The 116,562-nt window shown below is 36.9% G+C and overlaps 2 protein-coding genes and 1 pseudogene across 2 annotated transcripts; 2 read left to right on the plus strand and 1 right to left on the minus strand.

Annotated features, from left to right (window-relative positions):
- Positions 1-15,156: 15,156 nt before the first annotated feature.
- On the minus strand, positions 15,157-18,481 carry LOC142340558 (uncharacterized). The gene has a single exon (XM_075391206.1). The coding sequence runs from the start codon at positions 18,343-18,345 to the stop codon at positions 16,087-16,089; it is 2,259 nt and encodes a 752-aa protein (XP_075247321.1). The 5' UTR covers positions 18,346-18,481; the 3' UTR covers positions 15,157-16,086.
- Positions 18,482-39,043: 20,562 nt separating this feature from the next.
- Positions 39,044-93,260, plus strand: LOC142341388 (spliceosome RNA helicase Ddx39b pseudogene; annotated as a pseudogene).
- Positions 93,261-95,680: 2,420 nt separating this feature from the next.
- Positions 95,681-115,999, plus strand: LOC142340559 (ATP-dependent RNA helicase DDX39A-like). The gene is made up of 5 exons (XM_075391207.1): positions 95,681-96,036; positions 100,415-100,608; positions 107,931-108,167; positions 113,360-113,557; positions 115,141-115,999. The coding sequence occupies exons 1-5, from the start codon at positions 95,793-95,795 to the stop codon at positions 115,558-115,560; spliced, it is 1,293 nt and encodes a 430-aa protein (XP_075247322.1). The 5' UTR covers positions 95,681-95,792; the 3' UTR covers positions 115,561-115,999.
- The last annotated feature ends 563 nt before the right edge of the window (positions 116,000-116,562 follow it).

The raw sequence follows: 116,562 nt of genomic DNA on the forward strand, positions 1-116,562 counted from the left end.
AACATCAAAAATAACAATTTTCAAAATTTTTATAATTTTAGTGTCAATTTTAAAATTACGGATACAATTGCAAGAAAACCACACCAAATTTTCCCGATTAAACAAGCAAAACATAAATCAAAGAAGCGAATGATAGGTAACGATCAGTTGCCAAAACAAAACATTTTTGTCGCGGTATTTGTGTGCTTGCGCTTGTATGGGTGCATGCATGTCAGTGCATAGGTGTGTAATTTGTGCGTGGTGTGTGTATGAGAGAGAAAAAGAAAAAGAGAACTCGTCAAGAGAGTTAGCTCCTTTATATAATAGACACAAGTAGAAGCAAGAGCAAAAACCGTGAGAAATCTTTTTTAAAAAATGGAGAAATTTCTTGATATTTGCAACAAATTCTGGTTTTAATTAAGTTAAAAACAAAAATTGTCTTATTGAATTTAACTGGTAAAAAAAATCTGCGAGTCGATTTTTTTAAAAAACCAATTATGCTCATAAAACATTAAAGTTGACAAACAACCAGTAAAAACATTCAAAAAGTTCATTTTAAATTGAGTCAATTTCACTGACATAATTGCCTCAAGAAGTCTCCATCTAGTTTCCCAGATAAAACAGACGACATAACTGAATGATGCGAACCATGGTTAAAGATTAATTGCCAGAAGGAAAATTTTTTGAAAATGTTTTCTGTGTCGGGGTTTTATTTGTGTGCTTGTGTTCGCGCGCTTGTGTGGGCGTATTTATGTGAGTGCGTGTGTGTCGCGTGTGTAATGTGTGTGGCATATGTGTGCAAGACAGCGAGAGAGAGAGAGAGAGAGAGAGAGAGAGAGAGAGAGAGACTGAAAGATCTAGTCCGATATAGTTAGTTCCTTTAAATGTTAGACTCAAATAGAGGCAAAAACCGTCCGAAATCATTAAAATTACATATTATTTGTTAAAAAATGCGGCTTTAAATTTGTCTAAAACCAGAACGACGGCATATTGGTTCGAACAGTACAAGTACTTTCTCCACTGCCTATAAGTTGCTTCCGGATACTCCCATCGGTTTCTCTGACACAAATTAACGGTTGTTTTTGTAACCTTGAGAAATAAGTTGGAACATACTGAGCTACGCACAGCAATCTTGTTAATTTTAATATCCAGTTAAAAGTAAATCTAAAACATTGCAATCTGGCTACATCATGAAGTAATTGGCCTCGGTCCTTCGACCATTTTACTTTGGCCACTCTGTGCTGATAATCCAAAAAAAAGTTTATCGCTTGTTTACATTTCGGAGCAAAACTAACTTATTTCGCCAGGAGAACCTCGGCACAAACATAGACAATTTTTAATTCATCCTCTCATCTGCGCATGACAATTTCACAATTTTACAGTACACCTTGAAGTTGCAGATGCTTAGTTTTCAAAGAAGTCAAATGAATTCCAGAGCTTGACTATAAACGTGTCAAAAATGACCAATATTTAACTTGAACAAACTAATAATACCAACTTCACAGGTAAGTGTTAATAAAAAATCTTATATTACCATGAAAATCGAATCATCTATCTTGATCCGCAATAAGATCAAGTCAAAAAGTTTGGATTTAGATTGCAACGATAGCTATAATTGTAAATATTTACGGTTTCAAATATTTGTCAACTTCACATAGCGCTGACTGAAAGCTGCCAAGCGGGTTTAGTTAACCGGTTTGTGACCAATCATTGCGCTTAACAAACTGGGCAAAAATAGCAAGAACTATCACAGAAGAGAATTAGCTATTTGTTTTTTCCAACCAATTTGCTCAGAAAACAAACACCCAGCATTTTCAGCAAAACAAAGATTTTATCTTAAAAATCGAAGAAAATTGAACTATTAATTGAATAATAGCAGCCTTGGAATAAACCAAAAAATTTCATGTTTAAACCAGCGACATGTGACATTTTTGTCAATTCCACCAAAACACATCTCCGGACTAAACGTAAAAAACAAAACGTCAGATAACGATAACAATATTTCAAAGCAAGACATCAATTGCAGCTCCAGGAACCCAAATTTTGAAAGAAAGTGAACGGTCAAGTTCTTTAACTTTATTTTAAAAGCTGAGAAGAACAATTTCAATTGCTAAGTATAAACGGCTGAACGAAAAACCTGTGAGCAAATTAATTGATTGAAACCGTTTCAAAACCTAAAAATGAAACAATTCAAATTTTTTCTCTTTTTGAGTTCTCTTCTTATCATTTTATAACTTTACAAAAAGCTTCATTACACTGAAATGCAAAGATTTAACTGGACATGGAATTGTTTAATATAAAAGAACAAAGCTTTTTACACGGGAGGTTAATTCAAGAAAATAAATTAACCTAACTTTTAAAGCGAATGTAAAAATTCAGTAAAAGGAAAACGTCGAAAATTCAAAGCACTTTTCTTAAATTTATTGTAGAAACCAGCCCATCAACAATTTCTCGAAAAGTTGGACTAAATCCAGCTTAATACTACAGAACCATCTCCCATACCACAGAAAAAACCTCCTTTTTGCTGCATCTCCAATCTTATTTCAAAGTGAGGTTCTCAAAAATAAAAACGAATTTGACTTAGCTTATACAGTGAAAACTAAAATTATTCTGAGCACACATTTATATTTCTCTGAAAGCTTAAAAATTCAACTTAAAAAGTTTTCCTTTATATCTTTTCGAAGGTATAATTTTAAATTTAACTTAACATATTGTCGAACAAGGCATATTTCATAATACGAAAAGGGCATCAAGAGTAACGAAAACCTACAAATTGAGCGCGGCTTGACTTATTTTTTGTAGTTTTATTATTACTTTCATTTGAACTCCACAGTAGAAATTGAGTATCTGAAAATACAAATTCTTCCGAGTAGAAACAAACTCAAGTTTAAAATAATTTGAAAGATGATTGGCATGTTTTATCAAACATTTCAGCAGATCTTTACTGAACGTATCAATCTACGCAACTAAACAGATAGTGTTTTCTTTCTAGCACTTCAGTCAAAAACTTCTGAAACGTAATAGCTACTTAACCTAATGGCCCAGTCTAATCTAATCCAAAATTCATAGCTCCAATTTGTTTCAAAAATGACAGAAAGAATCAAGTTGGTCTGTGCATAGAGCACAATGTTGCAACATTCCACTCAAATATACCAAACGAACATCTATTTGGTTTCACAAACTAGATTTCTGAGATTAACATTAACTAGATTAACTAGATTTCTTTCATAGTCTTTTTGGAGGAATTATTTTGACTTAAATTTATCATTGTCGAACATGGAATTCATGACATCCGCAAATAAAACAAATGTTTCATTTTTTTAAAAAAATTATATTATATAGAACAACTAAAGAACGCCCATCAACAATTTTTCGAAAAGTTGGAAATTCCGCTAATTACTACAGAAAAATACTTTTTGCTGCATCTCCAATCTTATTTCAAAGTGAGGTTCTCAAAAATAAAAACGAATTTGACTTAGCTTATACAGTGAAAACTAAAATTATTCTGAGCACACATTTATATTTCTCTGAAAGCTTAAAAATTCAACTTAAAATGTTTTCCTTTATATCTTTTCGAAGGTATAATTTTAAATTTAACTTAACATATTGTCGAACAAGGCATATTTCATAATACGAAAAGGGCATCAAGAGTAACGAAAACCTACAAATTGAGCGCGGCTTGACTTATTTTTTGTAGTTTTATTATTACTTTCATTTGAACTCCGCAGTAGAAATTGAGTATCTGAAAATACAAATTCTTCCGAGTAGAAACAAACTCAAGTTTAAAATAATTTGAAAGATGATTGGCATGTTTTATCAAACATTTCAGCAGATCTTTACTGAACGTATCAATCTACGCAACTAAACAGATAGTGTTTTCTTTCTAGCACTTCAGTCAAAAACTTCTGAAACGTAATAGCTACTTAACCTAATGGCCCAGTCTAATCTAATCCAAAATTCATAGCTCCAATTTGTTTCAAAAATGACAGAAAGAATCAAGTTGGTCTGTGCATAGAGCACAATGTTGCAACATTCCACTCAAATATACCAAACGAACATCTATTTGGTTTCACAAACTAGATTTCTGAGATTAACATGTGGGAACTAAGAAAAAAATTGAAAACTTTTGAGCACTCTGCTTTATTTTTGTATGGTTGTGAAAAAGCAAAGAAAAAATACATTGAAAAAAAAACAATGTTCCAACATGCCACTCAAATTTACCAAACGAACATCTATTTGCTATCACAGAGCTAGATTTCTGAGATTATCATGAAGGAACTACAAAAAAGTATTTGAAAACTTTTGAACACTGGTCTCTTTTTGTACGGTTCTGAAAAAGCAAGAAAATACATTAAAAAACCACTCCTATTGACAATTTCACTTAATTCCTTTCTCATTTTTGTAAGTATATGCAAAATAATTTTCATGAAGGCCTTTAGCTTTTCAATCATAGAAAAAAATTTTAAAACATTTTAATCATACAAATTCAGGTATTGTTACAGCATTGATAAATCGTCCAATTTACAGTTTTCCTAAGCTCATTAATTTTCAAACCTCGTGGCCAATGATTTTATCATTGCTCCAGTTATTTAAAATAGTTCAGTCACAAGAGAAACAATTAGGCACAAATGCTGACAAAAAACAATTAAAAATGTTATATTTCTCAAAAACCGTCCCTAATTTAGATTTGATGGCAATTTTGATTTCATAGACCACATTTGTCCAACCATTTCTTTGTAGAAACGATTTTTGAAAATTTTATTAGGCACATTATGTAGAAAGCCAGGAAAAATTAGAAGTTAATGTCAAGAATTCATTTGATTTCAAAAAACTTTTCAAAGAACCTCTGCTTTTTATCCTAATTTCAATAACAATTGGTAGTTTTTGAAAACGAAAACCTATAGTATTTAAAAGAGAAACCATACATAGCAGAGTGCATGAAAGAAGCTGCCATGGAATCCCCAAAGGATACGCGGATGAGAATACGAAAAAGAGCGGAGCTGGTAAAGAAGACAAATAAAGACAAGTTTTAAATACAAAAAACTAAAAGTTGTTAAAATGGGCTTATCGCAATTTTTTGTTTTATTTCTCCAAAACAGCTAATTAATTTTTAGTGTTCTGCTGAGCCACTGCACTTTAAAAGCACGTAAAGTGTAGCGAACATTAAAACCAGCATAAAGAACGAATTTCACGCATAAATGTCGATAAAGCAGAAAAACTGTTTAGAGCCAAAATTGTTTATGACAAGTTGAAATATGACGTGACGGATTTTGGAGGATGATATAAAAATTTAACACAAGTGACCAGAATATTAGTTTCATTAGAGAAACAGCCTACAATTGCCAACAGAAAAAAAACAGTGATACGCGAGTCAATTGTTCGACGAGATAATTCTGTTATTTTTTTAAATATGCTTTTTGACATCAGAGATTAACTCTGAACGCACAAAAAAAACCGCGTTTAAGGACAATGGGCAGATTTGACAAAGTTCGACTTAGGGAAGACAAAGTTCGACTACCTTTACTCCTTAACAAAAATTGCGGCCAATTATATGCAACACGCAAATAAATAGTGAAAAGTAGGTTACTGAATTCTGGAATGCATTAAGCGAATTTTAAAAACACCGAAAATAGTACCATTATCAACTGTCAACAAAAACAGGCAACAATAGAAGTCCACTTTTTGCAAAATAAATCGTAAAATCATTAAAAGATTATCTAAAATTTTATGCCAATAAAAAGATTCAATTTCTCCTAATTTGCAACATGAAAAGACGCCTCCTGGCCGAAGCTCAACCGAAAATGAAAAAAAAACGAAAAAAAGAGGAGTAAGATTCGACTCTTTTGTAATTTTTGAAAGAAAATTAGCTCAATATTACCTGAACTGATTCAAGATAACTTTAATATGCCTCATTGAAGACCCAGTGAGATCAATCTTGACTGAAACTAAGGAAAACAACAAAAAATTGCGCATAAAGAGCCACAATACCCCAAAAAGATGAGATCATTGGAAATCAAGTAACGTCAAATACGTTAGATAACAATAGAAATCCTTAATTAAACATCCAAAATTACAGCTCAATATAGAGATAACACCGAATATTTCCGACACCAAAAGGCAGGGCAGAAAACAGCTGCAAAGGGGAGACCATGAAAAAAAAATTAAATCCACACCTTTGAAAAATAAGTAGCAACAAATTAGTTCAAATTGTTAGTTTGTAAACATCTTCCTTATGCCTTCTTTTGAGACAAGACTAGTCAAAAAAGAGACTGAGACGCACAAGAAAGACAACGGAAAAATAACAACAGTCAACTTAAGAAATTATTTATCATAGTCAAAGCTCAACACAAATAGTGTCTTAGTCATGTAAACTTTTCGCTACCAATTGATTGATACCAGAAACTTCAACTGTATAACAAAAGGTCATCATATAAGTCACTTTAAAGACATCAGCTGAAAACAGTGTACAGGCCGCAAATTGACGTCTCACTGAGAACAAAGTTCGAGACGAGAGTAAAAACTTTTTTAAAAAACCAGCACCAAAAACCTAATTCGAACTGTGTAAACTGTTTAAAGAATTAGGGGAGCAAAATAGCGGGCTGTAACAATAAAGACGGGTATTTAAACGTTTAATTTTTTTCTTTTAAGTTTCAAGAAATAAAACAGGCGGAGTGAGACGAAACTAAATTTAATTTCTTTTAGTTTTGCTTTGGAAATTGAGTTCAACTCTTCGTGAAGGGCGAACTGTTCATTTTTTTCTGATCAACAAAACATAAGAAATCTGAAGCATTATAGGAAATTATTCACCTCAGGGAAAAGGATTTTTTTGAAGAAAGTAAATTTTGACGGTTTTCCAAAATTTTTTGGACATAGTTTGCCTGTAGGTTTACCGTTTGCAAAAAATTAGATCTAGGGGAGAGAGCTGATTTCTTTTAGTTCTAATAAAAGTTCCGAAAAACAAAAATTGTTCCCAATCTGCCGCTTCCGGACGCATAGTTTTCCTTAGTTTTTCCTTTAATTTTTTCAAGCAGTCCTCTCGCCAGCTTTTGAAAAATGAGAAACATTTTTAAATGAATGATAACTAAACTCTACTAGATACAAAATAGAGTCTCTTTTTTCTCCGATATCTAAAAAAAGTTCAAAATTTGACTGAAGAAAATGGAAAAAAGCCTGCCCCGCATATATTCCCCCATTTTTGAAGAAGTGTTAAAACCTACAGTTGAAGCTAACCAAATAGGCGGCCTTAACCGGTAGCCCCGTTGGGTCAATGATTTGTCAAAAAGATTAATAAAAATTTATCAATTCGCATGTTGTTGACTGTAAAATACTATTCGAACACTGCGGAAGCATTTCACGTTTGGAGACCTAAAAAATTTGAGGTAATCCATTTACATTGTCTCAGTTTTCAGGAAAAACAAGATGCAAAACTATGTCTGAGGTCAGACAGAAAATCCCACAAAGGTTCCCAGGCTGCTTAACAATTTCATAAACAAAATTTAAGCCTTATAAAAGACAGCGAGAATTTGTACTTGTCCGAAATGCACTTGTCTGGGACGATGCAGATAATAAATTAGTCAGTGAATTTTTCAAATTGGTGACTACCGACGAAAAAATTGACCACAATTGCCGATAATTGGAAAAAGTACTCAATTACTCACGTCAAACAATAAACCAATAGCTAAATTGTTCAAACGACAGCTTTTTGCTTTGCATAACGATTTGGTAAAACGATTCGGTGAAAGTAGCTAAAACAAAGCCCGTTCGAAGAACATCAAAACTGTTCAAGTCCGTACAAAACCCTGAAAACAAAAGTAAAATTGCCGCACGTGTTCAAAAAACTCGAAAACTATAATTCTGTTTTCCCACTCGGCTTCAAAGCGACTCCAAAAAATCGGGCTCAAACCTACCTACTCGCTTTTGCACAGTTTTCCGCTAATTTTAAATCAGCATTCAAATACGGGTTTTTGGCACGTGCTTCTTCAAATGGCACGTGCTTCTTCAGGGTGCAAATCATAAATCCACTAAGCTGGGGGTCTCATTGACGTCATAATGTGTATACATAAATCACCTCGCAGCAAAATATGGCACGCCCCAGCCCTTCATTCATTTAATTAATTTCTTAGTTCTTTAATTAATTTATTTATTTCGGGAAAAACGAGCACAATTGCTTTGTAGCACTCCAAAGCAACTATTCTGGATTCATGCGACCTTACTTTGTTTCTACAAGATCAGACCAAGTTAAGAAAGAGGTCTCCAAAACTTGAAATTATTTTTTGCGGTCTTTTCGGATATAGGACAAACAAACTCATCCTACAATTTGCAATCCTTTAAAACAAATTTATATCAAAAAGCATGTCTTTCTTCAAAAATTTTCAGGGTTTCGAGACTTTTTTTAACCAGATTTGCTTCAAAAGAAAAGGCAAAAAAAATCAAATTCAGGTAAACACTCAAATTTGTGTAGAAGTTGCCATCTCTCCTTAAACTGATTATGACTAAAAAAAATCGAAAAAGCGAACAACCAGAAGCAAGACACAAAAACGACAAAGAAAGTAATAGAAAAATTGTTACAAAAAAAGTGATCAGATTTTTTTAAATCTGAAACATGTAAATTAAACTAACCACTTGGTTAATGTTACATGTTAGAAATTTATTAATCAAACATTATTATTTTCTAACTCATAACAAACTTAGGTTCGGCTTTCTTAAAATAGTTTAATAAAAATATGTTTGAATCTTGCAACCCTTCTGTCTATTGGAACTCTTTCGTGTCATTTAAGCATTTCCGCTGTAACTTTTTGTTTAAATTTGTCTTCGACGTTTCTATTCTAATTGTAATTGAAAGTGTGTTCCATTTTCGAACAAAGTTACGAACAATTGAACCATTACTCCATTTTGACTTACATTTTTGTTCTAAGGAACGGTTATGGGTTCGTTTGTTTGCAAAAATTGGCACGTTTTCTAAAAATCTGAAATGTTCATTAGAGCGATTTCTTGTTTGTTGGAGAATATTGAAAAAAACTATTTAATGACACCCGTGTTATTTGGAGCTCTGCTGAAAGAATTTAAGTCACCAGAAGCAGGTCTCTGGCAGTATCGTATTTGGTTTTCATAAAGCAAACTTTTATGCCCCAGTTTATCTGTTTGTTAATTCTGTCAATAGAGTAAGATGGTAAATTTTGAAAAAAATTGCACCAAAATCTAAATGAGACAAAACTAGTGATTTAAAAAGATTTTATCTTGTTTTTAACGGTACGTGATAACGAACCAAATACAATGATGTGACTGCTGAAGCCATTTTACTGATAACCTTATGTAGTTGATTTTGGTATGTCAGTTCCCTATCAATTATTACACCTAAAAAATTACTCTTGTCAGATGCTTCCACTCGGTGTCCCTTGAAATCGACAGTTTCAATTATGGGCAATTTTTCATTCCTGAACACCATTAGCTCCATTTTTTCCTCATTCAAGGTTAACCTGTTTTGTTTCATTTATTGATCTGTCTTGTTTAGTGCATCTTCAGCTATTAGCTACAAATTTGCTTCATTCTTTGCATTACATAGAATTGCTGTATCATCGGCAAACTGTAATACATCACAATTCATTGATACAGCTTCACTGAAGTGCTTGACATAAAGTATAAAAACTAAAGGCCTTAAGACAGTTCCCTGAGGAACACCGTGATTTATGACGACCCAATCTGATTTTGCTATCCCATTTATTACGCACTGTTTTCTATCACAAAGGAAGGAGTTTAATAAGATTCTTGCATTCTCTCCAAATCCATACCTTTTTATTTCATTTTTATTCCATACCTTGTTCATAAAAACATTTATAGATATTGAGTTGAAAGCCTTTGCTAAGTCTAAAAAAAGTGTGACCACAATTTCGTTTTCGTCAACGCATTGGTTTATTTTTTCAGTTAATGAAATGATAGTATCGAGACGGGACTTTTGCTTTTGAAATCAGAATTGATTCTGGTTAAACAGACGATTAAAAGTTAGGTGGTGAGTTAGTTGTTCAAGTAGTAATCGCTCTAAAATTTTTTGCTAGAGTTGGTGTGACCGATATGGGTCGATAGTTTTCTGGTTCTAGTCGGTCTCCTTTCTTATTAACAGATGTAACATGGGCTGTTTTCAAATTATTAGGAAACGTGTTTTTATTTATACATTAATTGACGTCAAATTGTAAATGAGTTCCAATAGACAGTTTACTATCTTTTAGCGCCCATGCTGGTATATAGCCCGGTCCGGCGACTTATGCTTAGGTAGATTATCAATAACATTATACACTTCTTTTCTGGTGAATGGTCGGAAGCTTAATTCCGGTCCCACAAATGTTAGGGAAGAATGATTTGGAGAAACGTCTTTGCCTTTGTATAATCCGAGCCTCGCAAAACAGTTATTAAGAATATTGGCAATCTTTCTGTCATCCTCAACAAAATGACTACCTTCCCTTAATTTGTCAATTTTTTCTACTTGACTGCGGGAGTTGATCCTGTTTTTGATGAAGTTCCATTGTTCTCTTGAAGTTGGTAGCTGCTGGAAAAATTCTTTGTATAATGATCAGCAGATTTTTTCAGTTTTCTATTCACTGAATTGCGTAAAGGTTTGTAAATATTATAAATCTCTGGTTTTGGGTTTTTCTTCCACGCATTAAAGAGACGGTGTTTTTCATTTATGAGACCACGTAATTCCTTTGTCAACCAATGCTTTTGTTGTTTTTTGGTACTACTTTAAAAAGCAGCCGGTCAGCAGCCCCGAAATAACATGCATTGTACCTATTTCTGTGTTATTACATGTGACCAAAGATGACTCGTTTTCATGAATGAGAAACTCCGACAGGTTTCCGAAATTATTTTAACGTGTGTATTTAGTTCCTTTCGTCTCCGCAAATTCTAATTCCAATGCTATTCAATCAACACTAGTAAATTCTGTCAAAACAAAGAAATTCCAGGGAACAATATTATTGCAAAAACAAAACAAAACTGTCCAGCGTCGGACTATTTTCTCTCGAACGATTGGAGAAGGCTCGAGTCTTTAATTGCAACCTGGTTCAATTCGGGGGCGCAGTTTGCCAAGAGGAAAAAGGTTTAACAAGAGAACATTATGTACCACTGATAAGATTTAAGAGACAAAAAATTCTGCTCAAGTAGATCTGCTCAAAATTGGGAATGAGAGAGCAACTTAGATTAAGCAAAAATGAAAAGTCGGTGAGGTTAAGGTCACTAGTTAAGTGGAAAAATTCCAGCAAATAATGCATAAAGAAGACGAACTCGAAGAAAAATCGCTTCCGACTTAGTCCAAGAGAAATTAAACATAACCGGCTAACGTCGGGCGGAATAATCTCGAACTAACGGCGAGCGGTTGGCTTCAGCAGTAGCTAGCCACATGAGGCTAGCTTAATTGAAGGGGGCGTGAGCTGGGCCCAGCGGGGGTGGGGGGCTAGGGCAACGATGGGAGTGGTTCTTTGGTTGCACAAGGCCCTTACGGGGGGGGGGGGGGGGGCAGTGAGGGGGGCTGATGCGGGGAGATTGTTGTTGAGAGGGGGGTCAACCTCTAAGAACTGCCCTTCACACCATAAGTTATGTCGCCAAAACAGTTTCTGTGAATAACAGACTTGCTGTTTATCCCGGTTTTAAGGACGAAAAGTCAAACTGGCCAGACGAAAAAATCTGTCAAGCGAAAAATCCAAGGAACTTTACATTTTGCTATGCACTAGGGTTCATTAGGTTTACTTGGATCAAGAGACGCAGGCGATAAAGCTTGTATTAGCCTCGATATGAGAAATAAGTCAAAATATTAATCTCAAATCACAGAACGAAATATTATGTGATTAGGCAATAGAAAATAGAAGCACGATAGAAAAAAAAGTTTAGCAAATAAATTACCCAGCAGCAGTAAAATGAGTTCGAATAACTGTAACTGTTAGGCCCATAAAAAATTAACTAAATACTTCCGAGAAAGCAAACGATGTCAACTAGAATGAAAACCTGCCAAAATAAATTAAAGCCTAAAGTACTTAGTTGATTTTTTATACCAGGCAGTGAAGAAAAAAAGGCAAACTTTAGCTGACAAAATTCATTTGCGAAAGCATTATTTGAAGCAAGAGCTAAAAACAAATGCCAAAAAGTTCTAGCAACACTTTTCAGTAAAATTATTGTCTCACATAATCCTCTGGAGAAGAGGACTTCGCTTGACTTACAATGCATCCTCTTTACAGAGATATAGTAGCGGAAGAAATGAATATTAAAAAATTATATATATATATATATATATATATATATATATATATATATATATATATATATAAATGCTACATAAAAACTGCTACACCAAAAGTTAATTAAAAGTGCACTCATTTTTGTTACCAATAAGAACAAATCAGTCACTTAAAATCATAATTCAGAATAAAGTGTCAGCAATTAGAGGGCAAAAACCTCGAAATCAGCGTAAAAAATGAATATTAGTGCAAAAGGAAACAAAAACTTGTAAAACAATGTTTCCAAATCCTTCGGTAAATTTGTATATAAAGCCAGTTTAATTAATAGCGTCGCTTTGTGTTATGCTACAGAATAATTTTTGATGAAACTATGTTCGTGTGTAAAATTGAAACGGTCCATTTTTTAGATTAGACAACAATATGCAGCAATAGCCAAAACTGCATTAACTCCTCAAATACGACAAAAAAATTATAACAATCAATCGTTCACTTGAAATTATCTATTTGAATATACCGATGGGCTAAAATCAATCTCGCAAATAATCAATGTTATATAGGAAGTCAAAAAAAGGAAATGAACTGATCCGATTTGAATTAGGACTTTCAATTTATGAAAAGATAACAAATTTTCTCCTTGACTAAACAAACTTCTTTGGAGCCCGCCAGAATGGCAATTAATAAAAAAGATGTGATTTTATAGCAAAAAATATATCTGAATAATAAAGACGAGGGCAACAACAAGTACGTAATCTGACGAGCGACCAACCTGGTAGATACAATCTCAGGAAGTGGCCAATAAACTGTATTTTTGGTATCAATTGTTACGATGTCTTAGATTTGATTTTCACCTAACAAGTGTAAAGCTTCCCTCTCAAATAATTTTTAATTAAAATAAGCTCAACTCAATTAAGATTAAGCAAAATTGAAATCAAAAGCGAAAAAGAGAGGTACCCAATTCGAGACAGGTAATTCACGTGTAACCAAACCAAACAACCAAAAAGTTCCTTTGCACCATGATTTTATGTCTTCTCAGCAGCTTCGGTTAATTGTACAGTTGCAGACTAGTAAAGCTCGAAGATCTGCTCATTGACCCAATGCCCTCTGTGCTTCACCTGTTTGTCATTGCCTTTAGAGGACGAAAAGTAAAGTGCCAGATGAAAATGGATCAAGCAAAAAACAAAAAAAATATCGCCTAATATCATTGGTGGAAATATATAGAGCAATTAAAAAGCTGACTTGAAGTTAGCACGACGTCACAAGCTGTAAGTCAAAGACGAAACAAAACACCAAGAGAATGCCAATAATAACTCCGCTTAACTATCTTAATTTCAAATGAAAGCAACACTCATTACTTACCACAAACGATTAAAAAAGATACTGAAACACTATTGATCACTATTTTAAACTTTCAACACTAATCTACATAGGCTTGAGAGACTGGCTCGAAGTGCATAAATTCTCATTGAGCTCACGCAAAAAAGTAACTTAAACTACTTCGAAATCCGATAGTTATTAAAAAGTTATTAAGCTATTTTTTGTATATTTTTACCTTTCCAGTATTATGGGCTACAATCGAAAATCAACGTAATATCGCTAAATAGCAACTCCACTCAAATAGCAAAACAATACAAAATTGGTCAAAATCCAGAGCAACTGATTATCAATCCGTAAAACATTAATCTCTTTGAAGCTATGAATAGGTTAAAAATGCTCAGTTGCAAATTTCAGTCCACACGTGTTCCATCGGGTTACGTGACAATTTACCCAATTCCATTTTACCCAATGCCATTTTACCCGACGCCATTTTACCCAACCTGCCATTTTACCCATTGCCATTTTACCTAATGCCATTTTACCCAATACCAACTTACCCAATGCTCTTTGATTTTTTCGTTCAATTATCCGATAACAAATTAGCAGTCACTATTAGAAGGATGATTTAAAATATTTGGTTGTGATAGTTTCATATCGGTTGTGATAGTTTCATATCAAGTCCCACGGGCCATTTATATTATAGTCGGCTAAATAGTCGTTCTGGTTAATTTAGCAAGGAGGTAAATTGGGTAAGTTGGCATTGGGTAAAATGGCATTGGGTAAAATGGCAGGTTGGGTAAAATGGCATTGGGTATAATGCCATTGGGTAAAATGGAATTGGGTAAATTGTCCTGACACCGTTCCATCGATGCGCTAAGTCACTAAGCCCCAACTGCTGAGGCCAGAAACATAGATTAAATTAAATTCCCCTGCTATAAATACTTTAATGGGTTCCAAGAGAAAAATTCTTATATTTCGCACCAGCAAATTATGCCTCTTAGCGCAATTTGAAACTATTAACGCTCTTTACAAATTGCACAGTAACTTAACGAATCCGATTAGCAGTTATGCTCTTTTTTTCTCGCCGAAAAGTCAAATCGATCAGACAAAAAAACGATCAAACAAAAAATTGGAAAAAACCAACAATTGCTTCAAACAAGGTTGAAAAAATTCACAGATTTAATTTATGTTAGAACGACATTTGACAACGCATGAATGTATGAATTCATGATAATCGAAATTTTCAGAGACGAAGGAAAAGGCTTCAAAACAAATGATCAATTCAGAAGGTATGTGTGATAAAGAAAGTATACAAGAGAGCAGTAGAGATGTAATTTTATAAATAATTTAAAATCAATTCATAATTTATCTATGGTCACAGTTATTATCTGGTCATTCAGTTTTAGATGAATTAACACAAACAGACACGGCTACTAGCTACTTTGTAGGAGCTTCATTATGTTCTACAGTCAAACAAAGGTCATCGAAATTGGTATCCTTCCCTATTTACCCCCCCCCCCCCACACACACACACACAGAGAGCTCAGTGGGGTTAGAAACTAAACTAAAGCCCTCCCCATCCCATACCCGTAAATAGATCATAATGGAGGGCTGAATTTTTATGAATAGGCTACAATCGGAAAGCTGCAAAATTAGTTCACGCTGGTAGATTGCATTATGTTTGACTGTTGAAGACCTGAAGTAGAATAAAACAGACGCAAGTTACGTACCAAAAAAGGAAAGACCATGAGAGAAAGAAAAAGACGATACACACAACTGCCATTAGTATGATGAAAAGACATGAAACCAAGTTAGGTTGAAGATAAACACAACGAATCAATTATCTCAAATAAACACCTTTCATGGCAAATATGAAATCCAATGCCTCAAACTGTTTCACAATTCGGTCATCTCACTTCATTATGATATAATAACAATACACCTAAAAGCGCGCAGCACATGATAGACGAGATCTGGTCAATATCTAACAAAATTCATCAACTATTAATGGCCAACATTTGAATAACTTCCGGAAAACGTCGATGTTGGGTGCAATAGAGAGGAGAGGTGCGAGAACAATGGGGTACATTGAGTAAGGCAGCATGGTAGGGTGGTTATGGGGGACATAGAGTGATTTATGAGGAGAGAGTGAGGGCAGGATGGGGGATATCGAAATAGCTCAGAGGGTTTCACAAATGTTCATCAATGAAAGCTCATAACCAGACAGTTATCACAATCAGTAATAAAAGTACAACAGGTAGTGTGGTTTTTAATGATAAATTAAGTTAATGGCCTGATACAAGTAAAACATCGCGGTAACAACACAAAGATTAGTTAAATATATTTTTCTAAATTAGGAGCCTGAACATCTATTAAAATGAAACTAACAATCCAATAAAACTTAAAGATTCAACAAAAATATTTTTGATATTTTTTGTAGACAAATTTAGTAACAAAACTGAAGAAGCATTTGACGATAAAAATCTCTTTTTACAATATTTATACAGTGTATATTAACGTTTAAAATTTTGACCAGGCTTTTAAGAAGTGAAGTTTGTTAAAGTTGTTGAAACTATTGAAAAAGGTAAACAGGTCCGTCTTTGCATCCCTCTGTAGTTTCTACTCTGCAAGTAGATGCCTCATCGAGCCTTTTGTGAACTTCTGTCTTAATCGGAGTGAAGCTGCATTCAATACTTGTTCCGATAGGCTTCTGTTTCAGCACAATCGGGGTCAGATTAGAGCGCGTATCTGCTGAACTGGAGTCGACAGCCAATCTGGGTACCTTGGGCAACGGAATCACCGTGTGTGGTGGTGTCCCTATAATACTGTTACGCTGATCTTCAGTCGAGGTCTTGCAGACTGCAAGCAGAGAGTTCTGAACAGGCGTAAAGCAATATCGTCGGCTGTTATAATCTTCCACGACATTTGGAATGCCTCCACCACTAACCGCCGCTGTCCACGAATCTTTTCCATTTAAACTGTAGTGCTGAACGGGAGTAAACGGGAGAACTGGTGTCGCGGGCAGTCTACCAACATTGGCTCCCGCCATCGAAGGAGAGTCTAATCCGGAATCTCTTGAGACGTCATCAATTGGTGAAATCCGATTGGAACCACAGCCTGACCTTGGCATCGAACCAGTGGAGCTACATGGACGAGTGGATGTCACAGATCCAGTTTCAGAAGAATTCGAATACTCCTCCATCTTGCGAGCCAGCTCTGCTAAAAAGTTTCGGTCCAGTAATTTTTCTGCCTCGGAATGATACTGCATGGTCGAGGCAGATGTCGCGTAGGAGCTGCTCTCTGTCGGTGCAGCGTCATCAGTGGAAGTAATGCAAACTTCAATTGGTCCTGAATGTGATCGAATTGCCACTTTCTCGGGAGAATAAACTGCTAACTCGGTACTCTTAGGTCCATTCGCAAATATCAACAATCTGTTTGTACCTAAATCCAACTCCTTTACTGCATCACTTGTGACATATCCGAACCTGTTGTTTATACAATCTTCGATTTCTCTCTCATACAGAGACTGCAGCATTTTAATCGCATCGTCTAATTCTGTTTCTCTCTTCTCCAGGTCATTCAGTTCTGTTCTCATACTGGATACAGCAACATGACTGAAATTAATATCTTTCGATGTCCATTGCACTTTGTTTTTCGACACTTTCTCAAGCAAGCCAATTCCCTCCAGAACATTTGTTATGTCATACAATCTACGCTTAGGACATTGAATTTTCAACGCCATCATATTGAGATCAACCTCCTGTTTTGAGGACTTTTGAATGAACTCGACAAATCGACGCGCCGTCTGAGCCAGCGAACCGTCGTTTTTCTGCTGCAGATCAACGTTAGATTCCGTATCAACTTGCATTGAGCGCATTTCAACTGCTTTAGCATTCACAACTCGGCACAACTTATGAGCAACGTTCAAACCGTTCGCCATTTTTGGACTTTTGTTTAGATCAGCTGACACAGTTTGCAACTGTAAGGAGCAGTTCATTACACTAGGAGGTATCTTGGAAGCCACGCAACTCTGAGGTAACGCAGACGTATTCTCATTAACATCATCCCTTCTCCTTTTGAACAAACTTAGATCTGTACTTATTGTGGACATTACTGCACCCGAGCCACATTTTTCATAAGTATCTAACTCGAGTCTGCGCTTTGTGGGCTGTCTGTTTGGCTGTTGGAATATAAGGGATGGAACACTGCCAACGCTTACACCATTCATAGACAATGCTCCAGTAACTTCTGCCCGGGGACCGGCTCCACGGTTCATCCACTGATTTTCATTTAAACGCACACACCCAGGAATGGTTTTGCTGTCCGTCAGAGAAGGAAGAAATTTGCTGACAGCATTCATTGCAGCATTAAGGGTTATCGGCTGGCTTTGAGTGTGCAGGTTAAAATTATTAACATTTGGTGGTGACATTAAATTACTCTGTTGTGATGTATGTTTCACCAGTGGACTCATTGTTGTTGAAAATTGAACGCCCACAGGTTGGACATTGGTTTTCGGATGAAACCCGCCGTTATTTGAGGGGTAAATTACTTTTGGTACAACTTGCGTCAGCGGAAGATATGTTCTCTTTTCACATGCATTGCTGAAACTCGGTTGCACTTTCGTATCGGGAGCCGTTACTAAGGTCATGTGGGGTTCAGATTGTGAAGAAGGGCACGAGTCAGTAGCTGTTTCTGCATTTCCTTTTCGAATAGGCGATGGATTTGCATTCTTTGTTCGTCTACCCATGAGCAACCTATAATAGCCAATATTGCATGGGAAACGCAAGTACTTGTTACAAAAATATACAATACATAAAAATCCTGTATGCATTTATTACTATTTTATAGATCAAATCAACAACTTATTTCTAAAAAATCAATAATTTTTTAACATAAACGTAAAAATAACATTTGAAAGCTCATGTTTAAGTTGCTGTTTAACGAAATACTCTCATTTTTTTCTATTTCTTGGTGACCGAACACTTCCACAAACAATTCAATCTACAAGTTTGCCAGTGTTATAACGAGTGATGAACCCATATCTTTACATCTAATTTTACATACCAGCTGCCGTACGTTTAAGTGAGCATTGGTAACCGCTAGCATTAACATTTTTTTCATTGCGGACCATGAGATCTCTGAAGCCAGTGTGCTTGAGTAGAGTTTTCTCGGCAATTTCTACAGACTCCGATGGGCACATCGCGACACAACTTTTTGCCTCAAGAATTGCGCTCTGCTCTTGATCATCAAAAGAAAATGACTCTAATGCTTTTAGCAAAAATCTGTGTTAATTCAATGTTTGCGCACAATAATTTCTGGGAAGACTCTGCCCAAAATCTGTTTGTTCATAAACAAGTCCAAAATCTGTGCTCATAACTAATACCAGGTATCGAAGGAAAAGGTGTGAGATTTTTTGTGTTTATTTGCAAAACCATAAAACCTGGCTGGTTGTGAATCAGTTGATCTGAGTCTTCGATTATTATTTCACGGACTTTTTTCTGCTTCGTTAATTATTGCATGCTCTCATTTGTCTTTCTTACAATTTTATCTTTTGTTTCACTAACTTTTTGGTACGGATCAGCGTTTAGCACATCCTCAGTTCTTTCTCTGAACGTTGACTTCATCACACCAAATCCTGAGCTTTTCCTGAATAGTGTCACCAAAAAATCCTTGGCTTTTAGTTAATCGAGTACTTTTTTCACTCGTCTAACCATTTTTCACTCCTCTAACCACTCAATTTTACAAAGCTTTTCAACATCCGCGTGGTACTTGTGCAAAAGATTGTGAACGTGTGAGAAAAAATGCAACTCATTGATCTTATCTGTCTTAGGGTGTTTAGATCCCTACAATAGTCCCTCAAAAACAAAAGTATATCAAGAAACTGAAAAGTTGAAAGTATATCAAGTTTTTTCATTTGTTGCTTGTTCAACCACTGTGGAGTGATTTCTCCATTTTTGTCTAATGATGCCAACAACGGATGGCTTCAGTTCTAATTTCACATACACCCTAAAACTTCTATATGTTCCAAGATTTCCCCTGCAATTTACGGACTTCTCAGCACGGGATTTTTTCTTTGAGTAGTTTAAATTGAAAACCATGCACCATTCGTTCAGAAAGAAAATCACTGTTAGCAGAAAATATTAAAAAGTTCCAGAATGATGTCACTGTAAATGCTCTAAATGTTCACTGTAAATGTCAATGTTAGGATCTTGTTCTCCTATCCCGCTTTGTGGTACAGCTTACAATGTTTTCTGTGCTGTGTCTTCTTCTCTTCCATCTCAAAATTAGATGCTTCATTAAGCATCTAAACAAGAAATAGAATCTTAGACTTTTATCCCCTGAATCTTTTTTTCTGTGCCAGTCCGTCGAAGGTAAACAACACAATTGTAGAAATCTCTTCCGGGAACGTTACCAACTGTAACACTACTGGGTTGGTAGTTATTTGACCAGTAACTTGAAAATGTAATCATGTTTTTTATCAGGTTGCCCCAACACACCAACTCTTTCCTCTCGCTCAAGCAACTATTTTGCGGCAGTTTTTTTGTTCCCAAACATGTTTTTCGGATGTGTGCGTTGGATGAGAATCCGGGAATTGATGCCCCTCAACCTATAACCTACTCCTGTATTTGACCTGTAACTTGAAAACGTAATCATATTTTTTTATCAGGTTGCCCCAACACACCAACTTTTTGCTTTCGCTCAACTATTTTGAGGCAGTTTTTTCCATTCCTGAACATGTTTTTCGGATGTGTTTGATGCGAATCCGGGAATTGACGCCCCTCACCCTAAAACCTACCCTTGTTTCAATATGGGACACTATAAACTTATTAAATAGGTTTTTTCGTGTGATATGAACTACGTAAGGTGTGGAAGGCCCTCAATGGAGGGATTAACATTCAAATCTTCAAGTGCTGAACCGAAAACCCTATTGATTGGAGATTCACAGGTCCGACAACTTCAATTCGCCAACGTCAATATTCTTTCACTTCCGGGAGCTGGTGTGCAAGACGCGTATAGGTTTGTCCCTCAAGCAGGTATTTACGATACTATCATACTGTTTATTGGTGGAAACGACCTGTACAAACGATATCACCCCTCCCAGGCTAGCGTAGACGAAGTAGCGAATAGTATCATTGATCTTGCCGAAAGTTTGTATAACGTTCCGAATAGAGTTTTTGTCATTGGAATAACCCCCCGCATTCCTCCCGAACCTAAATTAGAGGCTCACAAAGAATACATCGACGATCACGAAATAAACAGGTACGCAGAGGTCAACCGTAAACTTGCGAAGAGAGCTGGATTTGAGCGCTGGGGTTATCGAGGCCTTGCAGAAAGGAGTTTTTCAGTTGTTCATATTGCTGAGAAGGATAGTGTGCACCTCAACGATTACGGACTCAGCCAGATACGAATAAAATTGAAGGACAAAATTCTGTACAAACGTTTCGCGAAAGAACTTGCGTGGAAAGAGCATCCACGACTCTTTGGGTGTACACGGCAAACGGGCTGTCTGTGCGGCAGTTTTCGAGGTTAGATAGACCAAAGGCTCCTTCCGTCAATAGACCACGGTTCTATCTTTTTCTCGTTTCGTTCTTTCTTGTGGTTTAGATAAGCCTTAGGCTCATTCCGCGGTCTTAGCTTCCTTTTCTATATTTCTCTTTTCAAGTAATTCCAAAATTTTCACATAAAAATATCTATTTTAAGTCAGTTCTCAGCAGTAGTAAAAACCAGCGCAAATTTCCAAAACATTGAGATTTAGGTTACAACGGGAATGGGCAAAGAACAACAAATGAAAAATCAACGGTGTAAAACTTGCTCGACAAACATCGAATCAAAATCAGCTGTTTTTCATTGCGTAGCATTTGGCAATAATATGCATTTAACAACTAAGTGCACAGGAATGTCAACAGAAGCAATCTTTGGAATAAGTAGTATTATAAACAACGTGCTACAAAAAAGAAAGATCTCATTATAGAACTATTAGCCAATAGCAGGGATGACGAAAAATCAATAAAATGCATACTGAAATCGAAGAATTAAGAGCAGAATTAAAAGCCAACAACTTATCGCTTAAAACAGAGCTCCATGAAAAAAAAACAAAAATTTTTGAAAAAACAACTCCCCCTGCTGAACCAAAACTGCCAAAAGAACCATCGTATAAAAAGCCTGTAATAAGGAACAATATGACGGAATTAGGTTCCGTGGAAAACCAGAGCTAAATTCCAAGAGTACCGGGACAGGTATGAGCATGACTTAAAGGAGGTGAAAGCCATAATGAAGCACCTAAAAAGTCTTTTGCAATGCCACTGATATTAAACGACTAGGAAAATTTTCCGATAAATAAGCATCGAACCCTGGTGGTTAAGATAGATAGTGACTACGCCAAGAGACTTATTCTATTATCCCTGAGGAAACTAAAAGACTACGGCAAGCCAATATTTATTTGTAAAGAATTAAAACCAGAAGAGCAGGCAAAAGAAAACGAAATGTTACAAATGAGAAGGACACTAATAAATCAAGGTACAAGTGCCAAAAGTCTAGGAATACGAAATCTTGTCCTCCAAAAGTTGACAGACAAAAACTGGGTCGACCTGGACTCAAATGAAAATGAAAAGAGAAATTCAATAGACTGACTATCAAATTCAAACGTAATTACATTTCTAACTTACAATGTACGAAGTCTAGTCGACCTCAAACACAGAATGAACTTTGTAAACTGTCTGTCAATGGAAAACATGGATATCCTATGCCTAATAAATCTTTTAATTTCGATCACGATGCTTTTACCGTGAATATTGAGGCGCAAACAGATATGCAATCCGAAGCCAAACAGCATAAGTTTGCGTTCAACAAAGCTGATCGGAAAGAGTTAAATAACTATATACTAGAAAAGCCTTTGAAACCATATTGCTACGGCAACATTGCCGAACTAGCCTAGCAATGGTATACATGGCTTGATGAAGTATTAACTAAAAACATTCCCAAAACCACGCTGCACAGATCCAACCTTCCCCCCTGGATAAAAAAGGAATCCTCCCATCTGAAAAAAGTCATATCTACTCTGAAAAGGAACACTAAAAACCCAAATCTTGGCAGACAGATAAAAAATTAAAAACCAGAGAAGAAACTGAGAGATCAGCTGAAACAAGATCAAGCGGACTTTGGTGACAAAATTTTCCGAGGGAGGAGACTCCCTGATCTGCAAAAGTATCTCAAGACTGTGTTTAAATGCAATAGATAGCCCGAAACAATGTCTTACACGGACAACAAGACAAAAGAAGATAGCCAAAAGTGCAAATGCTTTAACGATTTCTTCTCCAGTGTTTTCCTCAAAAGTAATACAATTAAAACGAAGAAGTCTTACCAAAAACGAAAATTCAACAAAGTAAACAATGACGAAAGAAAAATCAAGGAGATACTAACCAAAATTTATACAAATAAAGCTTGTGGACCTGATAATATTGAAAACACCATCCTGAAAAACCTGCCAAACTCTCAAAATCATTGCATATAGTTTTCCAAGCCGCTTTAAATAAAGGGTGTTTTCCAGCATACTGGAAAACAAGTGAAGTTATCCCAATTTTTAAAGATGAAAACAGGGCAATGATAGAGCAATACAGACCGATCAGCTTACTTTGCAATGTCTCGAAGGTTTTAGAAAATTTAATTTTCAATGGAATTTACGAAATAGTCAAACCACATCTGGATAATTCTCAACATGGATTTAGGAGACATAGGTCTGTGGTTACACAACTTCTGCTCTTTCTAGATCTTCCGTACCAAGAACTTGATGACAAAGAAAGTGAATTGTATGTGCTGTACTTAGATTTTGAAAAAGCTTTCGACAGCGTACCACACGACAGGTTACTAGAAAAAGTTGAAGAGCTGCAAATCGGCAGAAATTTCTTGAAAATCATTGCAAGTTACCTCACTGAAAGAAAACAATATGTAAAAGTTAATGAGTGCAAATCTGAAGTTTTCCCAGTTACTAGCGGAGTCCCGCAGGGGTCACTCTTAGGTCCTCTCCTATTTATTATATACGTGAACGATCTACCAACTCGAGTCAAATTATGCGACGCTTTTGGTTATGCTGATGATTTCAAATTAGTATCAACTCAGCCAGCTGATATCCGAAAAGATCTAGAAGCCATAAAAAGCTGGTGTGATGTAAACAAAATGAAGCTGAATGAAAACAAATGTTACGTCTTACCAGTAAAACAACAGCAAAACAGTGAATACCAATTCCAGCTAAATTCTAAATTCCTAGAGAGCAAGTTTGAACAAAAAGGTCTGGGTGTCATTGTATCTGCAAAACTCTCTTGGAGAGCAAATAGTCTAAAACGATGTAAAAAAGCTTCAAAAGCTTTCTATTTTTTCAAGCGAAATGTATCGGTTTTAGCAAACACTAGAACAAAACTTAATGCTTTCGTGGGATATGTCATACCAGTAATAAGTTATGCCTCAATGGTTTGGTTTGTTAACAAAACAGAAAGCAAAAAAAGTAGAACGTATCCAAAAGAAAGCCAAGGCATGGATTGTCAGTAGTTGGGAAATGAATTATAAAAGTAGAATGGCGAAACTCAAGCTTCTGCCGCTATCATACTACTTCGAACTCCATGATTTACTAACTCTTCTAACTTTGTTGGGAGGCAATTACAACAGCAATTTGCCAATAAAATTAAACGAATGTGCAGTAAATACACGACAAAACGAACTCATAGCAATTGATAAAACTCGTAACAAATAAGCGGATGCGAATTTTTGGATTAGATCCAGCAAGCTACTGAATATCATTATTAAAAGCGCTAACCCTGACATAAAGCAGATTGACAAACAATATCTAACAAAGGTTTACTCCTGGACCTTGCTCTGCAATTGTGGCAGCTGTAACACAATTCAGAAAGTGGTCAACTCTACCCCTCAATGATGAGTGCAAACCCTTGTGCACACTACACAGAAGCCTAAACTCTCTCTCTCTCTCACTATCAATGGCGTGGTGAACCAAAGTTGCAGCTAAATTGTGTTCCGTCTCCAGAAATCTCTACGATTAATTCCTGCTAAAACCTTAAAGAAACGAAAAAGTTATCGAAACCTAGAGTATCTAAAGAAACCCCAAAAAGTGCTCAGTTATCATCCAATTGACGAAGTAAACGATAAAGAAAAAACTGATTTTTCCACTCAAAATATTTCTTATTTTAAAATCAAAGTTTTGAATGTTACGTTCATCGTCTCTCTAAAACTGTTTCACTAATTGTTTACGGATAAAATGAGATTTTTTTCACTTTGTCAGAGAGCACAATCCAAACTTTTCTAGGAGAAATCTAAAAACAATTTTTGAACCGAAATTTTTCGGACACACAGTATTTAGCCTATCTACATCTTTATATTTCCTTCTGTTTGCATTTTCAAACTCTGGACTTATTGGTGTCGGGCACGCTTCCTTCGTATTTTTGAAATTAGCACTAAACATAAGTTTTCCTCTTTGCAACATTCGTTTTAGCATTCAAAATTTTTTCGTTGCTCTAAAAGGCATTCAAAAACGTGTTTTTGAATATATATTTTAGCGTGTCATTAAAATAGCGTTTTTATTGGCATAGCATAATGATCAAAGCCTTCTGGAATATGTTTTTTTTTCTACCACTCCCTCGACCTCCGCCTCAACCTTATATCTTATGGCGATGCTGAAGAATGCCATTTCAGCAGAACGTACAAAAAATCATTTCCGCAGAGTTATCGAGATTTTTTTCTCAATCATATACATTCAAGTATACGATCACCTGTTCATTATATTCAATTTTGTTGGTTTGAAAAATTACAAAAAGGAAAAATTATGGAGCCGACATAAATTGGTTCGAAATTACGATAATGTTCAGCTTAAATAAGTGACACAGAGGAAGATACGTGTATCTTTTCAAAAACTAAGCGTAATTGAGTTCAGATGCACTGATCTTATAGTTTTCCAGATCTAGATTTGTTTAAACCAATATTCTAAGTCAAGTTCAAAGAGCGCTCCATAAAACTTTAGACTATTAAAGCATCTACATGCCTTTTTCAACTTTGACCTTCGTGAAGAGTCGTATTCAGAAGAGATATATTCCTTTTCTCTAAAAAATAAAATACAAAAAGGACCGTGTACACCATCCGGCAACGATGGATGTAGGTCGGAACATAAGGGATGATGAGTAGCACTTAAACACATGCTGCAATCCAAGCTGTTCCCCTCCACACAGTGTAAAGACGGCCCAGTCACAAAAAAAACCAACAAGTGGAGAGGAAAGCACCTATATATATGTTATAAATATATTTATATATATATATATGTATATATATATATATATATATATATATATAGAGAGAGAGAGAGAGAGAGAGAGAGCACACATAGGGAACTAGGAACACATAGGAAGGATTAAAATAAAAAATAGGTTATCAAGGAATAAGCAAAGGGATAAAATTAAGCAGCCAAACACTCGGTGCTGCCTTCCCTCCTCCACGACGTTGCTAACCGAAATCTCAATGACAACACGAGACTTTAGGGCGCGACATCCCCTCAAGCATAGAACACAGCTCCTCAGAAGTGCAAAGCCGATTTTCGTTCGGATGTAGCTTATAGTGTCAGCGTACGGCTTTCCGCGTTTTTCGCTGATCTTGGTTGCGAGTTGTTTCATAACGCGCGATGCTGATGACCCAGCAACACCCGAGCAAGCAAAAACCAATGCGTTGAAACTGCTGTGCTCCGTTTCGTGGAAGAGATCGAATTAATTATCAGAAGAGAGCGAATTAATTATCTCAGGTCTTCTTGAATTAGAAATATAGACAATCATGTCATGCAAAGTGAACTGAGGAAAGCCACTAAAATTCAAACACAATATTTTCTACTGGTTGAAATTTTTTCATATTCCAGGTATTATTTCTATAACTGTGTCAGGTCGTCATGAAAGCTGCGAGAAATATTGGTCTAGCGATTAAGTAATATATACAATTTTTTAAAAATAACTGAACGAATTGGTGTCTTTTTTGCAAAATAAAGGCGCATTAGAAGCATTTTAGATTTCAGTTGAAAACAGTCCGCAGAACTTTCAAACTCAAAAAATGGTCCCTAACTATTATGATGCATGTTCTTTTCAAAAATTGTTAAAAAGACAGTTATTGTTGTCAATCAGGGTGCTAACAGATACCATATTTTTCTTGAGTAGCTTCAATTTTTTGGGTTTTTAAGGGAAGCACTTTAACTGAATCGATCTGACACCATCCAAATTTCCTTTTCAGCACTTGGAGTAATTTATCCGCCTAGTATCGATTTTTCCAGCCATCAAAATATCAGGGTGGGACTGCCACGGAAAGACTTTTTTAAAAAATTCAGCTCAAAGCATTTAAATGTTTTTGGTTTGCAATGGGCTGCCAGGGGTTAAAGTGATGCAAGAAAGAGGTAATTTGAGGATGTGAAAGTAAATTAAACCCCCATTCTTTCGCATTATTGGTCTGTCAAAGAGGTTTAAATTGTGTTGTGATAATTTCTCCATTAACCTTTTACTCTTACATCCTTTTGCGCCCTTGAGAAAAAATAAAATAATACGGGCTGAAAACTTGAAAACAGTCTTGAAAACTTCATCTTATCCCAAACAATTGTTCTATAAAAACAAAGCGCTTGAAGATCCTATAGCTATCTTAAACTGCTTCAACAATTTCTTTGAAAAAAACTTCAACGCAAGCTCATATGTCTGCAACCCAATTGCTCCAGCCGAGTCAATCAGACTTAAGTTTTTCAGTTCATCCATAAGACCTGATTTGATCTTAGATGAGATAATGAAAACAAAAACATCAACTTACGTAACAAATGATTTCTTCCCTTGTTCTCTCCTTTAACTAACTCCACATCTGTTTGCAGATTTACTATCTTATCTCTTTTACTCAATTGCTGAATCTCGATCTTTTCCCGCTATTTGGAAAGTAGCCTATGTTAGGCCCTTGCATAAAAAGCATTCCAAATCCAACATCGAAAACTACCGCCCAATCAGTTTACTGCCAATAGTCTCTTTGATTTTTCAACGCTTTTTTTTCAATTATCTTTATGAATTATCTAAACACCAAATCCATCGCAAACAGTTCGGTTTTCAGTCACGAAAAAATGCAGTTCTGCAATTATTTGACTATTTAGAGACATTGCACAGCAATACATCTCATACCCTTTTTACGATTTACTTGGACTATGAAAAGGCCTTTGACAAAATTCCGCATGAAATTCTAATTGCCAAACTGAAACTTTTTGGCTTCGATGAGGAGCTCTGTACCTTATTCGTCTCCTATCTGGAGAACCGTTCCCAAATTGTTAATGTGGATGATTATTTTTCTGATCCAATTTTGGTCACTAGTGGAGTACCACAAGGTTCCGTACTTGGCGCGTTTTTGTTTCTCATCTTTATTAATGACCTTCCAAGTATTTTTACAGCCTGTCTAGCCTGGATGTTTGCAGATGACCTTAATCTCATTTTCACGTCTTTGAATTTTTATAATGGTCTTTTGCGGCTCTACAACTGGAACATTGCAAACGGAATGAGCGCTAATCTCGATAAAACAAAGTGTCTTAATTTGAAAGGGTCTTCCTCTGTTGAAATGAATCGCCATCTCTTAGATAATGTTGCTCATATAAAGGATCTTGGAATAATCGTTAGCTATAACCTCAAATAGAAAAAGCACGTGTTAAAAAAGTTGAATAATGCTACGAGATGCTTTCACGCTTTGAAACAGAAAATTTCACGGCAGACGCCGTCATGGAAGAAGTATGAACTCTACTCATCCTTAGTGTTATCTGTTCTTCTCTATGGAATACCATCTTGGTGTCCTGGCATAACACGTCTGACGTTAAGGGAAAAGTTCCAAATGCAATGCTTCAAATGGATTTTTGGGACAAAAACGCCATATCAATCACTACTCAAAAAGCATTCCATACTACCGATGTGTCATCTTGTCGAATTCTGGACCTTTGTTTTTCTAGCACAACTCATGAACAATAAAAACAAACTTGACTCCGATCAATTTATCACCTTCAATGCTTACAAAAAGGGAAAAACGTGTCTGCTCCTCCAGCTTATTTGTAATCGACCCCAAATTTAGCAACTCAAAATCATTCTTCTCACGGTGTAGAGTTATGGCTAATTATCTCTTTCGTCATAAGATTATTACCGCATTCAGTAAGAGTGAAATAAATGCTGTCAAAGATTTCTTGATCAAAAAAATGTTTTGCGTTGACATAATCTGTACCTATTATGTTGTATGTACTTGTTCAAATTGTGTTGTTATGAAGAGCATATGCTATTACTTTTGGTTTCTCTTTAAGAATTAAGTCTTTCTCTCTCTCTCTCTTTTAAATTTTACCCCTCACTATTACTGCATGAACTTGTTCCAATAGATAGACAAGTAAGAGGCTTTAGGAATTTTTTTAATGAAGTATAAAGACCAAACTATTCATGCATCTACGAGGCGATTATGAAATTGTAAATATTTAACCAAACGTTTTTGAAGATTAAAAAAATTACATCATTTACTCACTCCTTGCCGACCAAACATGTAAGACTTTTGAGCTGCATTTCACAAAAAAATTCCAATTGATGCCTAACTCTTACACCATTTTACCTCTCAACAAGTTACCCCCACACTCTTTAATCATTTTACCCCCCCCCCCTGGCAGAAACACTCTTACATCATCTTACACGCCTTGATTTCTTGTTACATTTTTTTAGCTCATCCAACCCGAAGACTGGCAGTCCTGAAAAGACAACCTCTCAACCTACAGCCGGTTCTCCTTAGCCATGAATTCTTGCCTAACTCTTGCCGGTCAATTTATATTAAAAATATTTGTTAGAATTTGCCCCTTCTCAAAAAATTAACTCTCAATCTTACGGCAATTGACCCCCTTGAAAGCCCTGCTCTGACATTTTTTACCCCCTCTCTACAAATTACCCCTCATTTTACAATCTTTTAACCCCCCTCCGCCCCTGTATTCTCAATTCTTACACAAATTCCACGCCCTAGAATTAATTAGAACCCCACTCTTTTTACCCACATCTTTTTAGCTCCCTTGTGAGCCCAATTCTCTGGTCGGGGATAATTTCTCAAAAGTTCGTCCATGCAGCCATTTGCAGTTCACTCTTACACCGCAATTGTTGTCATGGTTGAGGGTATTTCCTCACAAGTCTTTCTAATGCAGCCTACTCTTACATCAAAATTCTAGTCATGGTCGAGGTAATTCCCCAAAAGTCCACCCACGTAAGACATTACAGCCAACTCTTGCAACCGAATTATGAAAAGGAGGCGGTCTTTAAAATATTTTCCCGTTGCAGCCAATTCAGCCCACTTTTACTCCGCAACTTTGGTCAAGGTGTAGTTTCTCAAAAATTCTTCCATTGCAGCCTCACACTTACATCATTATGCAGCCACCCACCTCCCCCGTGTAGTGAACATACGGGATCTTTCCCCATGAAATTATAGCCCTCCATTATGGTATATTTACCAAGATTGGGGGGCTATAGGTTATCTGACCACTAAGCTGGTGGCTATAATGGGAAAGACCCAACATACGCGTCTGACTGATTATACAGTGAGTACATTACATATTTAAGACAATCAAAATCATATAAGGCAGGGTAGAGCGGGAGGTTTGAGGAAACTTTCTACAATAGCTGTAGAGGAGTTCCCCTACTTTGACAATTTGCAAAACTTCCAAAATTGTTTGGAACATTTCAAGTAACACTTGGGGACATCTGCTAAATCACAGACAGTTCTTATTTTTTCCGGGAAAGTGATACGCGTGTAGTGGCATTGCCTATCTTACTTCTGTAAGGTAGGCAACACCATATAAGGAAGGGTAGAGAGGGACATTTTCTACAATGAATTTTAATAGTTTAACATGTCTAGTTTATCTCCCTGAGATGAGAGGTCGAGCATCAATCTATGAGTAATCAAACTTAAGACCAAGTAGGATTAGGAAGATTGCGCTTTATAGCAATAAATCATTTGAGCCAGTCATTTTTTCATTAGAAATTGTATAATGCGTCAACCCTGCAATAACTATCCAGGTTGTGAAGGATTAAATCGATGTTGGTGTGACCAATTTTGTTTTTAACGAAGTTAGTAAATAAAGAATACCATGGCATTCCTGTTCTAAGGGTGTAGTTCCGCAATCAGATGTAAAATTTTGTCCAATATGTCATCATTGTGCTTATGATAAGATTCCACTTTGTCAAACTCTTATAGATATCAGAGAGGTGTGAGGAAAAGTTTACTTGAATTGCACTGCTTTCAAGTCTAATTGGTTACATCCTAACAAATCCAAAACTATGAATAGAGTTGTTCTAACGGACTACAGAGTCTCTATGGCCATTGTGGGATCCAGTGGATATTGAAAAACTAACACCATGCCCGACATGTTAAGATGCAGAACGTCAACTTCCGCATATTGAGTTTATCAAAATTTAGCGAATTTTTATTGATGTACAGCCAATTGTGCGATGAAAAAATTACCGATAAAGAGCTTTAGCAAAATTGCAACACCTGGCCAACATTGGAACTTCATATCAATTATGTTAATCACAATTTGTATCACAAGAGCAAATGGTCTCACAAAATTGACCTGAACATAATTCATATCATTCTCTTTGAGTCACTAAATGACATTCAGCAGATAGAAAACTGTGGAAATCTGTTGAATTGTCTTCAACGGCTTACAGAGGCATATAAATTAGCGACAACTGAGCCTTATGGACATTTCGCGATTGATCTGGATCTGGAAATTACTCAAGGTTTACAATACTCATTCAACCTGATTGGAATCGAACCATCTATTTATGTGCATTCCTTCGAAAGAAGCAGTCATCAATTCAATAGCAAATGAAAAACAAATTGGGTACGCTGGAGTTTTTCAGCGTGAGCAGAAATCCAAACTAAAAAACTGAGAGAAATATTCTGACGACCAATTTAGATTACATTTGGTTTCTCAGCCATTGTGTTATGAATGTACTCTCCGGAATAATGCCAATAAACAAAGCAAAAATGAAGATTTGAGGCTGTGCTACGGCATTTATCTATCAAAAATCAACAGAGAGTTGAGAGTTAAAATTTTCCAAACAGCAAAATCTCATTGTCTGTTTCAGTTTTTAGCTAGACCCAGAGTACAACGTTTACAAGAGCGTGACAACTGCGGATTTCGGTTTGATTTCGACCCACATGTTTACAAAAGAGCAAACACAGGTCTTAAATTTTTTGTAGAATCCAGAAACTCAGAATCGAATCAAAAAAATTGTCACTCCTGCAAAGAAACTCAAAACCGCAAAAACCACTAGCTACAAAATATTTCATTTCAGAACAGCGAACTGATACAGTAACATCTGCTGATGAAGAGAAACAGTCGACGACTAACGATATCTGCAGAAAGGTTCTATATGATATCAATTATCAAAACGAAAAAAATTTCCAAAAAGCAGAGAAAAATTTAGAAACAATTATTGAGTCTCAAAAGGTTTCCATTGACAACAAAGGCAATCTAATTTTCTCAAAAGAAAACACTGCATTTTTGGCATCCTCATTTCTGTACGCATTACACCAGACCTTGTCAAAATTAACATATGTTAATTAACATACACTCCGTCATCCAAACGTTCCCAAACAGTTTACCGGTAACACGTTTGCAACAAATTTATTGAGACTAACTGAAGAACAAAAGAAAACAGATCTACGTTTAAGAAACAGAACACTGATGTAAAGAGATCTGTAGAAATCGAGACTGCTAGCTTTGATGAGAAAGGCTTTAGCAACGCGAAGGAAGAATACGAACCTCAACCAGACACAAAAAGTTTTTCGGATGAATTTAAAAAAAACAAAAGTATATAACTATCAAAACATCATTTAGAAAGGTCACCAAATAGCAAAAAAGAGTAAAATACCAAAGAAAAAAAATTTATAAAATTTTGCAAACAAAAAGCTTCTGCACTAAATATCGACAATCCTGAAAAACTTTCTCACGACTAAAAGTTAATGCCCACAGATTAAACGAAAAATGGTCTGTTGGACTAAATAGCCAAACACAGCAATGGAGGTAAATATCTGTTAGTGGCCGTCAAAATTTTATCAAGATCATTACGTGTCGAACATTTGAGATTATTATGTGCAAAAATGCAGTTGAAAGGTACAAGAAAAGGTCAAAATGAAACAACCAGAGAAGGCACGGACAGACAAAGAAGCCAAACTAAAAAAAAACAATCAAAAAACGTTGTAAAAAGAATTCGTTGATATACAACAGAAAACAAAACGAAGTCGGCATTTGCTGAGAATTATTCGTTTTTGGCTGAATTCAATGGCTGACAAAAATGTTTTTTAGCAATTTTGTGAGGAAAATTGGTCCTGGTTATACATCGCGGAACTCCCTGAAATTGGAAATAATATTTATAGTCGTGTGAATCGTCTTAATAAATTAGCACCTAATAAAGCGTTCGAAAAGCATGAACCTTTGATTTCACTGGGACTTGACAACAAAAAACGAAAAGCATGTGATTTTGTTCGTATCGACAACTTAAATGAAAGGTTTCGGAAGGATTACACACAAAATGACACGAACGAAATTTTCACAAAGAAATGCTATTCTCAGTGCGTCCTTTTACAACGTTTTTGATGCAAACAACAAAAAGATCCCGGAACAGTTCTAGGAGGCTGAAATTGTCAAAGTAGACATTTAACTAGAACTATTTGAGAAAACAGAATCGCAACGTTTTGAAATCAACTATCTCAGCCGATACAGCAACAGGGACAGTGAAAACTCGTCTTAACATCGGTATTTATACCACCAAATGTCAACAGTGCCAATTCAATTTTGACTTGGGATCTTAACTTGATGCTCAACGCCATCGATCCAGTCAATTCAGGAAAATTCGAAAAAGTATTTCTAAAAGCGGAAAATATCTTGTCGAGGATATGTTTCGGATGGCCCGTTTTGCAAAGTTTGACCACAAGTTTGACTTTATCAAAGGAAAGCTCAATTTTACATTATGTAATCACGAAAGAATATTGTTTCAAGACGATGAAGTTCCCAGTATTCAATTGCAACCTGATCTTACACACGACCGATTATATCATATTGACCATAAACCAGACAAGAATCACAACAGCCAAACAGACAAACCTCCCGTTGACATAACGTGTGGAACACAAAATTTTTTTGTCCACAATGTTGTCATTGAGTATCAACATGTGGATGACTCAAGTGCACCAGTACTCAATATCATTGAGTTGGAGAGAAGTTTGAAAAAATCGCGGCCCCAAAAATGGTACTCCTGTTCCTTATAAGCCCGACGCAACATTAGATTTCAAGAAATTGCTATGAAACCATACTCAAAACATCAAAATTGAGCTGAGAAGTGAGACTGGGAAACTCAATCCTGTTTTTTGTACTAGCAAAGTTGTCCCAAAAAATCAGATAGATAACAATTGTGCACTACAATAGACGAGCGTCCAATTCTATGCCTCATTTTTCAGGACATTACAGACAGATAGGAAATGGTTTAAGTAGAAGTAGTGGTGGTGGTGGTGGTGGTGGTAGTAGTAATAGTAGTAGTAGTAGTAGTAGTAGTAGTAGTAGTAGTAGTAGTAGTAGTAGTAGTAGTAGTAGTAGTAGAAGTAGTAGTAGTAGTAGTAGTAGTATTAGTAGTAGTAGGTTAACAACAATCTGGTCAACAACAATCTGATGTCAACGTGCCTTGCCGAGGCCCCTTTGGAATGGGCGAGGAGAATGATAACTCAGAAAAATTGTTGTCCTATTGTGTCTCTCATGACTTGTTGATTGGTGGAACCTGGTTTCGACACCGGTTATTGCACCGGTATACATTTAACCCACCTGAGCAACAGATGCGAAAGAAGATGTTAGATCATATCTTATTCGTTTCGAGGCACAGAAGTTGTCTGCACAACGTTAGGTCAATCACGTTAGATCACTCTCACCAATCACGAAATGGTCATTGCTGAAGTGCGGTTCAAAGTAGTGGCACATAAGCCACGCAGTCAACCGAAAGTCTGCTCTGTCAATTTGCGCGATGAATTCACGCGGGAAGCTTTCTGCGCAGTGGTGAAACGCTATATTGATGAGAGCGATATTGTTGAAGGCGTAGAACAATCTTGGGCAAATTTTCGAACGGCTCCTAATGCAGCGGCAACAAAACTACTCAATCCCGAAAAACGTGTGCACAAAGCCTGGATAACGGTTGAAACGCTGGCTTTAATTAGGAAACGGGCCGAGTTACAGTTGAGGAAGCATAGTAGCGCGGAGGCGCTGCTAGTGTTCTCTAACTGCTGCAAAGAAGTACGAAAAGCGTTAAGATCTGACAAAAGACAGTGGCTGAAAGACAAAGGTGAAACAATACAAGATCACTCAGACAAAGGTGACCTGAAAGAAGTGTTTGGGGAGTCAAAACAGTTATGCCGGAAGTGGAGTCCTCATATAAGTAAACTAGTTTCAACCACAGGCGAGCCTCTGAAAACAAAAGAAGAAAGGTTGGAACGTTGGACCGAGCACTTTAAGCATCTGTTAAATCCAAGCACGACAAGCGGCAATTCTGTATTGAGCATAGTGGAAGCATCCGAGAGTCTTGAAATAGACCTAGATCCAATTCGGTTTGATGAAGTTCTAAATGCCGTGCGTAAACTGAAAAACGGTAAAGCAAGTGGACCAGACGATATTTCTGCCGAAATGCTAAAGTCGCATATTGGAATCGCTGAATGGTTGTGGGACATTGTCAACAAGTGCTGGACTGAACAAAATCTTCCACAAGACTGGAAGTTAGCAGAAGTTGTCCCGCTATACAAAAACAAAGCAAAAAGATCTGAGTGTGGGAACTATCGCGGATTTTCACTGCTCGCGGTACCTGGAAAAGTTTTTGCATCAATCATCCTGAATAGATGCAAAGATGCACTTGATCAAGTGCTAAGAGAAGAACAATGCGGATTCCGAAAGCGCAGGGGCTGCATTGACCAATTGTTTGCGTTGAGGCAAATACTAGAGAAATGTATGGCCTTCCAATTGGACGTCAGTTTTTGTTTCATTGACTTCCGCGCTGCATTCGATTCGGTGGACCGCGAGATGATGTACAAAATAATGAAACATTACGGGCTCCCACAAAAAGTTGTGAATGTCATCCGCAACAGTTACGAAGGCTTCAAGTGGTGCGTCAAGACAGAGGGCAAAAAGGGCCAGATGTTCGACGTAAAAACTGGTGTTCGCCAGGGTGATGTATGGTCGCCTATTCTCTTTGGCCTTGTGATAAACTATGTGTTGGCTAATTCAGTTCAAGGAGGAATCGACATTGGACGCTGTGTTGCTGATCTTGACTTCGCCGATGATGTTGCCCTATTGGGCGTCTCTGATTGCGAAGTTCAAGCAAATCTACATAGAATTGAATCTTTAGCCGAGGCTGTTGGCCTAATGATCAATGTTGGGAAGACAAAGAATATGGGTGTTAAATGCGAAAAACCCGGAGCCAGTGTACCCATTGCTCAAAGGAACGTGGAAGTTCTTACAGGAAACCGCAAAGGCCGTTTTGGGACTCTCATTGAGGCCGAAAACCAATCCCGACTACTCATTGGCAGAGAGGTGCTGGTGGGCAAGAAGAAGAATGCGGGCTTGTTCGAGACACTAGCTGGTGAAAAACTGAGACTGAAAGTTCAGCGGAGGCTGAGCTTGTGACAGTTAGCAGCGACGAGAGGTCAGTGGTTGCTGATCTAGTGTCTACGGCGAATAACAGATCATCTGCGTTCTCTGATGACGTTAGTTGTGTATGTTCAGGTTGTAAACGTCGCTTCGACACTGCAAGAGGCTGCAAAGTGCATGAAGCCAGATTCTGCAAGTCTAAGAATTCGAAGAGGGTCGAAGACAGCGCGTCAAAGTTTGTTGGGCTAGAGAAAAGCCTCACTTGTCAGAAGTGCACTAGGAAATTCGCAACTGTGAAAGGCCGACGAATTCACGAGTCACGATACTGTGGCAGAGAAAAGGCTGGAAGATCTCGCATTTTCTCCTGCAATGTCCACGATTGAGATGGAGTGGAGTTTGAAAATGTAGAAGCTTTCAAGTATCTGGGTTCTTTTGTGAGCTTGCAACATGGTGACCTAAAGGAAATCAGTGTCAAGCTGGCGGAAGGGAGACAGCGATTTGCGAGCTTTCAGAAGCTTCGGAAGAGCAAACAACTCGGTATTCCCCTCAAATGCAAGTTATACAGAGCTCTCGTGTTATCAGTAGTCTTATACAGCTCTGAAACCTGGACCATGAATAAATCAACGCAACGGAAACTTGAGAACTTTCACACCAGTTGTCTGCGAAGGATACTATGTTTTTCATATCTGGAGAGGGTGACAAATGAAGAAGTACTGGCTACATCACGTATGTCGACACTTTCTGCAATGATCATGATTAAACGGTTGAAATGGTTTGGCCATATCCTGAGGATGAATGACGGTCGTCTAGCGCTCCGAGCCTTCACCTGGGAGCCGACAGAAAAATATCTATATGCTAAACGAGCTCCAGGGGGTCAACGCAAGACGTGGATGGATCAACTTGAAGAAGATTGCTCAAGGAACAATATGAGCTACATCACCTGACGACAGAAAGCGAAAAGAGAGTCTAAATCCCTCTTCAACCGTTTTGTCGAACAGCATTTCCTGGTTTAAACAAACCTAGATAATCTCAAACTTATATGCATTTTATTAACATGTTTGTACTTATTGTCATTGTTCCTTTATTTCTTTATGGAATTTAAAAGTTCAAACAGTAGTAGTAGTAGTAGTAGTAGTAGTAGTAGTAGTAGTAGTAGTAGTAGTAGTAGTAGTAGTAGTAGTAGTAGTAGTAGTAGTAGTAGTAGTAGTAGTAGTGGTAAAAACAGTAGTAATAGTAGTAGTAGTAGTAGTAGTAGTAGTAGTAGTAGTAGTAGTAGTAGTAGTAGTAGTAGTAGTAGTAATAGTAGTAGTAGTAGTAGTAGTAGTAGTAGTAGTAGTAGTAGTAGTAGTAGTAGTAGTAGTAGTAGTAGTAGCTGTAGCCTAACTTGAAAATGGTCCATTTTTGGCCCATTTTCAAGTTTGGCTACAGAATCTCAGTACCCAAATTCAAGTGCCCATTTTCGAGTTAAAATCGTCGTACTCGAATTCCAGTTTTGTGATGCCCATTTTCAAGTTCTCAAATTGAGACCAAATTACAGTTTGGCCCGATCCCCATTTTCATGTCTACTCATATGACTAGTATGGCTCGACAAAAAATATGAGTATGGTTAATTTTTTGTTGCGGCCGATACAATATTTTTACTTAACACACTCAAATTTAACTAAAAGGCATAAATCCTTCTCAAATTTTTGAAAAACTAAAATGTTGTATTTTTTAAAACTTTTATTATTTGAAAAATTTTCTTTGGGGCATTCAACTGGTGAAGATCCCCTATTTTTTGATCCCCCTGAAAAGCTTTTATTTTGCCTTTTTAAAACAAATGTTTGAATGCTGAAATTCACACGCATTCAGTCATGTGATGTACAATGGGGAAAATGATATCTGCTATTTTTTTTAGCAGAAAGTAAGTTTTACTAAACTTTATGATGATATACCTAAAAATTATTTTAACAATTGTCTGCAATTTGATCAAAGTCGCAACTGTTACCTATTGAGTCAAATAGGAGTTGTTTTGAAAAAAATTGAGTGTAAAACGACTTTAAAATTAACCAAAAAAACTCAAATTGAAGAAATTAGAAGATTTTCTCGAGCTGAAGTCTCAGCTTGAACTTGTCGTTACGCAAAACGTACAATTTTAGTTTCTCTCACTTATGTGAGCTATTTCTAGCTCAATATGCTCTTGAACGTTGTTTTTTGCGTTATTTGATCCCTATTTATATTTCAAAGTGACGGGAGACAGTGAAGCAACTAATTAAACAAAAATTATTTGAACTAAAATAAACACCTGGCTGGAAGTCTCTCGAGACCTTATTATCACGTTCTTGATGCCGACTGAACTTTTCTTTTTAAATTGTGTGATAAATTCAGTAGAAATGTGGTTCTGTTGTTTTAAAAGCATAGAAAGGCTCATAAAACTGACCATTTACGGTTTTCAACTTGAATATTCCACTTTTATAATTTTGGATTTTAATCAATTCCTGCATAGATCCACTATTACAAGGGATGTTGCAAAATCCAATTTTGAACAGAAGGTGTGCTGAGCTTCAAAATGAGACTCATATGAGCTCTTGGGGACCAAGACCTATCTTATCTCGAACAGAGTTCAACATTTTACGTTCTTGCAGTAGACGCTGCAAGAGGCCCGTAACGTGCCTAAACGATCAAAAACTGGCAACTGCTTTGGTTTTGCATATCTGCATAACTGGAATTCTTCAAATTAATAGATGATTGGATATAAAGAACTAACTCAAAATGGCTACTGATCGATGTCATAAATATGTTCGGTCCGAAATCCGCAAAAAAAATTTCTAAAGCTCCGGATTTCGCAACTATAAAACAATTAATTCTTATTAAATTGTGATAGCAATGTTCTCCATGCCGTTCACAGTCAGAATTGTTAACTATCCTGTGGATGAGGAGGTGTTTTGAAAAAAAAAGGAGGGGCCAAAGACTTTGAGTTTAAGCAAAAAAATCAATTTGAAAAAAAGAATAGGGGATCATCTCGAGTTGAGGGCTCTGGCCTTCAACTGGGGATAATCCCCTATATTTTTTGGCCCCCCGAGAAACCTTCTTTTTTGTCCGTTATTTTGGGCCTATGTTTGTTTCCGGTAATTAACCCCTAAACAGGCGATGGACTTTGAGAAAATTGAAATCCGCAATAAAAATTTTGAAAGCTCCGGATTTTGCAACTCTAAAACACTTAAGTCTTATTTTATTGTGATATCAATCTTCTCCCAGCCGTTCACAGGCAGAATTGTTAACTATCCTGTCGATGAGGAGGTGTTTTGAAAAAAATCGAGCGGTCAAAGGCTTTGGCATTAAGCAAAGAAACCACTTGAAAAAAAATAGGGGATCATCTCGAGTTGAGGGCACTGGCCTTCATATCGGGATGATCCCCTATTTTTTTTGCTCCTCCCCTCGAAAAGTCTCATTTTATTTCTGTTATTTTAGGCCTATGTATGTTTCCGGTATTCAACCCCTCAACAGGCGATGGACTTAGAGAAAATTAAAATCCGCAAAAAAAATTTTGAAAGCTCCGGATTTTGCAACTCTAAAACACTTAATTCTTATTATATTGTGATACCAATCTTCTCCAAGCCGTTCACAAACAGAGTTGTTAACTATCCTGTGGAGGTGGAGGTGTTTTGAAAAAAAAGGAGGGGCCAAAGACTTTGACTTTAAGCAAAAAAGAATTCAATTTGAAAAAAGAATAGGGAATCATCTCGAGTTGAGGGCTCTGGCCTTCAACTCGTGGTGATCCCCTATTTTTTTTATCCCCCTAGAAATCCCAATTTTGGTCCGTTATTTTAAACTCATGTTTGCTTCCGGTAATTAACCCCTAAACAGGCGATGGACTTAGAAATAATTGAAATCCGCAAAAAAAATTTTGAAAGCTCCGGATTTTGAGACTCTAAACACTTAAATCTTATAATATTGTGATACCAATCTTCTTCAAGCCGTTCACAGACAGAGTTGTTTGCTATCCCGTGGAGGTGGAGGTGTTTTGAAAAAAAAGGAGGGGCCAAACACTTTGACTTTAAGCAAAAAAGAATTCAATTTGAAAAAAGAATAGGGAATCATCTCGAGTTGAGGGCTCTGGCTTTCAACTCTGGATGATCCCCTTTTTTGGCCCCCCGAGAAATCCCATTTTATTTCCGTTATATTAGGCTTATGTTTGGTTTCGGTAATTAACCCCTAAACAGGCGATGGACTTAGAGAAAACGGAAATCCGCAAAAAAAATTTTGAAAGCACCGGATTTCGCAACTCTAAAACACTTAATTCTTATTATATTGTGATACCAATCTTCTCCAAGCCATTCACAGGCAGAGTTGTTAACTATCCCATGGATGAGGAGGTGTTTTGAAAAAAATGGAGGGGCCAAATACTTTGACTTTAAGCAAAAAAAATCAATTTGAAAAAAAAAATAGGGGTTCATCTCGAGTTGAGGGCTCTGGCCTTCATATCGGGATAATCCCCTATATTTTTTACCCCCCTAGAAATCCCATTTTATGTCCGTTATTTTAAGAACATGTTTGTTTCTGGTAATTAGCCCTAAACAGTCGATGGACTTAGAGAAAATTGAAATCCGCAAAAAAAATTTTGAAAGCTCCGGATTTTGCGACTCTAAAACACTTAAATCTTATTATATTGTGATACCAATCTTCTCCGAGCCTTTCACAGGCAGAATTGTTAACAATCCTGTCGATGAAGAGGTGTTTTGAAAAAAATGGAGGGGCCAAAGACTTTGACTTTAAGCAAAAAAATCAATTTGAAAAAAAATAGGGTTTCATCTCGAGTTGAGGGCACTGGCCTTCATATCGGGATGATCCCTATTTTTTTGCCCCCCCCCCCGAAAAGTCTCATTTTATTTCTGTTATTTTAGGCCTATGTATGTTTCCGGTATTCAACCCCTAAACAGGCGATGGACTTAGAGCAAATTAAAATCCGCAATAAAAATTTTGAAAGCTCCGGATTTTGCAACTCTAAAACACTTAAGTCTTATTATATTGTGATACCAATCTTCTCCAAGCCGTTCAAAAATAGTTTTGTTAACTATCCTGTGGATGAGGAGGTGTTTTGAAAAAAAACAAGCGGTCAAAGACTTTGACATTAAGCAAAAAAATCAGTTTAAAAAAAATAGGGGATCATCTCGAGTTGAGGGCTCTGGCCTTCAACTCGTGGTGATCCCCTATTTTTTTTATCCCCCTAGAAATCCCAATTTTTGTCCGTTATTTTAAACTCATGTTTGCTTCCGGTAATTAACCCCTAAACAGGCGATGGACTTAGAGAAAATTGAAATCCGCAAAAAATATTTTGAAAGCTCCGGATTTTGAGACTCTAAACACTTAAATCTTATTATATTGTGATACCAATCTTCTTCAAGCCGTTCACAGACAGAGTTGTTCACTATCCCGTGGAGGTGGAGGTGTTTTGAAAAAAAAGGAGGGGCCAAAGACTTTGACTTTAAGCAAAAAAGAATTCAATTTGAAAAAAGAATAGGGAATCATCTCGAGTTGAGGGCTCTGGCTTTCAACTCTGGATGATCCCCTTTTTTGGCCCCCCGAGAAATCCCATTTTATTTCCGTTATATTAGGCTTATGTTTGGTTTCGGTAATAAACCCCTAAACAGGCGATGGACTTAGAGAAAACGGAAATCCGCAAAAAAAATTTTGAAAGCTCCGGATTTTGCAACTCTAAAACACTTAAATCTTATTATATTGTGATACCAATCTTCTCCGAGCCTTTCACAGGCAGAATTGTTAACTATCCTGTGGATGAGGAGGTGTTTTGAAAAAAATCGAGCGGTCAAAGACTTTGGCATTAAGCAAGGAAACCACTTGAAAAAAAAAAATGGGATCATCTCGATTTGAGGGCTCTGGCCTTCAACTCGGGGTGATCCCCTATTTTTTTTACCCCCTGGGAAATCCCATTTTATGTCCGTTATTTTACGCCCATGTTTGTTTCCGGTAATTAACCCCTAAACAGGCGATGGACTTAGAGAAAACGGAAATCCGCAAAAAAAATTTTGAAAGCTCCGGATTTTGCAACTCTAAAACACTTAAATCTTATTATATTGTGATACCAATCTTCTCCGAGCCTTTCACAGGCAGAATTGTTAACTATCCTGTCGATGAAGAGGTGTTTTGAAAAAAATGGAGGGGCCAAAGACTTTAACTTTAAGCAAAAAAATCAATTTGAAAAAAAATAGGGTTTCATCTCGAGTTGAGGGCACTGGCCTTCATATTGGGATGATCCCCTATTTTTTTTGCCCCCCTCCCCGAAAAGTCTCATTTTATTTCTGTTATTTTAGGCCTATGTATGTTTCCGGTATTCAACCCCTAAACAGGCGATGGACTTAGAGCAAATTAAAATCCGCAATAAAAATTTTGAAAGCTCCGGATTTTGCAACTCTAAAACACTTAAGTCTTATTATATTGTGATACCAATCTTCTCCAAGCCGTTCAAAAATAGTTTTGTTAACTATCCTGTGGATGAGGAGGTGTTTTGAAAAAAATGGAGGGGCCAAAGACTTTGACTTTAAGCAAAAAAATCAATTTGAAAAAAAATAGGGTTTCATCTCGAGTTGAGGGCTCTGGCCTTCAACTCGTGGTGATCCCCTATTTTTTTACCCCCCTAGAAATCCCAATTTTTGTCAGTTATTTTAAACTCATGTTTGCTTCCGGTAATTAACCCCTAAACAGGCGATGGACTTAGAGAAAAATGAAATCCGCAAAAAAAATTTTGAAAGCTCCGGATTTTGCGACTCTAAACACTTAAATATTATTATATTGTGATACCAATCTTCTTCAAGCCGTTCACAGACAGAGTTGTTTACTATCCCGTGAAGGTGGAGGTGTTTTGAAAAAAAAGGAGGTGCCAAAGACTTTGACTTTAAGCAAAAAAGAATTCAATTTGAAAAAAGAATAGGGAATCATCTCGAGTTGAGGGCTCTGGCTTTCATATTGGGATGATCCCCTATTTTTTTTGCCCCCCTCCCCGAAAAGTCTCATTTTATTTCCGTTATATTAGGCTTATTTTTGGTTTCGGTAATTAACCCCTAAACAGGCGATGGACTTAGAGAAAACGGAAATCCGCAAAAAAAATTTTGAAAGCACCGGATTTCGCAACTCTAAAACACTTAATTCTTATTATATTGTGATACCAATCTTCTCCAAGCCATTCACAGGCAGAGTTGTTAACTATCCCATGGATGAGGAGGTGTTTTGAAAAAAATGGAGGGGCCAAATACTTTGACTTTAAGCAAAAAAAATCAATTTGAAAAAAAAAATAGGGGTTCATCTCGAGTTGAGGGCTCTGGCCTTCATATCGGGATAATCCCCTATATTTTTTACCCCCCTAGAAATCCCATTTTATGTCCGTTATTTTAAGAACATGTTTGTTTCTGGTAATTAGCCCTAAACAGTCGATGGACTTAGAGAAAATTGAAATCCGCAAAAAAAATTTTGAAAGCTCCGGATTTTGCGACTCTAAAACACTTAAATCTTATTATATTGTGATACCAATCTTCTCCGAGCCTTTCACAGGCAGAATTGTTAACAATCCTGTCGATGAAGAGGTGTTTTGAAAAAAATGGAGGGGCCAAAGACTTTGACTTTAAGCAAAAAAATCAATTTGAAAAAAAATAGGGTTTCATCTCGAGTTGAGGGCACTGGCCTTCATATCGGGATGATCCCTATTTTTTTGCCCCCCCCCCGAAAAGTCTCATTTTATTTCTGTTATTTTAGGCCTATGTATGTTTCCGGTATTCAACCCCTAAACAGGCGATGGACTTAGAGCAAATTAAAATCCGCAATAAAAATTTTGAAAGCTCCGGATTTTGCAACTCTAAAACACTTAAGTCTTATTATATTGTGATACCAATCTTCTCCAAGCCGTTCAAAAATAGTTTTGTTAACTATCCTGTGGATGAGGAGGTGTTTTGAAAAAAAACAAGCGGTCAAAGACTTTGACATTAAGCAAAAAAATCAGTTTAAAAAAAATAGGGGATCATCTCGAGTTGAGGGCTCTGGCCTTCAACTCGTGGTGATCCCCTATTTTTTTATCCCCCTAGAAATCCCAATTTTTGTCCGTTATTTTAAACTCATGTTTGCTTCCGGTAATTAACCCCTAAACAGGCGATGGACTTAGAGAAAATTGAAATCCGCAAAAAATATTTTGAAAGCTCCGGATTTTGAGACTCTAAACACTTAAATCTTATTATATTGTGATACCAATCTTCTTCAAGCCGTTCACAGACAGAGTTGTTCACTATCCCGTGGAGGTGGAGGTGTTTTGAAAAAAAAGGAGGGGCCAAAGACTTTGACTTTAAGCAAAAAAGAATTCAATTTGAAAAAAGAATAGGGAATCATCTCGAGTTGAGGGCTCTGGCTTTCAACTCTGGATGATCCCCTTTTTTGGCCCCCCGAGAAATCCCATTTTATTTCCGTTATATTAGGCTTATGTTTGGTTTCGGTAATTAACCCCTAAACAGGCGATGGACTTAGAGAAAACGGAAATCCGCAAAAAAAATTTTGAAAGCTCCGGATTTTGCAACTCTAAAACACTTAAATCTTATTATATTGTGATACCAATCTTCTCCGAGCCTTTCACAGGCAGAATTGTTAACTATCCTGTGGATGAGGAGGTGTTTTGAAAAAAATCGAGCGGTCAAAGACTTTGGCATTAAGCAAGGAAACCACTTGAAAAAAAAAAATGGGATCATCTCGATTTGAGGGCTCTGGCCTTCAACTCGGGGTGATCCCCTATTTTTTTTACCCCCTGGGAAATCCCATTTTATGTCCGTTATTTTACGCCCATGTTTGTTTCCGGTAATTAACCCCTAAACAGGCGATGGACTTAGAGAAAACGGAAATCCGCAAAAAAAATTTTGAAAGCTCCGGATTTTGCAACTCTAAAACACTTAAATCTTATTATATTGTGATACCAATCTTCTCCGAGCCTTTCACAGGCAGAATTGTTAACTATCCTGTCGATGAAGAGGTGTTTTGAAAAAAATGGAGGGGCCAAAGACTTTAACTTTAAGCAAAAAAATCAATTTGAAAAAAAATAGGGTTTCATCTCGAGTTGAGGGCACTGGCCTTCATATTGGGATGATCCCCTATTTTTTTTGCCCCCCTCCCCGAAAAGTCTCATTTTATTTCTGTTATTTTAGGCCTATGTATGTTTCCGGTATTCAACCCCTAAACAGGCGATGGACTTAGAGCAAATTAAAATCCGCAATAAAAATTTTGAAAGCTCCGGATTTTGCAACTCTAAAACACTTAAGTCTTATTATATTGTGATACCAATCTTCTCCAAGCCGTTCAAAAATAGTTTTGTTAACTATCCTGTGGATGAGGAGGTGTTTTGAAAAAAATGGAGGGGCCAAAGACTTTGACTTTAAGCAAAAAAATCAATTTGAAAAAAAATAGGGTTTCATCTCGAGTTGAGGGCTCTGGCCTTCAACTCGTGGTGATCCCCTATTTTTTTACCCCCCTAGAAATCCCAATTTTTGTCAGTTATTTTAAACTCATGTTTGCTTCCGGTAATTAACCCCTAAACAGGCGATGGACTTAGAGAAAAATGAAATCCGCAAAAAAAATTTTGAAAGCTCCGGATTTTGCGACTCTAAACACTTAAATATTATTATATTGTGATACCAATCTTCTTCAAGCCGTTCACAGACAGAGTTGTTCACTATCCCGTGGAGGTGGAGGTGTTTTGAAAAAAAAGGAGGTGCCAAAGACTTTGACTTTAAGCAAAAAAGAATTCAATTTGAAAAAAGAATAGGGAATCATCTCGAGTTGAGGGCTCTGGCTTTCAACTCTGGATGATCCCCTTTTTTGGCCCTCCGAGAAATCCCATTTTATTTCCGTTATATTAGGCTTATGTTTGGTTTCGGTAATTAACCCCTAAACAGGCGATGGACTTAGAGAAAACGGAAATCCGCAAAAAAAATTTTGAAAGCTCCGGATTTTGCGACTCTAAAACACTTAAGTCTTATTATATTGTGATACCAATCTTCTCCAAGCCGTTCACAGGTAGAATTGTTAACTATCCTGTGGATGGGGAGGTGTTTTGAAAAAAATCGAGCGGTCAAAGACTTTGGCATTAAGCAAGGAAACCACTTGAAAAAAAAAATGGGATCATCTCGATTTGAGGGCTCTGGCCTTCAACTCGGGGTGATCCCCTATTTTTTTTACCCCCTGGGAAATCCCATTTTATGTCCGTTATTTTACGCCCATGTTTGTTTCCGGTAATTAACCCCTAAACAGGCGATGGACTTAGAGAAAATTGAAATCCGCAATAAAAATTTTGAAAGCTCCGGATTTTGCAACTCTAAAACACTTAAGTCTTATTATATTGTGATATCAATCTTCTCCCAGCCGTTCACAGGCAGAATTGTTAACTATCCTGTCGATGAGGAGGTGTTTTGAAAAAAAAGGAGGGGCCAAAGGCTTTGACTTTAAGCAAAAAAATCAATTTGAAAAAAAACAGGGTTTTATCTCGAGTTGAGGGCACTGGCCTTCATATCGGGATGATCCCCTATTTTTTTGCCCCCCTCGAAAAGTCTCATTTTATTTCTGTTATTTTAGGCCTATGTATGTTTCCGGTATTCAACCCCTCAACAGGCGATGGACTTAGAGAAAATTAAAATCCGCAAAAAAAATTTTGAAAGCTCCGGATTTCGCAACTCTAAAACACTTAATTCTTATTATATTGTGATACCAATCTTCTCCAAGCCGTTCACAAACAGAGTTGTTAACTATTCCGTGGACGAGGAGGTGTTTTGAAAAAAAATGAAGGGGCCAACGGCTTTGACTTTAAGCAAAAAAATCAATTTGAAAAAAAATAGGGTTTCATCTCGAGTTGAGGGCTCTGGCCTTCAACTCGTGGTGATCCCCTATTTTTTTACCCCCCTAGAAATCCCAATTTTTGTCAGTTATTTTAAACTCATGTTTGCTTCCGGTAATTAACCCCTAAAAAGGCGATGGACTTAGAGAAAAATGAAATCCGCAAAAAAAATTTTGAAAGCTCCGGATTTTGCGACTCTAAACACTTAAATATTATTATATTGTGATACCAATCTTCTTCAAGCCGTTCACAGACAGAGTTGTTCACTATCCCGTGGAGGTGGAGGTGTTTTGAAAAAAAAGGAGGTGCCAAAGACTTTGACTTTAAGCAAAAAAGAATTCAATTTGAAAAAAGAATAGGGAATCATCTCGAGTTGAGGGCTCTGGCTTTCAACTCTGGATGATCCCCTTTTTTGGCCCTCCGAGAAATCCCATTTTATTTCCGTTATATTAGGCTTATGTTTGGTTTCGGTAATTAACCCCTAAACAGGCGATGGACTTAGAGAAAACGGAAATCCGCAAAAAAAATTTTGAAAGCTCCGGATTTTGCGACTCTAAAACACTTAAGTCTTATTATATTGTGATACCAATCTTCTCCAAGCCGTTCACAGGTAGAATTCTTAACTATCCTGTGGATGGGGAGGTGTTTTGAAAAAAAATCGAGCGGTCAAAGACTTTGGCATTAAGCAAGGAAACCACTTGAAAAAAAAATGGGATCATCTCGATTTGAGGGCTCTGGCCTTCAACTCGGGGTGATCCCCTATTTTTTTTACCCCCTGGGAAATCCCATTTTATGTCCGTTATTTTACGCCCATGTTTGTTTCCGGTAATTAACCCCTAAACAGGCGATGGACTTAGAGAAAATTGAAATCCGCAATAAAAATTTTGAAAGCTCCGGATTTTGCAACTCTAAAACACTTAAGTCTTATTATATTGTGATATCAATCTTCTCCCAGCCGTTCACAGGCAGAATTGTTAACTATCCTGTCGATGAGGAGGTGTTTTGAAAAAAATGGAGGGGCCAAAGGCTTTGACTTTAAGCAAAAAAATCAATTTGAAAAAAAACAGGGTTTTATCTCGAGTTGAGGGCACTGGCCTTCATATCGGGATGATCCCCTATTTTTTTGCCCCCCTCGAAAAGTCGCATTTTATTTCTGTTATTTTAGGCCTATGTATGTTTCCGGTATTCAACCCCTCAACAGGCGATGGACTTAGAGAAAATTAAAATCCGCAAAAAAAATTTTGAAAGCTCCGGATTTCGCAACTCTAAAACACTTAATTCTTATTATATTGTGATACCAATCTTCTCCAAGCCGTTCACAAACAGAGTTGTTAACTATTCCGTGGACGAGGAGGTGTTTTGAAAAAAAATGAAGGGGCCAACGGCTTTGACTTAAAGCAAAAAAAATCAATTTGAAAAAAAAATAGGGGATCGTCTCGATGTGAAGGCTCTGGCCCCGTAGAAATCACATTTTGTTACCCCTGTAGCAAACAAAACGTATGTCCGTTATTTTAGGCCACTTTTTTCCCGGTAAGTGATCCCTAATCAGGCAATGGACTTCGAAAAAAATTTGAAAGCACTCAAAAACACTCTACTCATACCAAAAGTTTGGGCTAATTTTTAATGTCTTTAAATAAATTAGGCTGGATTTTTCCGTACGAACATCCATGAAGAGTTCGAAGAATTGGTATGACAATAATTTTTATGTTTAATAGAAAAACCTGGCGACCAGAGCAATAGGGCCACTTTGGCATTTTTTTTCGAACCCAAATTCTAGTTTTTTGGTTTTTTAAACTTTTCCTCTTGTATTATTAAGATATGTGCAGTTTCATAAACGTAAGTGTTTTTTTCTGCATAAAACCGAAATGCAACAATAACTAGTATTCCAGAAATGACATCAGAAACCGTTCTCTAATTCGTTTTTCTGTACCTTGAACTCTTATTTTTTTGTTTCAGATTTTTTGCTTTCTTTTTTTTCAAAGTTATTATTTTTTCTGCTTCAAAAAAAAAAGACTGGAGGAAAACAACTATATCGCAAAGGCAGTGAAAAACTTTCTTGCATGAAAATGATCATTTTTGTTTATGTTGTTCTCTTTGAATGGATCTCATCTTTTTCAGTTTGACTTCAACAAACTACGATGTACCCAAATTCAAGTTTTTCACAAAAAATCAAAATCAACAGAAAACAACAACAAAATGGTTTCTGCAGTGAAAAGTTGTTTTAAAAAATTATTTCGGTATGCTGTGTGACCCATCAAGCAAACTGAAAACATTAAAAAGAAAATAAAAAGTTGCAAAAACGACCTATCAACTTTAATAATTTTCTGCTGCTTGGCAAGAGTTTGACATAAATTTTAGAATTCTATTTTTAGAATTGGGAGCTGAAAACAGCGAGATCACTGACTCTTGACATGTTTATTTCAAAACATTTTGAAGCACTATCCTCAATAGCATAAATTTTGAATGGCCTTATTTTTGCTGAGTCTCGTCGGAAATTGCTTCTGGTGTTCGAAATAGTTCTTCATTTTTTCTTATGCTATTTGAATCGAAAAATCGGCCCTTTTAAACCCGGATAGCATTCTGAAATTGAGGTTTCATAAATATTTTGCTGAGCTCATTAAAATTAACCGTCTTCCAGATATTCGCATCCGGCCAAAAATTATAAAAAATTCGTACCCAAATTCAAGTCGAGAATTTTAAAAACCTTTTTTTCTCGGTTTTTAATGAATATTAGAAACCAGCAAAATGTTACCTGTCTTGTATGACTATTTTTAGTCGACATGCGAAATTTCAGACTCCAGGACTCATTTTTGAGTTTTTGCCTCATTCCACTTTTCTTGCAGTTCAGTGGTCACTCTTTTGGGTCACTTTCATTTTATGACCTAAAAATTAGGTCGTTTCCAGGCACTAAACGCAACTGCACTACAAGACCAAAAATGCCAGAACTTAGTCATACAGCACCGAATTTGAAAGAAAAAATCAAAAATATCAATTGTTGATGAACAAACAAAAGTTTTCAATTTCCCTTACTGTTTGGCCGCGGATGTCACCCTACACCGCTCGGTCAATAAAACAACAAATAAGAGAGATAGAATGATTAAAAAAATTGTTCTGGAAAGCTCTCAAGCGTGACTATCAATCTACGATGAGAAAAATTAACTTTTATATGTAAAGTTGAGAGAAAAAAGCAGTTTTTTCAAAAATTAATTAATTTTTTATAACCTAATAAAAACCTAAGAAATGCTTTTCAAATAGAGCCATTTTCAGTTTTGGCTAGATTAACATCTTGGCTAACGAAAACAAGCTTTATCTGAGCTCTGGGAACAGAAATGAGAAATCTCCGACCAAAACCGTAATCCGCGGATCGCTTACCCCAAATTCAAGTCGGCCGTAGTAGTAGTAGTAGTAGTAGTAGTAGTAGTAGTAGTAGTAGTAGTAATAGTAGTAGTAGTAGTAGTAGTAGTAGTAGTAGTAGTACTCCTGGCAGAGACATCTAGCCAGTCACGACTAACCATCAGCACGGAGGTGCTGCTGGGAACGAAAAAGAAAGCGGGCTGGTTCGAAACACAAGATGGCCGGAAGCTAAGATTGAAAAGCTTAGCGGTGGCTAAGCCAGCGTTGGTAGCTTCACAACAACAATCTGCGGTAGCAGACTCAGAGTCGCTAGAAAATGAGAGTCGGTCAGTGGTGGCTGACCAAGAGTCTTTAAGATGTCAGAATTGTCAGCGGCAATTCAGTACAGTTACCGGACGCAAAGTGCACCAAACAAGATTCTGCAAAGCCGGTTTGTCAAAGAATGTCGTCGACAAGTCAAAGTTCGAGCAACTAGAGGCGAGCCTTACCTGTGACAAGTGTGAAAGAAAGTTCAAAACAGTCAATGGCCGAAAAGTTCACCAATCGAGATACTGTGGCAAACCTAAAGCAGTTGCCACACGCGTGTTTTCCTGCAAAGTACAAGATGCTCTCGGAAACGAGTTTGAAAACATAGAAGCGTTCAAGTATCTCGGATCAGGATCATATGTCAGCCTCAAGCATGGAGATCTGCAGGAAGTCAATTGCTAACTTGCAGAAGGTAGACAACGGTTTGCTAACTTCCAAAATCTCTGGAAGAGCAAGCAACTCAGCGTGCACCTCAAGTGCAATTTGTACAAAGCACTCGTTTTATCAGCCGTGCTGTACAGCTCAGAGACTTGGACTCTTTCGAAATTAATGGAGAGAAAACTTGAGAGTTTCCACTGTGGTTGTCTTCGGAGAATTCTACGTGTGTCATATCTGGAGAAAGCAACGAACGAAGAAATTATGTCAAGATCACGAATGCCCCAACTATCCACGATGATCATGCTGAAACGGATAAAATGGTACGGACACATCCAGAGAATGGAACCAGGAAGATTAGTCCGCAGTGCCTTCGATTGGGACCCGCCCGATCAATACGTCCATGCTAGACGCGCTCCTGGGGGGCAACGGAAAACGTGGATGAGTCAAGAAGGAGACTGTGTACGAAACAAAGTATCGTTCACCAGATTGCAGGAGAAAGCAGCAACCGGGTCAAAGAATGCCTTCAACAATTTCGTCGTACAGCACTTCACAGAATAACCAAACAAATAACTCTTCTTGTTTTGTTTGTATTTGTTGCCAACCGTGCCTTTATTTCATATTTGGAATTAAAGTGTTGAAACAGTAGTAGTAGTAGTAGTAGTAGTAGTAGTAGTAGTAGTAGTAGTAGTAGTAGTAGTAGTAGTAGTGGTAGTAGTAGTAGTAGTAGTAGTAGTAGTAGTAGTAGTAGTAGTAGTAGTAGTAGTAGTAGTAGTAGTAGTAGTAGTAGTAGTAGTAGTAGTAGTAGTAGTAGTAGTAGTAGTAGTAGTAGTAGTAGTAGTAGTAGTAGTGGGGGACAAAATCCAACCTCACCTCCACGTGGTGTCCCCTGGGGGTAGGTCATGTGCTGCGGCTCTCCGCTCACATGGTCGAGCTAACGAGGCACTGGTCTTCTAGTTTGTGGCGCAACTAGTCGTATCTCAGCCCTCAAACACCAAAGCAATGAGTACATTCAACCATGGCCCCGAGTCCCGGGTAAGGGGTGCTAAGAATCTCCCGAGGAACCAACTCAGAATTGCAACTTAACTTTAAACGTCAGAACACTGACCCAAGCCGGATCTTTAGAGGCTTTGAAAATGGATCTGGCGCAATACAAATTGGATATTCTGGGAGTGCAGGAGACGAGATTGCAGGAGCAAGAAATTGATCTCGGAGACCACAAGCTCTACTTGTCTGACTCGTGGTTGTCTGGTGTAAAGTCGAGACAAGGAGGAGTGGGCGTTGCTGTAAAGAAGTCATTGATAAACAGCATCGTAGAACAAGTGGCTCTAAGTGAACGTATTTGCTACGTCAAGTTCGCGGCTCGGAGGAGAGCCAATCTAGCTGTTGTTGTCTGCTACGCTCCTACGAATGAAGCTAGTCTCCAAGAGAAGGATTTGTTTTGGAGTCAACTTTCAGACCTAGTTTCCAGCTTCAAACATAGGGAGCGTATTTGTGTCATCGGTGACCTCAATGCAGAGCCTGGACACCCGTTGAATGACACCATGAGCTGCAGAGGCCCGTTTGGAATGGGTGAAGAAAATGAAAACTCGGAAAAGTTGTTATCATTTTGCACTTCACACAAATTTCTCGTAGTTGGTACATGGTTCCAGCATCGACAAGTGCATCGGTACAGCTACAACCCTCCCGATCCGAGTTGTCGAAAAAAGATGCTAGATCACATTCTGTTTGCAGAGAGATACAGAGGATGTCTGACAAATGTGAGGACCAAAAGAGGGAAAACCACAATTACCGGTCATGAACTGGTCATTGCGGAAGTATCTATGAAACTTTTGTCTAAAAAGTCATGTTTCACGCCCAGATTCAGTTCTGCAAAGCTGCAAGATGAAACAACGCGTGACTTATTCACGCAGGAGGTCAAGTTACATCTTGATAAGAGCGGCGATTTCGAGAATACAGAGCAGTCTTGGGACAATTTTCGAAAAGCCCTGAACCAAGCAGCAGTGAAATGCCTCCTTCCGGACAAGCGAGTGAACAAACCTTGGATTTCTCCAGATTCTCTGGAACTTATCCGGAAACGAGCTGATCTACAGTTGAAGAAACACAGCAGCGCGGTGGCGTTGTTAGAGTTCACTAAGGAAGTCAGAAAAGCTCTACGTGCAGACAAACGGGCATGGCTTGAACGCAAAAGCCAAGAAGTGCAGAGCTTTGCGGACAGAGGCAACTTGAAGGAGGTTTTTGGGGCATCACAGCAGATTTGCCAAAACTGGAGTCCCCAGTTGACCAAATTAGTTTCAAGCACTGGCGTCAACTTACGGACGAACGAGGAACGACTTGAACGCTGGACGGAACATTTTAGTCAACTCCTGAATCCCTCAACATCCAGTTGCAGTACGAGATTGGATCCCGAAGAAGCAGCTGAAAGCTTGTCGATTGACCTGAGCCCAATTCGATTTAAAGAAGTGCTTGAAGCTGTCCGCAGGTTGAAGAATGGCAAGGCAAGTGGACCCGATAACATTTCCTGTGAGATGTTGAAAGCACACAAGGGTATTGTCGAGTGGCTCTGGGACATCATAGATAAGTGTTGGTCGACGGAAGTTCTGCCCGATGACTGGAAGGTAGCAGAAATTGTCCCATTATACAAGAGTAAAGGAAAGAGGTCAGAGTGTTCGAACCACCGAGGGATCTCTCTATTGTCAGTACCAGGCAAAGTGTTCGCTTCCGTTATTCTCAATCGATGCAAAGATTCAGTGGATCGCGTCTTAAGGGAAGAGCAGTGCGGCTTCAGAAAAAGCAGAGGATGCGCCGATCAACTCTTTGCCCTGCGTCAAATAATAGAGAAATCAATGGCGTTTCAATTGGATATTAGCTTTTGTTTCATAGACTTTTGAGCGGCATTCGATTCTGTCGATCGTGAGCAGATGTACCAGATAATGAAACACTATGGTCTTCCGCAAAAAGTGATAAACATCATAAGAAACAGCTATGATGGATTCAAATGTCGAGTCAAAGCCGAAGGTGAGAAAGGATGCTTATTTGATGTCAGAACGGGCGTTAGGCAGGGTGATGTGTGGTCCCCAATCCTATTCGGCCTTGTCATCAACTACATTTTGGCTAACTCGGTGCATGGAGGATTAGACATTGGGAGATTGGTGGCTGACTTAGATTTTGCTGATGATGTTGCTCTCGTGGGGGTCTCAGACAGTGAGGTGCAAGAAAACCTACATCGAATCGAGGCCCTTGCAGAAGCCGCTGGTCTGAAGATTAATGTGGCCAAAACAAAGAATATGGGCGTAAAATGCGACAACCCAAATGTTGTTGCAGTGCCTAGTATCCAACAGAACGTGGAGATACTCACTGGAACACATAAAGGCAAACTAGGACTCTTGGCAGAGACATCTAGCCAGTCACGACTAACCATCAGCACGGAGGTGCTGCTGGGAACGAAAAAGAAAGCGGGCTGGTTCGAAACACAAGATGGCCGGAAGCTAAGATTGAAAAGCTTAGCGGTGGCTAAGCCAGCGTTGGTAGCTTCACAACAACAATCTGCGGTAGCAGATTCAGAGTCGCTAGAAAATGAGAGTCGGTCAGTGGTGGCTGACCAAGAGTCTTTAAGATGTCAAAATTGTCAGCGGCAATTCAGTACAGTTACCGGACGCAAAGTGCACCAAACAAGATTCTGCAAAGCCGGTTTGCCAAAGAATGTCGTCGACAAGTCAAAGTTCGAGCAACTAGAGGCGAGCCTTACCTGTGACAAGTGTGAAAGAAAGTTCAAAACAGTCAATGGCCGAAAACTTCACCAATCGAGATACTGTGGCAAACCTAAAGAAGTTGCTACACGCGTGTTTTCCTGCAAAGTACAAGATGTTCTCGGAAACGAGTTTGAAAACATAGAAGCGTTCAAGTATCTCGGATCATATGTCAGACTCAAGCATGGAGACCTGCAGGAAGTCAATTGCAATTTGCAGAAGGTAGACAACGGTTTGCTAACTTCCAAAATCTCTGGAAGAGCAAGCAGCTCAGCGTGCACCTCAAGTGCAATTTGTACAAAGCACTCGTTTTATCAGCCATGCTGTACAGCTCAGAGACTTGGACTCTTTCGAAATTAATGGAGAGAAAACTTGAGAGTTTCCACTGTGGTTGTCTTCGGAGAATTCTACGTGTGTCATATCTGGAGAAAGCAACGAACGAAGAAATTATGTCAAGATCACGAATGCCCCAACTATCCACGATGATCATGCTCAAACGGATGAAATGGTACGGACACATCCAGAGAATGGAACCAGGAAGATTAGCCCGCAGTGCCTTCAATTGGGACCCTCCCGATCAATACGTCCATGCTAGACGCGCTCCTGGGGGGCAACGGAAAACGTGGATGAGTCAAATCGAAGGAGACTGTGTACGAAACAAAGTATCGTTCACCAGATTGCAGGAGAAAGCAGCAACCGGGTCAAAGAATGCCTTCAACAATTTCGTCGTACAGCACTTCACAGAATAACCAAACAAATAACTCTTCTTGTTTTGTTTGTATTTGTTGCCAACCGTGCCTTTATTTCATATTTGGAATTAAAGTGTTGAAACAGTAGTAGTAGTAGTAATAGTAGTAGTAGTACTAGTAGTATTAGTAGTAGTAGTAGTAGTAGTAGTAGTAGTAGTAGTAGTAGTAGTAGTAGTAGTAGTAGTAGTAGTAGTAGTAGTAGTAGTAGTAGTAGTAGTAGTAGTAGTAGTAGTAGTAGTAGTAGTAGTAGTAGTAGTAGTAGTAGTAGTAGTAGTAGTAGTAGTAGTAGTAGTAGTAGTAGTAGTAGTAGTAGTAGTAGTAGTAGTAGTAGTAGTAGTAGTAGTAGTAGTAGTAGTAGTAGTAGTAGTAGTAGTAGTAGTAGTAGTAGTAGTAGTAGTAGTAGTAGTAGTAGTAGTAGTAGTAGTAGTAGTAGTAGTAGTAGTAGTAGTAGTAGTAGTAGTAGTAGTAGTAGTAGTAGTAGTAGTAGTAGTTGTAGTAGTAGTAGTAGTAGTAGTAGTAGTAGTAGTAGTAGTAATAGTAGTAGTAGTAGTAGTAGTAGTAGTAGTAGTAGTAGTAGTAGTAGTAGTAGTAGTAGTAGTAGTAGTAGTAGTAGTAGTAGTAGTAGTAGTAGTAGTAGTAGTAGTAGTAGTAGTAGTAGTAGTAGTAGTAGTAGTAGTAGTAGTAGTATTAGTAGGTGGCAAAATCCATCCTCACCTCCCCTTGGTGTCCCCTGGGGTAAACGATGCGGGGCTCAGTCCCGTAAGCTGAGCGAACGAGGCAATGGTCCTCTAGTTGGTGGAGCGACTAGTTGTATTATAGCCAACAACCCTATAACAACGTTTCAACTGATGAGAAAGGCTCCGAGTCCCGGGTAAGTGGTGCTAAGAATCTCCCGCGGAAAAAATTGAAGATTGGATCCCTAATTGTTGGGACGCTTAACCATGCAGGTTGTCTGCAGACGCTTAAAAAGGTTTAGCAAAGTACGATTTAAATATTTCTGAATTTCAAGAAACCAGACCTGACGAACAGGAGATTGAACTTGGAACGCACAAACTCTTCTTTACTCTCACTTCGTTCTTGCAGTCATTCAAAACAGGCAGGTTTGGGTTTTGTGGTTAAGAAGATACTGCTTGGCTGCATAATCGAAAACGTGCTGTGAATGAAGGCTTGTGGTACATCAAATTTGCTGTGCTACAATGAACAAATTTGATTGTCATTGTGTGTTATGCACCGATAAATGGAGCGGATATTCAAACAAAGGAAGGTTTTTGGAAAACACTGACAAGATAGACAAACGGCTTCAGAGAAAGGGAGCGCAAATTTCTTAACGGAGACTTCAATGCAGAGGCGGGAAGTAATAAAAAGAACGAACATCTATGCATTTTCCTTTTTGGATTTGGCGAAGAGAACAATGACACAGAAAAACTTCTGAGTCTCTGTGACGAAAACAAACTACTGATTGGAGGAACATAGTTTTGTCACCGTTTTGTGCATAGATACCCTTTCAAACCGCCTGACAAAAATCGTCGGAAGAAAATATTGGATCATGTATTGCTCTTAAATCGATATCGCAGTTGTTTGCAAGATTTCAGAACCGGAAGGGGAAAATTTACTTTGACTGACCGTTAATTATTAGAAGTACTTTTAGATCTTAAACTCCAGAACTCTAAACTTCGTAAACCTGCAAAAAATAAAGCGACAAAATTGCATGACAAAGTGGTTCGAACCAAGTTCAACGAATTAGTGAAAAAATTGCATGAGAATGACGACATTGACGATGCTGCCTCAAAGGTTCTTGTGCAGGATAGGAAAGAACACAAGCGTTGGATATATAAAGAGACAATCGATCTGAATGAAAAGAGAAGGAATCTGCAGTTAAAGAACAACTCAAGCAAAGCGGACAATTTGAACTCGGTCCCTAGTCCGGATGAGAAAGTAGGAGAGAAAAAATAGAATAAACTCAAAAACTGGTTTTTTGAATCAGGTTGACAACTTTATTCTGACAGTATTTTATATTACCATTATCGTTCAATACTGGATAGAACCTCAATACCGATGTTTTCTTACGTTCAATAAACGACGATGCCGATGCTTTCTTACAATTTAAAAGGACCGATGCTTTTTTACGTTTAAAAAGCGACGATACCAATACTTTCCTGCGTTTAATAAACGAAGATCTCAGATCTCTCTTGCGATGAACAAACTACAGTACTGAAATTGTCTTACGTCGGAAAGCGGCGATACCGCGTCTTCATTTTGTTTTATACCAAACAAAAATGATGATACCGATGAATAAATTGTAAGCGCTTTTGTCGTTTTCAGCTAGAAAACACCGACGGTTTCTTAAGTTTTTGAACCAAAGTTTTCTCAACTAGGGGTTAAGTTCAAATGGAAATTTTGTTTGTAAACTTTTACAAGGAGCTGCTTTTGTGCGAGAGAGAACTTCTTGGCAAAACTGCTCTTCTAATTAATTATAAATTGGCATTGCGTTTTGCTTATTGACGTACACGAACAAAGATTTACTCCTAAGACTAGAAACTAATTATTTTACGTAATATTTTTGTTTTTATATGGGCTGCCTTTAGCGCGCTCAGTTTCAACTTAAGTTTTGTTGATTCAGGAAACTAGTTTAGGCATTTAAGGTAGTGTTCTGCTCTTTACAAAACGTTATAGGAGCAATTGATCATAAAAAAAATTGATTTAACATTGTTATTCGGAATTTAGTACTATAAAAAAAACCAGTTTCCTTCAAGTGTCAGTTTCAGGTCGCCTTTCCTTCTCCTGCTATTTCTACCTGAAAAATTTGTTTTTGATTGCTTCAATATAAATTATCGATTTCTTGTTAATGACAAATTCATTTTTTAACCACAAATACAGCATTCAAGAAGACTGTGATTTGACTAAAATGATCTAGCTGAGGAATGACTTAAATAATCTAGCTTGCTTTATTTACAGAAGAGTTTAGTCTTCTAAGTCTATGATTGTTGGAGAACACGGAGAAGATAGAGTGCATGACTAGTTTGTCAGTTAGTGATCCTCGTGCTCTTTGTCTGTGGAGTTTTAAGGGTACCAGTTGCAGGATTTTCAGGTCAGTAAAGTCTTATTCAGGCCTGAAGTCAGTTTTCAGCTGTTTCCCAATATCTTGTATTGAGGATTGAGACCCAGTTGGTTGGAGAGGCGTAGCCTAGGCGCCTGCACTGGTGGCACAGATGGATTTCGATTCCTCGTTTTTTCAGTACGTTTCAATCTGATCTACCAGCTAACCTTCTGGTTACCAATCTGCTTAGCTATTTTGAGCTTCTGGCTCCAATTTAACTCGCAAAAATCCAAATGTAAGCTTAAATTGTTCAATGAGATTTCCGAACAGAGGAATGAAATATTAAAATAATTGTAACTTCTCATCTGAGCGTTAAGTAAGAATTTTATGTAAATGGAAGAAACTAACAGATATAAAAAAGAAAGAAAAATAGAGTTTCAAGTTTTAGCTGTGATGGCAAGTTCCTCAGTGTGAAAACCGCTTCTCTACTAGAAAAAGCAGGGTCTTTTATTTATGAACCCAATTGAAATTTTGAGAGCAATTCTTTGGATCACCAAAGATCTCCAGAAACTCAGAACTTTGAACAAGACAGGCTGCAAAGGCTTTGGGAGAAATTGCAAAAACTTTATTGTGGCTAGTAGAGGGCGACATGTGGCCGAGTACTGGGGCTCAAAGTGAAAATAGTTCATGATGTCAAAATGATAGATATTCCTCATTGTTCCTTCTCAGTACTGCAGGTCAAGAAAAAAGAGAAATTATGGTAGTACAGCGAAGTAATGTTCGTGTTCACGTACTGGAGTTGTAAGCCTCTATAGGATAGGGGATTTTTCCGATTGAATTTGTTTAGCAAAAATTGAAAAAATAACTTCTTGTGTTGCATTTTTGGTCTGGTTCACACGATGGGACTGTTTTTTTACGCCAATCTGAGTTGGATGCAAAAAACAAACTCCAAGTAGAAGGGATTGATTTTTTTTTCAAGGAAACGCGACAGGGAGCTGTGTCCCGGGTAAGCATCTGATTTAAACATTCGTTGGCGCAATTAGCCAACGCAAAGGTGTGCTTCCTTGTTTGCCAGAAAAATTCAGTGAATCGTGGATGAAGGAAAGAGTGTACATATTCAAGTGGAACATCGCGATCACCAATTTCCTATTTGTACTCAATCACCAACTAACCGATCGTGCTGCTGATAGCTGTGGGCCTCAAGGTATGGTCTGGCCGTGTGGCGATATAGTTTATCCTATCAGTAATATACAAACCCCATTTGCGGACTAAATGTACGCTGATGCCTTCCCCCTCGGGAGGATGGCCTGACGTCTGGAGCGACCTGGCTGCTGAGGTTTTGGGCCATCTTTGCTTTGTGCGAAGGAGATTGGTTCCCTGGGCTGTGTATGCCGTCTACGGTGTGACGGGTCTGAACTTATGTAGAAGCTCTTTTCTGTGCAGAATGGGGTGTAGGTATCGTGGCACTTCCAAAACTTCCGACGCTGAGAGTTACAAAATAACGAGCTGATGTTTCAGACTGATCTGCTAATTAGAGGGTTGAAGGTTCAGAAATTCCTGGAATGGCAGGTAGCGGCTGGCTCTGGTGAAGAGTCCGACATAAGTGGAATTCGAGGCGTCGCTTACTACAAGCTGGAATCTGCATATCTTTCAGGGAAGGTCGCCGATTTTTCCGAGGAAGAGCAAAAGGAGGTGGAGCGTGAAGGCAGAGGAATCACCCAGGGAACAAGTTGCCAAAGACAAAGATAGAGGCTGTGGGGAGTTTTGTGCAATAGTGAATAGCTCAAAACTTTCCATATTACATATGTGCTCCAAATCCATAGACTCCAGAAACAAAGAGAGGAATTTTTTGAACTCGATTTTTAGTAGATCCGAACGGCGTGGGTTCAAAATTGGGAGGAGATGGGGAGTTTTCCGGATGCATTTAAGTTAGGAATTGACATCCGAGGTGTCAGTAAAACAAAAAAATCAGATGCGAGTACTAGGAAAACGATCTATTTCTCAGAAAATTTCTGATAATCTGGATCATTACCGAGGAAGACTTGTATGGGGACTTTTGTGTCATTAGAAAATTCCTAAGTAGAGAGACGTTTGAAATCTAGTTTAAGTTTTCAAATGGGAAGTTCGTAGCAATCACAGACTGTTGGGAGAGTGTGGAGAGTTTGAAATTGGAGGTATTATGTACCTCCGATGAGAATTTTTACAGAAGTTTTCAAATTTGTTGTGGAACGAGTTCTTTTCATGTTTTGAATTTGAATGATTAATAATTGTGGTGATATCCATTGGTTCTACGTGCTATATGAGGTTTATAATTATTACTGCCTGCTTGTAGCCCGAGTCGAGGTCCCAGATTTATGTCCAGACAACAGGTCGTCTGGGGTGGGGAGTAAACACTGACCATTTTATAAATGGTCTGGAAGAATTTTTGTTGACTGGAAATTGTCTGACAATCAGACTAGGAGGTCTGGTCATAGGCCTGCTAGGTCTGATCATAAGACTGGAATTCGTCTGGACATAAGTATGGCAATTCTGGCCATAGTTCATCAACTTGTCTGCGAATAAGTCTGATCATGAGTCCGGAAACTGTCCGGATATCAGTCTGGAAAGCCTGGTTATAGTTCTGCAACTTGTCTGCGAATAACTCTGATAAGTCTGATCATGAGTCCGGAGACCGTCTGAATCTCGGTCTGGACAGCCTGGTCATAGTTTTGCAACTTGTCTGCGAATAAGTCTGATAAGTCTGATCATGAGTCCGGAGAATGTCTGGATATCAGTCTGGAAAGTCTGGTTATAGATTTGCAACCTGTCTGCGAATAAGTCTGATAAGTCTGATCATGAGTCCGATCCATATACAGGAGTTCTGAACATTAGTCTAGAATTCGTCCAAAACAAGTCTAAAACAAATTAAATAATATATACAAGAAGAACTTAAAATCAACAAAACGCGCCTATGCTCGTCTAAATTGACACAGTAGTTTGGAAAAAATCATTAGAAACGTGAAGCATGCTCCGATTTTCGGATGATTTCGAATGGTCACGCAGAGTCGAAACATGAACGCACTTTTTCGAATTACTTCGCATTAACTCGCACTAATTCGCACATATTCGAATCATGGGCAAATTTTTGTCTGGATTGTCTGATCATGGCCAAATTTTGTCTGGATCACCCTGTTCATACTTTTATCACCTCACCCCGGGGACGACTTGTTGACTGAGCTGACAGGATTGTCTGGGTTGTCTGGACATAATGACTCGTCGAAGGGATTGGCTGCGTTGTCTGGGTTGTCTGGTCATTAGACTGGTTAGGCTGGACATAGAAATTTGGTTGTCTCGGTTGTCTGCAAGCTGTCTGGCTTGTCTGGTCATATTTCATTGACCTCGACTCGGGAAAGCAAGAAAATTGTTTATAAAAAATAACAAACAGAGACTTAAGTAAGTATTCGTGCAAAAGTTAAAGTTGACTGTGAAGTAAGCCAGAAAGACATTTTTAAAAAAAGAAGACTGTCAAAAAAATGATTATTTTTTATTAGCTACCGAGGATTTCCCAACTTTTTAACGAGGGAGCATTTATATAACTTCCCTTAATGTGACGGCATTCGAGATGGCAAACAGCAATTTTTTGCCTTCTATAAATTTTCCTAAAAAAATCCATGTACTGTTTATTGTTTTATTTTTTTGGTGAAAATTGTGGTTGTAAATGCGCTGGTCTTGCAGGATCTGCAAGATGAACTACCAGCACTGCTACAAGTTCCTCTGCTGCGTTGTCTACTAAGTGACTAAATTACATTTGTCTAATTGGGTAAAGCATTAGTCAATATGACTCATCGATATCCGCAACTAGTGTGATTTGCAGGTCAAAGTAATCAGTTTTTCATCTTGCTTTAATTGACTAGGGGGATGTTTTCCGGTTTACTTGGTCAACAAATTGTACTCTATTCTGATAATAATTTCAAATGCGTTCGAATATTTAACTTTTGAGTACATTGGAAAAAAAATTTTTTGATGAACGTTTGTGATGCTAGAGTTTTTAAGTGTTAGAAGTTATAGGCAAAAATCACAGCTTTTCAGCGTTGCATTTTTTTCCATTGAATGATACATCTCATTAAAGTGAATTTTTTAAGTTAAAAATTTAATGGTGCTTCGTTTAACACCTCTATCTGAAAGACTTATACATATATGTCATGTGGCTTGTGTGATTCATTTTTAAGATCACATAACTAATAGCGTAGTCAATTCTAGCTTCTCTTTTTCCAATTTTTTTTTTTACTTTTCAGGTTTATTATAGAAATTTGATTCGTGTGGTATGAAAAAACAAATTCAAAAATATGCTTTTGCTCGGGTATACATCAAAAATGGCTTGTTTGGTAGTGTAGTACGTGCAACCTGGAGTGCTTTGGAGAGATCGGATGGGCCAAAATCAAAACCTTTTATTTTATTTTAAAAATCTTGGTCTAGCTTTAAGAGATTTATCCTCATTTAATTTAAGGAGTGTTTTACTGAAAAAGTCTAATGATGACTGAGCTGATTCAACAAAAAGGTATACTTAAAAACCCCTTGTTTACAAGTGGGAACTGTGTTGATCTCCTGTGTTTGTTTCACTGTTTCTTAGAACAAGCAAAGAAAAAGCAAAGTTTTTGCAACTTAATGCGGGCCTGAGGTTGACCTTCGTCGCAATTTTTAAAGAGACCATTTTTTCCCACATGATGTCAGCTTTAATAGCGGGGCTAGAGGACTGCACCCTGATTCAACATTAAATTTTACGGCGGTATCTTCTTTGTAAAAGTTTTCTGATTCTAAAACACATGTTAGTGCAAAATTTGTGAGATGTAGTGACCAAGCTGTTGTAAGAATGGAGGAGAATTGAAACGATTGTTTGCTATGCAACGAGTTGCTAGCAACACAAAATTTGTCTTCATAAAATCTGTTTCGGAAGCTCTTAAAGACTCGATTATAAATATGCCTGTTCATCCATTGTGCTGGAGCAACATAACTTCCATATTAGAGCGAGGTTAAAAACTGCACTAAATGGAGAGCGCAAATCACACGTTCCAAAATTAGCGGTTCACTGCAGCGTTTCACTCTTGGATCTCAATTGACACGTTCAACACAATCAAACACCACGAAAAAAAATAACAATAAGAAAATCAGTGCAGCTATAAAAAATTTCAAGGAGCCTTGAAGAAGAAATCAAACAGGCCAGTGAGATATGGATGTTTGCAATTCTGAAACGGAGTTTGTTTACTAGAAAAAGTTTTTACGAATAGAATTCAAAAGTATCTGACCTCAAAAATAAAATGAGCAACCTCTTCCACTTGTTGTTATCTACAAGATATAGCTACACGCCGATCACCAAATTGCTGCAGCGTTTTTTGGCGAGTGCTCTGAAAAACTTGAATTTGAAAAAAGTTTTCCAAATTTTCAAACAGTTTTGTGTGCAACAATTTCGATATAGAGGGTATTTTGTAAGCACTCTTTTGTCTCAATCTTGATCCGACCAAAGCAGCAGGTCCTGATGGCATATCCTATTCTGCAAAAATGTGCAAAAATTCTGTCCAAATCAATTAAACAAGTTTTCCAGACCACTCATCACAAAGCGTACTGCAAGTGTTTATGAAAAAATTATCCAAATCGCTCAGTTTTAAAAGGAGACAAAGCTGATGTCACCTGTTACAGACCAGTGAACCTGCTCTGCTTCGCTTCAATTGCAATGAAAAATTTTTCATTGATTTACACATTTCCGTAAAAACCAACCACGCCGAATACAATACGGCCTTAAAAAAATGCATTCTTTTGATTCAGTAGGCAGAATTTCTTAACACTCGGCACCTTATCTCACAGATTGCAGGCAGTGAGCGCAATTAAATGATCAAGTGGACTTAGAAGCAGCATAGTTATTAGCGGAGTGCAACAAGGCACAATTCTCGATCCCCTATTATTTCTCAGTTAGCTCAACCACCTACCACACACGTGTGAAACATAATCAATTAAGGCTTTGCAATTGATATTTGATAATTATTGCAAGAATATTGAGTCAGTGAGATCAGCCTAATCAAAAGAAAATCAATAACATTGCAGGCCATCTATCAAACTTCTGGAGAGAGGACTTAAAATACGACTGGAGAACTCAGCTGGATGCCAAAAAAATGCAGACGACATTTTTAGGATGTACTCTAAGCAACAGATTAAGCCAATATGGCTGTGTAATTTTGTGATAACTATCGCACTTTGCTTATATGAATCAGCGCACAACCTTCTGAAATTTTTTTCTTATTTTGAGGGGACATCATAATGTGGACTTGAAACCAGAGTTCATTGAAATCAAGGAAAATATGCAACCATGCCAATTTTCTCTAGGACAGATAGAAAACAGCAAAAATTGCTTATTCCGCAGAGTTGACAATTTTATCTTCCTCACCAATTGTTTCTTTGAGAAAGTGACTAAAATCAATCAATATTGTGGGCCCCATTTGAATGAAAGCAGAATTAGCATTACTAATATGTTATTTAATGCAAAAAGTATATTGAGAAATCTAAATGTACGTGTAGGATGCACTGCATTTGTTGTCATTGCAACATATTCTCTAAACTTGATATGAAGTTCCAATTTATGTGGTGCTAAACCCAACGTTTCGACCTCCCGTCCTGCTCTTCTACTATCACTGCTCTTATCGTTCGATAACTCAGCGTAAGCTTTGATGGACGAAAACCAATAACAGAAAAAAAATTTTGACAACAAAATTCGCACAATTGTAACAAGACTAATTCATTGTATTTAATTACTTCGATATTTCTCGAAAGAACGACAACAATTACAGATGCATTGTTGACTTTCAATATTGCAGACAACGTCTCTATAAAACAATGCGGCTCTCGTGAGGCTGTGCTTAGCACAGGCTTTTGCAATATATCTCAAAATTGCAAAAAAAATTTTTGGATTTTTCTCAGAGACCGTCGGTAGATTGCGATAGCAACTTATATGAATTGGCGAAAATGAACAACGTCTTCTGCCTGTTATCTACAAGACTATACACAGCTTAACACCGATCACCAAATCGCTGAAGCGTTTGTTAGCGCGTGTGTTTTCTGAAAAGTGTGAATTTGAAAAAAAAGTGTTCCAAAGTTTGAAACACCTTTGGGTGCAACAATGCCGATATTGAAAGGTATCTTGTAAGCACTTCCTCGTTTAAATCTTAATCCGACCAGGTCATGATGGCATTGGATATCCCATTCCGAAAAAATGTGCAAAAACTATTTCCAAATCAATTGAACAAGTTTTCGAGACCACTCATCACAAAGGGTACTGCAAGCGTTTTCGAAAAAATTATCCAAATCACTCAGTTTTAAAAAGAGACAAAGCTGATGTCACCTGTTACAGACCAATCAGTCTGCTCTGCTTCGCGTCAAACGTAATAGAAAAAAAACTTCTTCAATGGTTTACACAATTAATTTCGTAAAATCGTAAAAAAACCAAGCACACCCGATACATTACGGATTTCAAAAAAGTTCATTCCATTGATTTAGTTAGCAAAATTTCTTAACACTCGGCATCTTATCTCACAAATTGCAGGCAGTAGGCGCAATTAAATTTTCAAGTGGAATTAGAAGCAGCATAGCTATTAGCGGAGTGCGACAACGCACAATTCTCGATCCCCTATTATTCCTCAATTAGCTCAACCACCTACCACACACGTGTGAAACATAATCGAGTAAGGCTTTTCAATTGATATTTGATAATTAATGCGAAGATATTGAGTCAGTGAGACCAGCCTAATCAAAAGAAAATGAATGGCACTGCAGGCCATCTATCAAACTTCTGGAGAGAGGACTTAAAATACGACTGGAAAACTCATTTGGATGCCAAAAAAATGCAGACGACATTTTTATGATGTACTCTAATCAACAAATTAAGCCAATATGACGGTGTAATTTTGTGATAACTATCGCACTTTGCTTATATGAATCAGCGCACAACTTTTTGAAATTTTTTTCGTATTTTGAGGAGACATCATAATGTGGACTTGAAACCAGAGTTCATTGAAATCACAGAAAATATGCAACCATGCCAATTTTCTCTAGAACAGATGGAATACAGCAAAAATTGCTTATTCCGCAGAGTTGTCAATTTTATCTTCCTCACCAACTGCTTCTTTGAGAAAATGACTAAAATCAATCAATATTGTGGGCCCCATTTGAATGAAAGCAGAATTAGCATTACTAATATGTTATTTAATGCAAAAACTATATTGAGAAATCTAAATGTACGTGTAGGATGCACTGCATTAGTTGTCATTCCAACATATTCTCTAAACTTGATATGAAGTTCCAATTTTTGTGGTGCTAAACCCAACGTTTCGACCCCCCGTTCTGCTCTTCTACTATCACTGCTCTTATCGTTCGATAACTCAGCGTAAGCTTTGATGGACGAAAACCAATGACAGAAATAAAATTTTCACAACACAATTCGCACAATTGTAGTAAGACTAATTCATTGCATTTAATTACTTCGATATTTCTCGAAAGAACGACAAAAATTACAGAAGCATTGTTGACTGCCAATATTGCAGACCACGTCTCTACAAAACAAGGCGGCTCCCGTGAGGCTGTGCTTAGCACAGGCTTTTGCAATATATCTCAAAATTGCAAAAAAAATTTTGGAATTTTTTCAGAAAAACCGTCGGTACATTGCGATAGCAACTTATATGAATTGGCGAAAATGAACAACGTCTTCTGCTTGTTATCTACCAGAATCTACACAGCTTAACACCCATCACCAAATCGCTGAAGCGTTCATTGGCTAGTGTGTTTTTTGAAAATTGTGAAATTGAAAAAAAAGTGTTCCAAAGTTTGAAACAACTTTGGGTGCAACAATGCCGATTTTGAAAGGTATCTTGTAAGCACTTCCTCGTTTTAATCTGGATCCGCCCAAAGCAGCAGGTCATGATGGCATTGGATATCCCATTCAAAAAAAGTGCAAAAACTATTTCCAAATCAATTAAACAAGTTTGCCAGACCACTCATCACAAAGAGTACTGCAAGTGTTTTTTAAAAAACTATCCAAATCACTCAGTTTTAAAAGGAGACAAAGCTGATGTCACCTGTTACAGACCAATGAACCTACTCTGCTTCGCTTCATTTGTAATGAAAAATTCTTCAATAATTTACACAATTTCGTAAAAACCAACCACACGCAATACTATACGGCATTAAAAAAATGCATTCTTTTGATTCATTGGGCAGAATTTCATAACACTCGGCATCTTATCTCACAAATTGCAGGCAGTAGGCGCAATTAAATGTTCAAGTGGAATTAGAAGCAGCATAGTTATTAGCGGGGTACAACAAGGCACAATTCTCGATATCCTATTATTTCTAAATTAGCTCAACCACCTAGCACACACGTGTGAAACATAATCAAGTAAGGCTTTGCAATTGATATTTGATAAATAATGCAGAGATTTTGAGTCAGTGAGACCAGCCTAATCAAAAAAAATTAATGACACTGAAGGCCATCTATCAAACTTCTGGAGAGAGAACTTGAAAAACGACTGGAGAACTCAGCTGGATGCCAAAAAATGCAGAGGACATTTTTAGGATGTACTATAAGCAACAAATTAAGCCAATATGACTGTGTAATTTTGTGATAACTATCGCACTTTGCTTATATGAATCAGCAAAATTTTCTGAGAAATTTTCCCTTTTTTTGAGGAGACATCATGATGTGGACTTGAAACCAGAGTTCATTGAAAACACAGAAAATATGCAAACATGCCAGTTTTCTCTAGGACAGATAGAAAACAGCAAAAATTGCTTATTCCGCAGAGTTGACAATTTCATCTTCCTCACCAATTGTTTCTTTGAGAAAGTGACTAAAATCAATCAATATTGTGGGCCCCATTTGAATGAAAGCACAATTAGCATTACTAATATGTTTTTTAATGAAAAAACTATATTGAGAAATCTAATTGTACGTGTAGGATGCACTGCATTAGTTGTCATTCCAACATATTCTCTAAACTTGATATGAAGTTCCAAATTATGTGGTGCTAAACCCAATGTTTCGAACCCCCCGTCCTGCTCATCTACTATCACTGCTCTTATCGTTCGATAACTCAGCGTAAGCTTTGATGGACGAAAACCAATGACAGAAATAAAATTTTGACAACACAATTCGCACATTTGTAGTAAGACTCATTCATTGCATTTGATTACTTCGATATTTCTCAAAAGAACGACAAAAATTACAGATGCATTGTTGACTGCCAATATCGTAGACCACGTCTCTATAAAACAAGGCGGCTCCCGTGAGACTGTGCTTAGCACAGGCTTTTGCAATATATCTCAAAATTGCAAAAACATTTTTTGAATTTTTTCAGAGAAACCATCGCTAGATTGCGATAGCAACTTATATGAATTGGCGGAAATGGACAACGTCTTCTGCTTGTTGTTATCTACAATACTATGCACAGCTTAAAACCGATCACCAAATCGCTGAAGCGTTTGTTAGCGCGTGTGTTTTCTGAAAAGTGTGAATTTGAAAAAAAAGTGTTCCAAAATTTGAAACACTTTTGGGTGCAACAATGCCGATATTGAAGGGTATCCCGTAAGCACTTCCTCGTTTAAATCTTGATCCGACCAAAGCAGCAGGGGTCATGATGGTATTGGATTTCCCATTCTGAAAAAATGTGCAAAAACTATTTCCAAATCAATTAAACAAACTTTCCAGACCACTCATTACAAAGGGTACTGCAAGTGTTTTCGAAAAACTTATCCAAATCACTCAGTTTTAAAAAGAGACAAAGCTGATGTCACCTGTTACAGACCAATCAGTCTGCTCTGCTTCGCTTGAAATGTAATAGAAAAAAAACTTCTTCAATGGTTTACACAATTAATTTCGTAAAATCGTAAAAAAACCAAGCACACCCGATACAATACGGAATTCGAAAAAAGTTCATTCCATTGATTTAGTTAGCAAAATTTCTTAACACTCGGCATCTTATCTCACAAATTGCAGGCAGTTGGCGCAATTAAATGTTCAAGTGGACTAAGAAGCAGCATAGTTATTAGCGGAGTGCAACAAGGCACAATTCTCGAACCCCTATTATTTCTCTATTAGCTCAACCACCTACCACACACGTGTGAAACATAATCAAGTAAGGTTTTGCAATTGATATTTGATAATTAATGCGACTATAATGAGTCATTGAGACCGGCCTAATAAAAAAAATCAATGGCACTGAAGGCCATCTATCAAACTTCTGGAAAGAGAACTTAAAATACGACATGAGAACTCAGCTGGATGCAAAAAAGTGCAGAGGACATTTTTAGGATGTACTCTAAGCAACAAATTAAGCCATTATGACTGTGTAATTTTGTGATAACAATCGCACTTTGCTTATATGAATCAGCGCACAACCTTCTGACATTTTTTCCTATTTTTGAGGAGACATCATCATGTGGATTTGAAACCAGAGTTCATTGAAAACACAGAAAATATGCAACCATGCCAATTTTTTCTGGGACAGATAGAAAGCAGCAAAAAGTTGCTTGTTCCGCAGTTGACAATTTAATCTTCCTCACCAATTGTTTCTTTGAGAAAGTGACTAAAATCAAACAATATTGTGGGCCTCATTTGAATGAAGGCACAATTAGCATTACTGATAGGTTATTTAATGCAAAAACTATATCGAGAAATATAAATGTACGTGTAGGATTCACTGCATTAGTTGTCATTCCAACATATTCTCTAAACTTGATATGAAGTTCCAAATTATGTGGTGCTAAACCCAACGTTTCCGACCCCCCGTCCTGCTCTTCTACTATCACTGCTTTTATCGTTCGATAACTCAGCGTAAGCTTTGATGGACGAAAACCAATGACAGAAATAAAATTTTGACAACACAATTCGCACAATTGTAGTAAGACTCATTCATTGCATTTGATTACTTCGATATTCCTCAAAAGAACGACAAAAATTACCGATGCATTGTTGACTGCCAATATTGTAGATCACGTCTCTATAAAACAAGGCGGCTCCCGTGAGCCTGTGCTTAGCACAGGCTTTTGCAATATATCTCAAAATTGCAAAAATATTTTTTGAATTTTTTCAGAGAAACCATCGCTAGATTGCGATAGCAACTTATATGAATTGGTGGAAATGGACAACGTCTTCTGCTTGTTGTTATCTACAATACTATACACAGCTTAAAACCGATCACCAAATCGCTGAAGCGTTTGTTAGCGCGTGTGTTTTCTGAAAAGTGTGAATTTGAAAAAAAAGTGTTCCAAAATTTGAAACTTTTTGGGTGCAACAATGCCGATATTGAAAGGTATCCCGTAAGCACTTCCTCGTTTAAATCTTGATCCGACCAAAGCAGCAGGTCATGATGGCATTGGATATCCCATTCAAAAAAAGTGCAAAAACTATTTCCAAATCAATTAAACAAGTTTGCCAGACCACTCATCACAAAGGGTACTGCAAGTGTTTTCGAAAATATTATCCAAATCACTCCAGTTTTAAAAGAAGGAGACAAACCTGATGTCACCTGTTACAAACCAAACAGGCTGCTCTGCTTCGCTTCAAGTGTAATGGAAAAAACTTCTTCAATGATTTACAAAAAGTCGTAAAATCGTAAAAAACCCAACCACACCCGATACAATACGGAATTCAAAAAAAATCTTTCCATTGATTTAGTTGGCAAAAGTTCTTAACACTTGGCATCTTATCTCACAAATTGCAGGCAGCAGGCGCAATTAAATGTTCAAGTGGAATTAGAAGCAGCATAGCTATTAGCGGAGTGCGACAACGCACAATTCTCGATCCCCTATTATTCCTCAATTAGCTCAACCACCTACCACACACGTGTGAAGCATAATCAAGTAAGGTTCTGCAATTGATATTTGATAATTAATGCGACTATAATGAGTCATTGAGACAGGCCTAATAAAAAAAATCAATGGCACTGAAGGCCATCTATCAAACTTCTGGAGAGAGAACTTAAAATACGACTTGAGAACTCAGCTGGATGCAAAAAAATGCAGAGGACATTTTTAGGATGTACTCTAAGCAACAAATTAAGCCATTATGACTGTGTAATTTTGTGATAACTATCGCACTTTGCTTATATGAATCAGCGCACAACCTTCTGACTTTTTTTTCTTATTTTTGAGCAGACATCATGATGTGGACTTGAAACCAGAGTTCATTGAAAACACAGAAAATATGCAACCATGCCAATTTTTTCAGGGACAGATAGAAAGCAGCAAAAAGTTGCTTATTCCGCAGTTGACAATTTAATCTTCCTCACCAATTGTTTCTTTGAGAACGTGACTAAAATCAAACAATATTGTGGGCCTCATTTGAATGAAGGCACAACTAGCATTACTGATAGGTTATTTAATGCAAAAACTATATCGAGAAATCTAAATGTACGTGTAGGATTCACTGCAATAGATGTCATTGCAACATATTCTCTAAACTTGATATGAAGTTCCAATTTATGTGGTGCTAAACCCAACGTTTCGACCCCCCCGTCTTGCTCTTCTACTATCACTGCTCTTAAAGTTCGATAACTCAGCGTAAGCTTTGATGGACGAAAACCAGTGACAGAATTAAAATATTGACTACACAATTCGCACAATAGTAGTAAGACTCTTTCTTTGCATTTGATTACTTCAATATTTCTCAAAAGAACGACAAAAATTACAGATGCATTGTTGACTGCCAATATCGTAGACCACGTCTCTATAAAACAAGGCGGCTCCCGTGAGCCTGTGCTTAGCACTGGCTTTTGCAATATATCTCAAAATTGCAAAAACATTTTTTGAATTTTTTCAGAGAAACCGTCGGTAGATTGCGATAGCAACTTATATGAATTGACGAAAAGGAGCAACGTCTTCTGCTTGTTGTTATCTACAAGAATATACACAGCTTAACGCCGATTACCAATTCGCTGAAGCGTTTGTTGGCGAGTGTGTTTTCCGAGGAGTGTGAATTTGTAAAAGTGTTCCAAAGTTTGAAACACCAAAGGCATGTTCCAAAGGTATCTCATAAGCACTTCCTCGTTTTAATCTTGATCCGAACAAAGCAGCAGGTCCTGATGGCATTTGATATCTCATTCTGAAAAAATGTGCACAAACTATTTCCAAATCAATTGAACAAGTTTTCGAGACCCCTCATCACAAAGGTTTCTGCAAGTGTTTTCGAAAAAATTATTCAAATCACTCCAGTTTTAAAAGCAGGAGACAAACCTGATGTCACCAGTTACAGACCAATCAGGCTGCTCTGCTTTGCTTCAAATGTAAGGGAAAAAAACTTCTTCAGTGATTTACACAATTTCGTAAAATCGTAAAAAAAACAACCACACCCAATACAATACGGCCTTAAAAAAATGCATTCTTTTGATTCAGTAGGCAAAATTTCTTAACACTCGGCATCTTATCTCACAAATTGCAGGCAGCAGGCGCAATTAAATGTTCAAGTGGAATTAGAAGCAGCATAGCTATTAGCGGAGTGCGACAACGCACAATTCTCGATCCCCTATTATTCCTCAATTAGCTCAACCACCTACCACACACGTGTGAAACATAATCAAGTAAAGCTTTGCAATAGATAATTGATAATTAATGCGGAGATAATGAGTCAGTGAGACGAGCCTAATCAAAACAAAATCATTGGCACTGAAGGCCATCTATCAAACTTCTGGAGAGCGAACTTAAAATACAACTGGAGAACTCAGCTGGATGCCAGAAAATGCGGAGGACATTTTAAGGTTGTACTCTAAGCAACAAATTAAGCCAATCTGACTGTGTAATTTTGTGATAACTATCGCACTTTGCTTGTATGAATCAGCGCACAACCTTCTGACATTTTTCTTATTTTTGAGGAGACATCATGATGTGGACTTGAAACCAGAGTTCATTGAAAACACAGAGAACATGCAACCATGCCAATTTTCTCTAGGACAGATAGAAAACAGCAAAAGTTGCTTATTCAGCACAGTTGATGATCTCATCTTCCTCACCAATTGTTTCTTTGAGAAAGTGACTAAAATCAATCAAATATGTCAGCCCCATTTCAATAAAAGCACAGTTAGCAATACTAATAGGTTATTTAATGCAAAATCTTTATCGAGAAATTAAAATCTACGTATAGGATGCGCTGCATTAGTTGTCATTGCAATATATTCTCTAAAATTGATACGAAGTTCCAATTTATGTGGTGCTAAACCCAACGTTTCGACCCCCCGTCCTGCTCTTCTACTATCACTGCTTTTATCCTTCGATAAACAAAGCGTAAGCTTTTATGGACAAAAACCAATGACAGAAATAAATTCTTGACAACACAATTTGCACAATAGTAGTAAGGCTCATTCATTGCATTTGATTACGTCGATATTTCTCAAAAGAACGACAAAAATTACAGATGCAATGTTGACTGCCAATATCGTAGACCACATCTCTATAAAACAAGGCCGCTCCCGTGAGCCTGTGCTTAGCACAGGCTTTTGCAATATATCTCAAAATTGCAAAAACATTTTTTGAATTTTTTCAGAGAAACCATCGCTAGATTGCGATAGCAACTTATATGAATTGGCGGAAATGGACAACGTCTTCTGCTTGTTGTTATCTACAAGACTATACACAGCTTAAAACCGATCACCAAATCGCTGAAGCGTTTGTTGGCGCGTTTGATTTCTGAAAAGTGTGAATTTGAAAAAATTGTTCCAAAGTTTGAAACACCTTTATGTGCAACAATGCCGATACTGAAATGTATCTTTTAAGCACTTCCTCGTTTTAATCTTGATCTGACCAAAGCAGCAGGTCCTGATGGCATTGGATATCCCATTCTGAAAAAATGTGCAAAAACTTTTTCCAAATCAAATAAACAAGTTTTCCAGACAACTCATCACAAAGGGTACTGCAAGTGTTTTCGAAAATATTATCCAAATCACTCCAGTTTTAAAAGAAGGAGACAAACCTGATGTCACCTGTTACAAACCAAACAGGCTGCTCTGCTTCGCTTCAAGTGTAATGGAAAAAACTTCTTCAATGATTTACAAAAAGTCGTAAAATCGTAAAAAACCCAACCACACCCGATACAATACGGAATTCAAAAAAAATCTTTCCATTGATTTAGTTGGCAAAAGTTCTTAACACTTGGCATCTTATCTCACAAATTGCAGGCAGCAGGCGCAATTAAATGTTCAAGTGGAATTAGAAGCAGCATAGCTATTAGCGGAGTGCGACAACGCACAATTCTCGATCCCCTATTATTCCTCAATTAGCTCAACCACCTACCACACACGTGTGAAACATAATCAAGTAAAGCTTTGCAATAGATAATTGATAATTAATGCGGAGATAATGAGTCAGTGAGACGAGCCTAATCAAAACAAAATCATTGGCACTGAAGGCCATCTATCAAACTTCTGGAGAGCGAACTTAAAATACAACTGGAGAACTCAGCTGGATGCCAGAAAATGCGGAGGACATTTTAAGGTTGTACTCTAAGCAACAAATTAAGCCAATCTGACTGTGTAATTTTGTGATAACTATCGCACTTTGCTTGTATGAATCAGCGCACAACCTTCTGACATTTTTTCTTATTTTTGAGGAGTCATCATGATGTGGACTTGAAACCAGAGTTCATTGAAAACACAGAAAATATGCAACCATGCCAATTTTCTCTAGGAAAGATAGAAAACAGCAAAAGTTGCTTATTCCGCACAGTTGATAATTTCATCTTCCTCACCAATGGTTTCTTTGAGAAAGTGACTAAAATCAATCAATATTGTGGACCCATTTGAATAAAGGCACAATTAGCATTACTAATAGGTTATTTAATACAAAAACTTTATGGAGAAATCTAAATGTACTTGTAGGATGCAATGCATTAGTTGTCATTGCAACATATTCGCTAAACTTGATATTAAGTTCCAATTAATATGGTGCTAAACCCAAGGTTACGACCCCCCAGTTCTGCCCTTCTACTATCACTGCTCTTATCGTTCGATAACTCGGCGTAAGCTTTGATGGACGAAAACCAATGACAGAAATATATTCTTGACAACACAATTCGCACATTAGTAGTAAGATTCATTCATTGCATTTGATTACTTCGATATTTCTCAAAAGAACGACAAAAATTACAGCTGCATTGTTGACTGCCATTATCGTATACCACCTCTCTATAAAACAAGACGGCTCCCGTGAGCCTGTGCTTAGCACAGGTTTTGGCAATATATCTCAAATTTGCAAAAACATTTTTTGAATTTTTTCAGAGCAACCATCGCTAGATTGCGATAGCAACTTATATGAATTGGCGGAAATAGACAACGTCTTCTGCTTGTTGTTATCTACAAGACTATACACAGCTTAAAACCGATTACCAAATCGCTGAAGCGTTTGTTAACGAGTGTGTTTTCTGAAAAGTGTGAATTTGAAAAAATGTTCCTAAATTTGAAACCCATTGGGGTGCAACAATGCCAATATTGAAAGGTATCTCGTAAGCATTTCCTCGTTTTAATCTTGATCCGACCAGAGCAGCAGGTCCCGATGGCATTGGATATCCCAATCTGAAAAAATATGCAAAAACTATTTCCAAATCAATTAAACAAGTTTTCCAGACCACTCATCACAAGGGGTAGTGCAAGTGTTTTCGAAAAATTTATCCAAATCACTCAGTTTTAAAAAGAGACAAAGCTGATGTCACCTGATACAGACCAATCAGTCTGCTCTGCTTCGCTTCAAATGTAATAGAAAAAAAACTTCTTCAATGGTTTACCCAATTAATTTCGTAAAATCGTAAAAAAAACAAACCACACCCGTTACAATACGGAATTAAAAAAAACTCATTCCATTTATTTAGTTGTCACTCTGTGGCGACCATTCAATTCCTTTTCTCAGCTATAAGTTTTTGAACAGTCAACGTCAATGGTGTCATAAGCAATTTGAGATAGGAATAGAAGAAGAACTAGCTTCTAGACAACAAATTTGAATTTAATTAATGTATACTGATTGTAATTTCGAAACCGAGAAGAACACTTTCCTTATAACCTCCATTGACCTATAGTTCCTCATTTCTTTATCATTAGTGGGGGCGCTATAATTTATCTTTCCACTTAGCTCTGGGTTGCTATATTGGGAAAGACCCAAAATTATTTGCCATTATGACTGTGTAATTTTGTGATAACAATCGCACTTTGCTTATATGAATCAGCGCACAACCTTCTGACATTTTTTCCTATTTTTGAGGAGACATCATGATGTGGACTTGAAACCAGAGTTCATTGAAAACACAAAAAAATTGCAACCATGCCAACTTTCTCTAGGACAGATAGAAAACAGCAAAAGTTGCTTATTCCGCAAAGTTCACAATTTCATCTTCCTAACCAATTGTTTCTTTGAGAAGGTGACTAAAATCAATCATTATTGTTGGCCCCATTTGAATAAAAGCTCAATTAGCATTACTAATAGGTTATTTAATGCAAAAATTTTATCAAGAATTCTAAATGTACGTGTAGGATGCGCTGCATTAGTTGTCATTGCAACATATTCTCTAAACTTGATATGAAGTTCCAATTTATGTGGCGCTAAACCCAAGATTTAGAAACCGCCCAGTCCAGCTCTTCTTTTACCACTGCTCTTATCGTTAGATGACTCAGCGCAAGCTTTGATGGACAAAAACCAATGACAGAAATAAAATATTGACAACACAATTCGCACAAAAGTAGTAAGACTCATTCATTGCATTTGATTACTTCGATATTTCTCATAAGAACGACAATAATTACAGATGCATTGTTGACTGCCAATATCGTAGACCACGTCTCTATAAAATAAGGCGGCTCCTGTGAGCCTGTGCTTAGCACAGGCTTTTGCAAAATATCTCAAAATTGCAAAAATAATTTTGGAATTTTTTCAGAGAAACCGTCGGTAGATTGCGATAGCAACTTATATGAATTGGCGAAAATGAACAACGTCTTCTGCTTGTTGTTATCTACAAGACTATACACAGCTTAACACCGATCACCAAATCGCTGAAGCGTTCTTTGGCTAAAGTGTTTTCTGAAGAATGTGAATTTGAAAAAAAGTGTTCCAAAGTTTGAAACTCCTTTGCGTGCAACAATGCCCATATTGAAAGGTATCTCGTAAGCACTTCCTCGTTTTAATCTTGATCCGACCAAAGCACTAGGTCATGATGGCATTGGATATCCTATTCTAAAAAAAGTGCAAAAACTATTTCCAAATCAATTAAACAAATTTTTGCAGACCACTCATCACAAAGGGTAATGCAAGTGTTTTCGAAAAAATTATCCAAATCACTCCAGTTTTAAAAGGAGACAAACCTGATGTCACCTGTTACAGACCGACCAATCAGGCTGCTCTGCTTCGCTTCAATTGTAATGGGAAAAAATTTCTTCAGTGATTTACACAATTTTGTAAAATCGTGAAAAAACCAACCACACCCGAAACAATACGGAATTAAAAGAAAATTCGTTCCATTGATTTAGTTGGTAAAATTTTGTTAACACTCGGCATCTTGTCTGACGAATTGTTGGCAGTAGTTGCAATTGAAGTTCAAGTGGTCTTAGAAGCAGCATAGTTATTAGCGGAGTGCCAAAAGCCACAATTTTCGGTCCCCTTTTTTTTCAATTAAGTCAACCACCTACCACACACGTGTGAAAACGTAATCCTGTAAGGCTTTACAATTGATGTTTGATAATTAAAGCAAAATAAATGAGTCAGTGAGACGAGCCCAATCTGAGCAAAACAAAACTAAAAAAGATCAACAGAGTCTGTACGCAAAATTTGGAAAGCACAGAGCTAAAATTGGTTGGATATCAGAGGGATCTTGAATAATTGATTCAACGTAATCTAACATGAAGTGATAATTGTAAATTTGAAAAAATCGATTGCACTGAAGGCCATCTGTCAAATTTTTGGAAAGACATCTTAAAATACGGCTGAAGAACTCAACTGGATGCCAGAATATGCAGAGGACTCTTTTAGGATCCACTCTAAGCAATAAATTAAGCCAATATGACTGTGTAAATGTGTGATAACCCTCTCACTTTGCTTGTATGAATCAACGCACGACCTTCTGATATTTTTTTCTTACTTTTGAGGAAACATAATGAAAAAGGCACAATTAGCAATACTTACTGATAATTTTATGCAGAAACTTTTTCGAGAAGTGTAAATGAAAGGGTAGACTGCGCTACACATGTGGTCTTTGCAACATATTCTCTAAACTTGATATTGAGTTCCAATTTGTGTGGTGCTAAACTCAAGGTTTCGACCCCCAGTCCTGCTCTTCTACTACCACTGCTCTTATTGTTCGATAACTCAGCGTAAGCTTTGACGGCCAAAAACTAATAACAGAAATAAATTCTTGACAACCAAATTAGCCCAATAGTAGTATGACTCATTCAATGTATTTGATCAGTTCGTACTTCTTAAAAGAAAGGCAAAAATTACAGATCCGTTGTTGACTGCCAATATTGTAGACAACGTCTTTATAAAACAAGGTGCCTCTTGAGGGCCTGTGCTTAGCAAAAGTTTTTGCAATATATCTTCCAATGTTGCAAAACAATTTGGGAGTTTTTTCAGAGATACCGTCGGGAGTTTCTTAAAGCAACTTATATGAATTGGCGAAAATTACTGAGACTGCTTGATTGAAAAAGATTTCGTTTTTTCGGCGCACAAGAACGAAATTCATTGACACATTCTAGAAAAATATGTGTGGCAAAGTTTGAAAAACACAGACACCGAAAACAATAAAAATCAGCACACATTACATATATTACACAAAAAACACAAGCACAAAAAATCTTTTTGGCGTTTGATCAAATTTCAACATTTATCACTGTTCATTTAGGTCTAGATTTGTTGTCTTAATTTCTCCGTTTGGATTTTTTGAGGCATTTCTATTGGTAAATTCAATTTTTGAAACAAATGTTTGAACCGGAAATTTTAAAGGCTTTACCAAAAATTTGGTCAAATTTGATCTTTGTGGTCATAATGGGAAAACTAATTGTTAAACAATTGTGCAAATGTGTCAACAGTGAGTTTTGGAAACAAACATTTTGAGTTTTGGACTTATATAAAGCCGCAATTTGTAGCACATACTGGACAGCTTTTGAAATTTTTTATGACTGCTGACAGTTTCGGTCGCTGCCTCTAGTTGTATCTAACATTTAGAGGAATCATCGCTCTCTCAGACTAGCTCTTTCTCTTTCCATTACACAAAAAAACCGCAAACATTACACACACGCAAGCACACAATTATAATCTGCGACACCAAAAAATGCTTTCAAAATATCAATTTTTCCAAGAGCTCTTTACTCCAATTTTGTCACCATTTACACTTGTTATTGTTTTTTGTGATACCATTTGTAGACTTCTTAACACATCGGTAAAAGTGAAATTGCAATAAAATTTGAATTAAACATTTTTAGTTTGTATTAAGTTTGAAATTTTTTTGAATAATTTGTAATTTTTGATGTTTCAGTTTCTTCAGCAATATAGGACAATCACTTTTGTTAAAAATCTGCTGACGTATCAACGAATTTTTTTCAAAAAATAGAGCTTTGGATTGGGAAATATAATGAAAATGCAATTTGTACCAATGTTTCAACGAATTTTCTAAGTTATCTAACATTTAAACAAACCATCTTTCTCAGACCACATTTGAAATCTCTCTCTCTCTCTCTCTGTGAAACGGACCATAGTCATTACAAGCATACATACACGCAAAAAAGTATATATATACACACCCACAGAAATGCAAAAACAAGAAATTAAATAACTTTTAGAACTGTCCGTTTGGAATCGAATCTGTTTTCAAGGTTCCTCAAAGTTTGTCTAAGCCCTTTTTGTTTTGTTGTTGAAAATTAGTTGTGGAATTTTTCGTGGGTATTTGAAATAAACCTTGAAATTAATTCTTTGACTTTTATGTTATTTTTGATTTTTCGCAGACGTGTTAATAATAAAACTTGAAAACACACGGTTTTTGTTATTGCACACATTTCGATTTGCTATTCGTAGCAAATTTTATTTAATGTTTGGAAGTCTTTTTAATGTTAAGTAATTTTTTATTCGTGTCTCAAACACAAATACAAACACCATCAGCCAAAAGAACTTCTATTGAAATTTTAATGTTCAATCTAATTTTTACTCAAGAATCATCACCATTCTCAAATATTTTATTTTTTGGAAAACTAGATGGGATTGTGATGAGGAAACTGTATCAACAATTCTTAAGTTGAGTCTAAGAGTTGAAAGGAACTCTTTGAACTTTTCCAAAAAAAATTGACAGTTTTGATCATATCTTCGGCATAATGCGCCTGCTAAAATTTTAAATTATCGCAGATGTGTTATCGAAAAGACTTGCAAACAAACGTATTCGGTATTAGACACATTTAAAACCGCAATAAAATGCGAAAGTTAAGTTATTTGGTTAATTTGACAAGATTTCTGACAGTTTTTGATTCTGCCTATTTTTGCGACAATCAACTGAATCCCCATCAAGATACCTTTTTTTTCATTTTCCCATACACACACATGCAAAACTGAATTAAGACGCAGGCATACAATCTGTACACCCACACAAGTGTGCGCACACGCACAGACACATACACCCAAAAACCAACCTCTCTACCAAAATAATTTAAGATTTTCTCTTTGAAAACCGATCTTTAATCAAAGGTTGTCAAAACTCATTTAATTTTCATTCTTTTTCGCTGAAATTAGCTAAATTCGAAAAAAAATTTAGGAGTTTCTGTTAGTTTTTGAACTCTGCATCTAATTGTGTCTACTTGTGACGGAATCTAAACATCAATTCTTAAAAGTTGAGTAACATTGTTTATTAGCTCAATTTTTGTCTTGGCCGTTGCAGTCCCTCAAGTAATTGTGTTTTCCAAAAAAGAAGAAACTTTTTAACTTTTAAATTTTCAAAAAGTTAAAAATTTTAATAAATTTAATAAAAGTTATTTTTATTTTGTCAAAAGAGAACTTTACGAGGAGTTTCACATTAAAAAAGCAGTTTGACTTTTTATATTACAGATATTTCCAATCACTGCAAAAAATAGTTTGTATTATTTCATATTACAGAGACTTGAATTACAGTTTTCGAAAATTTTTCAATAAATTATGAGCAATTGTTTTGGAATTTTTGACTTAGTTTAACCTAGACCTTTCAAGTTTCTAACTCTCACGTGCGTGTGTTTTTTGTTAGTCTACAAGAAAAAATCCGATCCATCGAATTTGACAATATGAAGAACACAAAGAGGACAATAAAAGATCTCCATTTTTACTTTGCAATAATGATTTTTACTGATTTGGTGTTCATTTAATGAAACTGGCTTTTCTTAGATCTCCGGGGTTTTAAAAATAGGGAAAGGTTAGTTCTTTCAAATAAAAATTTGTTGCAAAAACATTTTTAGAATTACCAGAAATTACATTCTTCCGGTTTTAGTTTCAAATTTGATTTTTGCTATTTTGAGAGCTTTAAATTATCTCAAGTCCTTGATTTCCCAAAATTTTTTGAACGCAAAAAAAACGGGTTTTGCAAAATTCTGTAACCATACATCGAGATGAACAAAAAAAATAATAAATAAGTTTTTGTTAAAGGGAAAAAATATTAAACTTTGTTAATTTTTTTAGTCTTATAGCTCTAAAAAATTTATGGTTACAAGTCTCCATGTAACCTAATTAATTTCACTACAAAATGTTTTGTTGGCTGTGATCTTATTTTTCAAGAGCAATTTTGTCCTCAGTTTATTTTATCTGAGAACCTTAGTCAAAACCCAATTCGAACATAAAAACAAGGATTTTCTCATTTTAATTTTTTCAAAAAATTATCATGAGGTTTTCTAAAAAAGTGAAAAACTTTACTGAATGAAAAAATGCAGTCTCACATATACATTCTTCCATTTTGGAAAAAAATATTGAAACATTAAAAGGATGCGCTGATAAAATCACGATGTCATAATGTATTGAAAAGTTTCAGAACAATTCCAATCATTGCTGTCTCTTCAAATTTTTGTTAATTCAAGTAAAAGAAAACACATTCCCTTAAGTGGTAGGCGACGAACTCTGTGGCGACCATTCAATTCCTTTTCTCAGCTATAAGTTTTTGAACAGTCAACGTCAATGGTGTCATAAGCAATTTGAGATAGGAATAGAAGAAGAACTAGCTTCTAGACAACAAATTTGAATTTAATTAATGTATACTGATTGTAATTTCGAAACCGAGAAGAACACTTTCCTTATAACCTCCATTGACCTATAGTTCCTCATTTCTTTATCATTAGTGGGGGCGCTATAATTTATCTTTCCACTTAGCTCTGGGGTGCTATATTGGGAAAGACCCAAAATTATTTGCCAATATGACTGTGTAATTTTGTGATAACTATCGCACTTTGCTTATATGAATCAGCGCACAACCTTCTGAAATCTTTTTTTTATTTTGAGGAGACATTATAATGTGGACTTGAAACCAGAGTACATTGAATTCAAAGAAAATATGCAACCATGCCAATTTTCTCTAGGACAGATAGAAAACAGCAAAAAGTTGCTTATTCCGCTGAGTTGACAATTTTATCTTCCTCGCCAATTGTTTCTTTGAGAAAGGGACTAAAATCAATCAATATTGTGGGCCCCATTTGAATGAAAGCAGAATTAGCATTACTAATATGTTATTTAATGCAAAAACTATATTGAGAAATCTAAATGTACGTGCAGGCTGCACTGCATTAGTTGTCATTGCAACATATTCTCTAAACTTGATATGAAGTTCCAAATTATGTGGTGCTAAACCCAATGTTTCGAACCCCCCGTCCTGTTCTTCTACTATCACTGCTCTCATCGTTCGATAACTCAGCGTAAGCTTTGATGGACGAAAACCAATGACAGAAATAAAATTTCGACAACACAATTCGCACAATTGTAGTAAGACTAATTCATTGCATTTAATTACTTCGATATTTCTCATAAGAACGACAAAAATTACAGATGCATTGTTGACTGCCAATATCGTAGACCACGTCTCTATAAAACAAGGTGGCTCCTGTGAGCCTGTGCTTAGCACAGGCTTTTGCAAAATATCTTAAAATTGCAAAAAAAAATTTTGGAGTTTTTTCAGAGAAACCGTCGGTAGATTGCGATAGCAACTTATATGAATTGGCGAAAATCAACAAGGTCTTCTGCTTGTTGTTATCTACAAGACTATACACAGCTTAACACCGATCACCAAATCGCTGAAGCGTTCATTGGCTAAAGTGTTTTCTGAAAAGTGTGAATTTGAAAAAATTGTTCCAAAGTTTGAAACACCTTTGCGTGCAACAATGCCGATATTGAAAGGTATCTCGTAAGCACTTCCTCGTTTTAATCTTGATCCGACCAAAGCAGCAGGTCCCGATGGCATTGGATATCCCAATCTGAAAAAATATGCAAAAACTATTTCCAAATCAATTAAACAAGTTTTCCAGACCACTCATCACAAGGGGTAGTGCAAGTGTTTTCGAAAAATTTATCCAAATCACTCAGTTTTAAAAAGAGACAAAGCTGATGTCACCTGATACAGACCAATCAGTCTGCTCTGCTTCGCTTCAATTGTAATGGGAAAAATTTCTTCAGTGATTTACACAATTTTGTAAAATCGTGAAAAAACCAACCACACCCGAAACAATACGGAATTAAAAGAAAATTCGTTCCATTGATTTAGTTGGTAAAATTTTGTTAACACTCGGCATCTTGTCTGACGAATTGTTGGCAGTAGTTGCAATTGAAGTTTAAGTGGTCTTAGAAGCAGCATAGTTATTAGCGGAGTGCCACAAGCCACAATTTTCGGTCCCCTTTTTTTTCAATTAAGTCAACCACCTACCACACACGTGTGAAAACGTAATCCTGTAAGGCTTTACAATTGATGTTTGATAAAGCAAAATAAATGAGTCAGTGAGACGAGCCCAATCTGAGCAAAACAAAACTAAAAAAGATCAACAGAGTCTGTACGCAAAATTTGGAAAGCACAGAGCTAAAATTGGTTGGATATCAGAGGGATCTTGAATAATTGATTCAACGTAATCTAACATGAAGTGATAATTGTAAATTTGAAAAAATCGATTGCACTGAAGGCCATCTGTCAAATTTTTGGAAAGACATCTTAAAATACGGCTGAAGAACTCAACTGGATGCCAAAATATGCAGAGGACTCTTTTAGGATCTACTCTAAGCAATAAATTAAGCCAATATGAAAGTGTAAATATGTCATAACCCTCGCACTTTGCTGGCATGAATCAATGCACGACCTTCTGATATTTTTTTCTTACTTTTGAGGAGACATATTGAAAAAGGCAAAATTAGCAATACTTACAGATAATTTTATGCAGAAACTTTTTCGAGAAGTGTAAATGAACGGGTAGACTGCGCTACACATGTGGTCTTTGCAACAGATTCTCTAAACTTGATATTGAGTTCCAATTTGTGTGGTGCTAAACTCAAGGTTTCGACCCCCAGTCCTGCTCTTCTACGACCACTGCTCTTATTGTTCGATAACTCAGCGTAAGCTTTGACGGCAAAAAACCAATAACAGAAATAAATTCTTGACAACAAAATTTGCCCAATAGTAGTAAGACTCATTCAATGTATTTGATCAGTTCGTAATTCTTAAAAGAAAGGCAAAAATTACAGATCCGTTGTTGACTGCCAATATTGTAGACAACGTCTTTATAAAACAAGGTGGCTCTTGAGGGCCTGTGCTTAGCAAAGGTTTCTGCAACATATCTTCCAATGTTGCAAAACAATTTGGGAGTTTCTTCAGAGATACCGCCGGGAGTTTCCAAAAGCAACTTATATGAATTGGCGAAAATTACTGAGACTGCTTGATTAAAAAAGGTTTTGTTTTTTTGGCGCACAAGAACGAAATTCATTGACACATTCTATAAAAATAAATGTGGCAAAGTTTGAAAAACACAGACACCGAAAACAATAAAAATCAGCACACATTGCATATATTACACAAAAAACACAAGCACAAAAAATCTTTTTGGCGTTTGATCAAATCTCAACATTTATCACTGTTCATTTAGGTCTTGATTTGTTGTCTTAATTTCTCCGTTTGGATTTTTTGAGGCATTGCTATTGGTAAATTCAATTTTTGAAACAAATTTTTGAACTGGAATTTTTTAAGGCTTTAACAAAAATTTGGTCAAATTTGATCTTTGTGGTCCTAATGGGAAAACTAATTGTTAAACAATTGTGCAAATGTGTCAACAGTGAGTTTTGGAAACCAACATTTTGAGTTTTGGACTTAAATAAAGCCGCAATTTGTAGCACATACTGGACAGCTTTTGAAATTTTTTGTGACTGCTGACAGTTTTGCTCGCTGCCTCTATTTGTATGTAACATTTAGAGGAATCATCGCTTTCTCAGACTAGCTCTTTCTCTTTCCATTACACAAAAAACCGCACATTACAGACACGCAAGCACACAATTATAATCTGCGACACCAAAAAAAATGCTTTCAAAATATTAATTTTTCCAAGAGCTCTTTACTCCAATTTCGCGAACATTTACACTTGTTATTGTTTTTTGTGATACCTTGTGTAGACTTCTTAACACATCGGTAATAGTGAAATTGCAATAAAATTTGAATTAAACATTTTCAGTTTAATTTAAGTTTGAAATTTTTTTGAATAATTTGTAATTTTTGATGTTTCAGTTTCTTCAGCAAAATAGGACAATCACTTTTGTTAAAAATCTGCTGACGTATCAACAAAATTTTTTCGAAAAAAAGAGCTTTGGATTGGGAAATATAATCAAAATGCAATTTGTACCAATGTTTCAACGAATTTTCTAAGTTATCTAACATTTAAACAAACCATCTTTCTCAGACCACATTTGAAATCTTTCTCTCTCTCTCTCTCTCTCTCTATCTCTCTCTCTCTCTCTCTCTCTCTCTCTCTCTCTCGCTCTCACTCTCTGTGTGAAATGGATCATAGTCATTGCAAGCATACATACACGTAAAAAAGTATATAAATACACACCCACAGAAATGCAAAAACAAGAAATTAAATAACTTTTAGAACTGTCCGTTTGGAATCGAATCTGTTTTCAAGGTTCCTCAAAGTTTGTCTAAGCCCTTTTCGTTTTGTTGTTGAAAATTAGTTGTGGAATTTTTCGTGGGTATTTGAAATAAACCTTGAAATTAATTCTTTGACTTTTATGTTATTTTTGATTTTTCGCAGACGTGTTAATAATAAAACTTGAAAACACACGGTTTTTGTTATTGCACGCATTTCGAACTGCTATTCGTAGCAAATATTATTTAATGTTTGGAAGTCTCTTTAATGTTAAGTAATCTTTTATTCGTGTCTCAAACACTAATACAAACACCATCAGCCAAAAGAACTTCTATTGCAATTTTAATTTTCAATCTAATTTTTACTCAAGAATTTTCACCATTCTCAAATATTTTATTTTTTGGAAAACTAGATGGGATTTTGATGAGGAAACTGTATCAACAATCCTTAAGTTGAGTCTAAGAGTTGAAAGGAACTCTTTGAACTATTCCAAAAAAAAATGTCAGCTTTGATCATTTTCTCGGCATAATGGGCCAGCTAAAATTTTAAATCATCGCAGATGTGTTATCGAAAAGACTTGCAAACAAACGTATTCGGTATTAGACACATTTAAAACCGCAATAAAAAGCAAAAATTAAGTTATTTGGTTAATTTGACAAGGCACAGACACATACACCCAAAAACCAACCTCTCCACCAAAAAAACTTAAGATTTTCTCTTTGGAATCCGATCTTTGATCAAAGGTTGTCAAAACTCATTTAATTTTCATTCTTTTTCGCTGAAAATAGCTAAATTCGAAAAAATTTTAGGAGTTTCTGTTAGTTTTTGAACTCTGCGTCTAATTGTGTCTAATTGTGACGGAATCTAAACATCAATTCTTAAAAGTTGAGTAACATTGTTTATTAGCTCAATTTTTATCTTGGCCGTTGCAGTCCCTCAAGTAATTGTGTTTTCCAAAAAAGAGGAAACTTTTTAAGTTTTAAATTTTCATAAAAATAAAAATTTTAATAAATTTAATAAAAGTTATTTTTATTTTTGTCAAAAGAGAACTTTACGAGGAGTTTCACATTAAAAAAGCAGTTTGACTTTCTATATTACAGATATTTCCAAGCACTGCAAAAAATAGTTTGTATTATTTCATATTACAGAGACTTGAATTACAGTTTTCGAAAATTTTTCAATAAATTATGAGCAATTGTTTTGGAATTTTTAACTTAGTTTAACCTAGACCTTTCAAGTTTCTAACTCTCACGTGCGTGTGTTTTTTGTTAGTCTACAAGAAAAAATCCAATCCATCGAATTTGACAATATGAAGAACACAAAGAGGACAATAAAAGATCTCCATCTTTGCTTTGCAATAATGATTTTTACTGATTTGGTGTTCATTCAATGAAACTGGATTTTCTTAGATCTCCGGGGTTTTAAAAATAGGGAAAGGGTTAGTTCTTTCAAATAAAAATTTGTTACAAAAACATTTCTAGAAATACCAGAAATTACATTCTTCCGGATTTAGTTTCAAATTTGATTTTTGCTATTTTGAGAGCTTTAAATTGTCTCAAGTCCTTGATTTCCCAAAATTTTGTTGAACGCAAAAAAACGGGTTATGCAAAATTCTGTAACCATACATCGAGATGAACAGAAAAAATATTAAACAAGTTTTTGTTAAAGAGAAAAAATATTAAACTTTGTTAATTTTTTTTAGTCTTATAGCTCTAAAAAATTAATGGTTACAAGTCTCCATGTAACCTAATTAATTTCACTACAAAATGTTTTGTTGGTTGTGATCTTATTTTCCAAGAGCAATTTTGTCCTCAGTTTATTTTATCTGAGAACCTTAGTCAAAACCCAATTCGAACATAAAAACTAGGATTTTCTCATTTTAATTTTTTCAAAAAATTATCATCAAGTTTTCTAAAAAAGTGAAAAACTTAACTGAATGAAAAAATGCAGTCTCACATATACATTCTTCCATTTTGGAAAAAAATTTTGATACATTAGAAGGAAGTGCTGATAATATCACGATGTCGTAATGTATTGAAAAGTTTCAGAACAATTCAAATCATTGCTGTCTCTTCAAATTTTTGTTAATTCAAGTAAAAGAAAACACATTCCCTTAAGTGGTAGGCGACGAACTCTGTGGCGACCGTTCAATTCCTTTTCTCAGCTATAAGTTTTTGAACAGTCAACGTCAATGGTGTCATAAGCAATTTGAGATAGGAATAGAAGAAGAACTAGCTTCTAGACAACAAATTTGAATTTAATTAATGTATACTGATTGTAATTTCGAAACCGAGAAGAACACTTTCCTTTTAACCTCCATTGACCTATACTTCCTCATATCTTTATCGTTAGTGGGGGCGCTATAATTTATCTTTCCACTTAGCTCTGGGGTGCTATATTGGGAAAGACCCAAAATTATTTTTGGCGAAGCTTAAAAGGGCAGTCTCGAATCCCCGGTTGGTAACCTTTCACGTATTTACAGCCTACCCTCGCACCTGCGTGGTTTGAATATAGCTAACCCGACTGCAAATACACGTGATTACTTCGAATCGGTTGACCTCTTCAACACTCTAAACAAGCATGACCCTATCCAGGCTGAACTCCTTCAAAATTGTTTGCCAAAGGATATAAAACTGACCCAAATTAAGGAAACAAAAACAAGATAGATTTTCTGAAAGAAGCAATGAATCAACAGAGAAAATACTCCTTTGAACTCGCTTAACAAAAGGGCGCTTCTAGCTGTCTACGTGCTCTGCCACTCAATAAGTACAATTCCCGCCCAATCAAGTTAGAGCTTCGAGATGGACTGGACTTACGATATGGCTGCGAGCTAACGAAAACGCCAAGTACATGTCTGTGTGGCGGAAAGTTCAACTTCACGCACAGAGCCCTACACTAAGCAAAAGGTGGGTACATTTATGTTGGCCATAACGAAATACGAGACACGTTTGCGAGTTTGATTAACCAGGTTTGTTATGATGTCGAAATAGAGCCAAAGCTTCCGTCGTATCGAGGAGAATCCTTTCCACACAAAACCACAAGCATTGATGACGACGCGCGACTGGACATCAACGCGAATGGACTTTGGGGAAACTCGATTCTTAAGGAGTTTTTTGATGTCAAAGTTTTCAACCCCTTCTCATCTTCATGCCCGAAAACCATCAAAGATGCCTGCTCATATCACGAACATCTTAAAAACGAAAATATGGGACGCGCAATATCGAAATTGAGAACAGTTCTTTCAATTCTTTAGTTTTTGCGTGCACAGGCGGTGCTGTGCCCTCCGCAACGAACGTCATGAAACAGTTAGCCGAAAAATAGCCGACCAGAAAAACGAACTATACTTAGACACCATCAGCTTAATCGGAACCAAGGTAAGTTTCGCACTCCTGCGAAGCTGTCTCATGTCTCAGGGGATGTGGAGCCCTCAGGAAGTCAAACACATCCGCTGATTTTTCTTTGTCTGCAATTGTTGGAGAAGGAATGTTGCACAGTTCGTAATTCACTCGCCTGTAATTCTTTGTTTTCTTATTATACTTGATTACCTCGGATTTATTTAACTAATTTTACTAGACACTGCTGAAAGCAGCTATTTGATTCAGCTTAGGTCAGTGACCTTCGCTATTAATCAATTGTGTTTACCTGTTTGACGATGCTCTGCGCAAATACTTGATTTCTTAAATCCTCTGATGATTCATTGTTTCTTAATTCTTTTCAATTTTGATAAAATTTAATGATAAACTCTTAAAAGAGCAGTCGCCTTTCCTCCGCGGTTCTAATTTTAGCTTCAGCAGCGGGATGACTCCGCTTAGTGCGCGCATGGAGATGTTCAAAAGATAAAACTTATTTCTGTCCTATCTCCTAAACTTTTTTCAAACATTTTAATCGGAAGTATACTCTCCGATTCCTTAGTACCATTGTCGATGTGCGAATCAAAGTTTCAGTTTGAAGTCTTCATTTAATTTCTTTCAGAGTAATTGTTCCTCAATCTGTGATCAAAGAAGATTCAGAACTACATAAAATAAGGTAAAAAGTCTTTACCTGTACGGCTAACGTTTAGTCTGTTGATTCATCTGTAAAATAAAATTATCATCATTTAATTGATAGAAACCAGTGGTCTTGGGAGTAAAATTATTATAAACAGTTAAAACAAGTTATCTTTGCATTTAGTTATTATTGGAAAGGTGTGAAATGGGAATTCAAAATAGAGAGTTTGTAAGGTTGCTAATTATCTCTTCATTTTCAGGCTCAGCGGGCTGAAAGAAATGATTCTTCACCTCATGGTCAACAAAATGTTGACAGTTCGAACTGAAATCAGTGAGGTGGTAAGTGGCAGGCTGGCCGGCTTCGAGTTTTGTAGAGCATTGCAATGACAATGTTGCGTTTTTCGGCAGAGTTGTTCCTGTTTTTTTTTCTATGTCTCTGGCGCTTGAGTTATCGCTATGGAAATATGTTAATCGCTACTTGTTTTCACTTGTTGCAGAAACAAGCGTTTTTGTTTCAATTTAAGGCCTGAAAACACACAAATTTTGCATTATATACTTAACGTTTCTGATCGTGGCATTACATTCCGTTGTCCCCAAAACTTAAAACGCAACGAGAGCATTTTATTATGTAAATGTATACGAGAGTTTTTATTCTGTGAAATGAGATCCGAAGGAACTTTTTATAACACACTGATAAGAAAGTTTGCTCTGGAATGGCTCTGTGAAGATGAGTAAATCTTATCTTGTCATTTTGAGAAATGTCGAGTCATTTTGTCTCTACAAGTTGTGGAAAAGAATGGGAAGGTTTTTCTTTCACAAGAGATACCTGTACGCGACGAAATTATTTTGAAAATTAATTGCCCGTCATTTCTTTTCCGCACCCACTCGTTACGTGAAAAAAATGTACTGGAATAATAACTGTACTCTAGATAAGTACCGCGGCGTTTTGAAGCAAGGTGCTTATTATACACGTCCGCGAAAACGGTTCCATGCGAGTGCAAAAATTATGTCAATATCTGGTTAATTTTTATCAAAGTAGAGTATCAGTAATTTGAATGCTTTGCCACGCTGTAAATTTTATAATTAAGATATTCTAAATCGCGATAACGTTTGGTGGAAAGTTGTCTTTATTTCTCTCTACTAATCAGCGCCGAAGAAGTGGTTTTATGCAGTTTTTATGAGGTTTTTAATACACGAGTTTTTGATATTGTCAATGTCTATTATTTTGCCTACGTACACCTGATAATTTTAAATGCTAGAATTGTTCCAGTGATTGTATCAATTTTTCAATATAATAGTAGCAACGCAAGGTTTATTGTTTGAGACGCTCCGACAAATAGTTTTTCGGATTTGCCCTATCAATTTCTGAGGAATTGTAAGAATAAGAATTATATTTAACCTCGTTCTTCAAGGAAACCAAAGTTTTTTTTAACAGGCTCCAAAAAGTTGGTAACACTAACTGCCGAGAGGTGTGAGGTGTTTTGGGCGGAAGATTGCCTAATACAATTGAAATGAGTCTGATTTACGTTTACGTCAAAGCATTATACATTGAGTTCAACTTCACCGAGATATTTTGCAGTTTTTGCTCTTCAATAAGTTGTTTACCTAATTTTGTTCTGAGATGGTCATCATTTCTCCTGAACATGTACTTCGCTAATAGAGTACAATTTTAGCTATAGGCTTCACAATGTTTTTTTTTGCTATAAAAGTAAGGACGATTCTGCCAAAAAGCGTGACTGGGGAGGCTAGTATTGACGAAGTGTCCTTGTGAAACATGTTTTTGTTCATATTTGTTCTCAATGTGAAGGAACGTGTGCAAATATGGAAGTAAATTTGTTTCTCAATTGGATGCGAGTCGCTTCTGGCTGAGTTTCGATGTCTCTACAAAACAAGTTGCCGTGACGAACAAGAATTGGTCTAACCAATACGGCCCAGGGCCGTCGTTTGTAACTTTTGAAACTGTGAATGAAGCCAGCATCTTTGAAAATAATTGCCACTGCTCAAATTGCAGCAATGAACCAAAATTGGTTGATAATTGCCAAATTGCAAATTATGAGCTCAAAATTAGCATCGGAGACAACTCCAAATTGATCCCTCGATATTGATAACTATGCCCTCTATGTCTTAATTGTTTGCCAAGTCTTCCATCAAAAGATTAAAACGTGGAATATATTGTTTTATTGAAGGGACTGTGCTAGTTAGAAGGGTGGAAAATACCGCATCGGTGGTGCTCTATATGAAGGACGTTTCGGCCGCTTAAACCGCTGCTATTTTTAGATTCACCAACTAGAATACGAACTTCAAAATGACTGACGTTGAGCCTGAACTTCTGGACTACGAGGAAGAGGAGAACCAGACGCCCCAGACTAATGGATCCACTGCCACTGGAGGAAAAAGTGGGAAGGAAGTGAAGGGAATGTACGTATCTATTCACACCAGTGGGTTCCGGGATTTGCTCCTGAAGCCCGAATTGCTGAGAGCCATCACTGATTGTGGCTTTGAGCATCCGAGTGAAGTGCAACACGAGTGCATCCCGCAAGCTATCTTAGGTAAGAAAAATTGCAGCTAGGCAATTGTTAAGCTACACAGTTGGCCAACGACTTTTTTTAATTTCTCTTGAACGTAGTTCATAGCAATTATTGTAAACGTGTGTGTCTTTTTTTATGCAAAATTTTCGCTTGACAATTTTGACTTTTCGAGTGACTTTCGCGCCCTTGACTTTTTGCATTTCGCGTGATCTAAAATTCCCTCTCAATCACAATTTCAAGCAGCTGAACTCAATTGGCGGCAATTTAATACTAAAGTCAAACGAAAAGTGCGCCGAAACTGGTGTCATTTTTTACTTTAAATATTAATAGTGGTATATGTTAACCTCTAATGTGGTTATTTGAAGCCCACTATAGAACTTCTTAGTCCCATTTAGGCTCCCCCCCCCCCCCCCCGACTGAAGCAGGCTGCAATTGATTAGAGCTCCCACTAGTCGTTCAAGAGCAATTCTTCCGACGTTTAGTCGGTTATGTTTAATATGTGGCAAGTACCTGTTTTTCTCGTTCTCCTAATCAAAAGTTCTATTTGTAATGGCGGTCTTTGACCTAAAAATGAAAGCAGAAAAAGTACTTGCTGAGCGAGTTAGTCTGTAATGAACCGCTCTGAGGAAAAGAATTTTGTGTGGTTTTAGTTAATTTGATTATAGTTAATTGCTAATTCAACTTCATAGCTTTTCAAATAACCGAGAAAGTGTAGCTTTTATTGTGGTCTCATCGTGAATTTTTGCGATTTCAAGCTGGATAAAGAGCTGAGCGACGTTAAATAGAAGCTCGGTAAATCCAAGGGCTTGCAAACAAACACCATGACTTGCTTCTGACTTGGCGTATACTTACAGCTTCTAATTTTGTTCTTAGATATGAGCAAATTTTATCAAAACGGACCATGACGATTTTACAATAAGTGCATTCTCTTAGAATTGTCAGTAAGATTTTTTAATGGTTTTTATACCAGTCGACAGAGCAGTATCGGTTTTCAAAAACTTATTAATTGCTCTCAAACGAAGTTTGAAACAATTTTTGTAAACGCGTGTCTTATGCAAAATTTGACTTGACAATTTTTGCGCGTTTGTTCTTGAATATTCTTTCGATTTTGCTTCTCAAGTGATTTTTCTACTTTTGAGTTCTTTATTTTGGGGTGATCTAAATTGCTTGTATCAAGAATTTAAGTCCGCTGCTAAAACAAAAGCGTTTGACAGATGGTATGTAACAAGAGAAAGATAACGAGTTATCAATGCTTCTGTCAAGCAATACGTGGTCGAGGATTCGAATTTTTACACCCATTAAGAAAAATCTATCTGGGCTACAGTCCCCGAATTAAATTTCCCCGCTTGTCATTCGAGAGAATTTGTCCGACGTTAGACGGTTTGTTTTTTCGTTTCATTGTAGGATTATTGGTTTTCAACAGTTTTTAAAAGATGGGGCACGTGACTTTAACTCGACCATTTTTTCCGTTTTCCGACATTGAAACTTTGACTGTTTTGAATTGCATTTTTCTTAACATGCAAAGAAAATTGAGAGAACGTTCAGTTTCCGAGAGTATTTGTTTGGATAGTCTTTCGTTTATTTTCTGAGGATAACTACATAACCCTCTCGACTCCACGTTTTATCTACTTGGTGTTATCTGCAGTGATTCGATGCTTCGCACAGTGGCTTCGCGTTATCGATCGTTGCTCCGCATTTTTTTGAAGAAAAAACGGGAGAAATTTATGCTAGCCCCACTTTTTTTAGACAATTTTTGATTTTTTTTCTGAGGGCATCCTAGAAGCTTCATTTTCACGCTCTTTGGCTCTAGAGTCTTAGAACGATTTTTCAAGAATTCTAAATTTTGAGAAAGTAAATCAGCCATGAAAATTTGTTCTCTTCGTCCCATTTCGACCATTTTCAACAATTTTTTTTATTTTTTTTGACATTTTGACTTTTTTTTGGTTTTCTCTTTTGAATCAGAGAATGTTATCTTTATATGAATATTTTTTATTTTTAATGATTTTTGCTCCCACTGTTTTTTTTAAATATGCTACCTTTTCACTTCATGCTCTTTTGTTCGGATTATTTTCGACTTTTTTGAAGGCATCCCAGAGAGCAGTGACGTTTCATTTCTGGCAGTCGCTTCTGGCTGAGTTTCGATGTCTCTACAAAACAAGTTGCCGTGACGAACAAGAATTGGTCTAACCAATACGGCCCAGGGCCGTCGTTTGTAACTTTTGAAACTGTGAATGAAGCCAGCATCTTTGAAAATAATTGCCACTGCTCAAATTGCAGCAATGAACCAAAATTGGTTGATAATTGCCAAATTGCAAATTATGAGCTCAAAATTAGCATCGGAGACAACTCCAAATTGATCCCTCGATATTGATAACTATGCCCTCTATGTCTTAATTGTTTGCCAAGTCTCTTGCATCAAAAGATTAAAACGTGGAATATATTGTTTTATTGAAGGGACTGTGCTAGTTAGAAGGGTGGAAAATACCGCATCGGTGGTGCTCTATATGAAGGACGTTTCGGTCGCTTAAACCGCTGCTATTTTTAGATTCACCAACTAGAATACGAACTTCAAAATGACTGACGTTGAGCCTGAACTTCTGGACTACGAGGAAGAGGAGAACCAGACGCCCCAGACTGATGAATCCACTGCCACTGGAGGAAAAAGTGGGAAGGAAGTGAAGGGAATGTACGTATCCATTCACACCAGTGGGTTCCGGGATTTGCTCCTGAAGCCCGAATTGCTGAGAGCCATCACTGATTGTGGCTTTGAGCATCCGAGTGAAGTGCAACACGAGTGCATCCCGCAAGCTATCTTAGGTAAGAAAAATTGCAGCTAGGCAATTGTTAAGCTACACAGTTGGCCAACGACTTTTTTTTCTTTCTCTTGAACGTAGTTCATAGCAATTATTGTAAACGTGTGTGTCTTTTTTTATGCAAAATTTTCGCTTGACAATTTTGACTTTTCGAGTGACTTTCGCGCCCTTGACTTTTTGCATTTCGCGTGATCTAAAATTCCCTCTCAATCACAATTTCATGCAGCTGAACTCAATTGCCGGCAATTTAATACTAAAGTCAAACGAAAAGTGCGCCGAAACTGGTGTCATTTTTTACTTTAAATATTAATAGTGGTATATGTTAACCTCTAATGTGGTTATTTGAAGCCCACTATAGAACTTCTTAGTCCCATTTAGGCTCCCCCCCCCCGACTGAAGCAGGCTGCAATTGATTAGAGCTCCCACTAGTCGTTCAAGAGCAATTCTTCCGACGTTTAGTCGGTTATGTTTAATATGTGGCAAGTACCTGTTTTTCTCGTTCTCCTAATCAAAAGTTCTATTTGTAATGGCGGTCTTTGACCTAAAAATGAAAGCAGAAAAAGTACTTGCTGAGCGAGTTAGTCTGTAATGAACCGCTCTGAGGAAAAGAATTTTGTGTGGTTTTAGTTAATTTGATTATAGTTAATTGCTAATTCAACTTCATAGCTTTTCAAATAACCGAGAAAGTGTAGCTTTTATTGTGGTCTCATCGTGAATTTTTGCGATTTCAAGCTGGATAAAGAGCTGAGCGACGTTAAATAGAAGCTCGGTAAATCCAAGGGCTTGCAAACAAACACCATGACTTGCTTCTGACTTGGCGTATACTTACAGCTTCTAATTTTGTTCTTAGATATGAGCAAATTTTATCAAAACGGACCATGACGATTTTACAATAAGTGCATTCTCTTAGAATTGTCAGTAAGATTTTTTAATGGTTTTTATACCAGTCGACAGAGCAGTATCGGTTTTCAAAAACTTATTAATTGCTCTCAAACGAAGTTTGAAACAATTTTTGTAAACGCGTGTCTTATGCAAAATTTGACTTGACAATTTTTGCGCGTTTGTTCTTGAATATTCTTTCGATTTTGCTTCTCAAGTGATTTTTCTACTTTTGAGTTCTTTATTTTGGGGTGATCTAAATTGCTTGTATCAAGAATTTAAGTCCGCTGCTAAAACAAAAGCGTTTGACAGATGGTATGTAACAAGAGAAAGATAACGAGTTATCAATGCTTCTGTCAAGCAATACGTGGTCGAGGATTCGAATTTTTACACCCATTAAGAAAAATCTATCTGGGCTACAGTCCCCGAATTAAATTTCCCCGCTTGTCATTCGAGAGAATTTGTCCGACGTTAGACGGTTTGTTTTTTCGTTTCATTGTAGGATTATTGGTTTTCAACAGGTTTTAAAAGATGGGGCACGTGACTTTAACTCGACCATTTTTTCCGTTTTCCGACATTGAAACTTTGACTGTTTTGAATTGCATTTTTCTTAACATGCAAAGAAAATTGAGAGAACGTTCAGTTTCCGAGAGTATTTGTTTGGATAGTCTTTCGTTTATTTTCTGAGGATAACTACATAACCCTCTCGACTCCACGTTTTATCTACTTGGTGTTATCTGCAGTGATTCGATGCTTCGCACAGTAGCTTCGCGTTATCGATCGTTGCTCCGCATTTTTTTGAAGAAAAAACGGGAGAAATTTATGCTAGCCCCACTTTTTTTAGACAATTTTTGATTTTTTTTCTGAGGGCATCCTAGAAGCTTCATTTTCACGCTCTTTGGCTCTAGAGTCTTAGAACGATTTTTCAAGAATTCTAAATTTTGAGAAAGTAAATCAGCCATGAAAATTTGTTCTCTTCGTCCCATTTCGACCATTTTCAACAATTTTTTTTTATTTTTTTTGTCATTTTGACTTTTTTTTTGGTTTTCTCTTTTGAATCAGAGAATGTTATCTTTATATGAATATTTTTTATTTTTAATGATTTTTGCTCCCACTGTTTTTTTTAAATATGCTACCTTTTCACTTCATGCTCTTTTGTTCGGATTATTTTCGACTTTTTTGAAGGCATCCCAGAGAGCAGTGACATTTCATTTCAATGCTTTTTCTGAGCCTACACTTGCACTATCGTCATTTTTACCAATTCCAGTAAATGAAAAACAATTATGACTTTCTGTGACTAACTTTTTCATTTTTTAGTAAGACTTTTCCGTTCATACTTTGGGCCATTCGGATTTACATGGCCAAATGTAGTATTCCCTTGAGGTTCTCTGACTCTAAAAATTTAACTACATGAAGAAAAGAGCAAACCTTTTCCCATTTTGGGCGAATTTTGGGAAAAACGAAATAGAATGTTTTTGGGCTTGATAACCTTGGAGTTTTTTTTGCCTCCTTCGACGATCATATCGCGGATTCTCCAGTCTCCTGAAATTGAATAAATATTTTTTCAGTGTTTTGATGAAATTAGGTATTAATTGTTTCACTTAATATAAGTAACGTAAAGCTTGTTTATTTGGAACATTTCATGGACAAGTCAATTTCTATCAAGACAATTAATTAATGATTAAGCGTTATGATAGGGAGTATAAATGTTCAGAAAAGTTTCAGGCATCCTTTTGCAATCAGCAATTGTTTGCTGATACCGGCAGAAATGGGCGATGGAGAGCTTCTGAAAACATTTTTTATCAATACCTTAAATAACAAAATGTTCCGACATTTAATGCCAGAGGCAATGCGTCAACGTGCACAAATTCTTTGTACAATGAATTAAAGCTTGTTAGCTCCCTTCCGTAACGAGTGAACTGAAAAAAATAGCTAGCTTTTAGTTTTTTTGCTTTCATTTTTTTCAATGTTTCGAATTGAAAATCCTTATAAAATTGTTATTGTTTATTGTTTCGACCGTAAAGGCTCTGTTTATGAAACCAAAGGAACAAATATTTCGAATGTTGAAAAAATGTATTATTGTCTTGAGAACAACAGGTACGTCTTTAGATACCATTTTTTGACTTTTCTCTCAGAATGTTGTTGTTTTTAGACTCAGTCCAAATAAACTGTATCTGTTCTATTTTGGTTCTGAAAATTTTTGTTTTATAACATCAAATAAAAAAATAACACTTTTTGGGAGCATAGCATCAATTATTAAATTTGATTTTTAACAGTGTCAACAATGAGTCTACAGTGTGCACAATACATCAAACAGTTTCATTCGCTTATTTCAAAAACTTTTCCTGCAGCCTGTTGACACTTTGGCGCCTGTAGGCTGTTAAATTTTTTTAGCGAGTTAAAAATTTGCTGCAATACCATCGTTTTTAATGCATTGATAAATTGAATTGAATGTGGGAACATTCTGTGCTACGCACAGCATCTTGCTAGCCTTTGGTTTATTAATTGCTATCAAACGAAGTTTGTGGCAATTATATTAGTCCCGTGGTCTTTTTCTGACCGATTTTTCGTCGGACTCATTTGACTTAAAAAAAGGAGATAAACAGGTAGTGCTGGGGGGCATTATGTTCTCTTAGAGCCATAAGCCCTACTATACTATAAGAATGCCTTTCACCAGAAGTGTTTTGAAACAATTTCATGGTGTGAGAGGCGGTTCTTAAACTTGAAAGTTTGACCCCACCCCCCTCAGTCACAACACCCTCCCCCATCCCCCCTCCTCAAGCCCCCGCTCTCATTGTCCGCCCTCCTGCAGCTGTCTTTTTGAACCACCCTCGCATCTATCCTTCGCAACCCTACCCCCCTCCCCCCATAGCTTGACCCTCCCCAACGCCCCCAAATGCTAGCATCCCTAAGCCCCAGGTGGCTACTACCCAAGCAAACCTCTCGCCGGTCATTTGAGAGCAATTCGCCCGACGAAAGTCGGTAATGTTATTTGTTTCTCGTAAGTAGGGTTGGTCTGTCTGTTTGTTTGTTCCAGAATTTTCGAGTCGCTTCCGGAGGTCTTTCGGTTGAATTTTATGCTTTTTTTTGTGAGTGTGAGAGTTAACTGTGTGGCATAAACTATGAAAGCTTGAAGACATTGAATTTTTTTAGAGGTTTACCACACACTCTAAGTGCACGGTTCACCGCAACTGCCGAGGAGTTGGGGTAAATTCTCAATCACCCTATATACCAGTGATTCGAGCTCCCCTGCATCAAAGCCTGCCTCACACCACTCATTTTAGAGTAATTTGCCCCAAGTTAGTTGGGAAGGATCTTTTTATTCAATTAGACCCCAAAATTGTTCTTGGTTCTCTTGGCGCTTCTCTGGAAACCCTGTTACTAGGCTCGCCAGGTTTTCTTCCGGCAATTAACTGTCATGACGATTTGCTGGTACTGGTGCAAAAATTGTAAGTACTGTTTACAATTTTCATAATAGTTTTTGAGCTCATTGTTGGTTGTAGGTATGGATGTGATCTGCCAGGCGAAGAGTGGTATGGGCAAGACAGCTGTGTTTGTGTTGGCCACTTTGCAACAGATTGAGGCATCCACTGACAACAAGGCACCCACTGTCCTCATCCTGTGCCACACAAGAGAATTGGCATTCCAGATCTCAAGAGAGTACGAACGGTTCTCCAAGTACATGTCTGGAATCAAGGCTAGTATATTACTACAAATTTTGATTTTTATAAAAAAAATAGTATTTTAACAAAATTTAAGCGTGGGCGTTAAAAATGAAAAATAATCCGGAAACTTATTGCGTGAGGTAGTAGCCAAAATCTTGGAGCTGTAATCGGTGGCATAAATTCAGCGGTATTCAGTTATGCGTAAAATTCACGGTGCGCGAATAAAACATTTATAGCAATCAGTTGAGCTCCGAAAGTTTTTTGTTGACCTGCTGTAAATTGACCTTTTCTGTATTTTGACTTGCTGTGTTTAGGACTCGAAGAGGCGTTATTATTTTGTTTCTTTTGATAGATGAGCAAACAAGAAACTGGCTGTCTCGGTGAACAAATTCGAAGGGAGAAAAGATGTTTCTTTATTCATAACATTAAAAAAGAGAAAAATGTAGGGGTGAAAAAAATTCGTTGCTAAGAGAGCGAATTTAATTGAATTGAAGGATCAATTCATGGACTTCGAGAGTTGTTTGGGAAAAAGTCCTGCAATGGCATTTGATCTGTTGCTGCTTGATGCAAAAAATGCATCCAATTCTATAAACAGAAGTTCCGCACTACTAAACGCTAGGACCCTTTGGTCCAGAGCTTCCACTTTTCTGTACAATAGTTACCGGGAAAGCTCTAAACTTGTGCTGAGCAATACTGACGTCTTTATCCGCAGCGAAGAAGGTACAACTCAAGGCGACCCTCTTTCAATGCTGTTTTATGGTGTTGCTCTATTGCCTTTAATCAAAAAAACTGCACAACCCGACGAAACATAAACAAAGTTTTTATGCAGATGGCGCCGCGGCTTGCGCAAATTTCGATGACTTAAAGCAGTGACTCTGACAAGTAGTTGATGAGGGGCTGAAGTATGGCTACTATCCTGAGCCAAAAAAGAGATGTTGTTTTGATGAAGGCATTGCTTTGAGCAAACAGGTTTGAAAATTGTAACTGATAAACGTTATCTTGGAGGTTTCATTGGCGATGAAACTACCATGAAAGAATTGGTTAACGAAAAAAAAATCAAAAATTTGCAGGCTAAGATTCAACTTTTGAGCGCCGCAGCCGATTTCTGTCCTCATGAGAGTTTCTCGGTGTTTACTAAATCACTTCAGGCCGAATGGAATTTCCTTATGAGAGTTGTTCCAGTATGCGATGAATTATGGAAACCACTAGAAGATTCAATAAAAAACCAGTTAATATCAACGGTAACTAACATTTATAATGTGAGCAATCATCCCCAACAAAACCTATTCAGTTTGTCTGCTAAAAATCGAGGATTAGGTATTCCAAACTCAGTGGTAAAAGCGAGTGAGCAATTTGAAATGACCAAGAAAACATCTTTCCTGATTTCGGATTCTATTTCAAATGGAACGACATTGGACGTCGACGATTACGAAACTCATTTTTGTATCAGCAAACAAAGTTTTCAGATTGAAAATGAGTCCCAGCAGAGTAATACATATAAGGTTTGTTAGAACAAGCATGCACGTCCGAGAGGAAAATAATGGAGCGGAATTTTAAAACTGGAAACTCTTGTTGGTTAACAGCAAAAGTGTCAGAGACAATTCTATTTTGTCGGAGAACGAATTCCAGGTTTCCAAGGCGAGATACGGTTTATCCCTAACGAATCTGCCTGCAAAGTGTGACGGCTTTGGTGAAGATTTCCATGTTCAGCATGCCCGCATTTGCAAAAAACGTGGCTTGATTACACAAAGGCATAATGAAATTAGAGGTTTATTGGGAGACTTATCATGCCTTGCATGGACTTACACTCAAAACGAGCCAATAATTCGTGAATATTCGGAAAATCAGAAAGCTTTAAGAGCCGATCTTCTCATGAGGTGTCTGGAGCCCGCAAGAAACGGACTCGTTTGATATTCGTGTCACAAACACTAAGGCAAAATCTTACAGCTACAGAAATCCAGAGGATGTGATGGAAAGCTGCGCTGACGAAAAGAGGAGATACTCCGAGGCTTGCCAGGAAAAACATCGCTTTTACTCCGTTAATTTTCATTGTTGACGGTAGGCCAGAGAGAGCAAAATTTTTCTCAGAAGACTAGCGGACAGACTCGCTTCTAAATGGGACAAACTATACAGCCTTATCATGAACTGGGTCAAACTAAGAATGAATTTTGCAATCTTAAGGGCCTCAAATCTGTGCATAAGAGGAACTAGATCTAAATGGAGATCGTTTCGCTAAGATGGAGATTTTATACCTTGGAAGAATACTTGAGAGGGCAGCGTACTTGTAGACTAAGTGTCGACTGGCATGGATTCAAAAATCTTTTCTATATGTCACCAATCAGTAGGGACAACAAATTTTAATTCCAATTATTAGCGCTCTGAAGTTTTTGTCACCCAATGAGTGGGGGCATCAAACTAAAATCAAATTGACGATGGTGCTGGTGCCGGCAGCTTAAAATGGGCTCAATTTTAAAAGGTCATAACCGAAAAACAGCAGCATGTATCCAGAAAGACCTCGAGCTATGTTAATGCCTCCAATCACAGGTTTTTGTTCTTACCTGACCTAAGTGGGGAGAACAAAAGCATATTGTAAAAGAGGCCTACTTCTTGGTTTGAAACGAAACGGACTGCTGATATTAGATTAATTAATATGCTAATCTGTTGTGTTGATAACTAAAATCATGATAACCATGTTAATTGTAAATTGATTTATAAAAAATATTCGTTGATGTGCCTTTTTCAAAGCAGTAGTTTGTTTAAATTCGACTTTTTTCCCCACCCAATTCTTGTTTTCTAGCGTTTATCATTAAGTTGGTCAAAGACCCGTTGTTTTTCCAATAACGATGCTTACTTAATATGGCATCAACACTCACTTTTTTGAAAGATAGCGGCAACGTGCAAACCCGCCTGGACTTTGCAGTTTGTTTTGTGGTTTGATATCTTGGTTTTAGTTTGAACGAATGCTCTATCTACTGAATGGATAGTTCAGCTGTGAAGGCGTGCTGGTCAGAGAGAGACTCCTCTGAAGCTTCACTAACTCAATTGGTATTGCAGCATAAGGAAACCTCTAGTTTAACATCCCTGTGTAAAATTGTACAAACTATTGTCCTAATGGTTCTAGTACATGATTGTTCAATGGAAATTCGCTGGTAGCAAAGTGCAGCAGTCATTTTGCGTAAAGTTTGCAGCAGTTTAGTATGAAACAGCGCGATAATGTTTCGTTTTGTTTCGCTTATATCTTTTGTACAGACACCGAAGAATTCTAGTTAACACGTTATTGATGTGCGCAAAAAATCAAGCTGGGGGTTCTGTCCATGATTGTAGGAAAGTAGGAAAGTTCTCCTCCAGTGAAATAATTATACTTATTTCTTAAATACTTACTTCTGTCCGTCCGTCCGTACTATTTAATTAATAGCCGCACAGCGATAGCTGGGGCTATTATTGGCCTTCTCTTGGTTTTTTTACAATTCAAAGAATTTGAATTGTATTGGGGCGCTGTCTTTTTTACGACTCGAAGAGGAGTATTGGAGAAGTCCTTTTTTTAATCACTTTAGTTGGAGTGAATTTTGAAGCAGGAAATGAAACGCGTGAAAAATTTTAGAGTGGTTTGGGTGCTGAACAAAAGTGAAGAGGGGAGCGAAAAGAGAGTGGTTTTTTGTTAATTCCGCTGTTTTCGAGAGAGCGAGAAATTGAGGTGTGAAAAAAATTTCTGTAAGCGAGCGAAATTTTGTGTTCACGTGCGACTTTTTAAAACCGTTCTTTTTAATAGCCGCACAGCGATAGCTGGGGCTATTATTGGCCTTCTCTTGGTTTTTTTTATTTCGTCATGATTTTTGTTACGACCATATGACGTCACAGCCACTTTTTGTTCTTTCGTTCATGCAATTTCAACTGAATTGCATGTGTGACGTCATTTTTCGCTCTTAGTGGAGCGAGTTTTTTTGTTCATGCGCGTGATTAAATTTTTGGTCACACTTGACTTACCTCACTCTCAAAAATGACTTCCTCACTTTGAAATTGACTTTTATTTACTTTAATTCAAAGAGATGAGGTCAAATGGGTGTGTGTCACTCTAAATGAAGTTTATTTGAGATTAGCTAATAGAGGCAGCAATAACTTATACAGATTTTTAATCAAAATATAACAGATCAGCCTTCAATGAAAAGACGATTTTTTTTGGTCTGTCTTTTTTACTGTTTTTTTTTAGACTGCCGATCTACGAATCTATTGCGGCTATTTTCTGGCAATCTGCCAGCTATGTTGTTAATTTTTTTGGTTTAGAAGTCTTATTATGATATTGTGTGATTTTTAACGTTGCTTTAATAGTGGTTGGTAGGTTTTTGGTCATTAATAAGAGTTTTATACCATTTTGCTGGTTTTTCAGCTATTTTGCTGAATTTTAGGCGAATTTTAGCATTTTCTTGCGTTTTGTCTGGTTATATTGCTTTGTATGGGCTTTGAATAGACGCATGTTAGTTACTGAGTCTTTAGATACCAAGTGATTACATTTTCTTAGGTTTTAAACGGTTTTTTGTTAAGAAAATTGACAATAAACTGAAACATTTTTAATTATTCTTAATTTTTTGCTGTTTTTCGCTTTTTTTTCTAAACTCAAGTTTTTTAGCCTATTCAGTTTTCCTATTGTTTTGGAAGTTTCTCAGTTTTCTTTTTGCTCCATTTAACGTTTTTTGGCTCTAAGTGCTCTTGTGAAATCAAAAAGCTTATTTTTTTCTAAGATTTCTTTCAAGTTGTTCTCTTTGTGTTCTTCTAGTTTTTATAGCAGTAGTTTCTAAGTTTTTATAGCGTTTGGGGATGCCTATAGTCAAATTTAGTTGTTTTTGATGCTTGTTTATGATTTTGATTTCAGTTTTGAGTCATTTTATTAAAGATAATTGTGTAATTTTTATGAGGATTTCCGCGAATTTTTGTGATTTTTTTTAATTTTTGCTGAAATCTTCTGTTTCTGCTTTTTGCGACTTTTTAGTATTCTAGCTTTTGATAGGAACTTTTCTAGAGGTTTTAATGGAATGTATTTCGAGCAGTTTTCAATGACAGATATTACTAACTTTTCTTAATCTCTACTTTTTTTTAATCAATTTTATTGGAGTGATTTTTGGAGCGGGAAATGAAACGCGTAAAAAAATTTGGAGTGATTATGGCGCTGAAAAAATCTGAAGAGTCGAGCGAAAAGGGAGTGAGTTTTGTTCATTCAGCTGTTTTTGAGAGAGCGAGAAATTGATGTGTGAAAAAACTTTTTCTAAGCGAGCGAATTTTTTTGTTCACGTGCGGCTTTTAAAAGCAGTTTTTTGCAAACTTTGATGGTTATGAGGTTTGATTGTCATATTGTATTAGTTTTAGGTTTGTTTTGATAGGAATTGAAGGTTTCAAGTAGTTAATTTGATTTTTAATGCTAATTTGAAGGTTTTTGATCAGTTTTGCTGATTTTTAGACGAAATTTAATGAATTTTTACCTTTTTTTGTTTTACTGCTTCAAGTGGGATTTGAATATAAGCTTGTTACTTAGGGAATTGTAGGATACCAATTGACTAAAGTTTTTTTGGTATAAATCAGTTTTTTCTCAGGAAAAATGACCGAAAAATTGAGAAATTTTAAACCTTTTTTCTCATTTTTTGCAGTTTCTTTTTTAATTCTTACACAAGTGTCTTAACCACCCTATTATAACTTGCCCATCGTTCTGTGCGAGTTTTGCATTGCTCTAATTGCAAAGGAACCTTTTTCGGCTTTATGTTTCCTTGTGCTAATAAAAAAACTCATTTCGTTTTTATAGTTTTTTTGTTGAATTTGTTTTTGAATGCCGTTCCTATTCCTTAATTTTTATGGCATTTGTGGAGGTTTAGGGTTCATATTAGTTGTTCTAGTTGTTTATTAATAGGTATGGGCAATTTTGGATATGAATCAATTTTTTGTTGAGAAATATGAGAAAAAATGGCGAAAATTGGAACTATTTTCTTTTTGGAACTTTTTTTTTCTTTGCAATTTTTCGGGTTTTTTTCTGTTTTTTGAGAAAAGTTTCTCAGGCGGTTATGGCTTGTCTATTGTTTTGCGAGCATCTGGATGCCCTATTGGCTGAAAAGAATTTTTCTTTGGATTTATATGCTTTTGTGATTTTAAGAAATTTACTAATTTCTTCAATTTTTTTAGTGCAAGTTTTTGAGAGCTTTTTTTTCATAATTTGGCCTCAAGTATTTTTAAAACATTCACTTAAATGTTTTTAGTAAGTACTAGTTGTTTTGATGAAGTAATTTTGGCATAGATAATTATTTCTGGATCTCAAGTTATGACAAAATTTGATCAGATTTTTTTATTATATGTTAACAGATTTGATTTTTTGTTTTTACTTTTTGTTTTATGGTTTGGTTTCGAGAAAATTATAAATTAGTGGAGGCAAGTTGTTTCTGATGAGTAGTTGGATGGCGGTTAAATAGATTTTCACTTCGAGTCGTTTCCGGAATTCTTCCGGCTATGTTTTTTTAAGATCTGTTCACACATTTTCATGATTTTTGAAGTCAAATTGGAGTAGTGATTTTGGTCACGCCGAAACAGGAAGTGGAGCGAAAAAGCGAGTGGTTTTGTGGCGTGAATTTTTTTCGCTCTAAATTTAAAGTAGCGTGAGAAAACGGTGTTTGAACAAAAATTCGCTTTCTCGCTAGTGGTTTTGTGTTCACATGCGGCAATTTCACTTCGATTTTTACTGCTTTTTCGATTATGTGGATCGGATTTTTTCTAAATGATTTTCCCAATCCATTCATAGTCCGTTCTGGGTCTAGTTTTCTGTTTAGTCAATGAAAATTCTTTGAATTGTACGTCAGGACTTGTCCTGCTATGTTTTTTTATTTCGTCGTCATGATTTTTGTTACGACCATATGACGTCACAGCAACTTTTTGTTCATTCGTTCATGCAATTTCAGCTGAATTGCATGTGTGACGTCATTTTTCGCTCTTAGTGGAGCGAGTTTTTTTGTTCATGCGCGTGATTAAATTTTTGGTCACACTTGACTTACCTCACTCTCAAAAATGACTTCCTCACTTTGAAATTGACTTTTATTTACTTTAATTCAAAGAGACAAGGTCAAATGGGTGTGTGTCACTCTAAATGAAGGTTTTTTTAGATCAGCTAATAGAGGCACTAATAACTTATACAGATTTTTAATCAAAATATAACAGATCAGCCTTCAATGAAAAGACGAATTTTTTTGGTCTGTCTTTTTTACTGTTTTTTTTTAGACTGCCGATCTACGAATCTATTGCGGCTATTTTCTGGCAATCTGCCAGCTATGTTTAAATTTTCCCTTTCTGTCCTATTAGAACCAATCCCTTCTTTTGTTCATTTTAGGTCTCGGTCTTTTTCGGAGGAGTTCCCATCACAAAGGACAAAGAAACACTGAAGAGCAATGCGCCCCACATTGTAGTCGGAACTCCTGGTAGAACTTTGGCCCTGATTCGGGAGAAGGCACTCTCTCTGAAGGAGGTCAAGCACTTCATCCTGGACGAGTGTGACAAGATGCTGGAGCAGCTGGACATGAGACGAGACGTGCAGGAGATATTCAAGCAGACGCCACATCAGAAACAGGTCTCGTATATAGTCACTCAAATACAGCCCAGTTTTTGGCTTGATTTTTGAGTTGAAATTCGATATACTGCACCGTTCAAAAAAAGTATCTCGAGTTTTAAAACAAGAAAATCTTGAGCTAATAATAAAAAGCTATATCAAGAAATTTACTACCCTGCTTATGGGGCAATTAATGCAAATTAAACCATACATTGTGTTCTGCTATACATTGCCTGTCTAATTGCCGTTGACGTGGTTTGAGAACTAAAATTGTGCTTGGATTTGACAAAAATTGCAGATGGGTTACTTGACAGAACTAAAAAAGATTGGTTGCAGATGGGTCACTTGACAGTCTTGCAGATGGGTTACTTGACAGAACTAAAAAAGATTGGTTTTATACGTTTTTTTTACTGCGAAATCGGGAAACTGTTTTTAAATTTTGTACTTATCAGTTTTTTAATAGCCGCCCTCATCTTCTCAGCCGGCTATTATTGCGCTCGTATTTCTTTTTTTACTTCGTCAAACTTTTTTTCGCTTTACCATTTTGCCGCTTTTTCGACATTTTGCGTGAAATCTTTTTGACTTCTCTAGGCTAGTTTCTCTCTTCTCTCATTCTGCTAAAAGTGAATTTGAACATCAGTTGCTAAGCAAAGCAATTCAAAATGAACAGAGTCGGTATAAAAAATTGAAGTCAGAAATAGAAACGGGATAAACCCATAAAGCCCAATTTTAGATGCCCGCTATTTGAACGTCGTTCCTATAAGTCTTAGTTACCATCTCTAATGCTTATTGGTATTGATAGTAGCCCCTGTAGCCTCTCTCTAAGAAACAGAAGTACGTTATGTTCAACTACGAAATGCCATCAAAATAAATCGGACTTAAAAAATGTTTTTGTACAAAAATCTTTTTTTTCAATATCTTCTATTCTTTCAATCACAATCATGCTTATTGGAATCAACGGCGGCTATTTTCCGGCAATCTGCCGGGTATGTTTTCTATTTGATTTATTTACTAACAAGGCCGGAAAACTTAAAGTTGCAGAGTCGAATCCCATCATGGAACATATTCCTAGCTCTCTCTGTCGATTGGGATTTCTTTCCTTGTTCACGTTTTCTCTCTCGCACTCTCTATCTCTCTCTCTCTCTTTCCTTAACTCTTTTTGTTGATGCCGCACTTCAGCTCATGCTATGTGGTGTGATGTTATCATCTTTTATCCTCATTAACGCTGAAATATAGTAGAAATGTTTTATCATAAATGACTTAACTATCCCTTTTAGGAAATAGTTGTTATTAATAGCCGCCCTCATCTTCTCAGCCGGCTATTATAGCGCTCCTATTTTTTTTTACTTCGTCGAATAAAAAAATGTTTCGCTTTACCTCATTTTGCCGCCTTTTCAACATTTTGCGTGAAATCTTTTTGACTTCTCTAGGCTAGTTTCTCTCTTCTCTCATTCTGCTAAAAGTGATTTTGAACATCAGTTGCTCAGCAAAGCAATTCAAAATGAACAGTCAGTTTAAAAAATTGAAGTCAGAAATAGAAACGGGATAAACCCATAAGCCCAATTTTAGATGCCCGCTATTTGAACGTCGGTCCTATAAGTATTAATGTCCAAATAAGTATTAAACCTCTCTCTAATGCTGATTGTTATTGATAGTAGCCCCTGTAGCCTCTCTCTAAGAAACAGAAGTACGTTATGTTCAACTACGAAATGCCATCAAAATAAATCGGACTTAAAAAATGTTTTTGTACAAAAATCTTTTTTTTCAATATCTTCTATTCTTTCAATCCCAATCATGCTTATTGGAATCAACGGCGGCTATTTTCCGGCAATCTGCCGGTATGTTTTCTATTTGATTTATTTACTAACAAGGCCGGAAAACTGAAAGTTGCAGAGTCGAATCCCATCATGGAACATATTCCTAGCTCTCTCTGTCGATTGGGATTTCTTTCCTTGTTCACGTTTTCTCTCTCGCACACTCTATCTCTCTCTCTCTTTCCTTAACTCTTTTTGTTGATGCCGCACTTCAGCTCATGCTATGTGGTGTGATGTTATCATCTTTTATCCTCATTAACGCTGAAATATAGTAGAAATGTGTTATCATAAATGACTTAACTATCCCTTTTAGGAAATAGTTGTTATTAATAGCCGCCCTCATCTTCTCAGCCGGCTATTATAGCGCTCCTATTTTTTTTACTTCGTCGAATAAAAAAATGTTTCGCTTTACCTCATTTTGCCGCCTTTTCAACATTTTGCGTGAAATCTTTTTGACTTCTCTAGGCTAGTGTCTCTCTTCTCTCATTCTGCTAAAAGTGATTTTGAACATCAGTTGCTCAGCAAAGCAATTCAAAATGAACAGTCAGTATAAAAAATTGAAGTCAGAAATAGAAACGTGATAAACCCATAAAGCCCAATTTTAGATGCCCGCTATTTGAACGTCGGTCCTATAAGTATTAATGTCCAAATAAGTATTAAACCTCTCTCTAATGCTGATTGTTATTGATAGTAGCCCCTGTAGCCTCTCTCTAAGAAACAGAAGTATGTTCAACTACAAAATGCCATCAAAATAAATCGGACTTAAAAAAATGTTTTTGTACGAAAATCTTTTTTTTTCAATATCTTCTGTTATTTCAATCCCAGTCATGCTTATAGGAATCAACGGCGGCTATTTTCCGGCAATCTGCCGGGTATGTTTTGACTGCAGTTTGTGGCAAATATATTAATCCTGTTTGTCTTTTCTAATGCAATTTTTCGCTTGATCGATTTTCCGTCTCACCCATTTGTATTTTCATCCTCAGAAACGGGAGTAAGAGGTAGCGCCCAGTGGGAATTAAGTTCTCTTAGAGCCTTCCAGCTCACTATTCTCCATGTATGCGATTCGCAGAAACTGTTTTGGAGATGTACTTATGGTGTGAAGGGCGGTTCTTAGAAATGGATCCCACACCCCATCCACCGCCCCCACATCAGTCCCCCAATCCACTGTTGCACCTCCCACTGCTGCGGTGAACCCCCCGCTGCGCTCACCTCACGCCCCATCAATAAATTAAGCTAAAGCTAGCCTCACTAAATCGTGGCTAGCTACTGACGAAGCCAACCGCTACCGGTTGTTTGAGAGCAATTCGACCGACGTTAGTCGGTAATGTTTAAATTTAAGTGGATTATTTGATCCCATTTTCTTCTAATAGCTGTAGAAGAAAGTTTGCATGTATTTTTGTAAGCATGCGTGTTTTTATCCAAACTCTTTGCTTCACCATTTTCGCGTTATTGTAAATATACGACTGCATAAATTATTCTCAACAGTCTTTCTAGTAATTCTAACAATAGCGTAATACACTATGGTCCCAAAAGACTGCGTACAGGACAATTTGCCCTCTTTAAGCGTTATTGATTATCAATGAATTTGATTTGCGTTAATGCGTTTTAAAAGCGTGAAATTTTGAAGTTTAGTTTCAATTAAGAATTGTTTCTTGTTTTCTTTGCTTCCGCAGGACGGATAGTTAAGCTGATCTGTTCTTTCACTGCCTGCCACGTTACGATTCGAAATGGTTTTTTTAAAATATAAATACAAAAGCAACTCAGCTTAAAATTATGGTCGAGAGGATACAAACGCAACTCAAAAATAACAAGATCAAGGCATCTAAAAGGATATAAGTAAGCTAGCTCTTCGGAGAAATAGAAAAAACACCCAAGATTTTATTTCGGACGAGCGATAGCTTATGTTTTGCGGTGCACTATCAGATGGACGGTTTTGCGGTGAACTAATATCAGATGGACGGTTTTGCGGTGCACTATTATCAGATGGACGGTTATTTATAGCCGCAGTCAGCCTCTCAACGGCGATTATTTAGGCGCTCTCCTTTTAATTTACTTTACCTTTTGGTCACGTTTTCCGTTTTACATAAGTCACGATTTTAACGTTGACTTTTGACTTACTTCAGTCACTGTGTCAACTGAATGGATTTTATTTTTGTCGATGTATTGAATTATGCAATGTAGTGAATACTTTCAAAGTTAAAAGATCAAAATCAAAAGAGACGGGATGAACCGATAAAGCCCGGTCATTAAGTCATTGAGAATCAGGTTATCAAAGTTAGTGTGTTTGCTAGCTGACATTGGTATTGAGCTTATTAGCTTTCAGTTTAGGAGCTGAATTAAGTATAGTTTTAAAATCCAACTAAAACTGCACGCCAAATTCGAACCCTTTTGGACACTGAAAAAAAAAAAACAACAAAATCGGTCTATTTATCTCGTCTTTTCTTTTTGTTTCAATCCCGAATTGCATCAAGCGCGTCAACGGCGGCTATTTTCCGGCTGTTTGTTTGTTAGATGTCCAAACAACCTTAATTTGAAGTTCCAATTCCCAAAAGTTGAATTTCCAATTCGCTATTTTTCAACAAGATAATGATGCTCCCTCCCGTGCGTAATTGAATGATTGTTAGCGAGTTCTTCCAAAAGAAGGATCGGGAGTTACTGGAGTGCCCTGAATTGAGTCAGGCGGTGAAACCAATCAGAAACCAATTTATAAGCCATTTTGTAGAGGGAATTACGGAAACAGACACATTTTCAGTAAAATAGAAGAAAGTGTCGGAATCTTGGATCGAAATTGTCGCAGATGTCTTCAGCAACTTGTATAAAACTATGCAGACTGTCGACTAATTTTTAAAAAAGCTCACGGCGTTTGAAACTGATTTGATTAACAAATTTTCTTCATTTCAACGTTTTTGCTGCTTTTAAAAATTTAGGTGAACATAGCTTTTTGGTACGATAATGTATATTGGGTATATTTTGGATATTTTGGCATTGTGTATTTTCTGCGACCGGGGTTAATTGTGGCCCCTCAAATAGGACGTAGTGCAGTATAGTAAATTATTGCTTCCCTAAGTGTGTTGATAGAAACTTGCTCAATGAGAGGGTAGTTTTGAGTCAAATTTAGTCAACCTTTAAAAGGAAAAGCTATTAGAAATTAGACGTTGTCTCACCCAGTGAGCGGGGATATTTGAAACCAACTACCAAACTACAAGATCAGACTGGTCATGAGGATTATACTGCTACATTGAAAACCGATTGTGTGGGTTGCAAAATGTGTCAAGTTCAAAATGTGTCGCAGGTGACAGTTTTATTTGTTCATGAATTGATGAGAATTTTGCGACTGAGATTCTATAAAGAGATGGCTATCTGAAGAATTTAAATTATCTATTGAATTATATCCCTCAGGTGATGATGTTCAGTGCCACCCTGGAGAACTCGATCCGAGCAGTGTGCAAGAAGTTCATGCAAGATCCATTGGAGGTGTTCGTGGACGATGACACCAAACTCACTCTCCACCTGCTCAAGCAGCACTACGTCAAACTCACTGACGCCGAGAAGAACAGGAAACTGTTCAATCTGCTGGATGTGCTAGACTTCAACCAGGTTTGTCTGATTTTAGTTATTTAATGAGTTTAATTGATGATTGATAATTGCGTGTTCAATTGCTCTCAAACAAGTTTTGTAGCAATTACTAAGGCAATATTCGTCTTCTCAACGCGATATTTCTCTTGATCAAAATTTTGTCTGACCATTTGGCGTTTTGTCCTCAAAAGCGGATAAGCTGGTAAAGCCCAAAGGCATTAAATTTCTGTGCCGTTCTCTTAGAGCTGTAGTAGGCTCTTAAGGTAAGATTGTTTTTCCGAAACTTCTGGGAAGTTCACGTGAGGGAAATTAGGCGGTCTAAATCACAGTCAGTCTTTTGAGAGCAATTGTTCCACGTTAGTGTGTTATAGTGTGTTATGGTTTCAAAATTGTTGTTTGTATAATGTAGTCCGATCTAGAGCTGTCTTATAATAAGAAAATTTCTGGCGAACCTCCCCATGAACTTGACTGGTTAGAATTTGTAGTTCTATAGATATATGCTTGTTATATAGCTGTGATAGCGATAGCTGAGAGGAGCTACTATTAGCCTTATCTGGGATTTTAATTGCTCTCGAACGAAGTTTGAAGCAATTATTGTAAACGTGTGTCTTTATGCAAAATTTATGCTTGACCGTGTTAGCGATTTTGTTCTAGAACAGTCTTTTTTACGCTTGACTTCAAAATTTTGCGTGATCTAAATTGCTTTCATTCCTAAATAAAGTTTGTTGCTAACATAAAGGGGATTTTAATCGATGAAGAAGCAGGTATAGCTTAGTGGTTAAGATGGGACTGACATCCTGCAGGTTGAGGGGTCGAACCCTTCTGGGGTTGAGTTTTTGTAACCATAAAAAAATTTCAGGCAGCACCCCCTCTAGATTAAATTAACCCGTCTGTCGTTCGAGGGCAATTTTTCTGGTGTTAGTCGGTTTCTGTTTATTTCGATCATATGACGACTTTTGTTCGGTCATTCAATTTGGACTGAATTGTTTTCGTGACGTCAGTTTCCATTCTTATTGGATCAAATTTTTGTTTCTTTTCTCTCTCAAATTGATTATAATAGTCTCAATTATAATAGTCCTGTTGTCTTTTTAATGCGATTTTTGCTTGACCTTTTTTCTGACTCTGTTGTCTTTAAAAACAGGATTAAAGGCTCGGAGAGCATTGAGTGGCTGCAGCTCTCTTGGAGCTTTTGCGCTCTTTATGCTTTACTATTCTCTAAGTATGCGATTCACTGAAATTGTTGAGACATCAATTTATGGCGTGAAGGGTGGTTCTTAATTCTAACTGTTTGACCCCCCCCCCCCCCCCCCCCCTCACTCACCCGCCAACGAGACCCACTCCGCTCACCACCCCCCCCCCCCCATGCTAACATCCCTATCGGACTTCTCAAAGCCAACTGCTGGCTGGTCTTTTGAAAGCAATCCGCCCGACGTTTGTGGGGTATGTGTACTAAAAAAATGTGACTGGTCCAGAACGAGCATCCGAAATCCCGCTTAGATTACTTGTCGGACACAGTCTGTCATGCAGCTGCAATTGTATCTTGTCTGCTTTGTTCAAAATTTTTCGGTTGTAAAAAATCGGGGTAAACTGCGTAGCGTGTTTAGGTGATTATCTTTGTGAAGTCTGTGCCACGCTGTGTTGCTCTGAATGACCTGCTGATTGAGCAGAACTTCCCGTCGATTGCCATCCATCGTGGGATGTCGCAGGATGATCGCCTGTCGCACTACAAGCAATTCAAAGACTTCGACAAACGCATCCTGGTTGCTACCAACCTGTTCGGACGAGGAATGGACATTGAGAGAGTGAACATCGTGTTCAACTATGATATGCCAGAGGATACGAACACCTACTTGCATCGAGTCGCTCGTGCGGGAAGGTTTGGAACCAAAGGTCTGGCAATCACATTCGTGTCTAGCGATGAAGATGCTGGCACGCTGAACAAAGTGCAAGAGCGATTCGATGTCTCCATTAGTGAGCTTCCGGGAGAACTTGACGTGTCCAGTTACATGGAAGAAAATAAGTGATTAAAGATCCAAAAAGAATAGGCCTTGAAACGGTGTTGCTTTTTCACCTTGTTTTCTACCCCCACCTTATCGTTTAACCCGAATAAAATCACCCAGCATTTCAGCCCGACCGTGAAGCTTAACAAAGTTGAGACTACTAGCACCTAAAATTAGCAAATGATAGACTTTGGGGAAGTATGGTGTGTTGAAAAGCTCTCCTTTGTCTGGTTTAATGAGCGTGGTATGCAAAGCTATATACGAGCATAAAACATCGAGGTGAAAATAAGCAGCTTTAAAACCCGGACTTTACAAACTGGAAAACTGACTTATATTTAAGCATGATGATTTCATCTGACTCAATTTTAGATGTTCCCTTGAAGTTAATGTACTGTGTTCTGTGTTATTCACCCGTATACATTTGAGCTTTTTCAAACTGAATTAACATCTTAAAATTATTCTATTTTAATTTGCTCTGAAACAAAATTTGCAGCGATTTCACTTGTCACAAATTTTTATTCAAAAAGAACAATCCAAACTAAGATTCTGCAGCATTACAGATTTAATTTTAACTTTTTGATAGCAAATGTGGAAATCTTAAGAATGATCGAGTTAATTGAGAAATTAATCTTGTTTTACCTCAGCTTCGAAATGGATGCATTGAGCACATCTATTGAAAATATTTTTATTTCATATTGAACCAAAAACATTATTAGAAAGACCTTTGCTGAAAATGTCTCAGTCAAAAGGGAAGAAAATGTGTTGAAAATCAAGAGAAAAACGCTTCTAACCAAGAGAAAAGGCTAATTCAACGGAAAATGCGACCTTATTCAGTAAAACTTTAAAAGGATGCCAATATAGTAAACTTTAGAACGCTTTTCTAGCGAATAAAACAACCTAAAAAATTTTGAAGTAAGCAACACCCAAGATCTCATGAAAGAACAGTATCAATAGTTTTTAGCTGATCGGTTCTGGTTATGCTTGAAACAAAATATCTTACCTCTGAGCTTAAAGTTAACAGCAAGG

Source organism: Convolutriloba macropyga, chromosome 6 (genome assembly GCF_964194025.1).
Source record: "Convolutriloba macropyga chromosome 6, txConMacr16.3, whole genome shotgun sequence".
In the NCBI taxonomy this organism is placed as follows: domain Eukaryota; kingdom Metazoa; phylum Xenacoelomorpha; order Acoela; family Convolutidae; genus Convolutriloba; species Convolutriloba macropyga.

Bases quoted from the DNA above. Each gene is read 5' to 3' on its own strand.
- LOC142340559 (XM_075391207.1), top strand. From the start codon at position 95,793: ATGACTGACGTTGAGCCTGAACTTCTGGACTACGAGGAAGAGGAGAAC. The intron at 96,037-100,414 runs GTAAGAAAAATT...TGTTGGTTGTAG, and splicing joins CATCCCGCAAGCTATCTTAG to GTATGGATGTGATCTGCCAG. The intron at 100,609-107,930 runs GCTAGTATATTA...TGTTCATTTTAG, and splicing joins AGTACATGTCTGGAATCAAG to GTCTCGGTCTTTTTCGGAGG.
- LOC142340558 (XM_075391206.1), bottom strand. From the start codon at position 18,345: ATGCATACAGGATTTTTATGTATTGTATATTTTTGTAACAAGTACTTG.